The sequence below is a fragment of the Myripristis murdjan genome, chromosome 7 (assembly GCF_902150065.1).
Source record: "Myripristis murdjan chromosome 7, fMyrMur1.1, whole genome shotgun sequence".
In the NCBI taxonomy this organism is placed as follows: Eukaryota; Metazoa; Chordata; class Actinopteri; order Holocentriformes; family Holocentridae; genus Myripristis; species Myripristis murdjan.
In genome coordinates this window covers 25,978,335-26,119,039 of record NC_043986.1, presented here as the reverse complement: position 1 = coordinate 26,119,039, position 140,705 = coordinate 25,978,335, and the positions used below count along the sequence as shown (strand labels likewise).

The 140,705-nt window shown below is 43.9% G+C and overlaps 11 protein-coding genes, 1 long non-coding RNA gene and 2 other non-coding genes across 24 annotated transcripts in view; 7 read left to right on the top strand and 7 right to left on the bottom strand.

Moving 5' to 3' along the window:
• Positions 1 to 8,642, top strand: part of atp2b3b (ATPase plasma membrane Ca2+ transporting 3b) — a 43,216-nt gene extending 34,574 nt beyond the window's left edge. For 4 of the 6 annotated variants that reach the window (XM_030055119.1, XM_030055120.1, XM_030055117.1 and 1 more), the window contains one exon: positions 4,006 to 8,642. In XM_030055119.1, coding sequence (XP_029910979.1) covers positions 4,006 to 4,527 — 522 coding nt within the window. In that variant the 3' untranslated portion in view covers positions 4,528 to 8,642. The remainder of the gene's footprint in view (positions 1 to 4,005) is intronic. The other 2 variants (XM_030055122.1, XM_030055121.1) reach the window with 1 other exon arrangement.
• A 2,339-nt stretch (positions 8,643 to 10,981) lies between these two features.
• Positions 10,982 to 12,410, top strand: LOC115361896 (P2X purinoceptor 7-like). Its single transcript, XM_030055595.1, has 2 exons — positions 10,982 to 11,202; positions 11,904 to 12,410. Exon 2 carries the CDS (start codon positions 11,919 to 11,921, stop codon positions 12,408 to 12,410), a length of 492 nt encoding a protein of 163 aa, XP_029911455.1. The 5' UTR covers positions 10,982 to 11,202; positions 11,904 to 11,918.
• A 323-nt stretch (positions 12,411 to 12,733) lies between these two features.
• On the bottom strand, positions 12,734 to 13,774 carry LOC115361897 (uncharacterized). Its single transcript, XR_003928463.1, has 3 exons — positions 13,627 to 13,774; positions 13,297 to 13,401; positions 12,734 to 13,205 (listed from the first exon to the last, which is right to left on the bottom strand). It is a non-coding gene; the product is annotated as an uncharacterized LOC115361897 (long non-coding RNA).
• Positions 13,775 to 15,831: 2,057 nt separating this feature from the next.
• On the bottom strand, positions 15,832 to 20,367 carry crebzf (CREB/ATF bZIP transcription factor). 2 transcript variants are annotated; one of them, XM_030055593.1, is made up of 4 exons: positions 20,192 to 20,367; positions 18,539 to 19,367; positions 18,272 to 18,347; positions 15,832 to 17,854 (listed from the first exon to the last, which is right to left on the bottom strand). In XM_030055593.1, the coding sequence occupies exons 2-3, from the start codon at positions 19,306 to 19,308 to the stop codon at positions 18,326 to 18,328; spliced, it is 792 nt and encodes a 263-aa protein (XP_029911453.1). In that variant the 5' UTR covers positions 19,309 to 19,367; positions 20,192 to 20,367; the 3' UTR covers positions 15,832 to 17,854; positions 18,272 to 18,325. The 2 variants fall into 2 exon arrangements, with proteins under 2 accessions (XP_029911453.1, XP_029911454.1); XM_030055594.1 differs by having other exon boundaries at positions 18,272 to 19,367.
• Positions 20,368 to 21,128: 761 nt separating this feature from the next.
• Positions 21,129 to 23,628, bottom strand: las1l (LAS1 like ribosome biogenesis factor). Its single transcript, XM_030055644.1, has one exon. It carries the CDS (start codon positions 23,455 to 23,457, stop codon positions 21,739 to 21,741), a length of 1,719 nt encoding a protein of 572 aa, XP_029911504.1. The 5' UTR covers positions 23,458 to 23,628; the 3' UTR covers positions 21,129 to 21,738.
• A 161-nt stretch (positions 23,629 to 23,789) lies between these two features.
• haus7 (HAUS augmin-like complex, subunit 7) lies at positions 23,790 to 27,474 on the top strand. The gene is made up of 9 exons (XM_030055645.1): positions 23,790 to 23,935; positions 24,190 to 24,305; positions 24,480 to 24,550; positions 25,144 to 25,205; positions 25,305 to 25,492; positions 25,672 to 25,786; positions 26,039 to 26,251; positions 26,421 to 26,532; positions 26,623 to 27,474. The coding sequence occupies exons 1-9, from the start codon at positions 23,813 to 23,815 to the stop codon at positions 26,682 to 26,684; spliced, it is 1,062 nt and encodes a 353-aa protein (XP_029911505.1). The 5' UTR covers positions 23,790 to 23,812; the 3' UTR covers positions 26,685 to 27,474.
• A 475-nt stretch (positions 27,475 to 27,949) lies between these two features.
• mrpl49 (mitochondrial ribosomal protein L49) lies at positions 27,950 to 28,839 on the bottom strand. Its single transcript, XM_030055646.1, has one exon. It carries the CDS (start codon positions 28,800 to 28,802, stop codon positions 28,269 to 28,271), a length of 534 nt encoding a protein of 177 aa, XP_029911506.1. The 5' UTR covers positions 28,803 to 28,839; the 3' UTR covers positions 27,950 to 28,268.
• A 1,528-nt stretch (positions 28,840 to 30,367) lies between these two features.
• On the top strand, positions 30,368 to 34,483 carry LOC115362099 (ninjurin-2). The gene is made up of 4 exons (XM_030055888.1): positions 30,368 to 30,561; positions 32,457 to 32,691; positions 33,340 to 33,475; positions 33,620 to 34,483. Exons 1-4 carry the CDS (start codon positions 30,517 to 30,519, stop codon positions 33,702 to 33,704), a joined length of 501 nt encoding a protein of 166 aa, XP_029911748.1. The 5' UTR covers positions 30,368 to 30,516; the 3' UTR covers positions 33,705 to 34,483.
• A 252-nt stretch (positions 34,484 to 34,735) lies between these two features.
• On the bottom strand, positions 34,736 to 39,633 carry emd (emerin). The gene is made up of 7 exons (XM_030055990.1): positions 39,555 to 39,633; positions 38,783 to 38,861; positions 38,516 to 38,611; positions 37,070 to 37,104; positions 36,957 to 36,982; positions 35,759 to 35,818; positions 34,736 to 35,354 (listed from the first exon to the last, which is right to left on the bottom strand). The coding sequence occupies exons 2-7, from the start codon at positions 38,859 to 38,861 to the stop codon at positions 35,165 to 35,167; spliced, it is 486 nt and encodes a 161-aa protein (XP_029911850.1). The 5' UTR covers positions 39,555 to 39,633; the 3' UTR covers positions 34,736 to 35,164.
• Positions 39,634 to 40,889: 1,256 nt separating this feature from the next.
• On the bottom strand, positions 40,890 to 89,036 carry flna (filamin A, alpha (actin binding protein 280)). Of its 3 annotated transcripts, none has more exons than XM_030054764.1 (48): positions 88,722 to 89,036; positions 81,533 to 82,045; positions 69,481 to 69,732; positions 67,753 to 67,850; positions 65,992 to 66,139; positions 65,570 to 65,688; positions 65,383 to 65,460; positions 65,000 to 65,162; positions 64,277 to 64,477; positions 61,974 to 62,111; positions 61,061 to 61,187; positions 60,582 to 60,718; positions 60,289 to 60,485; positions 59,981 to 60,094; positions 59,712 to 59,855; positions 59,121 to 59,244; positions 58,717 to 58,877; positions 58,523 to 58,613; positions 57,920 to 58,089; positions 57,179 to 57,296; positions 56,271 to 56,383; positions 55,961 to 56,110; positions 55,293 to 55,611; positions 54,768 to 54,941; positions 54,339 to 54,501; positions 53,995 to 54,155; positions 53,522 to 53,689; positions 53,300 to 53,423; positions 53,018 to 53,174; positions 52,730 to 52,919; positions 52,072 to 52,095; positions 51,312 to 51,559; positions 49,651 to 49,750; positions 49,399 to 49,539; positions 49,086 to 49,214; positions 48,776 to 48,949; positions 48,292 to 48,453; positions 47,946 to 48,149; positions 47,659 to 47,811; positions 47,049 to 47,171; positions 46,526 to 46,792; positions 46,307 to 46,444; positions 45,904 to 46,019; positions 44,547 to 44,679; positions 44,183 to 44,359; positions 43,602 to 43,820; positions 43,182 to 43,379; positions 40,890 to 42,724 (listed from the first exon to the last, which is right to left on the bottom strand). In XM_030054764.1, exons 2-48 carry the CDS (start codon positions 81,900 to 81,902, stop codon positions 42,540 to 42,542), a joined length of 7,560 nt encoding a protein of 2,519 aa, XP_029910624.1. In that variant the 5' UTR covers positions 81,903 to 82,045; positions 88,722 to 89,036; the 3' UTR covers positions 40,890 to 42,539. The 3 variants fall into 3 exon arrangements, with proteins under 3 accessions (XP_029910624.1, XP_029910625.1, XP_029910623.1); XM_030054763.1 differs by lacking the exon at positions 88,722 to 89,036 and adding an exon at positions 50,825 to 50,899 and having other exon boundaries at positions 42,540 to 42,724; positions 81,533 to 81,902; XM_030054765.1 differs by lacking the exon at positions 52,072 to 52,095.
• A 4,117-nt stretch (positions 89,037 to 93,153) lies between these two features.
• On the top strand, positions 93,154 to 110,011 carry rpl10 (ribosomal protein L10). Of its 2 annotated transcripts, XM_030056499.1 has the most exons (8): positions 93,154 to 93,159; positions 97,046 to 97,050; positions 106,399 to 106,430; positions 107,202 to 107,260; positions 108,258 to 108,365; positions 108,654 to 108,792; positions 109,251 to 109,413; positions 109,795 to 110,011. In XM_030056499.1, exons 3-8 carry the CDS (start codon positions 106,408 to 106,410, stop codon positions 109,948 to 109,950), a joined length of 648 nt encoding a protein of 215 aa, XP_029912359.1. In that variant the 5' UTR covers positions 93,154 to 93,159; positions 97,046 to 97,050; positions 106,399 to 106,407; the 3' UTR covers positions 109,951 to 110,011. The 2 variants fall into 2 exon arrangements, with proteins under 2 accessions (XP_029912359.1, XP_029912358.1); XM_030056498.1 differs by lacking the exons at positions 93,154 to 93,159; positions 97,046 to 97,050 and adding an exon at positions 106,218 to 106,275.
• On the top strand, positions 107,486 to 107,618 carry LOC115362827 (small nucleolar RNA SNORA70). Its single transcript, XR_003928556.1, has one exon. It is a non-coding gene; the product is annotated as a small nucleolar RNA SNORA70 (small nucleolar RNA).
• Positions 109,552 to 109,684, top strand: LOC115362826 (small nucleolar RNA SNORA70). Its single transcript, XR_003928555.1, has one exon. It is a non-coding gene; the product is annotated as a small nucleolar RNA SNORA70 (small nucleolar RNA).
• Positions 110,012 to 114,221: 4,210 nt separating the features above from the next.
• Positions 114,222 to 132,838, bottom strand: LOC115361509 (ran-binding proteins 9/10 homolog). 2 transcript variants are annotated; one of them, XM_030054899.1, is made up of 7 exons: positions 132,530 to 132,561; positions 127,251 to 127,477; positions 126,705 to 126,858; positions 123,638 to 123,979; positions 116,930 to 116,994; positions 115,687 to 115,730; positions 114,222 to 114,543 (listed from the first exon to the last, which is right to left on the bottom strand). In XM_030054899.1, the coding sequence occupies exons 2-7, from the start codon at positions 127,461 to 127,463 to the stop codon at positions 114,507 to 114,509; spliced, it is 855 nt and encodes a 284-aa protein (XP_029910759.1). In that variant the 5' UTR covers positions 127,464 to 127,477; positions 132,530 to 132,561; the 3' UTR covers positions 114,222 to 114,506. The 2 variants fall into 2 exon arrangements, with proteins under 2 accessions (XP_029910759.1, XP_029910758.1); XM_030054898.1 differs by lacking the exon at positions 127,251 to 127,477 and having other exon boundaries at positions 132,530 to 132,838.
• Between the last annotated feature and the right edge of the window lie 7,867 nt (positions 132,839 to 140,705).

Sequence of the window (140,705 nt, the reverse complement as noted above, 5' to 3'; positions counted from 1 at the left end):
TTCTAACAGCCAAATCTGTCATCATTTGGTAAGGAAAGAGCCCAGCGAAAAAGTCAAAAGGAATTAAGTAGAATATTTAATAGAAATAGCACAATATAAGTAAGTAAGAAAGTGTCTCTCCGCTTCACATAACGTTGCTTTTGTCCACCTGAGCTTTGCTGGGCCTTAGTAATGCCTCTGGATCATTCAGACCAATCCATGGATCCAGTTTGTTTTCATTTCAGAAAGGACTACCTAGCTTCATTAACCCACAAACTAGTAAGGGAAGGGTTGACAGGTGCTAGACTCGGGTGGGATCCAGGATAGAGATGGATTTGGAGAGTTTGGTCAGGAGGGGTTGAGGGGAAGCTCAGCTGATATATGGTTTGAATCTCAGATCCACGATCAGTTCCTCAATTCTTCTATATGTAAAAAAAATGAGCTCATCCTTGCCTCAGCTTTCGCTTCTCATATAGCATGAGAACAGGAGGCAAGAAGACAGTATGCAGTGAATTGGTTAAAATTGGTTAAGGCACTCTTATGGATTGGGGCGCAGCCATCTTCAAAGCTTCAGCCACAGTTATCAAGGGTGCTGCTCAGTGTTGGGGCACACAGTGGGGGGACAGGAGCCATTAACCAGTCATCTACCTCACAGCTTCCCCTGTGTTTCTGTTGCTGTTTTCTTCTCATCGGCATTTATTTTGCACACAGCAGCCTCTACCTCCCAGCGCCTATTTCCTTCTTGTTCTTTAACCATCATGTTTTTCCATCAAGCACTGCTGAAAGAGCCAGCAGGGAGAGAGAGAGAGAGAGAGAGAGAGAGAGAAAGAGAAAGAAAGAAAGGAAGAGAGTGGGTGAGAGACAAACAAGTAACTCAGCAGTGCCCTGACCTACAGGCCCCTCTGGTCACACCGTGGGCGTTATATACTCGAAAGTTTACTCTTTCCACGGAGACAAAATGAAAACAAACCAAGCGCTGACGAAGTGAGCAAGTAACATTCTGAAACCTTCTCAGTCTGCATGAGGTGTTTTTCTACTGTCTGACAGGCTCTTTGGAAAAACAGATAAGCACTGAACCTACTGCTTGACCGTCTGTCTGTCTGTCTGTCTCTTTGTACGTCTGTCTGTCTGCCTGTACGTCAGTCTGTCATTTACGCCAGAGTCATATATAGAGACTCCTTCTAGTTTGGCCAACTGCAGCACTGGACCCCATCCTGCTGCCTGACCATCCATTCATTCATGACCACAATTTGGATTCCAGTCGGTGTTGCAGTCGACATGGCGCTTCTCTGTTGACCTCCTTTGGCCAAACTGTCTCTATGTACAGCTCTGCCTTACCTGTGCCTGTCGATGTGTCTGTTTGCATTGGACTGTTTCTGTTTCTTTTGAGCTCATGCTGCTTCTTCTCCTCTGTTTGGGCTTGGGTGAAGGGTGCATGGACCAACTGCCATGGCAAACGAATGTGATGCGCACGCACCATACACTGCATAATATACCTCAAAGTGCACTCATAAACCTCACTCTGGTGTGTGTGTGTGTGTGTGTGTGTGTGAGTGAGTGAGTGAGAGAGAGAGCGCTTACATGACCAAGATCTGATTCAGCATGGCCCGGCTGCCTCTCTGTGTGTGACAGCATTGTCGCCTGCGCTGCACTCCAACCTTTACACCAATCACCTTCTGTTTAGAATAATCTAACCAATCACACACTATTCTAACCTGCTGATTCTCTGTGATGTCACATTTCTTTTTTGCAAGATTTTTTTCCCCCTGCAGCAGCTTCATCAGCATCATCATCATTGCAATCACCCTGTCTTCTTCTGTCTCTCTCTCTCTTTCTCACTGCTGCATGGCTGCAGTACATTTTGCGTGTGAGTGTGCGTGTGCACATTTGTGTGTGTGTGTGTGTGTGTGAAGTGGATGACTGACTGACTCACTGGCTGTAGGTGTGTTTGTGCCTGTGAACTAGCTTTCTTGAATAATCAGCACCTGTGACTGACAGCTTGACAATGCATGTGGACCTCCGAGTCACATGATGTGGAAACAGCTCATCCATTGGTTCACTCCCAGATACAACTGCTGCTGCATGTACAGCGTGTCAGTGTGCGTGCGTGGTCACTGCTATAGGTTCTGTTTCTTTATCATTGTACATCAGACTAACACACTCACCATCCCTGCTGCTTCGTCATCCACGTCTAACAGCCATGCTCATCAGTGTGCGTGCATGTGTGTGTTCCAGTGCGCTAATGTATGTGCGACTGAGTGTTTTTCCCACTCATATCACCCCCCCCTCCTCCCCCCTCTAGCTGACACACACACACATGTCATGTGTGTATGATGCGGATGGTCTGCAGCTTCTGTGGTTTTTGTGATGGTGGCTCCTGAATGCTTTCGTCTTGTGGTCTGGTTGGCGTGTGGGAACTGACAAAGAACATACGAACATGTGCCACTAGCCAACTCATTTTGGAACAGTTTGTTCATTGATTTTCTTTTCACTCTTCGTCTTTTAGAGACACACAGGATCAGGTGGATGCTTGCTTAATGCTGGATTAGTCTAGATATTTGCTCATCTTATTATTGTTACCAACCGGTTAAGATGATTGCAGATTGAGTCTGGTCTAAAATTTCATGAAATGAGCACAATATCTTGAAATGCAAATACGTCTCATGTGCAAGAAGTGAGACAACTGTGTTTCTTCACCACGCAAGGATTACATGAAAAACACACAAGTAGAAACAGGCCACAGTTTGATATTGAGATAGAGCCAGGAAAAGTTAGAGCATGGAGGTCAGGATGGTGGGCAGTGCAGGGTCTGTAACCAGCTCATGCCAGGAAGCTTCCTACTGTGAAGTTTTTCTTATTTAACCATGATCAGCACCTTACTCTAACTAACCAAACTGTTAAGTTGCCGAGCTCCAACCGAAATTTTAGTTGCCTAAACCTAACCCTAACATTAACCAACTTCTAACTTCAACAAAAGTTGTTTGACTTGACTAATCATTAGCTAATCTTTACATGAGACGTACAGGTGAAAATGGTGTGTCCAATACTTCTGTCAAACAATCCTTTCGTGGTGGAGGAATGTAATCGTCACATTCATGTAATCGATTCAGGGTTCCTTCTTTGCTTTTCCATTTTGCCAGTAAGCCAACTTTCACTCCATGTTTTTAGCTCTACCCACTGAGGCTCAAAGTGACAGTTTGGGTTCTTACCCATATAGTGGTATTTACTGCTCCCTGTGAGGGTAATAGATCCTCCAAGACTGACCCATCAGGTCCTCCTGTGTCATGAGAATGAGCGCTTCACCAAGGCTATTGGTCTCCAAAATAAATGAAATTAATCCGGCCCAGTAAATTTACAATGCATGTTGTTTGGCATTCATTAGCAGCACTCTTTTCCAGCCTCTTGCTTGCTAACCAGTGAACTGCTTTGTTTCTGTGTCACTACACAACACCTATATCCACCAGGTGTGTTAACAAACATCTTGCATAGTGATACAGAAACAAAGTACCACCAGTTACCAAGCAAGAGGGCTGGAAACAAGCATTGATAATGAATCCGCAACAAACTGAAAAAAAAAATATTCAGCACTGCTGGTGAAGCACCCATTCTTGTGACAGGCAACAAGATAGCAGATCAAATTTGGAGGATCTATTACACACACATGGATTAGCAAATACCACTGCCTCCAAGAAATGTTTGTAGCTTGTAACTAAAAGTCCAGTTTGCAAGATGATTGTACCTACCAGTCCTTTCAGGATACCCAACCACGAATACTCTTCTAGAGAGCACACAGAAATACCAATGTGACCTTTGGGAGTCAGAAAGCTTGAGGGGAACTGTTGGGATAAATCCTGACTTCAGCCACCTGGCCCTGAGTGTCCACCTGTCTGTCTGTTAGTCTGTTTGTCTGCTGGAGGACGCATCTGTCTGTCTCTGGGTTTCCCTTGCCTCTTTCTTTCCCTGTCTCCTATCTCACTTACTCTTCTGTTTTCTACTCTCTCTCTCATTTTTCCTTCTGTCTGGCAGATGCGAGTGGTGAAAGCGTTCCGTAGTTCGCTGTACGAGGGCCGGGAGAAACCGGAATCCCGAAACTCCATCCACAACTTCATGGCCCACCCGGAGTTCCTCATCAACGACCTCATCCACAACATCCCGCTGATCGACGACACCGACGTGGACGACGAGTCGGAGCTCAGCAGATACCAGCACCTGCACCCGGCCCTCCGCAAGCCGCCACCCCCTCCCACCCAGCCCCAGCCCCAAGCCCGCACCCGCCCCACCCGACCCTACCGCCAGTACAGCCTCCCGGTGACCCCGTGCAACAGGAACAACAACAACAACAGCAGCAGCAGCAGCAGCATCAGTTCATCCGTCGCCCATGGCAACAGAAACAGCAGCAACGTAGTAACTCCTAGCAACCGGAACCCCCATCACCACCACCAACACCAACACCACCACAACCATCACGGCAGGGACAGGCTGGTGAAACCCTCCCCCTCTCCCCCCCCTCACCTGGCCCATCTCTACTGCGTGGAGACCTCCTTATGACTGAGCTGAGGGGGGGCTGGGGTGGAAAACGGAGGAAACGGGGGATCGGAGTCTTGGGAATGGGAGGGGAGGGGAGGGGAGGGGAAGAGAGGGCTGAGGACTCACAGAAGACATTTTCATCATATCAGATTTCCCTTATATCAAGCAAAGGAGGAAGGAGCGAAGGATGAGGGAGGTACAGGAGGGAGTGGACAATGGTTGAAGACTTCTTCTCGCAAACTCCCTGGGAACATTGCGACTTTCCCTCCCTTTGCCCTTGCTCCAGCCCTCTCAATTTAACCCCCTCTCCCCTCCCGAAACCTCCCTGAACCCCTCTATCACGTCCCCCCGAGACCCCGCCCACCCCACCCTGACCTCAGACACACACACACACACACACACACTTGTCATACACACATACACACACAGGTCTGCTCTGGCTGCTTTCTTGGAGCAACGGTGGGGTAGGGAGGGATGGCAATGGGCACAGTTGGATCAAAACTGCATATCCCACAAAGCATCAGCAGAACAGGGCCATGTGGCTATGGGGGCTGACTCACTCTGTTTCTATTGGTGTTCCTCATTAGTGTTCTTGTCACTACCTGCCTACCTACCATGACACCACTGTTGTCATTTGTCTGGTTATGATCTACAGCCACTTTGAAATTTGCTTGCGATATATCTGACGCTTTGTCACAGCTTTAACTGCATCTCATTTCCGTTTATTTATTCGTCCATGTCCGTTTATTTCTCTATTTATTGGTGCTCATTCATTTCTCTCTTTCACATTTGTTCAGTCATTTCGATTACTCCGTCAGCTCTCATGCAAAAATTCCGCATCAAGCTTTTTTATGTTCATTTTTCATTTTTCAAGTATCATTCCTCTGTCTTCTCTTTCTATGTGTGTATGTGTAATGTCTTGTCTATTCTGAAAAAAAAAAAACTGACAAAAAACATAAAAACAAATTGCAAACAAGGATACTGTTCATTTAAACCTAATAGTAATTGAATTATAGAACGGCTGCAAAAAAAAAAAAAAAAAAAAAAAAAATAGAACAAAAGGAGGAGAAAATATATATAATTTCAATGTCTGGGAAGTGACAACACTGAACTATTCATGGCCATCGCTGTTCTTTTTCCAGCCTGACTTGCAAGTCCTTGAATGCCACCCCATAAGTCCACATGAGCGGTTTCGCCACCTGCCCTGCTGTGAGATGATGCAGTGGGCAGTATCTGTCATCCGTTTGACTCTGTGGTGTGCACCTGTATACATACACTCACCCCGTACAGCTCGAAATTAGGTTGCAGCCCCCTTTCATGTCAATGAGTACGTATGGTCACTGTTTCTGGACGAGCCCAGGATGCCGTCCTCCTCCAGCCTCTTTATTTTTCTCTCTCTGGCTCCATCATCTTCTCTCTTGCTGTTCCTCAGTCCCCTTTTGTTGTTTCCAGCCTTTTCCCTCCGCTCTTTCTCGTCTGTCTCTCTTGTCGTTGGGTATATCAGCCTTTGTTCGTTTTTGTTTTGTTTTTGTTGAAGCTGAATGCTTGTGAAGCATTAACCCTTTAAACACCGTCAATCACACAATGCACAGGCGATGGCCCTTTAAGACTTACATGTGCTCGTGCAAACGTCCACCTGTTTTCCTGCTCATCGGGTCGTCTCTGTCACGTACCACTGTCCTCTACTCGTCTCTGTGTGTGTTGTGGATACATGGCAACAGAGATTCTGTTTCATCTGACCTGTTCAGTCCAGTCACTTTGAAGAAACCACCGCTGAGAAGCAACTGTCTCCTTAAGCAATCGGACGTGTCTGATTATGTGAACGATCCCCTTCAGTGGTCAGTTTTCACTCTTGCCATCAGGCTGAAAGCCCACACAGATTCTGACCAATGAAAGCTCATGTGTCATGTCCTTCTTTCATTACTTTAGTGAATAATGTGCATTCCTCATCATCAATTTGTGCAGTTTGTTAATCGGGCACCTTAAGATGCCATGTTATCTTGGAGCGGTCCAAAATAACAGGGCATGACACGACTGCACGAATAGATCCCTACCAAAGGAAAGAAAAAAGAAAAAAAAAAATCACAGAACATATATTGACAGCCGCCCATCCGACAGCGGGTGTAGCGTTCATGGCATTACGTTCCACTGTCATCTCGCCTATTCCACCTCGACATTCCATGGAACATAACATTCCAAACGACCTCATCACATTCCAGACCGGGTGTGAGAGTGCCCTCCTGTATCCCATGTTGCACTAGGTGTGGGTGGACCGCTGATGTCGTGTTGCCTCGGAGCGTGACTGCAATGCAATGCAGCCCTGGGCCCCCAACCGCCCCCCACCCACTTTCTCCCCCTCTTCCACCACCACCCTCCCCCTTCCCGTCCTCGCCCGTCTCCCTCAGTTGTCTCCTGATGAGCCTGGTATCCCCGAGTAATCAACTGGTCCCACCACCAGAGAAAAAAGGCAGGGGCAGACAATATGCAACAGACTGCCATGTCAGCAGCTGCACCCAGACATAGAATTAGAAAATAAATGTATGACGCAGACATTAACACATGCAAAAAGAGCGAGAGAGAGAGAGATACATGTCTGTCCTGCTAGTTCTATTTCTGGATGCATGCAGGGCTCTCTGGGAACACCCTTACCTGTCTTCTAGAACTCTTGTCTTATTGAATGCTCATCATCATCGCCGCCATCCAAAAAAAACTGGCCTGTCAGAGGGCAGGAGGGTGGTGACATTGTATTGGTCTGTCTGTTTTGAAGCATGCATTTGGTATCATTAATGTCACTCTTTATGTGTTGGTAAATCATTTAGGCTACTGTCACTACTGTATGCTATGATCTCTCCACATCTGCTCTCCTCTCTCTTTCTCTCTCTATCTCTCACACACGCATACACACCCAGATCCTGTTCAAGTCTAACCTGATCTATTCTATTTCAGCACCTCTTAGCACAGCTCTGTCAATGCTTTCTGCAGTCTATGAAACACACACACACAAACACACACACACACAGACGCACACACAAACAGACACGCCAACTGGCAGATAAACTACAGTGGTGTAAATTCGACTGTCCAGTTCCAGCTATCTCTGTCCATCTGTCCAGCCACGTTGCATCATGATCTTGTGAGACAACAGGAGGGAAAACACAATGTGAAAAAGAATATATTTACTATCAAAGTTATAAATTATTGTACAACTTGCACCACTACTGTACAGATCGCCCAAATGTGCACATGTGCATCTTTGATTTACAGGTACCAAGTTCCTGTTACACATTTATTTACTTATTTTTCGATGTTTCTTTCTTTTAATCCTATTGCTTTTTGTAAAGAGAGGAACAACAAAATGGAAGCGCTTGTATATTACTATTATTATTCTGATTATTATTACTCTTGATTTTCTCCACCGGTGCTCCCACTGATGGAAAAAAAGACAGTTGCACATTCTCCTGAGCATATTCTGAGGGCTGTGTTTTCTGTCCACTGAACAGCCCCTGAAGTGTGCAGAGGTGTGGAGATGCTTAGTCTCTCTTAAGACCAGAGATACCACTCTGTAAATAGAGACCAGGAGATACAAACGTACCTCATTATGATCTACAAGACTGGGCAAAGAGGGGACCCAGGAAGGATGGAGAACTGGAGGGTGATGCAGAGCTAGAGACTGCAGAAGTGCAATGCAGCCCCCCCGCTTGCATTGTTTAGGCTGCTCTTTTAGATCTGCTCCAAGTGTTTACTGCCATGTCACAACGGGACGAAATTTGAGATTTTACATTATTCATTATACATACTGTTGTAAATATTGTGTGGAATGGTCCCTCTTCTTGCACACTGCAGCGCTGTTCTGCAGACAGAAAATGCAGCCTTAACTGTGCTGAAATAAAAAAAGACCAAAAAACAAACAAAAAAAGAAGAAAAAAATATAAAGACTATTGAATATATTAAAGAGTTACCTGCCTGTTATTTAAGCAAATAAATATCTATATATGAGGAAGAACACACCTGTATACTGTAGACTAAAACTGTATGGAAATCTAAGAGAATTTACTGGGAATAAGTCCAACACCTTTTGTCTGTATGAAAGAAAAAAATACATCAAAGTATTCTACAATAATAACTTTGACAAAGTCTGCGTGGCTCTGTGTTGTTTGTTCACACTGCTTCACACTCCCCTCTGCAACAGCAATGGAGCAGCTTTGACAGCAGAGGGCAGTGAAATATAAATATGCAAGTATTAAAAAAAAAAAAAGAGCCTAAACTCCTACACAATTGTAGTCTCAGATGGAAACAGATAGGAATGTTTTAGTGAACGGGCCACAGGCAGCTTTTTATATTAATTTCCAGCTATACCTAATCAGCTCTGCACTGTATATGATCTGGATATATACATCCATAAGCTCCATAATAACCATTTTTTATTGGTTTTCAACCTCTGTAAGGCGTGCAGATTGCTGTTTTGGTTAAAACATGCCACTGAGACTAAAGGGTGAGGCATATTTGGTCTTGTTTATCAGTGTCCAATGCCAAAACACCATTCTATAGTTTCCCTGTCATCTGGAAATCTTTCAATCAGTATATAAAATGTATATAATTTAAAATTATCATGATTTATCATTTTTTGATGAAACGTGACAGATGCACTCACCTGTACTGTGCAAAATTTGCTGGTGGAGGGCAGGTTATTTATTTACCCAATTATAACTTGATATAGCCCATCTTTCTATTATGAGATACTCAAACAAAGTTTGTAATCACATTACAGTGTTTTCACTGGTATCATTCTCAAATGGACTATCTTGATATTTGTGTAGCTGCAGATCCCCCCCCCCCCCCCCCCCCCCCCCCCAAAAAAAAAACTTCTACAGCCCATCCTTTTCATAGTTGTTCACCTCATCATGGTGATAAGTCGATAAGTCATAACTTAGAGTAGCCTCGTGTATTTACAGGTGGGCTAATAGAGCCAAAGTGTGTAAGAGCTGGCAGACTGCTCTCCTTCAGCAGACAGCTCCACCTCACATCCAGTTTCAGTGAGCTAAAAAAAAAAGGCAAAATTTGCATTGTCTTGGTTCCCATAAACCAGCTCACAGGATAGATGGATCCCAGCTTCATCTGTGTGGCAAGCTTTTTATTCACCTCCCAGTGGTTATACCTGTATTATTTGAGCACTTCTGAATCCGAACAAAGGCTAACTTGATTGTTAAACTCTAACATCTTAAATAAAATGGTGCATGAAATCTACATCATAAACGCACATCAGTGAACACAGTGATGGCTACTGGGCCTCAGTGTGACTGCTTGTTGAAAACTACTGGCCAACGCAGTGAACAGTGTGTTTTTGTTTTTTTTACTCTTGCCCTGACTGAAATACACCAGAAATTCCTGCCCTTAAAGCATTCCATGACTTTATTACCACAGAAGACCTTAACATCCACTGCATTTGAAAATGCTGCCAAGGCGCTGTTGTGAATCACTGGGGAAGAAAATTATGAAGATTCCCTTCTAATAAAAACTCGTTTGTATAATTGCTAAAGTCAACCATGAAACGGACAATGATAAAAATTCTCCATTGCTTTTTAAAGTCTCTAACAAGTTTTATGAGCTTACAGCATTTTTAAGAAGTTACACTTACAATGCTACTTCAGCAACACTTTCAGATACACTAGATCAGGGGTGTCAAACTCGTGCCATGGAGGGCCGAGAGGCTGCAGGTTTTCATTCCAACCAACAACTCCACCAGGTGATTTCACTGATTAGTCCCGCCTCTCTGTTTGGAGGTAGGGTGATCAGTGAAATCACCTGGAGGAGTTTTTGGTTGGAATGAAAACCTGCAGCCTCTCGGCCCTCCATGGCACGAGTTTGACACCCCTGCACTAGATGCACACTGAATATATTTGACTGGTTTACACCTGAGGTAAACGCTTGTAAAGAAAGCAACATCTGAAATGCTGGTGTTGAATATGTATTTAAAAAATAATGAAAACAGGGAGCTATGATTAAAAATGAATAGGGACTGAGATTGGATTGTCTGTTTTAATAACTTAATTTATGTATTGCTTATTCAGTATTTGAGATTAAAGGAACAGTGTGTAATTTTACACACTGTGTGTAAGATTTAGCGGCATCTAGCGCTGACGTTGCAGATTGCAACCAAATGAACACCCCGCTTCGCTCCCCCTCCCTTTCCGACCGAGGAGGAGCAGCTACGGAGGCCTTCGCGTGCCATACAAGTGCCATCATGTCATCTACGGGTGCATCGAGTCTCAATGAGTCTTTGACGTCGGGTGATGAGGTTCGCTTAGATAAAACTTATTTATGACTCGTGTTGTCTGTATGTCTATATGTAATATCGCTAATATTACTGTTACTTGTTCCGCATTGTGATAGCAGTTCATTGCTAACGTTGGCTAGCTGGTTCGCATGCAAGTACAAGCTAAGTTTAGCTAAGTCGTCTGGTAGTGATGGAAGTTAGCAGGACGATTTCCCCCCCTCGGTTTGCAGCGGAGAGGACCGGATAGACCTCCCGGTAATGTGGCGGAGGAAAGAGGGAGAGGGAGAGGGAGACGGCGGAGAGGAAGACGTGGTGGAGCGGGCAGGGCGAGTCGAGGGAGAGGAGCCGGAGCGGCATCTTCTAGAGATGAAGATGAGGAGAGAGTGGAGGCCCTGCAAAGCCGACGAACAGAAGCGACCAAGGTCGGTAACGTTTCTTATGAAATGGTTTTATTGTATGTTTTTTTTCCCTATCTGGTCTGTGCGATATGAACAGTACCAATACAATACAAAGTGGTATTCATATAGCAGCTCAATGGTTACATTACTGTAATTTGTAGGTCGATGTGTTATTGCAGTGTAACGTGAGTCATTGTTTGGGAAACGTTAATAGTGGCGGTTCTGCCCATGTTGCCGCCCTAGGCGAAATTACTGGCTTGCGCCCTTTCATGTTACTACTCCTACCTCCCCGCGGCCGCGGCACCGGCCGACATCAGGCAGCTCACCTGTCAGATCCTGCAGACCTGACCGGGTGGGCGCGGTACCGGTGCCGTTGCCGCGGCCGGCCCGCCTGTTGCCGACTGTACCGCGGCATGTGCGGGTCAATGTGGTAGTCTAGAAAACTGGCGATTTTTTTTTTTTTCTTTTTTCTTGCGGGCGCCCCCAAGTAGATTGCGCCCTGGGCAGTTGCCCACACTGCCCATAGGAAAAACCGTCCCTGAAGGCAAATAAATCATTTTACACACTACAAGAACAGTATGAAGAGATATTTTGGTATTTTGTAAATGCCTGTCATTGTTTTAGACGTTGACAACATGCTAGACAGCTTACAAACTATTACAGTGTTATTACCATACTGACATCATGGAACTTATTTGCGTTTTTCCTGGGTTTTATTTCCTCAGAAATTTCTTCAGGAGATGACCCTTGAGGAACACAGGGAGCTCACCTCACAGCTTCTGGAGAGGCAGCCAGGCCTGGTTTTTGATGCCCTGGCGATGTATCAGCGCAGGCATGGTGCCCCACCTTTTGCTGGAGTGCCAGGGGTGCCATGGTGTACTTGTGGTAACTGTAGGGATATGCCTACGGACCTAGAGAGGAAGTGCTGTGGCCAGGATCCAAATAATTGTGTCAGCCTATTACCACACTTCTCCCAGTACTGCCTTACTGAAGGATTTCTGCGTATTCACAGGCAGTACCGGGAGGACATTACGGTATTAGGCCAAGCCAGTGGGCCTGGAGATGACAACCGGGAGTACCGCTATGCTGCCTATAGACACTTCATCTATTGGCAACATGGTTCCTTAGGGCAGGGAAACCGACGTGTCATCCCCAGCTGCTGTGTTTGGAGGATCAGGGACAGGTTCCCTGATCCCCAAGGACACTACACTGGTTTCGTACCTGGCATCTGAGTTTCCTTTCAGGCCCTCTGGTATGTCCATACATTACCACAAGTACTTACATACCTGCATGTCCATCATCAGGGCATCAAAACAATATCAACATCCGGTACTTTTTTGAAGGCAAAAAAATGTTACGGTTATAGTTTTAATTCATTATAATTGTTATTATTCTCTATATTTATACATTTGCTTTTATAATTATTTATTCATTTGTATTTGTTCCATTGAAGTTTTTTCAAAGTGCAATAAAAAAAGACAATCATCAAATATATGTGCTTTATTTACTGCAATTATATACATGTAAACATAAACTTAGTATATAGTGACTTTATATATAATTATATGGTAAGTATGACAGTACTGCAGTTACCTTTTAATTACTATCATTTGTCACTGTGACATATTGCCACACACAATGTATGCATGTACTGTTCATTACAAGGGACAAGTGTACCTTACAATTTTGATACCAAAAATGTGTAAAAAAAACTAAATACTGACATTTGTAAAATGAAAGACTTATTTATAAAGAAATTGTAGGCCACACATTTTTATGTAGACAATAGCAATAGATCTGCTGGCACACAATCATAAAAATGCAGCATTTAGTGTCAAACAGACAAAACATTTCAAGAGCTTATTATGTCTTATTTTGTAAACGATGTCCACCAGCGCATTGTGGCACTTCGAGTCCCTCTTGATCCACTCCTTTTCACGAGTGTCTTCCAGGTGGTCATGTTGGCAGCTTCCATATTCCCAGGTGTGATGGTTACAGACATGATGAAGGATACCAGTCCACAGTATCTGCGAAAACCAAGAGCACTATAAATCAAGCATTTATATGGCATTGAATTAACTTATTGAGAGAAAAAAAATATATAAATTGTGTGCCTACAAGAAACTCCTCGGTTGTGTCAGCTGTCTTACAGCACCACCAAAAATGGTTTATGATGTCTTTCAGCCAGTTGAGGAGAAGGGACTGTCCTTTTATCTTTGCTGCCTTGATGAGACAAAACAAACAAACAAACAAACAAACAAACCAAACATAGTATTAGACATGGGTATTAACACACCTTCAGCCAGAAATCAACTTTTGCTGTCTTTGATTAAAATGAAAGTGTGCATAATCTCTGCCATCAGTGTCACATTGCTGAATACTGATGTAAGGCAAATCAATTTTAAGACAGATATGTAGGTAATAACATGATCCACTTATTAAACTTACTGCAGCAATTTTTTTGGCCAGGTTTTTGGCACCATGCCACATGTCAAGACTGTGATGATGATCCATATATCACACATACGGAGAGGAAACATGAATTTAGAAAGAAAAACTTATAAATAAGCTACTTTACTTATAATCAAACATATTAGGACGGCACAGTTAATTCACTGAAATTACTTGCCTGTCTGTCCCACTTGAAGTACCTATCCTGGACAATGCTGGAGCTGGCCTTGAGGGGTTTTTCCCTTCATAGGGGTCGATGTTGCGGGACCTCGCTCATAGCTAGAGAAATAACAGCAACATTAAGAATATAAGTGCTACATGATACATTCGCACATTCTGTTGTGTCCCAACCTGCGGGGATCAGGCTTTCTCTACAAACATATCAAAATAAATCAAGTATAGCACTGCTGGTAGATCAACTAAAAACATGATATTGTGCGGAGCCCCCCGGTGTCTGCGGGAAAGAAGGCCCACGCGTAAATCTGTGCCCTGGGTTTGGAACTCTGTGCCTACCGCCTGATTACCAATTCGTGCCCGAGTAGTTTGAGCCCACGGACTGCAAACCCGATGGCACACCCGATGCGTGGGCATGGATTTGTAACGCCAGGACAAACATTTACACGTCTTCTCGACTAATCCCCGGGGGCAGGGGGCTTCGTAAATATTTTTCAACAGTGACAACATGGTAACTTGGGCTACTTGTGCTGGTAATTAACGTTATCCCCATGGCCAGGTTCAAGCTAAAGCAAGCATACACCACGTAACGTAGCAGTTACACAGAGAGTCTACATTACCTGTGAAGCAGAAAGCAGGCGACTCCGGCGTCACTGTTGAACTGTCTGTCCCTCATTAGTGATTTCCACCTGGGAAAGGCCACGCCGATGTTTACTCGTGTTTTCTGTCTTCATCTGTCTCGAAATCGTTTGGCTTCTTCGCGTTTTCGCTTCTTTGAAGGGGAAGGTTCGCCCTTCCTCGCTCTTTCTTGTGCTGAATAATACGTGTGATCCTCCATTTATCAAAGTTCTCACACTCAACTCTCAAAACACTCTCTTCCAGTCCTCGAAAGACGAAATGGCAAGCCTGCGTGCGGCACAAAATATATACCCGGCTTCGTTAGCCGACTTCCGATCTACCTGTGCATTTGCACAAACGCGAAAGGCGCTCTCCAGAGGTCCTGTCTGGTTTGTCCGTTCTGGGCTACTGTAGAAACATGGCAGCACAACATGGCAGCCCTAGCGGAAGTCGACCCGCACCCTAATGTAGATATAAATGGCTTATTCTAAGCGAAAGGAAACGCACAGATTCTGATTTCCACATAATTGTACACTAATAAAAAAAATATATGAATACTAAGTTCCATTTCTACCCAAATATCACTGTAAATTCTACACATTGTTCCTTTAAGAGAACTACCAGTCAATTTCAGAATTCACGTTATTCCACTGGTCTAAGACCATGACCACAGCCTGTTTACATGACTCCCACAACACAAGAGGAACACACCCTAACCAGTGATGTCACTTACGATCAACACTCATTAGGCTGAATCACAGCACATCTTTGGTTCCATGAGCCAGATTCTGATGCACAAACTACAAAAATCATCACAGTTGCCATTGTCTGCCTGTTCCTTTCAGAATAATTTGTTAGGGCTAAGTGAGGCTACTCCATCGCAACCACAGAAGACTTCATGATGGCCAACTGAATATCATATAAGTGTATGGAGTACACTTTTTGAATTAATTAAATGCTGCCTCGTTTATCTTTCTGGCAATAAATGTTTGTGAATGGTACTTTGGGTGCTAACTGTACAAGTGGATCTTGAGAATTAATCTGAAGGAAGACTGATTTAGCCAGCAGGACATTCAAGGTCTGGAGGCCCTTGAACACCCTGCTGAGAGATAGAGCATGGCCTAAAAACTTACAGCTCCGCTCTGGTTCATAAGAGGTTAACAACCAGCCACGTGTTCAACTGCCTTTAGGAAGAAGAGCCCAGTAAAGAAACCCAATCAGCTGAGCAAATCTTCCTCCAATATTAAATAATTAATTTAAATGATCATTTAAATTACCTCTGCCATAGTGAAAGCACCATTCACCTGTACACTGAGGGAAACTTTAGGGTCAATTAATCTTTCCTCATTGGTAAACTGAGCCACACAAATTAACACTAGATGACATGGCGGAATAGAACTTTCAAAAATCTTTTTTTTTTTTTTTAAATGCTAGACTGGTTCATGTACATAGATATTGGCATCGGTGTGTAGGATTGTAACAACATGCACATTGAGTTTTGTGTATTTCACTCTACAGGGATAGTTTGCAGTTTCTGACATGGGGTTGTTTGAGATACTGACCATGAATGTTAACTTTGCTCAGACATAATCTCAAGCACTGAGTCCTCTGGCTGGGAATCTCTGGGCCAGCAGAGATCGCAGCCCCAGATCAAGGGACAAGAGCTGCAGCAAACAGGACCAACTTTTTGATCAGTAGAGCAATCAAAAAAATGAAGATTCAGTGTGCACAACAGAAAATATAATCTGTATTTTCACTGCTTTTCTGTGCTGATCTTACTGCATATTGGAGCTATTTTGAACCCCAACCTTACGAGACAGAGCAGAGTCTGCAGGTCGCCTGTGCAGGGTGTGTGAAATGCTATCAGGCTCCACTTCATAATAGTACTGGTATTCTTTACCAAATGGTTCCAATATCAGGAACAGTCTGAAAGCACAGTAATGCAGCAAAAATACACAAGATATGGTGTATTCTGTTGTGTATGTTTTTGGCCTGTTGGTCACTCTAAATGACAAAAGGCATCTTACACCACAACAGTTTAGGTTCTTACCCATATAGTGGTATTTGCTGCTCCATAAGTAGCTGACCCTCCAAGTTTGACCCATCGATTGCATGCCTGTGTTAAGAACGAGCACTTCACTGGAATGGTTCTCCAAAATGAATGAAATGGATCTGGCCTCGCAAACATGATTTTGAGCAGTGACCCCAAGTTAGAAAAAACATTCTTAAGGACTGCACAGCATTTTCATTCAGGATCAATTATCGATGGTCTTCTCCAGTCCTCTAGCTTGCTAACTGGTGGAACTACTTTGTCTCTATATCACCACACAACAGTCCCCCTCTGCACTGTTTGCTTACTCTCCTTGCAAGTTTCTGCATAGTGATACAGAAACAAAGTAGTTCCGACAAGTAGCAAAAAAATCAAATCAAAAAACGTTCAAGCTTTTGGCTGTCATTCAAAATCGTGTTGTTTGCGGGGCCAAATCAAGCTCATTCATGTTTGAAAACAGTCCTGCTGAAGCGCTTGTTCTCACAACAGGCAGGGAGCTGACTGCTCAAACTTGGAGAATCTATTATAACTGTATAGAGCAGCAAATGACACTTCATGGGTTTGGAGCCTGAACTAATCACTTTCATCCTAGCTGTTGCTGTTGTTGTCCTTCCAGGCCTGGGTATCTCCAACTAGAGAACTAACTGTCAGAGATTATCAATACTGCTTTTGATCAGGGGCTCATACAAACTGTCAAAACTTCCAAACTACCCCCTTTAAGGAACTGGAATAACATGTGAATGCTGAAATTCAGTGGTGTCTCCCTTTAACCAAAAAGTGTAAAGCTTTGGCCTTCTTGGTCTTTTGTTCTGAGAACCTTTACCAGACTTGACCCAAATGTTCAGGAAAAGTAAGACCTTTATCTGCAGAGAGCTTGCTGTTCAGGAAGAGAAAGAGAGATGCATTAATAAACAGCACAGAACAAGACGCAGAGCAGATATTTTTAACTGAAAGAATAATGAAAATATGATTTATTTGTCAAACATTTCTCCATGTTCCTCAAACAATGCTTATTCAGATCAAAATTATGTATATACACATTAACATTGTTACAGACTTTCATATACAAAACTGGTGACTAACCATTTCAACCAGGTCATTTTGGAAGAGTTAAGCAATTACACTCCAAAATGTCAATATATACAAGACATAATTATGAGACCATAAAGCCTCAATTTATTGTTGCTACAAGGAATGGAGCAGTTGTAGTCACCCCTGAGTATAAGATGCAGGAGCTACACTGCTGAGAGATAAAGATGTTGTGGAGAATTTGGTATAATGTAGTCACTTACACCATTTGTTACCGATACTACCTTTAAAAAAATACCAGGCCACGTTGGCAGCAGCTTGTCCAGCCTCTTCCACTTCCAACAGCAGAATCCACTTTAGCATAAAGAAAAATAGGCGGCGCTAAATGAAAGGTATTCTTTTGTACAATGGTGCTGGTTCACAAAGAGACCAATTTTAACCAAAATTCAGCATCTTCAATAATCCTCTTCCTGGATCATTACAATTCCAGGTTGAAAGCCAATTAAGATTCAGCGACTAAATCACTCTTTGTGAACCTTCACCTTCATCTTAACAGCTTTTTCTATTATGTTTAAGATACTTTTGTCCTAAGTCCTTATTTACAGTTTCATTTTTAAAGAGCAAAGCATTTTTTTTTTCAGAACTCAACACAAAAATCCAAGACAAATTAACTAGCTGGGAACAAGAAAAATATAAGTACTAATGTCACTGCAGAACGCCTCAAGCCTGTGAGAGAAACAAAAGGAGCATCTTTTCTTGTCTGATGCTTACCATGGAGTCAAGCAGGCAAAGGTGTTCTGAAAGCCACTCATCCCGCATGGCAGATCAACCATTACCTAGAAGAAAACTGTCAACAAGGTTTAGCAGTAACGTGTAACTCAATCGGCTTCATCACACTTTACAACATGCACATTCAGAAGTTCTTAGGTAATCGTAGCTAATTCAACAGTGTTCATCAATCCCCATGAAGTTCATTACACTGAGCCTTATCAAGTTCAGTCTCAATATCTGAAAACAGAGATAAGTACTTGACCCTACATTTTGAGTGATGTGCTTGCACTCTCTGCACACTTAGTGCAGAACTCCACTGAGACGTGGTTCTTGTCCACGTGCAGACACACGCCACCAGATGTCTCTTTCTCCTCCACTTTCACACGTTTCCTGGGGAGTGCATAGTCGTGATCATTTGAGTTGGACCCCTGGAAAAGTGAGGAAGATAATTTCATCCCATTCACACCGCTCAGCCTGGACAAGAGCTGGGCTAACATGCTCTCGTTGGCCAGCACGGCCCTCAGATACCTGGTTTCATCTTCCAGCTCCTCCACTCTCTTGGTCAACTGGGAATTTTCCTGTTTGAGCACATGGTTTTCGGTCGATAGAAAGCCGACTTTCTTCTCCAGCCCACTAACATATTCTTTCTTCTTGAGACGATTCAACCTGGCAGCAATGGCATTTTTGTTGATCATGTGACCAGAGTGGTTTTGTCTGCGCTTGATCCTCAGGTCAGGAAATATTCTCTCTGGAGATGGGGTTGATGTTTCATTTGTGGAATCATTATCATTCGCACCCAATTCGGTCAGCCCAATATCAAAGAATGGGGTGACTGCATCTCTTTCAAATGTCCATTTCAGGTCTTCAATTCCAAATAAATCATCTAGCTCAAATCCGTCTGTGTTGAGCTCCTCAGATGGCAGGCACTCTGATGGACTCGGGAGATTTTCTACTGTCTCCACAGCATCTGTGACTTCAACCTCAACAGACTGCACCTCGGTATTGTTGATGGTACGGCCTCTTCTTCTGGTGATCATTGTAGCTTGTGGACGGGAGCACAAGCACACTCTCCAGAAGATATCCTGGAATTCCTCAACTGTGAAGACAGATAGGTGGTATTAATACTATGTAACACATACGCATTTTCTAGATTAACCTGATATGATTCAATCATTGCAAGTGAACAGTAAATTCACTGTGTTAACGCATGCAATAAAGTCTTAAAAATGCAGAAAAAAAAAAACTTCGGAATGGAATAAACGGTTATGTAAAAATGTTTGTGGCATATTAAATGTTTCTTGAAGTAATTCCCGAAATGGGTCTCATATTGTAATTAAGTTTGCTCAGAATAACTGACAGCCACCATTTTCTTACAGACAATCAAGGCAGCTATAAAAAGCAGCGCTTAATTTAGCAGCAACGTAACTCCAACGTTGGTTGAAGCAGGCCTGCAGAACAGGAACTTTGGCTAGCACTTGGCATTACCTAACGTTTAATTCACCTTGTCTATCCAAACTTTTTGTAAGATTTTACAAAGTCAGCAATGAAACCCAAAACGTTAAGTTTGGCCTCTATTTGACAACTAACATTAACCTGGGACTAGCTGTTATTATCCAAGAGGCGGTTAACAATGGCTCGTAAGCTAGTTAGCTAACTCACCTCGGCCCTAAGGAAAACACACCGAGCACTCCGCCCTGCAGACGATGTTAGGCCACTTGGCAAAGGTTAGCTAGCCTAGATATCAGTGTTTTACGAGTTAAGGCTAGATTTGGCTTGTTATTCAGCCAGAGGATCAAATACATAAACTGTACACAGAATTAACGTTAACGTACAAGCCACGCGGAGCTAACGTAGCCAGCGCAACCTAGAGTGACGCAGCAACCTACAGACGACAAACTCACTCCTCAAATCAGCACTTACCTTCTTGTTTGAGCAGTAAAAGTTTTGAAAAGTATTAGTGTTGAGTCTCAGGATGCAGGTTTGTTCGTTATGGATCGTTCGCCACGGCTACAACATAAAACTGTAGCTGGAACAATGGCGCTTCCACACGGTCACCGCCGAGACCCGCCAGGCTGGGAGGAAGGAGAGACACGGCACTTCCGCTCACGACATTCAAATTAAAAGCCTTGCAAATAAATAAAGAATGTGATACATTTTGATGAACTCGTGGACCTGCACACTTTGCAAATGACATTTTCACGGCATATATTCAGTATTAGCTCTGGTTTAAGGTCTGAGATTGTGGTCTTTTGTGTTTCTCCTACTGTACAGCAGCAATTAGTCAATTGTGATTAGTCCAGTATTATCACTGAGCTAAGTTCCATGTTACTTTAGCTTACTTCAGAGCTGGATCTACAGTGTGCCATGTCTCATCCCCATTTTAATTCTCACCATAACATTTTCTTTCCATGAAAACAACTATGCAGCTTATACATATCTGACAGTTAACCATGCTGCTGCTGCTTATTTTTAATCTGAATTTAAAGGGATTTGGATCAGAGTAAAAACAAATAAATAAATAAATATTTACTTTTTTTTTTTTTTTTTTTTTTAAGTTACACTTTCATAAATATGATGAAGCAATTCAGCTGGGTTCATTGGGTTTTTATACAGAAATACATTTATAATTTCTGACCTGGAATGATGTCACTTATGGATTGAAAAATTGTTATTTTAGTGTTGTGCAATATAGTACAAACAGCTTGCCTTTTCATGCTTTAACTGATGTTTTCCACATTAGACTTTCCAAACACTTGCCCCCATATAGCAGTAGCACAGATTTCTCTGGACAACAGCATGAAAAAAAAAAACAAAACAAAACACATTACAGACATGAACTATGCACAACACTTTCACCTCATTTAACTGAAAATTGCTTTATTGAACGTGTACATGTGAAGATGAAATGTAAATATTCACAATACTGCAAATACTGCAAAATCACCTTTGGCAGCACTTCCAACTGGGAGTCATCCAATCCCAAACTCTCTGCTGAGAGATTCTCAGTTGTATTTACAGTGAAAACAGAGCAGGAACAATGACAGAACAGTGTTTCTTTAAAGTGTAAGAAAAAAAAATGTGCACAATGAATGAACAAACTGCCACTTCTGCCTCATCACCTCGTCTTACTGTGTGGAGTGCATGGTATTTATTTATTTTTACAAAGGCAGTGCTAAATATTGGTGCACCACAGCTCCACTTTGGACAGTTACATACTGGAAAAATGACAGACACAGCACTTAGCTCTGTCTTTTTGAATTTTGGATTTGTTTTAAGTATAATGTTACACCTTATTCAGCGACTATGTAAACTCTGCTAAGCTGTGGTTTCCTGTAATAATAGAGTACATTTACTGTAACCAAAGTTATTTCCCCTGTGTTTTCCTGACGTGTCAAAACAACAAAAAGCAAGAATTCAACAATGAGCCAGCAGTTTGAACTTATATTTTACAGTTATTACAGTATGACTTAAAAGAGCTGCAGTCCTGATTTCAATTTGCTGACGTCACTGTGGGTCCACAGAGCACCTTCACTTGTTCTCTGCGGTGCTGAGACTCCGGGGGCAATGTGTGACGCGGTGCTCTCCAGCTCCACTGGCTGGTCAAACACAGTCATGGTTGAGTAGTTGTCCACCATGAGGCAGGAGGGGTCTTCTGATTGTCCTGGGGCTTTCCCAAGAGGATAGTTCTTCCACTGAACTCGATCTGTGCAAACCTGCCAAGGAGAACCACGGAGCAACTTTGCCTTGTCAGCCTGAGCGTCTGCTCCCTCGTGCTCCTGAAAAGCGTCGCTCCTCTCCGAGTCGGTCCTGGAGCGCTGGGTATGGGACTGGCTCTGGCGCCTGGAATGCTGCAGCTTCTCATGTAAGCTCTCCAGTGTGTAGATAGGCTGCTCTTTCTGCCCTGACATTGGCTGATCCTCTGAGTGTGCAGTCTGGGTGTAGATGGAGCAGAGCTGAAGGAGCCCTTGTCTGGTTTCCAGAGGCAAAGGATGTTCCATGTCATCCAGGATCAGCTGAAGTAGGTGAGGCGTGCTGACACACGGAGCATCTAGACATGCAGAGAGGAGCTGCTGCCACCTCAGTTGGATGCGGTTCACAAAAATCCTGTCCTTCATTCTGGCTTTCTTCTGACCTTTTGTCTCAAAATGGTATTCAAATCTCTTGCTGTTGCAAAGGATGACCTCTGAGATCCAAGCAGAGATGTAGAAACACCTGTGATTACTGGGCTCCTTGGAGAGCTGCTGAAGCTCGACAAACAGCTTCTCCAGGAGGAGGTGAATAAAGGATGGAGAGTTGAGCATCTTCAGCAGCGGCAGCCAAAAACGCAGAAACGTCTGAGGAAGCTGGGTGGCAGTGGAACTTACAGTGTCACAGCCGAGCGACTCCAGCTGTTCAACAGTGGGAACCAGAAACCCATCTTCCATCAACACATCAGTCAGTGTCTCACTGGACTCCAGAGCAAACTGCTTGATCTCAGCCAGAATCCAACTCATGTCTGCAAAGGGAGCCGGCCACAGGCTCCTCTGTTCAGGGAGGCCATCAAACGCCTGGTACTGCTCCTTTTCATAGGATATCAACAGCTCCCGTGCAGCCTTGTATGCTTCGATTTCCTTTTGCCTTGCCATGAGCGCATCCTCCTGTTGTTTCAACTCACTCTCCTCATCCTCCCCATCTGACTGTGACCCCCAGTCCTCATTCAGCCCCCCTCCCAGCTGCCTGGACCAGTACTCCTGCTGGAGCCAATCCAGGACAACCTTGCAGCCTTTTCGACACCAGTTCAAGGTAGGCAGCTTGCGGTGTGTGAAATTGTGCCTGAGGTCTACAATCCACTCAGGGATGTTCAAGGTCCCCGCCAGCAATCTCAGGGGCCGGGCAACTCGTCCCTGTCGGCGCTCCGTGATCAGATTGACGAACCTGACGAGCGCCGTGCCGTACAGCAGGATGAGGTCGTCTCCGTCCAGCTGGCCGGAGCGGTCCAGGACTTGGCACCGCACCAGGTCCGCCGTGTTCTCCACCGCCACGGGCGTGCTGTTGGCGTACCTGCTCTTCCACGCAGACACCCTCTGCAAGGCATACTTCTGCAAGCCGCAGTCCTTGGAGTACAAATACTCCAGCACCTGATCCCACTCGGCTTTGTTGATCCACGCCACCACATGGCGCCGTTTCGCCGAGCTCTTTTTCTTCATGTTTCCTGTCGTAACGACGCCCGTTAGACTGAACCGGTGCTCCTTAAGGAAACAACACACTTTAAGTCGAGAAAATCGCCTTAACAGCCACTCTCCATGATGTGTGGCAAAGAAGACAGCACGGTGAAGCCTGTTTTTGATTTCACTGTTAGCTAACGAGTGTAGCGCACACCGGAAATGACGATCCTAAAAAAAAAAAAAAAAAAAAAATTATTGATAATACATTCCAAAACACAAACATTTCAGAGACGTGCTCAACATAATGTCGTACAAAGAAACATGAGTATGAATTTAAAACAATATAATTAAAATATAACTGGGGAAAATAAGCCTCCACTGATATGAAATATCGGAAATGGCGTTTGAAGTTGTCGCCCAAACGTCAAACGTCATTTTTCAGAGACAGACATTAGGGGGGGAAATGGCGGGTGCTTTGAAAGAGAAACAGCTTGCAAAACAGATTTTCGAAAATTTGCAGGTAAGTTAAGTCATAATACTATGAAAAGTCAAGTTACGATAATAGGAAAACACACATTTATTCCTCAGTTGAGCAGTTTCGTTGTTAACATAGTCTGTCCTGTTTCATGTTGACGGCAGCTAATTGGGGCTAGCTTGTTTGGGTGTAGATGAAAGTTTGCTGTTGCTCTAAATGGAGGACACCACAATACTTTCATGTTCGCCACCGTGTTGAGCGACTTGTAGCCTAATGTCCCATGTGTTGGTGTGGTTGAGGCCGTGTCCTGTCCCCTGGTGGACGGGCTGTACCTGCAGGAGACGGACAGTATGCTGGAGCTGCTGTGTACTCCCTCCCAGCACCGCAGCGACATACTGGCGTGGATCTGCTGCAGGTACCTTCAACAGCTTCTTTGTATAGATACATGCACCTTGTGTTACACGTATTTGTATGAAGAGTCCTACATAAACAAAGTCTGATTGAGTAATTCTCATCACAGCTGAAGTCATTTATCCTTCATGAAATGTAGAATAAAATTTCCACCCTTTCTTTATCTGTCACTTTACAGCGTCAATCCAAACCTCACCAATTTGAAGGCGTCCTCCCTGAGACACAAAGACCAAGATGTTTTGAATAAAGGTAACAAGGACTCCTTGTTAAAACTACTGACATGTGAGAAATTTATGGCAAAACCAACATAAAGTGTCTTAGGATGACTCATCTTGACCGGATCATTTTTCCCCACATCTCTATAGACCAGTGCCCATGGTTTTTGCACCAATGAACTCTCAAATGTGCATTTCTCTTTGTAATGAAAGCTATATGGACATCAACCCCTATGTAATAACTCTCTGTATGTTCAATATATGTTGGAAGAATAGTTTTCCAGAGACTTGAAGAATCTATTCCAAGGTGCATTGATAGATAGATAGATAGATAGATGGATACTTTATTCATCCCGAAGGAAATTCGCAAAAATTGAGGCTGTTCTGGCGGCCCATGGTGTCTCAGCACTTTACTGAGACACTTTATGTTGCTTTATTCTTTAATTTGTGACATGTTTGATCGTGTATCATGTATTTTGAGGTAAGATATTACAGAACAGACATAATTTCAGTGACAGTGGGTATGTGTAAAATACTTGACTTTGACATTTACTTCGCTGAACTTGTGATAAGCTGTGATAAACTGTACGCCTGTTGTAGTTTGCTGTTGTTGTTATATTCACACAGAGATGGCGAGGCTCGGACAGGAGCTAATGCTGTGCAAAGCAGATGACTTGGACTTGATTGTGGTGAGTGTAAAGCCGCTGTAGATGCGGCTACAGAAGAACAGACCAGATGCTGTTGTTGTTGTTGAAAGTAAGTGTTTGCGCCCTGCCTCCCACACTCAGGGCCGCGTGGACCCGTGGCGACAGCTGCAGTTCTTGGAGGTCCTCTTAACTCTGCTCTCAGAGAAAGAGTCTGCTGAACATGAAACGAATGAAGACGTTTTGCTGGATGAGCTCTTTTCTGAAGAGAATCTGCCCCACCTCACACACATGCTCAACCCCACATGTGACCCCTGGCCTGCGCACATTAAGTAAACATAGTTTTTGTTCCTTGTCCTCCAGTTACACACATATCTCCTCCTTCTGTTTTTATGCTCTTTGCTTTCTTACAATTCCTTCCAAGTTGATCAACCCTGCTGTCTTCATATTATACTCTTTACCTGATCTGTTTACTTTTCCACTGTTCTCTCTCCTTTTCCTCACCGTATAGAGCTTTACGCAAGGGCCACAAGTCGTCTTTTCACAGGCCGAGTAGGGAAGAGGCGGCTGACATTACAGCCCTCCTTCAGTCAACGCAGTCAGCACTGGAGCAGCTGCAGTCAGAGGTACAGTGTGCATGTGGCTGCTTGTCCCAGCAACATGGAAGAGCAAAAAAAACAGATGAATGCAACAGAGATTATTTCCATCCCAGTCCTGAGTTTGTCACAAATGACTGAGCATATATTAAAATGTTTTGCTGTTTCAGGCCGAGGCATAGCTCCCACAGATTTGGTTAAACATACTGTATGTTTTAGTTGCTTATTGATAAATAGTATCCTATTGTGCTTTCCTTTCTTCTCTCTCCTCGTTTTCCTCAGTGTGAATTTCTGCACGGTGAAGCTCAGAGTCCCAGCGTCTTCTCTCCATGTGCATTGCGTGTGGCATTGTCTGACCTCCGACAGTTGATGGCAACCTTCGTGCACGTCTACGAAACAGACTTCAGAGCCTACTGCGACAGAGAGCCCCCCAGTCTCAGCGCAGAGACACAAATCTTCCAGAGAGTGCACCAGCTGCTCCTAGCCTGCAACACGGTAGGTGGACAAAATATAGACAGTTTAATAATGTCATGTAGATGTAGATACCTGCAGAGATCTCTAATATACACATGAGCTGTATCACCTGCAAAATCTGATCCCTCATAAGACCTTTCACATTGAAGTGTGTCATACTGATGTTTTTCTCTTCTGTTTTGTTTTTCAGGAGTTGGAAATGCTAAATGAGCTGTCAGAAGCATCTGAGACCATCACTGACCAAGTGAGCAAAATACAAACACAGCCTCGCTACTGGAGCCGCGGAGAGAAGTGCACATTACGTAAGTGAACATCGTCTCTAACGCACTCTCACATATGCACTTGTTCTATGTTGCGGAGTAGTTACAAGTTTTTCTTGTTTTTTCTTCCAGCGGACCAATTGGAGGAACTCACCAAGCGATATAGAGACTTCCTTTACCTGCATCATTCTTAGTAATGCATATATACATATATTAGTAGCAACGCTTTCATTTGCATAACCACAAACCGAAGATGCTTAACGAATCCCTCTAACCATGATCAGCATTTATGTTGAGTGACTGAGCAAGGCACTGACTCTACAAACTGCATCGGTGAGCACAGTAAAGAAATTTGGTTATGACAGGAAAGTCTGATTTGTGGATATGTTGAAACTTTTAAGTGTCACTACAGAGCCAGTGTCTGCTCAGACAGCTGCTGGTGTTTGACAGCCACCGCAGTAGTCGCTCTGTTGAACACAAGTGCACCCATCTCCCATGATGCTGTGGGCTACCTCAGAGAGGAAATTAACACGGGGAGTTGGAGTCCATTTTCTTGTGACTTTGGTTGGACTGAGGTGTCCGTCAGGAGTTGAGCTCGTCACCTGTGTAATTATTCACGTTTGCACATTTTACAGCTCCTATACATTGTGTGCTTGCTACTAATTGCCTTGTAAAAGAGCGTAATGAGCATAGGAAGTGAATTTTGGGTGAGCATGTGTCATTTCTCTTACTTATTGATGTCTAATACTACCAATTGTAGATTTGTTTTATAGATTGTTATGTTGTCTAAATTAATAAGACTGTAAGTTGAAGTCACTCTGTTATTTGTTACTTTCAGATAATGCTAAACCAGCGTTATTATTCATGCAGACTGGGTTGTCAGTTCACATTATCAACTTTGTTTTTTGTATTTTAGCGTGCTGAAATGATTCCACTGTACTACATTACTTTGCAAATAAACTGGTTTTGCAACAATTACAACTACACCAGTGGCTTTTGTATATCTACAAGGTAGCAGTCTTAATTATTGTTTATTTGTTCAATTCATAGTATCCCCTGATGTCATATCCATTTCTTACCAATATAGTGCTTTATCTTATACACAGCTCACTGGCTGTGACTGTCTTCAGATCATAATCACAAGTTTATTCATTAGAGAGCTGTTATTTTCCTACCAACATACAGAATACTAAGAGTAGCCTTGACTTAAAAACCCTAATTTTATGTTTACATTTAAAATATTTTGAGATTCAATTTCCTACTTAAAAAAAAAAAAAATCCATTAAATCAATGTTGAAAATGTTTGATTAAGAATAAGGTAATGGTGGATGAAGTAAACATTTATAACCCCTCCTACAGCGTTGTTAGTAAAGTCAACTTGCTGCAGAAACAAAAACCAGGATGATTCATGCAATTGGGAAAAAAAGATTTATGTCACAGTTTGAGGAAGTATAACAAATACAGGGTATGTTGCTTTATTCACCCACACAAGAGCAACAAGAGACACAGCACAGCATGAAAGTTTTGATTTCATATTTAATGACGTTCAACAAGTATGTACACTGTTTTCCAATTTATGATGCAATAAGTCCAAAGTCCCCTAGTGTCAAAAGCATTTTCCATCAGGCCTTCATGACAGGATAGTTGTCCACATTTCCAGTCTTGCTGTCATGTCAGTATGGATCTAGACAGGGCATCTGCTGGTTTGTGAGCCCGCTGGACTTGACACTAAAAGTCCTCCCCATGTCCAGGTCCTGTCCTGAGAGGAAGCTCCTCGGCTAGAAGCCCTTCTTGGCCAGCCACTCCTTCAGCTCCTGGTCATAGTGACCTTTGACTCGCAGGGTCATGGTCACCTCGTTCACCTGGGTGGGCAGGTCTTTACCCGTCACCTCCTTCAGGAACTGCTTCACGTCTCTCTCCAGAGACCAGATGTCCCCTTCCACCTTCCGTACCAGCGTGGTCTTGCGGGTGCCGTACGACACGTCGGTGTAGACGGGGATGTTGTGCATGCGGGAGCGGCGTATCATGTAGGGTAGAGCCGGCGGTGCCTCCGCCGGAGGGAGCCAGCCGGACGGGGCAGGACCGTCGTGTTTAGGAGGAGTGGGGACCCGTGTGGGCGGGATGAGCCGCTCCACAAACTTGTATTCCTCTGTCGACTCCACTATCGCAGGGCTTTTGTCTTCCAGAGCGGCGCTGCACACCGACCGATGCGTGACAGCAGCGGGACCGGCCAAGGTCCGGCTGTGTCGGCCCAAAACCCCCCGCAACGCCCCGCGTAACATTGTGGTGTGGAGGGTGAAGCACGCCGCCATGTTGTCTTACCACAGAGACAGCCGGAAGTAACCTATTTGAGACTCCTTCATGTGTTACCCGGTGGAATAGATTTGGGTGCTGCCCCCTTTTGGTCAATATTATACTGCAGTCTATGACGCCGGTTACCTAATGTTCATGCCAAAACGCTACAAAGCCAGGGATCAGTTATATGTGAATTGTCTTTAAGCTGTCAATACTGTACGCCAATAAGGGGAGATTTTTTATGATGATTGAACACAATTATTTTTGTGCAAATTCTCTCAAATACAAACAATACAACACAGCGTCATGTGTATCCTAATTGACCAGTCGTTTCTTAAAACACAAGAACACACACACACACACACACAAAAAATACATGTGACATAAAGACTTCACAATATTTTGTATTGTTGTGTTATATTTTCCTGCACTGAAATTGGAGTTGCTGCAATTTCATTCTACTATTGTAAAATGACAATAAAGGGCATTCTGATTCTCTGATTCTGATTCTGATAAGAGGCCTGAATCAAACAACAAGAAACGGGATATATCCCCAGAAATCAATTGCGGGAGAAATGGTAGAAGTCAAATTTTAGATTTGCCATTCTCTATTTAGGACATTTTTTTCAGTGAAATTACACTGGCATTAAATTATGAAACACGAACGCCTTAATGCGGCCTCGGTTTTACCTAACATTTCCCCTCAATACACACCGCACTCCTTAATGAATTCTAAAATTCAAGCCGGAACCCCTTAATTCTACATAAAATCGAGACAATGCACCTCAAAAGTTTCTTAATCGTTTTTTTTTTTTTCTTTTTTTTTTTTTTTCTTTTTTTTCATCTGCTGACCCTTAAAATCCCCTGAATTTGATAACTCAAATTAAGGTCCTCCACATGTGTTAAATGGAGTCGGGCCGGCAGTCTCAGGACGCCGCTATCAGCGGACTTTCTACACATAGAGCCAGTGGTTAGTTGGGCCAGGCACTTTTATGCAGCCTTTTATGTGGCCTTTTACATCTACTCTTTGAAAATATTTGGTCCCTTTTTCTTTTATGCATTCATAAAGTGGACTCACATGCCGCTTAATTAATTAGTTTTATAAACCGGTGAATAAAAGGAAAGTAATTTGTCTCTGTTAATTGGCACAGCAGTGCTTGGGCTATAGCCAAGCAAATGATGATGATGATGTTATGATGTTAGATGGCAGCCCGCAAGGTTTGTAGGAGTGAATGCCAAACCTATAACTAAACCATCCATTGCTTACCACGGTCTATATCTTTGGGGAACAAATAGTGCAGACACTTTGGCACCTGGAAACATTTGGCTTTTGCATTATTAAATAGATTGGAATTATAAATCTGTTTTATTATTTATAAGATTATCAGAAGGAGCCTGTTTTAAACGATATTAGACACATTTCCACCTTGACAGGTAAAATAATCTGCGTGACTCTACATTCAAAGGTAGCTGATTAAATTATGCACTGAAATGAGACATACAATTTTCAGTGCACTGGACCTTTAAGAGGGACTATATAACCTAGTCTTTAGGGAGAGGGAGGGAAAGAGGGTGGGGTGGTTTTAATGTCCCGGCAGTTCAAGTTTCTCCACAGTCCTGTATACTCTCTCAACTCACTACTGGGCCAAGCAGAGAGCTCTGTAGGCCGATAACTCATCCCACTTCATCACAGATTATTACACCAGCTTATTAAAGGACAGCGCGTTCAGGATGAACGGGGAGGACATGGCTCTGCACAAGCTGGGCGACGTGGAGGTAAATATTTGATCTCACACGGGACACCAAGCCGCGGTCCCTTTAAACCATCACATCTTTTCGCGGATTTGTATATTAGGCTGCGATTTTTCTTAAAAAACTATTAGTATTATTCTCTCCTGTTTTGTTGTAGCTATTCTATTCTGTTTCAAGGCTACTCTATTCTAGTCTGTCTGTTCTATTCATTTCACATCTGCTGTGCTCTGCTCTAGTTCTGCTTTGTTCTGCTTTGTCCTTTTTTACTTCATTTCATATGGTAAGCTCTTTAAATTTCATTTTAATTTGAAATCTATTAAATTTGCTATTCTATTCTATTCTATTCTATTCTATCCTGTGCAGACTGATATAACTCAGGATGACTCTTTGGCTTTTTGCCATAGTTGTCACCTGTGGGTTGGACTGGAGGGAGGACTGAGGAGTGAAAGAATGCTTTGTGATACTGGGTGTTGCACCGAGGTGTGACGTCTCCTCCACCTGCACAACAGGATTGCTCAAGCCCTTGAGGAAAGAGAGCAATGCCACTGATGTGTGTTGATGTTTGCGTGAGACAGACATGGTGGAGATGTGCTGTGAATGACAGGACACTGTGACCCTCAGCGGTGGTTTTCAAAGTGAGGTCCTTGAGGGGCTCCCAGGGGACCCTCAGCAAGATGAGAGATAGTTTAATTTTACTATAATTTATTTCACCAGAAGCTGTAGTAATACTAAACCTGTATGAGTGATAATTTCAACATTATGTTTTAATCTCACTGCATTGGCTCTATATGTCAGTGTTCAAGTGTGACATTGTTTAGTATAGGACTTGGCGATATGGCCAAAATCAAACATCACAGTATGACCAAAGTCCTCAGTATTGATATAGCAAGGATATTGTAGGGATGACTATTTGTGTTTTCATAAGATATTTGAACACAAGAGATTTTTGATAAACAATCATCAGCAGATAGAGGCAAATAACAGGATAGCTTTTTACTGTGCTGCAGCCTTTCAAATCAGGAGAAGTCAACACTTATCTCAGATCACAATATTCCAATATCCAAATGGTGGATCATAGATAGATAATCCAAATAGTGCGATATGACAGTGTTGATGTAATATTGATATATCACCCAGGCCTAATTTAATATTTAACACAAACCAAAATATAATTTCATATCAGCGTCCCTGTGATGAAAAATCAGTTCAAAGGGGCAGAGTGTGGCTCATTGTACAGCAGCTTGGGGTCTGGAAACATGCAGGTGTTTGAAAATCCCTGGCTTGCTGTAGACTAACATGAGGGTCTTTTCTGCACACGGTGGGCCAGCCTTTACCTGCCTTCAGTCACTGCTTTTGATAGGCTACACCACTTTAAACCCTCAAAAATCACCTTTCACTTACAGTATTAACTAACTTAACTTAATTGATTCTGGAAACTGGTGTGACAAATTGCCTGTGGTTTGCGATTTGAGCCTGTGGTGGTGTAGGTTTACTCGCTGTGGAGAGAGAGAGCTTCCTCGAACATGTTGTGTCTTGTCGCCTCTCTCTCTTTCTCTCTCGCCCCAGGTGAGTCACCGCCCATCCCTCTGCCACCTCCCCTTCTTCTCCTCTTACAGCCACACCTGAGTACATAGCAACAAGGCACACAACACCTCTCTGTGTACGGCGACAGTCTGTAGTGACACAAGAACGACCTGTTCCCACTTGTTTGCCTGGACAGCTTTGACCTGAGGCTGAGGCTTACGAGAAAGAAGAAAAGAATAACATTGTTTAATTGGAAAATTTAACAATGATAACAATTGTATCTGTTGAACCCTGACAGGGTGGGGCTGCTCCACACCCATAGTAAACCGAGATTATCCAAAAGTGACTGCGATTTAAGCCTCACAAGCTCGAACCTCTGTTCTCTAACCTGGCAGGCTTCCACGGCCCCATCTGGGAAGGTTTACCGCTCTATCAATATAAATCACTACGCCACGAAGAAAAGTGCAGCTCAGAGCATGCTGGACGTGGCGCTGCTCATGGCCAACTCGTCCCAGCTGAAGACCGTCCTGTACGTGGGGCCTCAGTACCGTTTCTACATCCCCCTCATCGTCTTGTTGTCTCTGTCCATCTCCTTACAAGTTGTAGTCGGGCTGCTGCTCGTCTTTATTGGTGAGTGAAACTGACTTTCATCCCTGACTCATGCATCTTCATTCCTCCTCCTCCTCCTCCTCCATCTCTAATGCACATTAAGCACACAGTTTGAACCCTGTGCACTCCTTGTGTGAATTCTGGAGGTCTCCAAGGTGCAGAGCTATAAAGCATAAAACATAAAGTCCATTAATGCTGATGCAAGTAGAGAAAACAACTCAACAGCTTTGTCTACCAAGTCAAGGACAGTCAGTGTGTTGTGTATCTTCTCATTACGAGAACATAAGATGCTTTGGCTTTTTTTTTTTTTTTTTTAATCTTTCATATCTGCCCTCCCTGTCCCATTCTGCATGTGTTTTGCTTTCAAAGCTATCAAACAAGGTCATAGACATGCAAGCACCACACGGCCTTTAACCTGCACCCATCTCTCATATCCTTATCATTTGTTCTTGAACTAAAATTTCAACTATTTGCTCTCAAGGGCAAAGTAGGAGTTTCCTTTGATGGACAAAGGGCTCTGCTTTGTCAGCTATTTGCAAAGTTCTTGAAGCTACTGAGTACAAACTTTCAATATTTGTGCCTTTCCAGCACTCTTTTCATCCCTTTCGGCCCCTCATGAGCTATTTATGTAACTTTCTTTTTTCCACTGGTGTGATTGTCTGTCTGCAGTGAAATATGATCTGAACGACGTGAGGAAACAAGCCAAACTGAACAGGATGAACAACGTAGCGACGGTCTTCGTCTTCTTCACGGTCCTCATCAACATCTTCATCACGGCGCTCGGCTTCGAGGGGCAGTCACTCAGGTGGGCCATATTATATGCTCTTGGATATTTGAGCTTGAGTGAGCTATATAGGCTCATAGAAAGATAGTAAGACTCTTTGATCCCCCCCACACTGTTACTGTTGTAAAAGCTGACTTGTCACATCCTTCCTGTGTTCCTTCACAGATCATCAGTGCTTCCTGAAATGTCAGTACCAGAGGCACAGTCTTTCCCGATAGTGACTGACCAAAACCTCACTGGAAGCATCTAGACCAGCCATTCCACCAAAAAAAGACATTTTCCTTTCTTCCTTGGGACGCAGATCCTTGACGTCTTAATGGTTTTGGGGCAGTAGCCTCTTGTGGATGTTTGACAGCTATCTTTATAACTTCCATATAAGCCACAGTTGAAATTATGGCTTAGAAGAACAAATGTACACTAGCTGGAAGTGCATTTCCAGCCCCGTATGGATTTAATGGATGTCACATTGTCTTGCTGAGAGACTTGGGAAACCAAGCCCAGACCTCATCCTAAAAAAAGACGACTATCAGCTGCAATCAGCCCATAACTGGCCAGGGATGAATCCTTCATTCAAGAACCACTAAGTGAAACCTCAACCTCAGAGTGAACAAAGACTACACAACCTCAACTCTGGATCACAGTCCCAACGATAAAACCTCGATTCAACCCAAGTTTCTAAAATCAGCTAAAAACCGAAATCTTGACTGCAACATTCACAAACCCAGACTCATGTTGTGTTTATCTGCCTAGAGAGCTGCTGTTCTCATCTCTCAACTCTGAACCTTTACTGCTGACCTCTGACCTCTTACAGTTTGTACTATGTAACCTCGCTCTAACCTGCAGAGTTAAAGTCACTCTGGCAGTGATGGTAGCCTTCGAGCTAATTTGTTACCAAATGCAAAGAAGTTGCACATTTTATGTATGTGTTCAAAACACTTATTTTTTTATCCTGTAAAAATATAAATACAGACGAATCCTGATGATGCTAAAATGTTTGGTTGACGGAAGTCCTTTCATATTTTTTTTTTTTTTTAAATAAACAAATAAATTTATTCACTGAATGAATTACTAGTGTGTGTCAGTGGAGAAGTTGACTTTATGTCTTCTATTAATCTCTGTCCATGTTTAACTCTTCCTTTCTCATATCTATACTCATTTCCTCTTCTTTCATGTCCTGATTCAAGATTTCTTTCCACTGTCATTTCCTACACTGTTTGAATCTATTGGCCCTTTTTGACATTATTATTAAGCTTCAGTAGTAGAAAAAGGACAATAGTTTTCATCGATCCATTTATTAACATTTGCCATAAAGAAAAAGAAAACATCTTTGGCTTTCTCGGGACATGATGTGGGAGACAGGTGTAGAATAGGATCAAGATTTATGAAAGAGACGCAAGTAATGCTACATTATATCATCCTGTGCATGCCACAGATCAAAACAAATCATCTCTACTAGACAAAAGCTGCGGTAAAGCAACAAAACACAAGCCTTCAGCACACTTACAGATCATAGTGCAACAGTTCACGCAAGCAAGCAAAGACTTTTATCAAAATATTACGGAATGTGGCATTTCTGAGTCCACAGTAGTGTGTATTGAAATGAGGAGAAAAACAGTAAAGAAAAAAAAAACATTAATCTCCATTAATAAATGAACTGAGTCATGTTAAAAAAAAAAAACCTGGCATCCTAAAAAAAATCTGATCCGTCCATCATAGGAGATGTCCGAAGGGATTTTCTGGATTGCTCTCCATGCAGCAGTACACATAGTAGAGGAAAGCTGCGACCAGGGCCAACAGCAGCAGCCGGATCAGCAGTGACTTGCAGCCTCCAGACTTTTTGATTGGCTGTCTGGACTGTACTGTGGTGTGATTGGCTGCCCTGGTGCTCTGGATGGGGGGCCTGGAGGAGAAGACGAGCGAGAAAATCAGCTCATCATTTTACTGGCACACACATGTAGTGCAAAGTATTTGGTCTTGTGCTGAAGTCTGTTTCAGTTTATGTTTGATTATTGACTGCTACTAACAGCTTGTTTAAAAAAAAAATCAAATCGATATATTCATTTTTTTTTTTTTGAACAGGTAAGTCCAAGGATATGTGTAGATTTCAGATGCTACAGATGCTTAAGTTAATAATCTGGTTTCTTTGATGCATGCAAATGTTTTGTATGAGAGTAAGTAAAACTTCAAATTGAAGACTATTTAATGACTTTTAAGACCTAATATTTACTGAATTTAATTTTCAAGACCTTTCAAGGACCTGTAGAACACACACACACACAGGCATCACTTTGTTTAACGACTCACTCTGTGTCTTGCTCCAGTTCCTCCTCTTCATCTGGCTCAGTGATTACCCTTCGTTTCAACCTGGATGGAGGAATAACTTGTGCTTAGTTTACTGCTTTCACTCACTTCATTTGCCAGTCTAGCAGTGCTGTAATTGAAGGAATGCATATATAGCAAAAACACCAACTCCTATGGTGCCTTCAAGTCCCGTTCAAAGTGTTGTAACTATGAGGCGAGTGCACATGAATGACCCAAATATGTGGTAAATATGAGTGGGAAGTCAGAAATTTCTGTGAGATGCAAGTTGTGGACGTGATGAGAACATGAGAGGTGTGCGACTAATTGATGGCAACAGTGAATAATTATATGCAGATGTGCTAGCACATTTATTCAAATACTGTACATAAGTGCACATTTGATGTACCGGTACATGAGTATTACCATTTTCTGAAAGCTTTAAAGCTTTAAATAAGCTTTTGCATGCAAATTATAAAAATGTGGCATTAGAATGGAGTAGTTAGAGCTGCAAGCAGTAAAATACTTCTTTCATAAAAAGATATTTTTAAAAAATACTTCTTTCATGTTAATGGCATCATTTTTCATAATGGCTAGTTTTACTTTGCATACTCATGTACATTTTACTGCTAATCCTTAAGTAAAACTGTGAATGCAGGACTTTTTTTTTCATAACAGTATTGTTACTTTTATGTAGATTAAGTAACAGATTTGAGTACCTTTTTCATCATTGTCTATAAGTTATTCCTTAGCAGTGACTCATTGCATGTTTGTATTGTTATGCTGTAGCATTTGATTGTTATGCATTTTTACTTACAAACTTCATAGATTAAGTAAAATGCAAATTGAATGACTTGAATTTTCTGCTCTTGATGCTGTTACTCCAGCATAAAGTAGCTTTGTGTCTCATGTTTCCTCAAGGAAAACCTCAAACCACCTCCTGTTTTGATGATGTCCCGCCAAAAGGCCTGGCATGCGCAACGTCACATCTCTTACACAGAATTTCTAAAAGTACTTGAGGGCAGCACTACTTTGGGCAGAAACACTAATCAGCCAAAATACTGTACAACAGTACACCATTGTGTACTTAGTACACTATCATCATCCTGCACTACTACTACTACTTTACTTGCATCAACACACATTAGAACTAATGTGTGTGTGTGTGTGTGTGTGTGTGTGTGTGTGTTAAAGCTGTACTCACGTGTCACTATAAGCTTCATTCCTAACCTGTGGAGATGAAAGCAGGCAGACCTGTGAGGTTATTTACACAGTTACAGATAAAGAGAAGGTAAACAGGCGTATAGAGGGACTCACCGGACTGTGGTACGTGACGTAGGTGATCTCCTCCTCTGCAATGGAAGAAAACCCCACAGATATCAACATTAACCCTAAGTAACACCGGTCCTGTTTAATTAAATAGATAAATAGATTTTATTCTGACTCTCTCTCTCTCTCTCTCTCTCTCTCTCTGTCTGTCTGACTCTCTCTCTCTCCCTTCCTCCATTCAACACTCAGAGTGAACACTAGATGGCAGGATCGACTACGAGAGTGCCTGGTCAGGAAATCCATGCCTCTCAGTCATAAAGCTGATGTTTAATTGTTTGATTTACAGTCTTGTTGTGCAGCATCAACTCCTCCATTGTTTGTCATGTTTAGTGCTGGAGAGCAGGCGGGGCAGGTTTCATAATCCTGCAGTATGCATGGCAAGACGAGCGTGTGGTGGCTTTCAGTGTCAGGGTAAATTTACTTTCTATTCAGCATCAAACCAAGGCATCATACACTTTCATGGTCACTAATGCATATTTTCTGCTTCCTCTTCTGCTGCCCTTTGCATCGCTGTGCAAAGGGCAGCAAATCACCTTATGGTCACACAGTCTATCACATTCATTTCTTAGTAGGAGGGACACAGAGTGGCAAATTCCTGAACTCAATGAACTGAAAGTGACTTGATCCAAGCCTCAGAAATCTTATTCTTTATTATTCCAGGCGGACACTTCTCCCTGACTAAAAACACACTCTAGTATTCACTCTTTACAAGTGAAACTAAATAATAAAGTCGTCCATTTACGGTGTCTTGGCAAATAAAAAGGTAGGACTTGAACAAATGCAGTCCAGCAATTAGTCTGACAGGGCATAAGCGATGCATTAAAACTCTAAAATATTTGTGGTTGATTAGTCAGTAGCTGTAATGACCAAGTAATTATTCTCCTTGTCAAATTTGATATCTCTATTATGAGCATTACTGGGCATGGGTATGGTGATCATTGTCTCAGTTGAAGCTAAACTTAGTTTTAAGGAAGTAATTTTAATCTAAATTAATGTCTTTATTATATTATGATGGAATGATATAACATAGCAGCGGCTCAGCTTACACCCATCTCATGAATGCTTTTTATTTGCTGTTTTAAGCACGTAGTGCTGGGTTGCTTTTTCCTGAAAAAAAAAAAAATCCTCACAGGAAATGAGGCATTTTATGCTTTGGTTTGTTTGGAGGAACAGAAGAATAACTGGATATCACTGACTGCTTAGCGCCAAAAAGAACTGCAGTGTTGCCGATTACCACTTTACTAGCTTTAACATTACTATGCATTCACTATTTTCAAAGACAAGACATTTTTAAGTTCAGGCTAAATTTGGAAAAAAGAAGTTTGAAAATGGCTGAGAATAATGGCAGTCATATAACATATAATTCCCTCAAACAAAAAAATGAAACTAGGGGACCCCTCTGACAGTGGACTAAGCCATCAGCTGCTGTCCTACCTTCTTCTCTGTAGTAGGTCTTGTCAGATGAGGGCTTCACCACAGCTTCATCCATGGCCTTCTTAAGCTTCTTCTCATACAGCTTCCGAGTTGAGTCTACACACACACACACACACACACACACACACACACACATCAGCGCTTGTTACTCCAACACCCTTCGAATCAGCTATGACAATCCCAGTAACTACTCCAGACACCGTGTGTGTGTGTGTGTGTGTGTGTGTGTGTGTGTGTGTGTGTGTGTGTGCATTGCATTGCACATACCAACTATAGGTCCATGTTTGATGCCATACTCAGCGAGCAACTCGATGATCTCGTTGTCACTTTTGTCACTGAGAGACATCTGAAAAAGAGGAGGACACACAGATGGGTGTACCACCACAGCAAGGAAATTTCCACCACCACTGTGGATACTGTGAAATTGAAATTTGCATTGCAGTTTAGTCTGTCATGTAAAACTAAACTAGGCCTAAGTGCAGTCAAACTGTGTAGGACAAAGCTAAAACTGTCTACTCAAGCTACACAAATGAAAAAGAAATCACTGTAGATAGATAGATAGATGGATAGATAGATAGATAGATAGATAGATAGATAGATAGATAGATAGAGACTGAGTTGCCTAGGTATGAGAGCAGCAGCGTGCAGAGGGAGGGAAGGGAGGAGACTCACACAAGTATGCTGCCCGCCTGGATATACAGGCTGCCATAACCCACAAGGAAAACTTCATAAAAGCTGCTCTCAATCAAACTTCTCCATTAACTCGGTGATACACACACTGCAGACTCAGCAGTTGCTGAGAGCAAAAACATAAGTTTATATCGACTAAAGTCAGTAGTTGAAAAAAAAAAATAAGTAAACCCTCCTACTGGAAGGGTAGCAGTTAAACTGGCATGGCGATACTGAGCGTCTTCCTCGTCAAATGAGTGTCGCTCTCGGCAGTTCAAAAAATGCGTCTTAGCGACCCATTTTTATCACGCAAAAAGTTCCTCACGGTGAGAGTAACAATGCTGAGCGGAGGTGAAAGGATTTCACTTACCTTTGACAGAGACGAGGAGAGCGTGTGGAGCTGGAAGGGAGTGCGAGGCGAGGCTGTGGTTGTGTACACAGCAGCAGCAGCAGCAGTGTGGAGTGGAGTGGGCGTGGCGGCTGGCAACATCTGGATGACGTCGCGTGACACACCTTGGCTTCCAACCCGCCAAAATAAAACTTCACACTACTACCACCACTGCCAGTGAGACTTACCCAATGAGACTTACCACGGAAACTTTCACTTGTCCTATCAAATTACTTCCTCTATAATATTCCTATAATAACCTGTAATATTCCTCTAAGGACTGACAGTGTGCCCATGACCCCCAGCTGTGAATCATGTTATGTTATATCTATAACAGTTTCTCTGTAACAATACAAATATGGCAATTCCTATAGAGACCTGTGGTGTCTGTGGTAGCCTTTGGTGACTTTACATTACTTTATGATCTTTATTGTAAAACTGCTACTGGACACAAAATCTGTTTTTTTTTGCTGTTTTTTTTTTTCTTTCTTATAGTGTCCTAAAACCCATTATAGGATTATTGTATATTATACTTTTCCGTAGTAGTATTTAGAGTGTGATCACCATAGAGCAAATTAATCTAAATGAATTTAAATCAGTAAAGTAGGTCTGTTTTTAGTTAACGCTCAGCATGTACAGGACGTAAAACATTGTTCCCGAGTTATTATGCAAGTCTTTCCATTAGGGTTTTCTCTCGTGCAGCGGCCTCTGGAGGTAGTGTGATGTGTGTGTGTGTTGGGTTTGGAGCATTGTGGTAGGCAGGGGAGGGGGGGTCATCAGGCCAAATAAGGACATTCACTTCTCTGCAGTTTTCCAGGAAGGGCGTTGGCTGCGGTCTGGATACTGTGGGCTCCACATTTTCCACTCAATGTAAAGATCTGTAGGGATAAACTACCATTTCTTCCATGCTAATTATATATGCACTGATGTGTGCTCTCTATTAAAGACACTGGTGAGAACAGCAACTTGAGAACAATCTGTTACTGATAGCTGCATTAATGCATTCTCTACAAAAACCTACCTAACAGGTTTATTAATTGCATAATTAAATTATGTACTATGTAAAGTACTACCAGGAGAAAAAAAAATACAGTCAAGTGTGACAAGGTTCCCATAAACTCAGCACTGAACACTGCAGACAAACTTAGTCCCTGTGAATTTCCCCACATTTTTTCTAGAAGGATGGCACTTTTTTCTATCTTGTGTTGCATGATTAAATGTTCTTTAAGTGTGAATAAGACAAAGCTTAATGTTTTAGACACTTTGTTCTGGTGCAAGTTTGAGACAAAAAAAAAAAAAAATACACAGCCATTAGACTGACAGAAAAATACTTAAGACAACTTTATTGTGTATCAAAATACTGTAAGTCTTACAAACACTTTTAAAGCCTTTTTATTATTATTTATTTAAGACAAGATTCATTTTTCGCTCTGAAATACTGAGTACACACAAAGCCAAAAGAGCTGGAAGGATGAAGGGAGGGGTGGGTGGATGGAGGGGCAAATTACAGACATTTAGCAGAAAAACAAAGCAACATTTGTTCTCAATTGTTTTGTTTTGTTTTTTGTTTTTTTTGGTCATTGTGTTTAAGGACATGACAGTTCACAATATCATCTTCAGCCCTTCTGTCCAGCACAACTCTACAAAGTTCCCTTTTTGAACCAGTTAATTTATATGCAACATCTCCATACTCAAAGTGGACCACCACAACAACACATATCTTAAGTTTCAGCTTAGTCGATGTTATTCTGAGTCAGAGGCTTTCTGTATCTGAAGAATGAGCTTTAGGACCTAATGAACATGCACAGTGCATGTTTGGATCACGCGTAAACCACACAGGCAGCCTAAGCATCGCTGAGAGAGCGTGTGTGAGACAAACCAGGAGTGTCCTCGGCCTGTGCTACATTTTTCTCCTGTCACTAGCCTCTCGATTCACGTTACCACACCTCTAGTCCTTTGCAATCATCACGCTAATCCATATTACGGTTTGAAGAACAGCAGTGCCTAAAACTGGATCACACTAGCAGCAGGTAAAACAACTAGGTTAGTTAAAGAGCATCATGAACAACACACACTGGGCCAGCACTGAGCTTTTACTGGGTTTCAACACTGCAAAAACTACCCCTCTATAAATAGCAGATAAGCCTGATCAAACATAGGACTAATATCAAAGTGTATCATTATGCGTGTGAGGCATGCATAAAAGTACTTTTACACATTGTACACGCACAAAGGACTAAGTAAGGGAGGTATAAGAGTCTTGGATACATCGCGTCATCTTTCTGACGGTCTTTGGTTGAAGTCCTATGATTGTAAAATTGCTTGTATCCACTATATATAAAGGGTAGCCATTGAGTGTAACCCTCCATCCCATGCTAGGCTCGGCCGGGCCGATATCAGCGCTGCTACTCTATGCTAAGCTATCCTAACTCTACAAATTCTAACTCTACAGACGAAAACTACAGGCCAACCAGCCACCAATGTCCACTAGTGTCCACGATTGAACATGTAAAAAGCCTAAGGCACAATTCACTGCTAGTTTACAGTAATAAAAAGGTGCATGTTTCCCCTCTCTAAATCTGCTTGAGGACGTGACGAGGGGAGGGATGGAAAGAGAAATGGAGTGACTGAGGAAGAGAGGAGTATTCAGTGTCTATGCATTCATCTTTGGGAGATTTTGGATTTAAAATAAGACTGGCTGCTTACAGTGAAGTGTGAAGGTGTTGGATTTAAAATTCCGATCTGCAAAACTAGGAAATCTGGCTGAAGGTAAACACTGACGTCAGAGTTTGTTTTCTATTGGGTTAAACGGCGATAAAATAAGGAGTAAAAAGCCAGAGATCTTATTGGTTTGATTTTTACCATGAAAGGGACTGGATTTGTAAACAATGAAAAGATTCTAGACAGAATTTCAGCTGTTTAACAGTGGTATAGTAAGTTTCTTGTTCTGCTTCGCGGCATTGGATTTTAGACAGTGATGTGGTAGGGGCTGCCAGGGATGTGTTCGTCCCCCCACTTGACCACCAGGATGTACTCTCCCTTCTCTTTGAGCTGGTAGCTGACGTTGTATATGCGGTTGCCCAAGTGTTTCACGAGGATCTCCTCACAGGGCACCTTGGGACCGTCCACGCCAACCAGAAGCATGTTACGTCCTGTGGAAGGAGACAGAATAAAGGTTAAAAACAAACATCCACACATTAAAAAAGGAGTATTGGTGACATTTAAAAACAAATATATCACTGTCAAATGAATCGCAATACCCTAGTGTAAATGCCATAAACAAATGAGACTATGGCTGAGGCGACTGCATGTCTTTATCTGGGAATAGTGGTCTTGTTAGGCAGTTTTTTTCCCCTGAAAATTAAAAACACCTTTCCCCAAAAACTCATTACTTCCTAAAATGTGTTCTTAAACCTGTTATTTCCATTGGCCTTTCCTCTATCTTCAAATCTGCCACTGTGAGAAAGTTTGTCTACACCTAGAACTTTTTTTTTTTATATAGAAACTGAGAAACAGACACGTCTAGACCAGTGTTTCATCAGGAAATATTTCTTGTTAGAGGTGGAGAAGGTCAAACCGCACGTTCCCTAGAACCACGACCAACCATACCTGCTTTGCTGCAGTCGACGCTGAAGCTGTTCTTCTGTCCGATGAAGCCCTTGGTCAAGCCCAGGCCCTTGGCTGTGACCTTGCTGGCGTCTGACTGGGCGGGAGCGCCCTGCTGAGAGCAGCTGATGGCGCGAGTCACAGGATCAACCATCACAGAAGAGGTTTCATGCAGACTGTGGCTGGACACCAACTTGGAACCTGGAGGAGGAGAGGGAGGCAGACAAAATATAAGAGGGCGAGGAGGAAGAACAGAAAACAGTGTAATTGTTGGAGCCATATTTAACTTTGTGCAATGGCAGCAGAGCTCAAGTCATCTCCCTTAACGTTGAGCTTGGCAATGTATGCCATTTGTATCTGTGTATTGACACATGCATGTGCAGATACACTCCATGAGTGTCCTGAAGGTCTATTTCTGCTCACCAGTGATCTTGGCCTTGAAGGGGCTTCCAACAATGTGGTAAGGTCCACCATATTTGATGGAGATGAGATAGTTTCCAGGGGCCATTGGGGTGTATGTGACCCTGTAGCCCTCAGTGCACTCCACACAGTCCATCTTCACCTTAGAGGGCCCGTCAATGGTCACAGCCAAGGCCCCGGCTCCTGCATTGCTGGTGTTCACCACAAATTCACAGGCAGTTCCTAACAAGTAAGAGAGCAGCAGAGAGGTGAGACCAAGGGGATGGAAAGTGAGGGAGAAGGATTGAGACAAAGACACGAACGAGTGTATGTCATGTGCAGTGTTTGTACGAAGACCTGAACGCAGAGCAGAGGCAGGCTGCGTGGTGAAGATGACTTAAATACACAAGAGCTGCCAAAAACAGGCTTGAGCTTCACAAGGATAAGTGTAAGACACGACAAAAGTACAAAAGTAGACATTACTGGGAGGGGGGGAAGAGAGAAGCAAAGACCGGCTAAAACAAAACGAAAAATGCTACTTTTCCATTCCATTTTTTAGCTTGATTTCAGCGAATAGGAACTGCAGAAGAAAGGAAGTGTGTTACCTGTGGTGCCTCCCTCCAGGCCTGGTCCATAGGCCGACACCATCCCAGGATCCCCAGCCTGGCCCGTCTCTCCAACGCGAATCTTAAACGGACTGCCAGGGATGTGGCTGCCATTGAACTTCACATCAATCAGATAGAGACCATTTTCTCTGGGAATAAACCGTACTGCGTACTTATCTGGAGGAACGGAGAGGAGGGGAAAGGTAAGGCGATGGAGAGGCATTCTGATGTTCTGCAAACATCATCCCAGCAATGTCCCCATCAAACTCTGCATTTTCATTTATCTCCATGCGAAAACGTTCCCAGCTTTGCGCCCCCGGATTCATCAACGCATCCCAAGCGCGGATGTCTTCTCTGTGGTTACCTTGGTCGATCTCAGTGACGCAGCATTCCTCCAAGGCTCCAGAGGGGCTGTGGACCTTGGCGTCGATAACACCCTTTGCACCGTTCAAGCTGACGGCAAACGACGCCGGCTGGTTCACCTTCAAGCCCGACTCCTGCTCAACAACACACACTCACACGCTCAACACTATAGCACTAAACACCATTATTCACTACTAACCCCTGCGTTCCCCAATACACAAGAGAATCTCCTTCATATTGCCATAGGAACCCAAATATCATACTCAGACAACTTTGGGCTCTATGCTAATGTACCCCTTACCTGGAGGTCGCTAACAGGGCTAAAGAGGAGGGCTGCACAGTGAAGCGTGGAAAAAGCAGTTTTTTGTGGAAGTTTAAGATAGGAAAGGTCGGTGAAAGGAAGAGAAACACCTTTGAGGAGGAGCTAGTGTGTGAGTTTAATGATGTATCTGAACATGTGAGTGCAGATTAGCCCATTTTTTGTATGTGTGACAGAGAGTGTGCATGCGTGTGTGATTGATTAGGTCTTCATGTGTGAGAGTCGGTATGATGTGTTCTTGTTTGAGTTGAGACAGAGACAGAGAAGGACACAGCCCATGTGAGACCTCTTTAACCCTTTAGCGCCCGCGATTAGTCTTAGAGGTGGGAGGCTGTTGGGAGCCTTTAGAATGAGGCACGAGAAACACACACAGTCCTCTCGTATCCCAGAAGCCTTTGCACCGCCCAACAATGCAGCAGCAGCTCATCCTACACCTACACCTCTGACTTCTTTATCATGACCATCCCTGAACATCCTGTATTTTGTATTTTGGTAATACACCCTGTATTTCCAAAACCCTCATTGTAGGATTTTGCTGTAGGCCTATTTTAAAATACAGGTGGTACTAATGACCTTAATTAAGTTTCTGGTCAATGTAAGTGTACCAGAGCCTTTCCTGTGAGCCTGCCAGCATGAACACCACCAGGACGCTGGCTCTGCTAGACCCAAATGGAACAGAACCTTAATTAATGTCACTAATAACATCTTTGTTTACCCTGTAACTCACATGAAAAAGGCTGCTGTGGAAAAGGTCTATTCTACCAGCACAGTAGAAATGAAGTTATCTGATTGAAATTGTATGGTAGTGGCTTCTGTCTTGGCTACCAAATATACCAAAGTATCAGTGTCATTTTATATCTGCATTCAGAATTGTTCATCTATCTCTCTCTCTATGTAGTAAAGCTGTTGTTGTTGGCCTAATTTAATCTGGTATATTCTAGTAATAACTTTCACCACTGGCTGCAGCTGCTGCATTGTGGGTAGTGTAGCATGGCCTGGCGTGTGTGCACACGGATGTGTGTGTGTCTCAGAGCCTCACCTGAAGACTGGCAACAGTGAGGCGTCGAGCGTCGTCTGATGGCGACGCAACAGGGACGACGAAGGGGCTGTCAGGGATGTGCTCGTCGTTGAAACGAATTGACACCTCGTAGTCTCCTACAGGGGGATGGGCATAATGTCAGAAAGTCACTGAAACACGCGCACACACACACGCACACAGTAGTTTTCTACAGTTAAAGACACAAAATAATATGCAGAGAGCCTTGATGGAACATTCAAGATGAAACTGACAGTAGAAATACACACCACTCACATAAGCTGCAATAAAGAAAAGGACAAGAACAGAGCTGAACAAATAGAAATTATGTCATTTTTGTGTCTGGCACAGATTGAGATACTAATTTTATTCTCATTCGTCCCCAATCCCCTTTCTCCTCTCTCACCAGGCTCCTGTACGATGTAGGACACTCCACTGGAGCCGTCCTTGCGGTCCTCGAAGGCAATTTCAGCCTTGCTCGGCCCCTCCACAGCAATACTGAGGCCTCCAGCTCCAGCCTCCCTTGTCCAGATGCTGAATTCAGCTACACAGGACACAGAGTCAGGTGTTTAAACATGCAATTCACAGCAGGTCAAATGGGCAAATCACGCAGAATAACACCAACCTGGCACTCCAGCCTCAGCTCTCTCCAGGCCGGGCCCTCCGGCACGGACCTTGTGTGCCCCTCCCTCTCCCAGGGGGCCCACAGTAAACTGGAAGGGGCTGCCAGGCACATGCATGCCGTTGTACTTCACACACACTGTGTGTACACCCGTCTCAGTGGGGACGAAACGGATGCAGTAGGTGTTGTTCTCTCCCTCCATAATGTCAGCTTTGTGGATCTGGCCAGACGGGCTGGTCACCTGGGCTGTCATGTCTGCTATGCTGATCTCTGAGGAGGGGGGGCAGACAGGGGGCAGATACACTTGAGATATGCAGCGACACACATGCAGCTCTGTCTGGAGGCCACCGCCAATCCAAACATGCAGGAAACAGTCACAGAAACCAGAGCATTTCACACAATATTCTGACAATGGGAAACTAATTTCTATGGCAATTCACAGAAACTGTATTATAAAGTGCAGTTTGACTTCTGACATGCACGAGGACGGGTTGACTCCATTGTCACTACTTCCTGTTTCAGTCACCTGGGATTTTGAGGCTGAGGTCACACTGGCTGCCGACATTGGCGACCGACGCTGCCCTCCTCTTCCTGGTTATGCTCTCCTTCATCCTGCCCTCGCCTGTTACCTTCACTGTGAACGCACTCCCTACACACGCACAAACACACACACACACATACACAAACACACACGGATTAGTATTCTTTAGAGGACTTAAAGTTATATTGTTATTGTGGCGATAAAGAGCCTGATCACTGGTCTGATATGATGACCACGATAGAGCAATTTGACAGAGCTTCATAAAACCATAGAAAAGCAGCTACTGCCACATGTTTTAGGGTTGAGTTTGAGTTTCAAGCTTACTGATGGCTTTTCTAGTTTCATCTGGACTTTAGAAAAGGGCAAAGTTTCCAAACATCCAGGCAAATCATTCAGGTGCACGACAAAAAAATGTTGAAAGGAGTGAGGTCTGCACACCGTTAACTGAGACAGGGTTTTGATCTGTAAGATATTCCTCTGATCTTTTGATCTCACAGACCAAAATGTCACCTCAAAAAACTTCACAAGAACCACTGAAAGATATGAGCGACCTTGATCTGCTCTGTAGTAACCGGTGCATTATTTTAGCAAGTACCTGGCACGTGTTGGTCAGCGAACTTGATGTTGATGATGTAGTTTCCGGGTTCAGTGGGGCAGTATGTGACCTTGCAGGTACCGTCCTCCTGGTCCTCAGTGTTGATGTCCACTTTACTGGGGCCCTCGATGGACAGACTCAGGCCGCCGTAGCCTGTAGAGACAGAAACGTGCCACACAGGTAATAAATACTCTGGAATAAAAGAACTGAGCTGAAATCTCACAAATCTCCACATGTATTTGTCTGTAACCCTCATTTGGTTGGTCGTTCATTGTCTTGACACACACCTGCATCCCGAGTGTCGATGATGAACTCAGCGGGCTCGAAGGTCCTGGCCTCGCTCAGGCCCTGGCCGCTCACACGCACGCGGCTGGCATCGCCTATCTCTGATTGGTTGATCATCACGGTGATAGGGCTGCTGGGAATGTGCCGGCCGTTCTTCTTGATGTTCACCAGGTGCTCTCCGATCTCCTTGGGAACGAAGGAGATACCTGTGATGGACACAAACACATGATAGAGAGAGGCTTAGAAAACACACAACGCCATGTTTAAAAACCCGACTATTGACGAGACTCATCTTCGACAATGTAAAGATCAGCTGATTTCTTAACTCCGGTGCAGGTGAGCACTCACCGACGTGTCCGTTACGCAGCATCTTCAGCAGGCAGGGCTCCTCGCGGCCCGACGGCGTGGTCAGGGAGGCGGTCAGCTGGCTGAGGTCCAGCTCTCCGATGTCCAGCGGGATATCAGCGGCTGATCCCACCTTCAGATGGGACATCCTCATGGAGTCATCACCTAGAAAACACAGCAGTGACATAAAGAGGGAGGTGAGGGGGTGCAAGGACAACAAAAATTCAAACAGAAGAAGATGGACAGCACTTCTATTGGGTTTTTTTGTGTGTAGATCCATTCGCTGAGAGTGCTGTTTGTTTTAGGGGTTTAAAATAAAAACACTTCTAAAATAAAAAAAACAGAATCAAATCAAAGGAACATTTACTGAAACTCAACTTTCACATGTATCTCTAAATTCAGCTTGGAGAAGTGAATGAATTAGTGTCATTTTCAAATGGATTTGACTTGTTTGCATTGTATGGTTGTGAATGTGTGTGCATCTCACCAGTAATCCTTGCAGAGAAGGGGCTGCCGGGGATGTGCTTGTCGTTGTATTTGACCAGGATGCTGTAGTCTCCGGGCAGGACAGGCAGGTAGGACACGGTGCAGGTCCCGTCCTGGTTGTCCACACAGCTGATGTCCGCCTTGGACGGGCCCTCAATGGCCAGGGACAGACCGCCTGCAGGGACACGATATGAACACACCGGTCAGAGAGGAAGGGAAGGTGCGAGGGTGGACATCCATGTTTTGCGCTTCTGTGTCACCAATTTCATCATCTGATATTTTTATGCCCTGCCTATTACTGTGCTCCTTACCCTCTCCAGCATCTTTAGTGTTAACAGTGAAGACAGCAGGCTTGTTGACAGTCCCGTGGATGAGGCCAGGGCCATAGGCACTGACATTACCACTGTTCATATAGTCCACGTAGAACTGCAGTGGACTGCCTATAAATGACAAGAGGCATAAAGAGAGAAACAGAGACGGACAATAGTGTCAGTTTTTTTTCCATTGTTTTCCTTTTCCTGTCCCAACTCCTGGCACAACTCAGACTGTTATAAATCATAGCGGTCAATGCACAGGCATACACTTCCCCTATTATTTCAATAAACCCTCAGAGTTAAATCCTACCAGGGATGTGGATGCCGTCATATTTGATGTCCATCTCGTGCAGACCAGCCTCGGTGGGGGCGTACTTGACGGTAACAGTGCCATCCTTGTTGTCTGTGATATCAGGCTTGGCCACTTTGCCTGATGGCATACGGACGTCACCTACAGGGAAGGCGTACGGTATGTCACCTCTGAAGACTGAATCACATCTGTTTTTGTTCATAAATGCACATATTTATGTGTGTGTGTGTGTGTGTGTGTGTGTGTGTGTACCTGTGATCTCTCCTTTCTGGATGGTGAAGGGGATGACCAGGTCAAACGGTCTCAGCCCTGCCACATCCAGACCATTCATTCCCATTGGTCTGTCTGTCGCCTAGGAGACAGAGGCCAGAGGTCAGACACACTATCTGGGGAAGGCTGTGCTGATGACGGGCGTGATCAAACATCATCATAGAAAACATTAGCATGTTTTATTCTCACTATAACTATTTTATTATAAGCATTTGAAGTGATGATATAGGTGGGGCAGAAACATGAAGGATGAGGGATGATGAGCAGAGAACGTGTCAACAACAACAAGCAGCGCTGACAATATGTCAACAACAGGATACAGAACAGATGCGATGAACACAACGCTGCACAACGGGAGGAGGAAAACAAAAAGGCTCCAAACACCAACAAAAGATGCAACGAGACAATCATGAGATGAGATGATTGGCAATGAAGATGGCGATGATTATGATCATGATGATGATGACACCGACACAAACTGCGAGAGAGAATGACTTGAGGAGAAAAACACACGTGGTTGAGAGGCAGGGGGGGGGGGCGGGGATGAGGAAACACAAACTCAACAAACCCAAGGCGGCCATTTTGCAAAATGTGGAGCACCCAATGTGCCGACATTGACGAGTCTCAAAATGGCTGTTTTGCCTTCCTAAGAAAGTGGTTTGAGGTTGCATGGAGCATCACTGCCCAGTAAGGCTGCACAATAAATTCGATTTTCTTCCATAAAGTGTTTGATTTTCCATATTGTTCGGGGTCGCAGAGGTAAAGATTTACACTTCGGAATGCTAAAAAAGACATTTACAGCAACAGATTTTTATGCTCGACGTTGTGCAGCCCTATTGTGCTGTGCATGTCCCATCCAGTGTTTGAGATGAAGGGAACGGGGACGAGAGAAATGGAGACGAAACCCTCTCAGAGATGAAACACCTGCAATGAGAGACAGCAGCCAGGGAGACCAGACACTGGACGCAGGGTGATGATGAGAGAATATGAGATGAGAGGAGGAAAAAAAATGAGAACCTGAGCCATGAAGGTGGTGAAATGGTGTTTTGAAATGGATGGAGAAGAAGAAGAAAAGGAGAAAATAAGACCTAGAGATGATGAGCACAGTGAGAGGGATGAGGGAGGTGAGGGAGGGAGGAGGCAGAGGTTTAGGTACCCAGGGTTGTTGAGAGTAGTACTGGGGCATTTGGCTCTGCTGCATGAGCTGGTCTGAGGGAGCTCCTTCCAGCGCCTGAGAGGAGGAGGGAGGGATGGATGGGAGGAACAAGGAGAGGTGGAGGTGTAGGGGGGGGGCAAGGTGGTGAAGTAGACAGAGAGGGTGAAAGAGATCGGGGAATAAAACGGTAGTTAGTCATTTTTAAACGTCTGGTGTAACCAGGACCCAATCAGGAAGCTGCTGTAGAGAGAAACAAAAAGGTGATCACTTGCTCACATGCACACACACACACACACACACACACACACACACACACACACACACCATATAAAAACAGGTGAGAACTCTTCCCAAATATGGCAAATATGAACTCAGTGACAAACCAAGCCAGTGTTGGCCATGAGAGATGGATATACGTACAAACAGAGTCTACAGTGTGTGTTTTCCGTCAATAAAGTGTGTGTTTGTTGCGTTGCGTGGCGCTCACCGTGACCTGGAAGGGGCTGTTGGGAATGTGCTCCCCTCCGAAGCGGACACAGATGACATACTCGCCGGGCTGCGGCGCCGTGTAGAAGATGTCAAACGTGCCGTCTTCGTTCTCCACCACGTCCACGTCGAGCTCCGCCCCCTCGGGCGTGCACACGCTGCACGTCACCTTGCCTTTCCCGGCGGCCTTGGCGTCCACGGTGATCACCGTCTGCTCGCCGATCTGAATCGTGGGGCCGACGCCGGCTCCTGAAGAGCAGCGAGTTACGTTAAGTGATGTAACCTGGTGCCGTCGGGCATGCATTAAAGACACCAACGAGCATTCAGACACTCCCAGTTCCTTTCTGTTACTCGCACGCCTCCCAACATGCACATTCCACAACCATGAGACCAGGTTTGAGTGGGATGAGATCCAGACATGACCGTGTTATTTCCAGCTGTTATTACCAACAACTCATATGTTATTATCAGACAGTTTCCATGTAACACTGAAACTAGATTAGCCATTCCACCATGCCATCCTACTTACTCTGTTAGTCCATTAGTCTGTCCAATAAATAAATGTGAGAGGGAAACCGAGACCGTTAGGAGAGAGGAATCAGGAAAAGGAGAAAGGAGAGGAAAAGATGGAAGAGAGAGAGAGAAAAAGAGAGAGAGACAGGGAGACCCGTTGAAAGGGGGTGCCACTATCCCGCATGCTGAGAGAGGCAGAGAGAGGAGAGGAGTTCTTCTACAGGACAAACTCGCACGTGAGGGCTTACCTAAACCGTGACCGCCGATTGAGACTGAGAATAGGAACGGTGAGAAGCAGGGGAGCGAAAAAACAAAAGTGACAAAAGAAAGTCAGGTGGGCGTGTGGAGGGGGAGGGGGGCGGTGAGAGGCAATCACTGTGCTCCAAAAGGTGGGACGAAAAACAAAACGGTGATGGAGGAGTGTGAAGCAGGGAGTGGGGGTGTGGTGGGGGGGGGTGTGTCGGCTATGTGTGTGTGTACAGCGGGGACCGGGCTTGGGCGGGGGGGGGGAAGGGTGGGAGGGTGTAACTGAGGAGCACAGCGTGAGGAACACAACATACCAATGCATGAAAAAATGACAAGCTGACGGATGGGATCTAAAATTTTCCGGTACTGTGTGATCTCAAGTTCTCAAGTTACTTTCCCCTGAAGGATATCAGATGTTTGTGGACACATAAATCCAACTAATTTATAATGTGAGACGACTATCCTGCTTTTTCTGTATTTCTGTGTGCGTCATATTGCTGTTGCTGAGTGGCATTCTCGAATTAAAATTCATTATAATGAGTTGCAAAAACACTGTGGCATTGTCATAACCTACATTCATAAGACAGAAATAGTGTCACAATTACATTAAATATGCAACACCAATATATGTGTGTGTGTAGACTGGTTGTGTGGACTCACCTGTGACAGTGCACTTGCTGGCGTCTCCGGTAGGCAGGGCCCTGATCCTGTAAGGAGAATACGGGATCTCGTCGCCGCCATACTTGATGAGGATGGTGTAGCGGCCGGTCATGTCAGGCACGTAGGACACCAGGTAGGTGCCGTCGTGGTTGTCTCGGATGTTGGCCTTCTTGGGCTTCCCTTCTGGGTCCTGTGGAGAGAAGGAGGGAGGAGAGACTCACTGCGTGGTTATGCGCACAAAGCCCGTCATCGTCTGCATGCCACACTGTGTATCGTGTGTGTACTCACGGTAATCTGCACAGCCAGCAGTCCCTCCCCAGCGTCTTTAGCATCGATGGTGAACTCGACGGGCAGAGAGGCGGGCACCCCGGTGGTGTTGAGGCCTGGTCCACTGGCACGCACCTTACTGGCATCGTGGGTGGGCAGCACCTTCACCTTGTAGGGACTGACAGAGGGAGGGAACGACACGTTGAGGCAAAAACAAAGAAAGTAGAGGGCGGGGAATGTTGAGTGTTAAAGTGCCCTTTTTCCGACAAACTCAAACTGAAACTGTGTGTGTGTGTGTTTTACCTGCGTGGGATCTCCTCATCAGCGTAGAGTACGTTGATAGAATAGGGGCCCTCCCTGGTGGGAACGTAGTTGACTGTGTGGGTCTGGTCTCCGTTATCCACCACCTCCACAGGCTCCACCACTCCTACACACACACACACACACACACAAAGTTAAATACCAAGCATTGCTTTGATGCATACTTGTACCATGCCCACAGATGCATTAAAAAAACCCTCTTACCTTTGGGTCCCTGTACGCGGACCTGCAGCGGGGCCACTCCAGCTTTGGAGGCGTCCACTGTGAACGCCTGAGGGATGTTGGCTCTGACGTTGTTGCCCAGGCCTGGACCCTGGCACTTCACCTTGGTGCTGTCCACTGTGTCACTGACTGGCACTGAGAACGGGCTGCCTGCACACAGAGGAAGAGAAAAGTCAGAAAACAGCACGCCGAGGCGTCCTGACAGCTCAGCGTGTCAAGTTAACAGCAGAGATCATTTGATGGGGAAGTTTAAAATGTGTCTCAACACCTTCATCATGAGTCATACTTTTTCTCTTCTGCATGTTTCCTGTCATTCTCAACTGTAAAACCCACTAAGAAAGCACACATCCAACAGTAATATAATGGAAATGTTGTCAGTATTGTTTTCCCAATAATTTGTGATATCTGCATAGATTGTTCTGTTTATGTGTGTGTGTGTGTGTACATTTCCATACCTGTGATGGGCTGGCCGCCGTAGGTGATGTTGAGGTTGTACGTGCCAGGCTCATAGGGGATGTACTCCACGCTGCAGCTGCCATCCTTATTATCAGTGCAGGACATTTTGGCCTCTGATGGACCCTCCACTGCCAGACCAAGACCACCAGTGCCTGCTCCGCTGGAGGGAAAGAGGGCAAGGGAGGAAAGTGATTACATTTGTATGGCAAATGAAAGGGATTTCTTGCATGTTGCTACCAAAGATTTCAAACGCAACTGAATTCCATCTTTCTGAGCTGGGAAGTGATTTAAGACCCATCCTCAGGATGTTTTCAAAGCCTTACTGTAAGTCTTTCTTGCTTACCGGGTCTCCACTGTGAACTTGTTGGGTTTGTTGGTGATGCCACCCTTCAGGCCGGGACCGTGCACACGCACACGTGCCGGATCGCAGCCCTCGGTCACACCAACACGGAACGGGCTTTTGGGCACAGGAGAGCCATCGTAGGAAACCTCCACACTGTGGGGGCCTGAAACAGACAGAGATCAAATTTATTTTTAGAGCTTTAGAGCTGTAGGTTAGAGGTTGAATTTTACTCCTAAAATCCTTGAAACAAATAATCACGGCAATATCTCACAAAATTTGATTTTAAATCATAGTCTCCCAGCACAGCCCCAACATTTATACAGATCAGACTCTGATTCAGTGCTCCTTGTGAAATGGAAAAATGATGACACTATTAACTGGGTCTATTAATTCTACAGACACTGACACATTTCATGGACATGAACTCACCCTCCTCGTAGGGAGTGTACTCCACGTTGTAGGTTCCATCTCCCAGGTCGGTGATCAGGGAATCCGTGCGGCTGCCGGAGGGGTTGCTGATGACGGTTTTGATGTGGTCGCCTCCGGTCTGTGTGAGAGCGCGAGCATCCACAGTGAAGTCGGTGGTCGCCTCACGGAAAACACCTAAAAACACAAGGACAGGGCAAATACAGCATGACTACCTAGCCTGGATACATTTGTTTGTTGAATGTTAGCTTATGCTTGAGGTGCTGGAGATTTAACTTGAAGATTTAAATTTGACTGCATGAAATTTTCCTTGTCTCCATGGTGATATTGGGTCAGTGTTGCAGCAAATAATAGGAAACAGCAAAGCAAAACAGGATAAAATAAGGGAGAGTAATTTACAGAATGCCTGTGTGGTGGGGCATACTTACAAAAACAATATGAAGCAAGTATTCACATTTTTTTATTTGAACTGTTTTTGTGGTTGTTTGAGGTTAAACAGAAGTAAACAATGGCTCTCCAGCCCCTTACCTTTGCCCTCCACTCCGGGTCCGAACACACGGACTCCGCTGGCGTCGACTGCAGGCTCCACGTTGAGCCGAGCGGGGAAGTTTGGCACATCCTGGCCACCGTAGCGGATGGTGAGGGTGTAGGAGCCAGGGTAGAGGGGGATGTAGGTGATGGTGTAGGTGCCGTCTCCGTTGTCTTGGATGTGGACCTCTGCCTCGGTCCCGCTGTCGGAGATGATCTCGATGGTCAGCTCGGCCGGACCGGCGTTGGTGCAGTCCACGACGAACTCTCCCGTCTCGCCCACCTTGGCGCGCTCCAGGCCTGGGCCAGAGCAACGCACCTGAGAGGGAGACAGAAGAGGGACAGAGATGAATGACTAAGGAGAGGATTTCTGAGAATGGATCTATGAACATTGCAGAGCAGTGACAGCAACTCAATTCAATGTGGATAACAGATCCTACACATCCTAATATCAGTGTAATAAACTAAAACCACCTGTAGTGTTGCAGCATACAGATGTTGACAGTTAATTTGTTATTTTGCAGTATTTTGCATGTTCCTAATGTACTGAAAAGGTTTTGTGATCCTATATATTATAAACTGTCAAAATTATGTGTCATCAGTAAAAATCAACTTTTTAGAGATGCAAGGTTTGTATTTTGTAACAATAATCAGTAAAGGCAGCTGACCTTGGAGGGGTCTGTGGCAGGGTAGGCTGTGGGTGTGTAGGGAGACCCAGGGATGGGAACTCCATCATACGTCAGCTCAACCTGGTATGGCCCAGCTTCCCGGGGGATAAACTTCACCTGGCTGGTCTCTGGGCTCAGGCCTGGCTCCACCTGGGACGGGACATAGGAAGGATTAGGTAAAGCATGCACCTTGAATTTGGCCTTCTGTGTCCTCCCTGCCTCAGTGATGCGGGAATTTTCAAACAGTTCCTGTCTGACTTTAAACAGTAAACAATACACACTGAAAATCCTACCAAATAACATGCCGTACCTTGCTGGCCACTGGCTTCCCTGACGGGCCAGTCACCTTGGCGCCGACCTTGCCCTGACCACCAGCACCCTTTGTCTTCACAGTCACTTCCTGGTCCTTGCCTACAGTCATCTCTGCAAAGACACACACACAGAGAGAGAGTGAGGGAGTGTAGGAGCAGACATAGATCTGTTTGGACAAAGAGGATGGAGGATATTCCAGATATCCTACTGAGAAGATTGCCCCTGTAGGTGCTAAATCAAAGTTTATGGGTAAATTTATAGTACAGAAGATACTGGAACACCATAGCATGGACAAGAGAAAAGGAAATCATGTAAGGGAAAGATATATACTCTTCAAAGTCCAACCAAGAAGTGTTTTTATTATGGCTTGAAATATTTTGTGTCAGTCTGCAAATTTAGACATTTTCATGCCAAGAAATTCCTGGTGTTCTGTGTTTTCTTTGGAGTTTGATGCTGAAAATGTAGAAAAGCCTCAGGATAGTAATATCAGCATTTTTGCATGAATCAAACTGCTGCATTAGAATCAATTCAAATTAAGGACATCCAATAGACAACAGACTCCAAGTAACTTCCGATAGCCTCAATGGCCCATTTTTTGAAATGAAAGGCCACTATCAACCCCATGTATTGGCAAGTGGACATGTACCATGTCAGTGGCTGATTTATCTACATTTAATTTTGTCACTAAGAAAATGAAAGTGATTTTATCACTGATGCAGGGATGCAAAGAATGTACTCTTATATGTAAGCATATGAAAGCAAATCAGATATAAATGACAGTGATGCAGGTTGAGCAAGCAAAAGAAGAGGAGTTTAAACTCTATATCCAGCTGTGAAAATGACAACACACACGAGGGTTAACAACGACTTTAACAAAACACAGTGATAACTGTGGAAAGTACGTACTGTCACCCAGGCCTGCGACGTTGATCTTGCTGAGGTCCAGCGTGGGCGCCACGGCAACGTTGAAGGGGCTCTTGGGAATGTGATCTCCTCCATAGGTCACAGCAATTCCCAAAGGACCCTGGGAAAGTAACACGAGGGTTTACACAACTGTGTACACACACATCTTTATTTAGGAATAAATGGATGACGTGGTCATCAGGGTATCTGCAGGCTGCAGGGAGACAAACTGAAGACATTTTTAATGCCTGGAACTAAATTTAAAATCCAAAATAAAGAAAAACAAAGCTGATCAATTCAAACTACTGATTGAATGCAGCTAATGAAAGTTCTGAAACATCTGAAAAGGGCAGAATAAGCAAAATCAAAAACAGGAAATAAATTGTTAAGGAACATATAGTCCAATTGTGTTTGGTAAAGCAGATATTTTTTTCAGTTTTGCAAATTTTACTACAAGCCTTGTTCTATATAACTGAGAAAAAGATGTGATTTCATAGTGAAAAGATTTTCTGATAACTAATGATTATCAGAAAACTGATTTTAAGGCCTTAAATATAGATAATTTAATTTACTTAATTTAACTTTTTCAGGATATGCGGACACTCTGACTATACGTTGTGGGCATGTTTGAATTCAGTTCCAGTATGCAGAGACACAGAGAGACGGTAAAGAAGAAATCAGTGCTCCTTTCAGAGGAATGAAAACTGGGAGCAAAGTGTGTCTGTATTCATTTAGCCATCTCACCTGCTGCACAGGTGTGTATTTGACAGTCTGCGTGTTGTCGTGGTTGTTGATGATTTCAAAGTCCTTGACTGCCTCTCCTTTGGCCGGGCCGCTGAAGTTGCAGTCCAGCTTCGCTTTGCCTGCTCCCTTGGTGGTCACAGTGAAGTGAGTGGGCTTGTTCAGCTCAACACCTGAGAGAGAGGGGGAGAGAGAGGGGGAGGGAGAGAGAGAGAGAGAGAGAGAGAGAGAGTCAGAGAGAAAATAAGGGATTCCTGTGAGTATAATTTTTTAATTCCGGGGTCTAGCATAAAAGAAGTGATGGTTTTTATTTCATAATTTCCAACATTTTCAAATGCATAAATACCCATGCTGCTACTGTGGTTTTCAAATTAATATACAACACCGTAGTGATTCAACCTAAAGCTATAGTGGATGAGAGCCTTTATATTTGCTGCTTTGAACACCTGGTGTCTGGCAGGTCTGTGTCTCACACAGGAAGTAATGCAGGTCATATTTTCAGCAACAGGAAAAAGTGGTTTATATGATGTGTGACTTGTTTCACATGGGAGAACTTCATCAGTGCAGCTGGTGTGTGTGTGTGTGTGTGTGTGTGTGTGTTCTCACCACTGCGGTTAAGTCCTGGTCCCTCTGCCTTCACTTTGCTGGCATCATGCGACGGGTCCACCTTGATCCTGATGGGAGTCATGGGAATGGCCTAGACACCACAAACATAATGAATACGGTTATCAACACATTTTAGCAGATGTGATGCACACACAAACACACACACACACACACACACACACACAGACACACACCTGGTCAGCGAACAGCACCATGATGGTGTAGCTGCCTGCACCAGGAGGGGTGTATTTGACGGTGAAGGTGTCGTTGTCATTCCTGATGATGTCGAAGTCGATGTCGGCCTCGGCGGGTCCCACCACACCGGGGGCGCACTTGATTCCTATGCTGATGTCACCTGAAGACAAAAGACGAAAACTCAAAATGATGTCCAGATGTCCCTCTGCAGCTTTTTTGCAGCTGCCTGTATTGAAGCAACAGTAATTTAATTCATCTGGGGACAAAAAAAGGCAAAGAACCCCCTACTGATATGAAAGAAAGGGCAAAGAACATTTTTTAGCACATCTGATACCTATTCTGAAGCTAAAATGCAAAGAGGAGAAGTTGTATTCAATACACATACTGGTTGTGGAGGTGTTACCTTGACCAGCCTCTGCGCAGTCGACGGTGAAGTAAGTTGGCTCGAAGGCCTTCAGGCCGGTCTTGGCCACGCCGGGTCCTGAAACCTTCACCTTGTTAGGATGGCAGCCAGCTCCGATGTTCATCTGGTGTCAGAATCATACAGAAAGAGGTTTAGTCTGGAATAATGTCCGCTGTGAACACTGCACAAAGACATTTATTTAGCAGGCAGAGCAACTGGTAGTAGATGGGATATTCAATTCAATTCAATGCAACCTTATGTGTATGACACCATCTCATACAAAAGCAGCTCAAGGTACTTTACATAAAAACAAAATGAAACGGAAAAGACGTGCTTATGAACAGGGGGCTAAGGGGGCCTTAAGTAAAGACAAGACAATAGTTTTCATTGTAGCAATAACATAAATTTGGAAAAAATGTTATCAGACTCTTCCCTTTTGCTCATAACCTAGTTAGAGAGAGATATCTCTTTTCTCCAGGTGTTTTACATTTAGCCATTTGCACAAAGGACCTCCATGATGGCGCCACATGTGCTTAATAGAGATGATTTGCAGGCTTTTGCGTCACAAATGGAAGTGGTGTGTGTCCTCACCCTGAAGGGGCTGTCAGGGATGTTGACTCCTCCCCAGGAGACCATGACAGTGTGTTTGACAGGTTTACGCGGGGTGTAAGTGCAGGTGTACGTCCCGTTGCCGTTGTCTTTCACCTGAACGTCCAAAGGAGTGCCGTCGCCATCCTGCAGACGCGCGGAGAAAGAAAAGAGTTGCCAAAACAGAATACCGAAAGGGCAGAAAAATGAAGGGCAAGATGTGTTTGTGCTGAAAGAGGAGCAAACCATTGCTTAAACACACACACACCTACCTGAGCAACAATCTTCAGAGGGGCTTTGCCTCCTTGCTTGGCATCAACTGTGAACTCGGTTGGCTTTCCAACAGCCAGACCACTGCTCTGCAGGCCTGGACCGTAGGCCTTCACCTGGAATGCACACATCCATGCAGTTTTTAATCAGAGGCACAGTTCTACATCTGAAGGGCAGGTCTTCTAGTAAATGTTTTCTGCTTTAAAAACTGAACTAAAGCCAACACAAACGTCTTTTTTCTGCACGCACTGGACACATTGGATCGTGCAGCTGTTTCCAAATGTGCGTATGTGTGTGGGTGTGTGCATACCTTGTCGGGGTGGAAGTCTTTCCCTGGTGGGTTGACGATCTCGGCCATGAAGGGGGAGTGCTGGATGTCTTCGTTGTTGCAGAGCACGTGCACAGCGTACTCGCCAGGCTCTGTCGGCCAGTAGCGCACGTCACAGGAGCCGTCGCCCTTGTCGTCGCACTCGATCTTGGCCTGAGACGGACCCTCCACAGAGAAACCTGAAGAGCGGGAGAACACACCGTATGGTTAAGTCATCACCAGTCAAGGTGCGACTCCACGTTCTGTTCACTCCGGTGTTTCCTTGATCCACTCACCCAGTGTGCCTACGTTGTCTCCGACTGCCTCCACCACGAAGTCAGCAGATTTGCCAACCACGCCTCCGTCCAGTCCGGGACCCCAAGCTCTCACCTTCTGCTGGCCGGCCTCGGCGCCGATCTTCACCTCGATGGGACTGAAGAGAGCAGCGCGAGATCAGTCACAGTGACAGACCAATGTGATTCAGAGGTCAACTCTAAGATTTGTTTCATATGTGCATACGTTCATGTCTTGCTTCTAAAAAAAAATCTAATTTCTTCTCCAGATGTTGTGTTTAGTTAAGACACTAACCCCTGGCCTCTAGATCTGATGTTGATCAATGAAGGGTTTTATCTGAGTGTCTCCTATACATAGCAGGAGGAGGAAAATGTATAGTTCATGTAGATATGAGGTTTCAGGGTCAATGGGTTTGGTCATTTTCAGTTAATGACTGCTTTCATGTTGTGTGTGTGTGTATCGTGTGTGTGTGTGTGTCTACCTGCGTGGGATGTGCTGTCCTCCCCAGGTGATGGTGATGCTGTAGGTTCCAGGAGTGGTGGGGTAATACTCAAAACCGTACACTCCGTCTCCTAGATCCTTCCTCTTGCATGGCTCCTCAAGCCCCTCTGCAAATACAAAACACACACATCAGTGCCACAAACTGTTTTTCTTTATCCTAACTCCTATTTTACAGGGTGAGAACAGAAAAGGATACAATTAATTGATGGGAGTGGCACTGATAGGAACTTTTACTCCTCGTTTTATTTCTGTGTATATTGTTGTAACATTATTGTAGGATTAATGCACATATTTTTACATAATGTACCCTTTTCCCCCACAAATTTCTAGGCACATATTTCTATATTTTAAACTTTACCTTTGTATTTCTTACAATTTCTCTTATACTTGTATTTTTCTCTCAAGAATTTGAGCAACTGCAACTGATCCTATTTCCCCTAAGGGATCAATCAAATATTTCTCATTCTAACTGATTTTTCAAACTATTTTTCTCCATTTACTTGCTCCTAATTTTAAGAGGTATTGCTCTACTTGAAATTGTACTTTTAAGTTAAGTTAAGACATCATAAGCCCATTTTAAGCGTATTTGGAGTGCATGATAATGATAAAAAAAAAAGAATTACACAATAAGCTCTATGTGGAGAAAGAAATAGGGCGGTGAATACCTTAACTTGACAAAATATTGAACTGAAAATAATCTTCTGACATTTAACAGGTGATTACACTGCAAATAAAGGTTATCTATGCTCCTAATGTACTCGAAATCTTTTTGTAATACAGCCCAACATGCTTAAAATAAAGTGTTACTATAGATGGAATTGATGAATATTAATGTGAGGCTGCTGGCATTGGTTAAAAACAAGAATCCTGTTGGTTTTGTTAACATAACTCACTGGGGCCTTTGATGGAGACTTTGAGCTCTCCAGTGCCGGCTCCTTTAGTGTAGACCTTAAAGTCTGCGGTCTCCTTCACCCTCAGGCCCTTTGGCTGCAGCCCGCGACCCTTGGCCCTGCAGAGGCTGGGGTTACATGCTGTAGAGGGAGAGACAGACAGACAGACACAGACAGATAAACACAGACAGAGACAGCTGTGAGCCTTTTCGCTCCAACATCATGACCACATGTGATAGCAGTGGTTACAGCGGAGAGAGATGGAATGAGCGGTGGGGTGAATGATATGAAAACAAAACCGTTTCCATCAAAGACACATCCATCACACTGATGGATTGCTGGAAAGCTTCTCGGTGCTTTTCAAGGGTCTTGTTCCACCTCTTCTTCCTTCTCTACCTCTTATCCTCCTATCTATCTGAACACTTAGAGTGGATTTATAGACCACAGCACAGGAAGGCAGCCTTTTTCCCCACACACAGGAAGTGGGGTGGCCTTCACATCGCCCGATTAGAAGTGCATATAAAATAAGACCTGCTAAGTCACGGTCAGTTGGCTCTGCAGCCAGCTCAGGAAACCCCACAGAAACAGATGGACACCGGGTTATGAAAGGAAACACAAGATATCATACAGGGGAGTTGGGCTATGCAGTACAAATCATTTTGATGGGCCAGAAAAAGTAAATACATGTTTTCACTAATTCAGGTTGTCAATTGTACCTCTATAAGACTATACAAAATGTTTCAAAGATGAAAAGTGGAGAGAAAAATTATAATAGAAAAATACATAGAAAAATAAAAAAGGAAAATGTGTAGACAAAAAGCTGACGACCACCTCATTAAAGCTGCAGTTTGCGAGAATTTCAGCATGAAAATTTTTCTAAAATGTGATCTTAAATTTAAAGGAAATATGCCAATATGTCCATATATACGCAATTTCTCCTCGGGGATCAATAAACTATTTCCGACTATTTCCAGTGTGCCAATATTCTATGATTATCAATTGTGCAGACCAAAATATACACTAGAATTCACAGCTCAATATTTTGCCCATCTACTGTGCTTTCTAAACTTATTTTCTTTTGAACAGACACTATAAATAAAGCTTGAAGCAATTGATTTTTGAGCTTCTTTAGCCAAGTCATAGTCAGTAACAAGGCGGAAATTCCCCCGGAGACGTGTAAACTGAAATTTATTGGGGGTATTTTTCCATCTAAAAAGGTGGGAATCTCATTGCAGCATGTAAAAACAAGTATTTCCACGTGGAAATGATGAAGACTCCTAAATAAGGATACAAAAGTGGGGATGTTTGAGTCAGTCGAAGTTTACAGGCAGATGACACACGTAAAGCAGTCCACAGAGGGAAATTAGTCACAAGTAAAGGGATGCAATTCAGCACACACACACACACACACACACACACACACACACACACAGACACACACACACACACACACAAGTAGAGGATAAAATACTTTGCATGCTCAGTCAAACAACCACATGGGCACATATTACTGAATTTGCCCACACACACACACACACACACACAGTGGGTACCCAAGAGAGATCCCAGGAAACAGGAAATGACAGCAGAAGGAAGAGGCTGTTCCAGAGAGAGGACAGATACCGCCAGGCCTCTATCAAAGAGAAGGAGGGAAGGAGGGAGGAGATAAAAAAACAACACAACATCCAGTACAGCAGCAGAAACAGACAAAAAGTCTTAATATAAAGTTCAAAACAGAACAGCAGAGAAAGCGAAAACATTTTCAAGGTGTAAAAATTGCCTTCCAAACACTGTCACAATAAAACTTGTCAATGCTCATTTAAAAAACAAACAAACTCTGTTTTCATCTTTCCACCCTGTTTCTCCTCACCTTTTCTATTCAACTTCTACTTCCTGTCTGCTTTCTTTCATTTAAATAACTCTTTTAAATAACTCAACCTCTCAAATATCCCTTAGGAACAGAGAGTATGGGGGGGTTGGAACAGGAGAGACATTTGAGCATTGCTCTGAAAAAGGAGATTACCTTTGCGAATTAATACTGAGGATGCAGCTAGAATAGCCCGTAACTGAAAATGTATAGAACAGCATCAATCAGCTGTATAATGGTGAAAGAGTCTCCATCTCAGATGCTGACATCTGGCAGTTTGAGCCGTTGTGTCCTCTCCCATTTGTTTAACACTCCCGTACAGAACAAATTTACAACAAGTCAGCAGGGATCATTTCGGTATCTTGCTCAGAGATGCTTTGGCAGGACTGGCACTATTCACGTTGCTGATCAAAGCTGTGACCTCTCACGACGGCCTTACCCTCGCCCACGTTGACAGTGAAGGGGCTCTTGCTGATCTGACCCCCGGCGAAGGTGACGTAGATGGTGTGCTGGCCCTCCTGGGTGGGTTTGTAGGTGCAGCGGTAGCTACTGTTGCCCTTGTCCTCGATGGTGCACTCCACCGTGTTCTTCTTACCAGCCGGGTCCATGATCACGACCTCGACCTCCCCGACACCGGCACCTGGGAGGGAAGGGAACCAAGGGTGGAGAGAGGGTGGAGGTTGTGAGGGACGGGAGCAAAGGAGGGAGGGGAGAGATGCAGGATGAAAGGGGAGTAGCAGATGGATGAGAAAGAGGAAAGAGGAACAGAAAACATGCATTAAGGTCATGAACCTGTATTCATGCAGACGTCTTTAGCTTCTGTCTTAAACCAAGGACACCAGCATGATTCTAGCTTGCCTGAATTTGGCAAACTATGGTGGTTCTGCTATATAACTTACAGGCAATAAATTAACTACCCAACATTCAACAATTCTCCCACCAAAAGTCATCCGTAAGTCATCCAAAAGTCATCCAACCCGCTTCACTGAAGCTACTGTAATGATGCAAACTGACCCAAATATATAGTTTTTGAAATATCGTAAGGAATTTAATAGATGCAAATCTTTTAATTAGCCGTCCAGGGACAGAGTCAGTTTTTTCATTTTCTTTCTTTCTTTTTTCTTGCTGATTTTCAAGTCACTTGTGTCCCATCCATTGTTACCTGCCGTGTAGACATCAAAGTAGGTGGATTTGTTGGCGATGTTTCCTGAGGCCTCGAGTCCCGGCCCCTGGGCTGTGGCCTTGCTGGAGTCTCCCTGGGCCATGCCAATGTCCACCTCGAAGGGACTCTTGGAGATGTGCTGTCCCGCAAACAACACTGTCACCTAGTGATGGGAAAGAGTGAGAAACCCTGACGTGAATGCTTGACAGCCACTTCTGTCAGTATCTTAAGAAAGCCGAGCCCAAACTGTCAGTCAGTCAATCTACAAATTCTGAAATCCAACAGTCTACAACCTAAAACCTTAACTTTGGAGATGCAAGACATAGTAATTTAAAAAGAAACACAGTGGTCAACATGAGGACCAGACCAAGCTATGGCCTTACCTTGTGCATGCCTGTGACTTTGGGGATGTAGAAGACTGAGTAGGTGCGGTTCTTATCGTTGTTAGCTGTCACTTTAGCCTGGAGGAAACAAGACGCATTATGTCTCAGGGACACAAAAACACAAAAACCACCGCAAATCTGTATGGAGATCATGTTATAAAATGTGTGTGTGTGTCAGTGTGTGTACCTCCTCTCTGTGCCCTGCGGGGTCCTCCACATAGACCAGCACCTCACCCATTCCGGCGCTGATGGTTTCAACGGTGAACACGGCCTTCTTCATCACAACGTTACCAACAGGCTCGATACCTGGAGACGGTAGAGGCGGCAGGAGGTTTAGAAATGACAACACACTAAAAATATGTTTCCTGTGTGGTTTGGGACACAAAATTGGCTGCAGGTACCCGCATGAGAGGCTGTATCACGTCTATATTTACCAGCATTTTTGGACTACCTTGCTTTTTTTAGGCCGATGACTGTAAACATCTAAATAAACCCTATTGTTAACCTGATCCAGCTGCTCGGCTGAATGGAACCACATTTGCCTGCTAATAAAGTTTACTCCCTGGAGTATAGCTGCAGATGTGTGTGTGTGTGTGTGTGTGTGTATACCTGGCCCATAGGCGCGGGCCTTCTTAGGGTTGAGTTTGGGTCGCAGTGGTGCGCCAGGCTTCAGTTTGGCCTTGGGGAACTGGGACAGGTAGGTCATGACTGAGTGCTCGTCCACATTGGGGTCCACAATCTCTTCTGGGGTTATCACCTAGGAAACAATAGAAGGAACCAATAAAGAACAAGCTCTGATAACCAATCCGTCTTTTTTTTTTTTTTTTATCTTGTTTACACGTAAGAAACAGAGGAAGAGAGACTGTGTGAGAGTTTGGTTGGTTGCCATGGCACATTTTACCCAGACAGATCAACCGGCTGCAGTGGTTTGATTTTGCAGCGATTTCGACCGCAGTCTAACCACCTCAGCTAAACTGAGACTTGAAAAAGTACCTGAGACAAATGCATACACAAACAAGCACACACACACACACATGCGCATGAAAGACACACTCTTTGTCTGAATTTACAAGCCACAAAGACAGCAGGGGAAAAGAGTGAGCCAGTTTCTTAGCAGAAGCAGAGCTGAAGGCGGAAAACCAGTGACCACAGAGCCAACTGTCAGCACGCTACAGTGTGCCAGCTGCCAGACTTGTGCCAATCATGCCAACACGACACAATACGAGACATGTCACTTCACCAACGCTGCCCAGCCCAGAATAATAGCACCGTAAACTTAAATTTGGTGACATCCATTCAAAATCTCCCTGTAAAGTGCTGGATTTTCGTTTTTGGACGGATATTAAACGTTTGAAATAAGCCCCTCCTGGTTCTAACTGGGATGATCAAGCCTCTTATACGGCTGTCGCACACACAACCATATTATAATTTGTTGATCAGGGTCTGTCCCGTATTGTCGATTATACCTTTATTTGTCTCCAGGCGATTGTGGCAGATTAAAACAAACTAAGAAAGATACCAAGAACCGAGATGTTAGAACGAGTCTAAAATATCAGCGAAATGACAGGCATCTTTCTGCTGGCCCTTCCAGTAAGTAGCAATGACGTGAGCGCTAATAGCGGCCGTGCTTGTCTGTGCTTGTTAAACTTGTGGAATGCATGAAGGGCGAATGTGTCACCGCATCAAAACTGACGCAACGGGCTGCAGATTGTGTCAGGGAACCTGTCAGATAAACAGCAGCCACAAGGTGAGCAAGCAAGTTAATTCATTTTCAATATGTGATTAATCGTGATTAATCCATGAATTACCTTGTGATTAACACGGTTTTTGAAATTAATTAATAGATTTGTCACTAAAAGTAGACTTGTTTAAATTTTGTTCAGCACTATATCATGATATGATGTGGATTGATTACTGAGCTTTGGCACCAAGTGAAGCAGAATTGGATCTCATTTTTGGAGATCAGCCAATCCGGGTCAACTGATGAATGACCCATGTATTTCCCAGGCAGTCCACTGTAGGTTCACTGGAGTACAATAACCCCAATGAAATAAAAAAAAATAAAAATAACAAAACTGAGCTGCTGGGACAGAGGTCACATGGCTTCATGAGACATGAATGAGCACATTTGGGGACATTTTTAACTTTTATCAATCTGGAGGGAACTAACTCCTGAGTCTCTAGCATCAGTATACGATGAGTATAGTTGAATTTTTGTTTCAGAGGCGAACCATCATTTGAAGAAAACTTTAGGATATTTAATCGGCGTAGGTCAAACCACAACGTCGCAGGTCACATTAAATCAGGGTGGCTCATGAGGACAGATTAGATTAGGATGAAGATCGTTTGTGGAGACGAGGTTTGGTTTACCTGTGGGATTCCCAGCCAGTCGTCGGCTTGCTGCATGGCCTCACGGGCGTTGTCGACTGGTTTGCTCTGATCCCACTGGTCCCAGTCAGGACACAGACCTACAAGAAAAAAAGTGAGTTTGAATACACTACACTATTTCAGTACACACACACACACACAAAAATTACCACACGCCTCATAATTACCTCACATGTTCACTCTCAGCTGACTCAGTGCATGACAAAGCATTATCAATCATAAATTGCCACACATTTTGATGATATCAAAAAAAGGGAGCTGACAGTGTTGGATAAAAGGAACATTTAAATTGACTTGACCTTCACTGCACAGAGAAGCAAGAGCCTCTGGCCAAAAATGTCTAATTAGTTGAAATCTCGTCACCGCCTGGCTCTCAGGTTGTGCCTCTCAAAATGTGCATGATCTTCATTTTAAGGGGGGACTAGAGTGGGCTAGTTAAGCACACTGTAATATCTCCCAGACTTCATAGTTCCTCAAGACGGCTGCTCTTGAATTAAACCGCAAATGCTGTGGCTGTGTTCCCCTCATCAAACCCGAATCGATTATTTATTTATTCAAAAGCTTGAGGATTGACTTTCACGTCTCCGGGTTGAGTCGGCGACATGCTCTTTAAGTGGGTTGTTGGAAATGTTTCTATTGCTGGAGAGAAATAAAAGCTTTTTCCAGTTGCTTTTATTTTCTTGCATCTCCTGTTCCAGCCTGTTGGAGATCCACAGGTATGCCAAATATCCCGAGCATGTAAACAGAAACCACCTTCACCCCCCCCTCATCCCACCCCCTGCCCTCCTTTCTCCTCACTTTCCTATTTAACAAGACCATAATGGGGGCTTTGAGCGCTCCTCCTCTCCACTTATCGGCTCCCCGTCTCTCCGGCCCCTCTCGGCCTCCTCTGAGCGGCTCGTTGTCGACCTTGCCCTCACGCTTTTCGGTCTCACACACTTATGAGCATTACGTACTTTCACACTCTGCCTGACCTTGGGTCTGCAGCTGTCTGTTATCGTTGTGCTCAGAGAGCCGCTCGTCACAGAGGTTACGGTGCTAAAAGGCACAACGATGCTTTACATGTCCACAAAACACCTCAATTCAACCCCCAGCCTCTGGTTCCCAATATATACACGATATTTTCCCAGAATAATTCATTTAAAATTTTTCCTAGAAATGTGTCAGCCTGCATGTTTTCAGTGTAATTTCATGTGCATCTGCTGAGTGAAACTTTCAATAAAGACACATGGAATGTTTTAATTGAAAACTTGGTCACTAATTCATAAAAATGGATCTAGTTTGTAGTGCAGACAGAACTCCAGCAGAATTTCATTAAATCAGATTATCAACTAAATATTAAAGAGGCATTCAAATATTATCACCTCAAAAAGTCGCCAACCATCAAAGATAAATTTACCGGCACTTGGTGGGCGTTAATTTGACATCCTGGAGACTCATGTGTAACTTTTGCAGCATAGATGGAGGAATACACACACGCGCAGACACACACACACACACACACACACACGTGCATGCACTTCAGTCCATCATCTCCACAACCCCGAGACACACAAGCCCATCATGGACATGTTCCCACCCTCCACACAGATACTCAAATTACTCACCTCCACCCACCCCTGAGACGATCAAACCCCACAAGCAAGACGTTCCCCATCCAACCTCTACACACACACACACACACACACACACACACACACACACACTAACCTGGAGCGCAGCTGTCGACCAGCGCCCCCAGGGCACGGCCACTCTGCCAGTCCTTGCTGAAGTTGGTGATGGGAAGCTCGGGCAGTTTGTTCTGGATCCATCCCAGCAGCCTCTGCTTGGGTGTCTTCTGCTTGCCATCGTCCGCCTCCTCCTCCTCGTCCCACATGGGCATGGAGATGGAGTAGTGCAGAATCAGCGTCCAGATCAGACCCAGGATCAGCTTCAGGTTCCCATCGACGATGGCTTTAGAGTCTGGAGTGCGGACAGAGAGAGGAAAGCAGATTTAGAGGCACTACGTCTAAACTCCCATTGTGCACTAGATTTAGTATCAGGACACAATATCAAGGGCAGATTTGGGAGAAAACACAGATTCAGACTCAGGTTTTAATTTGTCATTAAAAAAAAAAAAATTTTGGAGCATGGGAAAGCGAAAAGGAGAGGACACAAATCATTTGTGTTGACAAATCAGATGCAACCATCCTCCATCAAAGAAGAAGAGGAGGACAGAAACAGGATCAGGGTTAATTTTTAATCATTCTCTACTTCAACTTCAGTGATGTAATAAGTGAAGATCTGGGATGATACGTGGTTCAAATTCAAGCCTCCCCTCAGGAATGTCTCTGCTATCTACCGTACGGCTTTAATCTGGACAGGGCCGCATACCTAGAGATCACGGAGCGTAGCCAGGGGCAAGATAACGATAATTCACGCTGACGTCCAACACGGTGCCTCAGTAATATACCTACTTTTAAAAGACGGGCATGAAACCTGTTTCTCTAGCGGCTGTAATCGAAGTTGGCAGTGCCAGAGAGGGAGTCAGAGAGGAGAAGGACAGAAACCGTGAAAGAATAAGTTGCACAACGAGCAGAGAGGGAATTTTCCAGATGAATCATATCATGAGAGCAATATAGACGTTCACATGAGAACCTCGCCCACCCGACGCAGGCCCGGCAGCAGTAGGAACCTTTTGATGACAAACTGCAACACAGCCGTGAGTCACCGAACGCTCCGTGCTCCTTCAAAAGAGGCACCTGCATCTTCGAAAATTTTTAAAAAAACAGCATCTTGAGAGACAGCTATTTATTTCGACAGTGTTTCACAGCGGGCTTTTACTTTCAGGGCCGCGGTGAAATTTTGAAAGAGGCCCGTCATGTGTCTCAATTTTCTCTTCCACAAGCCACAACACGGTGGCGTGACATAACAGCACACCGGGCGCACATCTCAAGTTGTGCTGAAAGATTTGGGGCGTTGAGCTGCGTGCAGACAAGAGCAACGCTGCAAGCTGAGGAGAAAGTGATGCAAGCAGAAAACAAGCCCAGACATGAGGAGGATCCCCCATCCACTCCACACACACACACACACACACACCGCCCAACCTCAACACTGCAGCAAGTTACACAAGAAGCAGTCGATCAGGGGGGATGATTAGTCAGGTCTGGCCTTTTAGGGAAGGGTGGAGCCCTGTGTGTGTGTGTGTGTGTGTGTGTGTTGCAGCATTTTCCTCTTCTAGCTGAGGAGGATGAACAGAAGAAAGGAGGAACTAACGGGTTAAAGATGTGATAAGCTGTGGTTAGTGTGCCAGGCTGACGGGTATTATTAAATGTCTACAGATGAGACTCAGACTGCAGGTTGTATCACAGGGTGTCTGACGAGTCCATGTTTTGGGTTTCTGAATGCAGCCGTGGGTTTGAATCCCACTTCTAACAAACACCTGCGACACCCATTTTGCTGGTGGTTCCCCTGTTATTTTTTTGAGTCCCGTAAGGCCTGCGGACAGAAAATGCAAATCTGAATTAAAAAAAAAAAAAACATCTCAGGACACGAGGACCGATATCCGATGTAGCTTTTTCTCGAGTCACTTCTGCGCTGATACGACGTGTTTATCGTCGATCAACTCGTCTCAGTGGGAAAACAACATGCAGCACGTGCCCCGTTTGGTTTTGAAAAGTATTCTGGTTCCAGTGCCACTCCCTTCGCTGCCCCAGCTTCCACAAACTTGTCAAGTGCACTTGATTTGTTTTGGCGTTGTTGTCTAGACCAGAATAATCCATGGGAGCAGCGGCTCAACCATGACAATAAAGGAGGTCTCCAATTATTCTAAAGCAGGACTGTTGTGTCCTCGCCCCCTTTTTTTCTTCCATGTTTTTGCATAGGGGAGCAGGGATATTGTTTGGGGGCTGGGGGCTAATGAATGAGGCTGAATATTTAAGGCCTGCAGGAGGAGGCAGTGGGTTAGAGGCTGTTTGGCCGAGAGCTGCTTTGAGGACCGGTTGGGATGGGGGTCTAGACAAATGGGAGTGGGAGGATTAGATGCTTGTACGGGGGAGGGGGGCTCGTGGGCTTGGACTGGAGGGCCCTCGAGACGTGCAGAAAGCACGTCCAATACCTCGCGAGACACATGCAACAGCTCGGAAAACATCAAATGACCGCAAATTTCCAGGGCATGAAACAACAACAGCGAGGAGCAATTTGCCTCGATGCAGAACAACTGTAGCTGGGACATCTGTTGTCTATCCCCCCCCCCCCCGTCTGACTCAGCCGATGTGCAGAGCAAGCTGCCAACCTGGAGAGACATGACAGGTCAGATGCTCTCTCGTCAGGAGGAAAAATACGCTCCACATGACGATAAAGTGAAGCAGGGTCAGAGAAAAGGTCTGTTTGGATGACCCATCACCCGGGGAAGTCTGACTGGGGCCCGATCGCCACGGCAACCCAACGGCAACTCGGCCGGCTTTGGAATGACAGGGAAGAAGAAGAGGAGCGGTGGAGCGATAGAGGGCACAAAGAGAGAGAAACATCGCCCAAAGACAGAGATAAAACCCACGGCTGTGATTTGTAATTTGCGCTGATAGGAGGGCGTGTGCTAGGCGTGTTAAGTGCTGCAGGTTGGCGCTTGCTGTAGGAATGCAGCTCTGTATATAACGGAGGGGCGTGTCACCTCGCGGCCTGCGAGCCGCCGCAGCGCCAACATAATGGAACAGGACCGCAACATTACCCGAACAAGACCAGAGACAGGCCACAGCCACACCAAAAAGTTAGGCTGATCATCTCTTCAATGGAAAATGACAGAGGATCCATGGTGTTACGTTCAGGTAGGTGTGTGGATGCAACACAAGGCCATGGACAGATGCTTCTAAAGTGGCAGAGGGTTAGTGCGCCTCGCCCTCCCACTGACCTACAAAACCCTCCAGATTTTCACTAATAATCGAGCGAGTCCAGTGTTAGGCATTATCTCACCGGGGGGGGCCGAGGGAGGAATCGCTCGGTTTTAAAGAGCAAGAACTCATGGCAGCAATTAGGACATACCTGCCCGCAGACTTTCTGATTTTGTGTATGTGCGTGTGTATGTGTGTGTTTTGTGTTTGCTATTTGATTCATGTCGCTCGCACACAAAGAAAGCCACTAAACATGCGAGGAATCTGCCAGCATTCCCAGCAGACCACAGTGCACTGAGTCTGATGGAGCCCATATACGGACACAGTCTGCTGCATTCCCCCTCTGCTGACTCATACCCCCCTTTCTGTGAGCGTGTGCGTGAGTGTGTGTGTGTGTGTGTGAGTGAGAGAGAGAGAGGAAGAGAACGAAAGAACAAATGTGAGAGAATGAGGTGAAAAGAAAGAGAACCAGACAGAGTTAACAGAGTGTGGAGGCTACTGTATTGTCTGTATCTGTGTGTGTGTGTGTGTGTGTCTGTGTCTGTGTGCAAGCTCGTGTGTGTGTCTGTGTGTGCGTGCGTGCGTGGGTTGCTGATCTCCTTCTACCCCAAAAACTCCCATGACTCATCTGTTTGGCTCGCTGCTGCGACCCCTAATGACATCGCAATGACATCATCTCAACCCCTAACCCCCCAGGTCTGACCCGAGGAGAACATCGCGGGGTGGGAGGGGGGAGGTGGGAAGGGGGGAGGGGAGCAGAGGATCAAGTGCAGAGAGGAACGAGAGAAGGAGGAAAGATTCGGCACAACATTCAGCTTGTACTGGAACATCTGGAGTGAATTAATCCTGGGATCTTGTAAGGCAAAGGACAGAAATGGAGGTCTGCTTGGGACGTCCCGATAGCCCTGAGGTCTCATGCACCATGTACTTACAACAAAGAGCCGGAATCCATTTCATGCCTCTGTTGCACATCATCCCTTTCCTTTAAATCACTCTGTGTATTTAATTGTATACAACAAATGAATCTCAGTGTTATGGGGTCTAAATTTAAAAAAAAAAAAAGTGACAAAATTCGGTCATGTTACTTTGAAAGTAATGCATTCTGATCACAGATATTTGGAAAATTCAGAGGAGTGAGTTTTTAAAGTGAAAGTTAGAAACTGAGAAGGCCATGAATTCTACATCTTTATTGAAAAGTATCACACACAAAAAAATGTCTTTATTTTTTCCTACATGCACCTTTATACCTGAAATGTGGCAAAAACTGTTTTCAACTGATTTTATGACCGAGTTTTTTTTTGATGAGGTAACTCACAACTGTGACAGACTTTATTTTCTGTGATCCACCCATCCCCCGTCATAAAACCACTATGTTTTTCCAAACTCCTCACCTCAGGTCTGACATGTTTAATGTATAGGACACTGAGTCAGTGGGACTACATCATGTTAGGAGCCTGAGCATACTGAACACATTTCATTTTGGCTCGCACATTAAGATAGCCTATGTGTGCTGGGTCAAGCAGGACAAAGGTGCACACACACACACACACACATGCACACACACAGAGAGAACAGAGCCATGCCTGGAAGAGGGGGGAGGGGGAGTGACCACCCAAAAACACAGTCAGACAGAACACTCTGAGGAAATGTCATACATTCCACACTGCCCTTATCACTGGCACACACACACACACACACACACACACACACACACCCACACACACACACACACACACAAAATATACACCGGTGTGATTTATAAGGCTCTACAGCACAGTATACATGCCTGCCAATTCTGTTCCAACAATAATAAAAACCAAATTCCCTTTGTATCATTCAATCAAGGAATTCCTGAAAACGACATTGGAGCAAAACCCAGACAAATTCCTCATCGTGAGGCTCTGGTTACAGCTGCACTTGAGCCTTTCACTTGCAACGGGAGTTCGACTTGAAGCCTCAAAGGCCTTAAAGCGAAGGTCTCGCGCCTTCCCTCCTCTCCTGCCTCCCTCTGCCCCTCTCCAGCTCCAACAAGCCACACTACAGCTACTACACTTCCTCCTCTTCCTTTCAGCTCCTTCCAGTCAATCCTCCCTCCCTCCCTCCGCTCTCGCCTCTCTTCACTCCCTCCGCTGGAAAAGTTCCTCCTGGTTTTTTAGCCTTAAAAGGGCAGAAGCAAACTGGATCTTGGCAGCCCACCCATTCCCCGAGCTCTGGTTACAGACAGAGGGAGGAGGGATGAGGGAGGAGGGAGGGAGGACAGGACAGGGGAAGAGAGGGAGAGAGAGGGGCGGAGGGGCAAGGAAGAAAGGAGAAGAAGCAGGGGAAAAGTGCTGTGTGGGACATTTTTAAAGCCCACACTGACAACAGCGCCCGTCGAAGATAGGCTGAGATACGCTCATTCAAGGGAGGAGGTGGGATAGGCTGAAACAAGAATGAGGACGGGCCAGGGCAGAAATGAAGGACAAGATGAGGAGCAGAGGGAGCACAGAGAGAGGACAGGCTCTGAGAGTTACGCAGGAGAGGGGGAGAAAGGCGAGGAGGATATCGGTAAAGCACAAAGTGACGAACGAGGACGTTCAATACCACGTGTCTTTAATCAAGGGTTTGTTTCCTGGAAGCGTCTAAGAACTACAATCAACCATGAGAGCAAAGTTTCCCGGTGATTGATCCTCTCTGGCCCGCTAGAACCGATTCGAGTCGGGATGACGAAAAGCCCTGCAGACGTATTTCTGGCAGAGAAAAAAAAAAAAAAAGAATTGTTTGTAGGCAAAATCTTCTAACATAAACCCAAACAACTGTCACCGGGCTTTCCAGGACAGCCCCAGGAAAATTCAGCTGAAGTCAAACCCCAGGCCCCATTCCACTTTTTGATTTGGCAATGCAAAACCATTCGTTATATAAGAAAGGATATTATCATTGCGGTACATCAGCAAGGGCTAATTTCAGCGGGGATAAGACCTGAGGTGCACCTCTGGTAGTATTAACTATGTAGATAAGTCCAGACTCTCGGGCCACAGCTACAGTAAAAGAGTTTTATGTCTCCTCCAGCCCCTTGCTGAGTTTTGAACATGAGGCATGGGGTTACAAGGGCACATATCCAACACTGTGATGTAATGTAATAGCCTGAATACCATTGCGCTGAATGGGAATGCCCACACTGCTAATCCTCAGTATCCACTTGACCAGTCTCCTTTCCCCAGCACAGGCAGGAAGTTATGCTAATGATAATGAGCGGGCAGGAAGTGATCCATTTTGACCCAATGGAGTGGCTTAACCCTCCGGCTTCATAACTCCCCGTTATCTCACTTTTTGGTCGGCATTCCTCTCTGCCCCGCTCCCCCCTTTTGCTCTGTTATCTCGCTTCTGAAAACGTATGATTAGGTTTGATGCGATGTGACATCCCCGACACGGGCTGGCTTTCAGTAAACAATTTACTCGATCCCCAAAATGGAAATATGCGGCTCCGTGCCATTTGTCATTGTAACTGCATATGAACGTTTCAAGGAAACATTTAAACACATTTTTTGGTTGCCGTTAACTGGGAATATTACTCATCCACGGTTCCCAAGCCTTGCCTCGTATATTATCACACTTAGGCTTTACTTTATAGGTGTAAAGTCTATTCTGTGCTATGGGTGGGAAGCACTGGGCAACTCGCAATATGTTATTATCACAATATCTTACCCACCATGGCACCATGCAGGAATCCATCATGTTTTTCAGCAAATTAAGTTTAAAACTTAAATATCAATGCTTGGCACTTAGTGCATAGATAATGTATCACAAGGCGAAGTATTGTGATATATTGCATTATTTATTTATTGTTCCACCACTATAGTAGTAGTAGTGGGGTATAAGGGAGCAATATAGGTATAGAGAGATGGCCATTCCTGTGCTTTCATATGAGCATTTTTATTGGTATAGAATTGCAGATAGTTGTTGGGTGTTACTGTTTTTTTTTTTTTTTCTTCACTTTAATGCTCTGTTGTGCCATATAAATAAAGTTTGGCTTCATTTGGTTTTGTACAGTGGTTTTGTACTCACTTTGCCATAGCTTATCCCCCATAATTTAAACCCTGATGGTGCTGAGCCATTAAAAGGTATGTCAGACCGCGTCTCACTGGTCAAGCAGATGCGGTAAATTTGACATATTTAAGGTTTTGTTTTCCCCAACTTCCCAAAAACATCTTATAATTTGGATCAGCTTTGTTTTAAATGAGTCGGTGAAGACTGACGGCACAGAGGCCAAAAGCTGACAGTGTGTGTTGGTCGGAATCTGCAGCCGACGCGAGTGCGCCACATGTGTCTTTCGCCTGGTGATCCGCAAAGCGGTGAGCGCTGAGCAGCCCGGGCGGTGAGGTGTGGCCGGACTCCAGAGGCTGATTCCTGGAACAATTTCCCACTTTGTTTGTGTAGCCCCTTCTGAAGGGAAATCAATTTGGGTTGTTACTGACAACACTGAAACTGAAAACCTTCATCTCGGTTGTGTCCAGCTGGGCCGCGCAGAGCGGGGGCAATCAGGCACACACTCGTCCTGGCGGGTGTCCCATCATCCTGGATCTCGCTGGTCAACACTAATACAGCCATGCGAGTCACCACACAGTCATGGTGAATCAGTGTCACCTTACCGCTCCCTGACAAAAACACATTCTTTGTCCCATTAGAGATTCAGTTAGTCTGCATTACTTTCCTAAAAACAACAAAAATGACATGCAGGGAGACAGTAACATCTCACTATGTTACTGTGAAGCAATTCCTTCAGTTATCTCATCGTAAGCTTCAATTTACCTCCATTCCTTTATCGGTGGCACATAACACACATCAGCATTATGTAACAGATGGAGGCGGCCTGCTCGTTTCCCAACAGGCCTCTGTTTAAACCTGTGTGCTCCGCTGGCAGGTCGGTGCAGAGGAGAGCAGCCAGGTACGCAGTTACACCACCGCTCACTTTATTTCCCATCCTGCCTGCGCAAATGACTCGACAGGAAGAGTCTGGCACCGCTACTGTCATCTTATTGTTTCTGCCAGGGCATGCAGGCTCAGTCAAGCACAGTTTAAGTGTGATGAGCTGTCTTTAAATCCCACTGGGCCGGGCTGCTGATGGAATGGAGGGCGGATGCTGCCAACCAGAAGCTCACAGCGCAATAACTTCGCCACAAACAGCACATTTAATTGATTAATGCGATGGTCAACAAGTGTTATTCCGCTTAACAACCAGTGTGGCTTAAAGCTGCATCGTCCCCACATCCACCCACACACACACACACACACACACACACACACACACACACACACACACACACACAAAATGCTGATAGGAACATGAGTCCAGGTGATGCCAAGTGAAATGATTGAACTTGTCCAAACACAGGCATGATGAGCACAGTGGAATATGTGCACAAACAGTCCTGACACACTCTGTTGAAGCCCATCTCTTGCACACACACACACACACTCCCCCCTCACTGAGTGTGCAGAGCGAAGCAAAGCAGAAATGTCCTGACACAGCCTCTGCTTTATAAGCGAGATAAATCAACTAGCTAGAACAACCCTTGCATACTTAACAAAACAATTAATCACCCACGAGTCAGCCAACACACACATGCGCTCGAGACGCACGCACATCTTATTTTTGAGTCACTGTCTGTTTCTCTCTTTGACTTTGTCCCTGTTGGGAAATTTGCAGTGAGGCGTACAACAGAAAACGCACTCACAACACACAAAAAAACAAACAAAAAAAAAATACCGAGACATGCAAAACACATAGAAATGAAGAATGGCTGACTGAATGACCGGGGAAGTGCAGCATTTATCAGCTGCAGCACGAGCGGTGAATGAATGTCAGCCTGTCTGATGGGATCGGTGCTGCAGAGATCGTCTCTCATTCACACAGCTGCCAGCTAGGTGGCAGCCTTGTCACTCATGCATCATGTTCTTGACTCATTACATGTAGGTTCTCCCATCTGGACTTATTAGTAATCATGTGCCTGCTGTCTGCTGCCAGATCATGTGAGCTCTGGTTTTGGGTCAGATCTGCACAGAGAGAGATTACCTGTTGGGGTCAGACCTCATTACATTGAAATGTCCTCAACACGAGTGCCGGTGATGACTCCGGCTCTACTGCAGGACTATCAGAGATGTGTTCTGCTACAAAAAGCCCTGATTACAGGGGAAGATGGGTAACAGTCTGACTGATCTTAGTGTGCAAAGCCAGACCAATTAAACTCACACTAGAAGATGGAGATAATCAAATAATAATTCAACCATCATGTGCAAAAAAACAAACAAAAAAACTGGGAGGACAGATGACAGCCACTGATAAACTAGAATTTGGCCATTGTGGTTTTGAGTAACAATCATGTTAGCTGTCATTGCTAGGAACATTGCCTGCTTGAGGGAGCCTTGCTTTCTTTTAGGGTGGAGCATATTATAAATGGGCATTGTTACGAATGGGCAGTGGACCATGACCATGCTGTGGCATGCACTGCTGCATATCAGCGCTTGCCATCATACTTGTAGATTAAAATGGGAGACTATGGTAAAACCAGTGAAAAAATGTATGCAGGGCTCAGACATGATCAAATGATGAGTTCAATGAGAGACAGAGGGCGGACATAGAAGGACGAAGGCTCCCAGCTAAAGAAAAACATCAAAAGTCATTCGGGAAAATTCGGGAATTTGCAGAATGTTGAGGAAAGAAAGTTTGAGATTTGGAAGTAAACTTCCGAAAGAGAAAACAGACAAAGAAAAGACAAAGAAAGACGGTGAAAGGCTTCAAACCAGGGAGAGACGGAGAAGCCTCATGCATCATACGGATCACTGATGGCAGTTTGGTAATTTGTGGTGAGGGTTGCTGGCTGGGTGTGTCCTTTTCCGCAGAGAAAGGAGGAAGTAGAAGAGAGGAGAGCAGGCTCCTCTCTCATGTCCAGATTAAATGAGTCAGGAGGAGCAGCTAGATGAGGGTGAGTCACAGACAGACAGACAGACAGACAGTGCTGACCAGGATGGGTCATCGGTGCCTGGCACCGCAGCCTGCAAGCCAGGAGTGCACAGTTTGATTAAACACACAGTCAGCAGGGAGGTGATGGTCAGGAACACAAAAAGCAGGAAAAGCCTTTAGAAATGAGTGGGAGTTATGTTTTCTAAAAAGTGAAATCCTGAAAGAGAGAAGAGATAAAACATTTCTGAGGCAGATGAAAAAACAGTGGTGAGGCTTTTGTTCTCATTTATAGTGTCCATGAGTTCATTCAAGGATCAGAAGTATAATCAGACGTGCACCACTTCATATCACTTACAAACTCAGACACTCACACACACACACACACACACACACAGCATTGCTGTGGCATGCCAGCCAGGCATGACCATGATACCAACATGATCTCTACAGATCTAATCTGACCACAGCAGTCCCACCTCTTCCTCTGTGTACATTAAGGTATTTTGTTCCCATAAGTTGCCTGTGTGCCGTCCCCTCCACAGTAAGTGGCCTATGCCGGTAACATCTATGTAGAAATCATGAAGCAAGCGCTGAGCTAGACATGGCCTCGGGGGTAACAGGGACGCTGTCTGATTCATAGATACCTGACGAGTCATTCACTAAGAGCGACTGTTACCAAACTTCTTCCTTTCCTTCACACACATCTAATGAAAGTTTTGTCACAGGGACATGTAAGAAGAGTTTTATCTGTCTTGTTATAGGTGGGGTCAAAAAAAGGGGAGTGTGAAACCTCTGATCAGTATCATTCTTACACAATTTGCCTGAGAGAGTGAAGTAATCGAGAAATGAAACCGAGGACACCCAGGAACACCCTGAACAGCACTTCAGTGCATGTATAGCCCAGTTTGGGAGCTATTGTGAGCTGCTCCTCACTGCTAAACTCAGCAGACTTCAGCTAGTCTGCTGTAACCCGTTATTATATTCTATTCTTTCAGCTCTAAATCAGCCAGAGACATTATGATGAACTCAGCAGTAAATGATTTGTCACTGGCAGTCAGATAAACAACCGCAAAATCACTCAAGTGTTACGCGCAGACAAGCAGCTGCATGTAGGCAAAAGCCCATTAAAGCCTACCAGTTTTATGTCACCAAGTGTGAGCCAAGGGCTGAATAATGCTGTGGAGACCCAGCCCGGCCCACTGCACCGCATGAGCACAGACAATAGGCCTGTGTGTTTGTGTGTGTGTGAGTGTGTGTGTATGTGTGTCCACAGGATCAGCTCTCCTCGCCTACTAGGCCTGAACTACATTCTGGCCCAACAAGTTTGGCTGGGCCCGGCCCGGCCCAGGCGGTAGGGGAACAGAAAGCCAAGTCGGGGCCCCCTCTACACCACCAAGGCCCCCCCACAAAAACAACCCGCCTCAAATCTGGACAGCCGGAGACAAAGCGCTGCACCCCTGGACACCAGCAAGCCAGAAAACGCCTAGTTTCTCATAGAAAACACAATCGGTAACACTTTCCCCGTTGGCATTTTTACAGCTCATTCACAGAGGAGAAGGGTGGACTCGAGCGTCATTTCGCGACTCTTAAACTGTCGCTACACTTCTTCTTCTTCATTTTTTTTTTTAATCTCTCAACAGTGTCAAACTTTTAATCCGCTGTTCTGCAAGTTGCTGTCAGCGGCTCTGCGCGTAAAAGCGGCTCCATCCACGTTTACATGCGCTGTTCTGTAAAAACGGCGTCCCTCTGTGACAGGGTAACCCAATTCATTTCGTTTCTACTCCTTTTTTTTCCCCAGAAAAGCGGACAGAGTGACTGCAAAGCGACCCACCTGTAGTCAAGGTGGAGATGGGACAATGCCCACCAGCGCACACCCTTTCATCCGAGCCAACAAGTCGCACACACTCCTGGCACTCATTCATTGCACACACAGGCTACAGAGGCTGAGCTGACCCACCTATGGACACCAGCTTGATGTTCTCCTTGTCCAGGAACTCCAGGGCGACCGACACGTTCTCCAGCTGCATCTGGCGGAAGGTGGGCCTCTGGTTGTACTTTCTGAACATCTTCTTCTGGGACAGGACCTCCAGGAGCCCGATGAGCCGCAGCCCGTCGCTGAGGTCCGTCTGCAGGTTGGCGATCCGCTTGTTGACGCATTTCAGATGCTCGTTGCACCAGCGGGTGAAGGTGTTCTGTTGGATCTTCTTCCACGGCGCGTCCTCGGCCAGGTCCTTCTCCGTGGCGGGCATTTCTGCGTCCTTGTCCGGGGAGAAAGCGTTGGGAGCAGGCGCGGCGCTCTGGTGGAGCCGGGGGTGGGAACCACTCATTTTTATGGTCTCGGCTGCGTCTCCGTTCGCTGGCTGGATTTTTTTTTTTTTTTTTTTTTTTTTTTTTTTAGGGTGGAGTCTGCTCAACTTTGCGGGGCTGCTCCCTCTCTCTCTTTCTCTCTCTGTGAAGTTTTCCCCGTTGTCTGTATGAGAGAGAAACGAGAAAAGAAAGAAAGTGGTGAGCATGAGAGGGTGAGAGTAATAGCCTGGAGATAGTGATTTCGCAAAAAAGTAGGCGTTTATGGCAAGACGGGAGAAATGGGAGTTATTTTGATCAGAAACAGCCCATGACAAGCTGAGCGGAGGAAGTGTTTCCCTCGCTCATGAGCAATGAAGCAGCCGTGACATTCCCACACTTTTTCTTATCAGACCCCCAAATAAACCCTCGTCTAGGAAGAGGAACGCAGATATTTATGATTTATAATGTCTGTCTTCAGTGTAAGAAATGAGGTAACAAGAAAAATCGACATGCTCATCTCTTATTCTATAACTGGCCTCAGTAAATCAAATAGCAGTCTATTTGAACAATTCATTCTGCAATGGAATCCTAAAAACCCTCTGTGGTCGCCAAACCGCACTTTGAGAACCACTGATCTTGTGTAAATTCATGTAAATTCATGTCACGAACCCATGCCAACCTACACCAAGCCCCAGCCACTGGAAAAGCAGCCCAGATCACAGAAATAAACGGAGTGAATGCATTTTAATTGCAGATGGCTGACCCTGAATAAAGTGTTTGCCCCAAAAGATAGCAGTCGCTGTGTCTGGAGATTGCTGACAAGGTCAAACTTTTAACAGCAAAACAGCAGGAGGATCAACTTGGTCAGTAATTTTTCTCACTGTTTTGGAGCTTTTTTTTTTTTTTTTTTTTTTCCACACACATCAATACCACAGCCCAGCACTCTGATCTATCTGGATGTACCTGGGGGTAGAGGGTCAGATGGGAAGACACTCCCACATTTTGGCTGACTTTCATGCCACCCTCCCTCTCTGTGTCTCAACCCAAACAAAGAGACAAAAAGGAAATTATTGTCCAAAAATTGCAATGCAGCACTGTGCCCATTTATATTTTGCCAACTCTGAAATTATTGAGCAACTTAGCACACAAACAATCGCCCTTAACCCCCCTCATTAGTTCCCCTCCATCATCTGTCACAGTAATGGCGAGAGGTTTCAACACACACATAAGGGCGCCACTATTGGGGTGAGGATGGGATCATTTTCAAAGCTGGGGAGGAGCATCAGATAGGCAAGGTGATACTGTAATGGAGGCATTGTGGTGAGAGTCAGAAGACCCAGAGTTCCAAGCTGCACCCACGAATCAATATGAGGTGGCTCTTGTGGAAGGCGGAGGTTGTGAGTCCCAAGCCGCAATTAAACAAATATTTGGGACTGAGGCACAGACAAACACGCTCCCCAAGGGCATGACGTCAACTGGGACTTATGCAGAGCGGGGGGAACATCAGTGTGTCCTCATAAAGTCATGGGTGCATGATTGTTTGTATTCTTGTATGTGGCTGGGCCTCTGCAGGCTTTTGTTTACATATGCAGGCATCAGCTTGCCATAGCTGTGCAGAATCTATCTGCTTATAATGTGCAGCCTCCATTGCTGTCTGCATTTGTTTGTCTGTGCGTGCATATGCATGTGTGTTTGTGTCATACTATGTGTGTAGTGTTATCTGTAAAAACGTCATAGTGCAGACAGGCCAGATAGTGTGTGTGTGTGTGTGTGTGTGTGTGTAGACAGCAGCCTTGCCCACTTCCACTCTCTCTCTCAGATCATACAGTAGGCAGTGCAGACTCTATCAAGTCTATCTAATCTAACATATTCATGACTGGCTGAATGTTTTATGGTGGGCAATACAGACATATTAACAGCGCATTTCTCAAAATAATGGTGAGCAGCTGAACCAGTGTTTTCCTCCATCCATCAGAGATGAATTTTTGAGATTTTTCTGAAGATGTTTCTGCTTTATTAAGTGAAACCCCACAGGACAGATGGTAGAAAAACAGGAGATGACATGCAACAAAATGTCATGCTCCAGATTCAAACATGTGGCATTGAGTACACATTCACTGATCCAGCAGAAAACCTCAGACAAAACTATTTATATATCAGTTATTTTAATTGAATTGTCTAATTATCTGAGGGACCACTAGGATTATCAAATATTTTAATCTAAATTGATAATCTCAGCACATAACAAGATTGGATCACTGCAGATTTTTCTGTCTGAGTTCAGCTAACAGTACAGCAGTGGCTGTAAAGACGGGGAGAGATGCGACTGTGCAGCTTTGACTAAATAAGGAGCTCCGTGCCAGGAGCCACAGTGTGGCCTGCAGCCATCTAGAATGCTTTCTCTTTGTGTGTGTGTGTGTGTGTGTGTGTGTGTGTGTGTGTGTGTGTGTGTCTGGTCAAAGGAGAATCTGAAGAATGCCCCTACCCCCATAACAACCCTACAATCCCCAGCCTAAATAACCCCCAATAAAGAACCCCATTAATGTAACACACACACACACACACACACACACACACACACACACTGATATACACACACATGCACACAATCCAGCACGAGAACGCTTTTGCATGCACTGGGCCATTTAAAAACAATGGAACAATAGACTTAGGCAGTTTTAAGCAATTCAGCTCAGGTCCCTAGATGCACAATCTGCTCTATTATACAACTTTTATTAAGTACAAATTTGCCTTAATACACTTCAGGTATTGTCCATAAATAAGACTAACAGCTATGAGTTCAGTGGATAGTCACTGTGGTAGAGCAGCAATGCAAGCTAGATGAGGCATGAAAACTGTAAAACAGGGAGGATATTCAAAAGGAGAAAAGTAAGACACATAGAGGGACACCAGTACTAAGTGAGTGAATGGATGCAGCAACAGAGAGATGATGGAATGGGTGATACTGAGGCTGTGCTGGCCATTTAGCAGAAATCACCCATGTTCCTCACACCTTACACACTCATATATTTATGAATAACTTGGCCTGGGAACAGGTTCTGGCACCTGAAAATCTGCTAGTTGTTTGAATAATCTTGAACTTTACAGAGCCTAAAAAAAATGCTGCCTAGTAAGAAGTGAAACTGAAAAATGAAAATGTCTGATATTGACCGTGTTGTTGGTCCTGATTGTCTGATAGGAATTTTCCTTAAAAAAAAAGTAGGGCTTAAATGATGGAGAAGGTACAGAGAGAGAGAGAGAGAGAGAGAGAGAGAGAGAGAGAGAGAGAGAGAGAGAGAGAGAGAGAGAGAGAGAGAGAGAGAGAGAGAGAGAGAGAGAGAGAGCAAATCAAGACACTTAAAGAAAGAAAAAAATCCCACTGAGCATTGAACTCTTACCTCTGCTTTGTCTTTTGGCTCACTCTAGTGACTATTCATGGTACTGCACCTTTAGTGTCTAAGTTCTTGGGTACTTGTGTTTCTTCCCTTCATCTTCTGCTAATTTCCTGCTTTATCCCCTTGCATTTCTCCCTAATTTTGACACCCTCTTCCACTTTTTTTGTGCCCTCACCTTAGTTCTTCTTGCCTTTTCCTGTCCCTAGCTCTTTTCCCTTCTCATCATCACCTCCTCTCCTTAGTTTCCTCGTCTGTCATTGACACTGCTCTGTCTATATAACTGGCAAGTCATTTCATGCAGAGTGTTACATCTACATCAATGGATAATCACAACACCTCTTACTTTATTGATGCAGGAGGATGTCTGTGGCTCAGCACTGACATGTTTTAACAATCTGCTGACAAAGCAGGATCTATATACCCCCACATTGGTTTCAAAATGCAAGGACGAGCTTCATACTGTCTACTGAGATCACTTTCTTTCATTTGAGCCTACGCCAAATGACCTTATACTGCATAAAGTGTTGGGAAACCAAACATAAATCAATGCTGTTGCGCAATCACCATGAGTTATTATCATTTTGCTGTTATACTTTATGAAGTTTTATAACTAAGTTCAGGAACAAAGACCACACCTCGAACTCATCCCTTTTCCACAGAAACAGCATTTAGGCAAACTTTAATCGGTTCCTCTTCCCCTTTGTCTCAGTTTCATTCTTGATCCTGATCTTTGCCCCATTCCTTCATCCCTCGACTCTCATCCTTTCATCCCTCACCTTCATCCCTCCATCCATCAACTCTCATCCCTTCATCTCTCATTCCTTGACCCCATCCCTCCATCCCTTAACCCATGACTCTTCGTCCCCTTCATTCTTTGACCCCCATCCCCTCATCCCTCAACCCTTAGCCCCATCTCTCCATCCCTTCATCACTCATCCTTCCCTCCAGACCCTCACTACATCATCTTAGTCCTTCACCATACAGTAAACTACTTTGAAACTGTATCCTACTGATGGGATCTTATATTAATGAAAGGGTTTTATCTGTTGCTTACAATGAGTGCAACAGTAGAATAAGCGTCAGTTTCTGGGTTTACAAAATTACAAGCAGCTAATAGTAATGAGTGCAAATAGTGTCTCACTAATCATTTACAAGTGTAGAGATTCTATTTTGATACCGCGCAATGATCAACTTTTCACCATGGAAACAGTGAAAACTACTTCAGTAGAATCCCAGTGATGCTGAGGACTTCTGGGGAATATTAGACATTCCACTGGACAATGTTAGATTAGATTAGATTAGATTAGATTACATTAGATTAGATTAGATTACATTAGATTAGATTAGATTAGATTAGCTAATTTATAGCTGATATTACATATGAACTGCCCCCTGTTCTTCTCTCCTTCTGATGTAGTGTTGCTGCTGCTGTACCTGCCAGGGATGCAGATGCCAGCAGCTTCTCATCAGTGCTCACCACACCCAGACAGCCACATGCCGAACAGAGCAGAACTGCACAGGGGAAGTCTGAGCGGCGCTGAACACAAGGCTGTTAACCACAGGGCGCGCACACACACACACACACACACACGCTCACAAGCACGCTCTTTCACACATCCACCATATGCGGTGAGCAAGAAAGTGAAACACACAGATTAGAGCTACATTTTTTTGTTTTTTTGCCCTGCAGTGAAAAAGTGTGCATGCGTGCGTGTGTGTGCGTGTGTGTGTGTGTGTGTGTCTGTGTCTGTGTTTTGGTGGCACTAGGTAACTGTTTGGTGAAACTAGGCCAGGAAGTGTGTCAAATAAGGACAACCCTAACCCTAACCCATATCAAAGGTCTTTGCCAGCACCCTCCTCCTTGTCTTTGTCTTCCTCATGATCTTGATCTTTATCAGACATAATAGTATCAGAAGGCTATTGAAGACTAGTGTAAGACTAGTAACACTGTAATACTAGTGAAGTGTTACACTGGTGTGAGAAGAATAAACTGTGATATGTCATGCCAGTCTACCCCAAAGTTGTGCTTAGGCCTGCAGACTCAGGTACAGGAAATCACACACACAATCTTGTAAGTAAACACACGCAAAAAAACTATTTTCACAATTTTGCCTGAGACACCGGGTGTACAGGAATGCTATGGCCTCAGTATGAGGTCACCTGCCAGGAAAGGTTGGAAACCTCTGCTCTTACAGGCTGTTTTCACTTTAGGAACTCACTCTCATCAAAGAAACGAACATGAGGATGAAAAAACAGCATGAGGATGATGAAGAGGATGGTGGCAAAGACAGCCTTGCTGTCAGTCCAGACAGTCTCTCTGTATTAGCTGCCATGTGTGACAGCTGGAGGCACCCATACCCCAGAACAGAACAGAGCGACTTTGTGCACACGCCTTCAGCACTTATGATGTTTCTTTTAAGTTTGTCCTCGCTGGAACTGGTTTAAGCTGACGTCATTTTTACGAGAGGACAGCTGAGCGTGTACCAAGCGTGTTAGCAGCTCATGTGTGAACGCGTGCCGTGCGTGTGCGTGGTTTGCACGGCTGCCGGTGTGAGACCCGCTCCCGGCGGCGGAGGGCGCACGCGGCCACCAATTGGCCCCCCGGTAAAGCTCGAGCGCAGGACCGTGTCCGTGTTTTACCATATTTGGTGTGGAGCCCTTAATTATAATACCGAGGAGATGCTTCAGTCTGCTGCTCCGGTTGCTGCGTGCGCGTGTAGATATGAGTGTGTGCGCATATCTGTAGCCTATGTGTGTGTGTGTGTGTGTTTTGTTAGGAATGAAGTGAGATGGATGGATGAACCCCAACATAATAGTTCCAGGCTGACATCATGTGCCATGGTGTTTTCACCACGCAGCGTCTTCATGCCACACTAAACACCAGCATATGCACGGCGGTCTGGCTCAGCAACACACAACACTTCAGAGGCAGCACGCGTTAATATAGAGTCAGTGGTGCGGAAGGTGTGGCGCACCGCTGGCCACCCGGTGTCCCATCCCGCACCACTGACCCCTGAAACTCCTGTCCCACCTCTCCAAACACGCACTCAATCCCCCACAACAGAACTATCTTCACAGCAAGGATGTACTGTTGGTTACAATCACCCGATCTCAGCTGACATGCATTACACAAAACTTTATGACACTCAGCATGACATTCAACATGCAGCAAACAGCATCAACATCACCAAAGATTGTCGACATGAGAATAAGGTCATTTTTTAAATAAGAAAAAACATTTAAATGAATGCTTTACTTGCAGAAAAAAATCTTTAATGGGTGGTTCTCTCGTTTGCCTCGCGACGATCACCGAGTGAAGGTTACGGTTTTCCCACTTTTTAATTTCCCACCACACATCACTGAGCAGATCACTGGCAATCCACAGAGGATTTGTCAGCATCAGTCTGCCGTTACCTCATGTAGTCACTTTGGAAAAGACATGACAAAACAAGCGGTTGCACTTACATGTTCAACTGGTGTGTGTGTGGTCGGTGAGTGTCCCGCGTCTCTCCGCTCCGCTCAATCAGTGCGTCAGCTTGATCACAGAGTGTATGTGTGTGTGTGTGCGCCGTGATCCCGGACCTCCCTCCCCATGCGCGGTCCCGGTGAGGGGAAATGGGTGTAATGGTTGTTACTGGTGGTGAGAAGGAAGAAAGAGATAGTCCCTCCGCTCTTTTGCTCTTTTCTACCTCTGCTTCTCTCCTCTCTCTCTCTCCCTCTCTTTCTCTCTCACGGTCCTCTACAGTGAGAGCCTTAATTGGTAAAGTGGTAAAGTATCAGCAGAGGAGGTGGGGGGTGTTGCTCTCTCTCTCTCTCTCTCTCTCTCTCTCTCTCTCTCTCTCTCTCTCTCTCTCTCTCTCTCTCTTCTGTACGCTTCTTTTTTATGGGGTTGACGTCATGACCGCGCCTTCGGGATTTTAAAGGTATGATGTCAGCGACCCATGGCTGCCCCTATCGCTCCCTCTCATCTTTCTTTGCCTTGCAGGGGTGCCTTGTGTGTGTGTGTGTGTGTGTGTGTGTGTGTGTGTGTGTGTGTGTGTGTGTCACAACCTAGTCAATGAAGTCAATGACCTGGACAGCAGTGTGTTTCAGAAAACTCTCTCTCTCTCTCTCTCTCTCTCTCTCTCTCTCTATCTCTCTCTCTCCCCACATCCTCTCTTTCCTGTTATCTGTTATTGTTCAGGCAGACCAGTGAACATGGACAGCCATGTTTCTCTCTGTCAAACTCTCAAACCCTACTCTGACTCAACGCTGGGGGGGTCTCTTTCTGTGTGTGTGTGTGTGTGTCTGTAGTTATGCGTGTGAGTGCATATGTGTGTGCTCCAGCTGAGTATTGGCTCAAGGAACAAGAATGTTCGGCCTCTATTGTGCCCTCTGCTTACAGTTCATCAGTCTGGTGGGAGAAAAGAGGGAGGAGGACAGGAGAGGGAGGTGGAGGTGGAGGGGGAGGAGGTGTGTGAAGAGGAGAGGGAGGGCAGGAAAAAGTGGGAAGAGAGAGAGAACAGACTGAAGAGAGACTAAGTGGGGGAGGAAGGCGGGTAATAGTAAAAGCACTATCAAATTATAATATTGTGTTGCTTTATGTTATTGTTATACTATTCTGTAGGGACATAAAGGAATGTCCCTATAGAACAATACAGAATAGATGTGGTGTGATGACTTAGGGCTCCCGTGCTATCATTATAATATATGTAGGCTATGATATTACCATAGGGAATTAAATGGGTCTGTGGTACTCGGTAGTGAATTCATAGTGACATTTTTGTGCTTTATGGTATTGAACTGTGCTTCTCCTGTGGTATTACAGCATGTTATCATGGCTTGTACAGTGTTTGGGTTTCCTGTTGTATTTGTAGAGTATCCAACTCAAATGTATTGTAGGATTACTATAAATCTTGCTTTGTTGTGAGCGATGAGGACTGTAGTATAGAGGAAGGGTGCAAGGCTAGGACAAAAGAGGGGGAAGAGAAGGAGGAGAGAAAGAGAGAGAGGAGAAAGAACAGAGAAAAGAAAGAGGGGGAGGACAAAGTGAAAGGAGGGAGGGGGGCCGAGAGAAGGAGATGATGGGTCTCTGTTAGAGCACCATAAAACCCTGTAGTTATCAACCAGCCACTTCAACTCCCCGTCATTTAAGCTACAAAGAGGCAAACTGTAGTTTTTATCTCTCCCTCCCTTTGTGTGTCAGTGTGTGTGTGTGTGTGTCTCTGTGTGTGTGTGTGTGTGTGTGTGTGTAACCAGCTTGTATTAATTAGATCCAGCTGTTTGCTGTTTTGGTTCTGAGCTCGTCCAGTCGGTCAGTGACATCATCTCTATGCAGCTTGTATAAGTTACATCACCAGAGGCTTATTGGTTACGATAAACACACACACACACACACACACACACACACACACATCCCCTCTGAAAAACAAGAGAATACAATACAATACAATACATTTTGGTACAATACTATACATTTATTTGATCATAAATGCAAAGACATAGAGACAATAAAGTTTCCCAGTTTCACTGTTGGCACTACAGCAGAACAGAGTTCATTCTGAATTTGAATCTTTTCATGCAGGGCTTCCTAAAACTTTTCTTTTTGTGTCTCTATGTTCTCTATGGCTCTCTATGCTTCCCTCCTATGTTCTTAAAACATAAAACATTTCATCTGGGCACGCTACTTGACATGTAGGCCTGTGGGCCATTTTGCCTCCATGCCCAAACTTTCAGAAAATGATCCATAATTTCACTCAGTGGACGATGCACAAAGAAAGACAAATAAATATTATGATGTTGCATAAGATTCCAAGACAACCACTGTGCTCCGCAGTGGCGTCGTGGTCAGCCATGTCACTTTCATTCTTCAGCCTCATTGCCTTCTTCTTTTTGCCGTCCTATTTTTAGCTGCATTTCATGTCTTTGTTTTATTATATGATCAATAAATAACCATGAAATGAAATAAAGGGGTCAGTCGTGGTGCTTATGGCAGAGGATGCCAAGGAGTTTGGTGATATGCTGCATTCTTCCATTAGAAAGAAAGGAGGCCAAACCAGACAGGCCTAACCAGAGATGGAGCGATGGGAAGTTGCAAGGGGGGGTTACAGGCCCAGAGTTCAAGGAGAACAGAATTTTAAGTTGTTGTTTTGTTTTTCCCCCATTCAGTGGGTAGCAAAGTGCCCAGGGAATCAGACATTTTCAAGGGTTCCCCAATGCACTGGAAGTTCAGCTCCCTGGAAAAAGTATTAAGCATCTGTGCTCACTATGCTTACTGACTGCAAGTAAAGTCCACCAAACCTCCAGTTCACAATATTTGCTGATCGCTGGCTGTCAACAATGTCAGGCTTTCTCAGCTTGTTCATAACTCCAGGTATGTCACTGTTAATCATCATCCTCAGGTGTGCATGTTGGTTTGTTAATCAGCATCATTATGTGTGACTGTTGGCTCAGGATCACGTCACACGTCACTGACTCATCCAGGTCCCAGCGTTCGTCAGTTCCTATGCCTAAAGCTAAGGACACACTGGGTAACTGTCTCCAACTCATAGCTGGAGCGTACGTCACACTGAACATCTACAGGTTGCTGAATCTCACTGTGCTTTCTGTCCTACAGGGAGTTACATATTTCACAATTAGTTTTCAAGGGATTGGGAATCAACACAACTCTTCTCACAAAAACTGCCTCTGCTTCTTATTCTTGTATTCGAAGCCCCATCCCACCCCTAAGAAATCAAACATGTTTGATTTTGTCCTAGCAAGTCCACGGAGCATTAAAACTGCATCCCTGGAGGGTCACACTAGCGCCTTCAGACCCTGCGTCCATTGGAACGGACATGACATTTTTCTGTCTCTAAACCAATAAATACTGGGTAATTGAATGATGTCAGTAATGCTGGTTACTGGTTGGATCCTGATTATCCAATCATAATCATGTTATGACTTTGAACACGCTCTGAGAGAGTGACAGACATCGGACAAGACAAGCACGGCTGAGCGACTGCAGAGAGGGAGGAGTAAGTGCCCATTTTCAATCAAAAATATAAATTTATGTTCATGATGGCCAAACAAATTTTCTGTCAGCGTAATTGCAACTGTTACAAGTGATAATATTTTAAGTAATTTTGAACATACATCATATGGTTAATTTACAGGATTTTTTCAAAGTCTGATGTCCATTGCAATGGACATGAAAAAATACTATTAAAAACATGAGTTAGCAAAAATGTGTTTTTTTCCACTTTGTTTTTATGTTGGAAAGGAGTCAGAATCAGTTTTTTTTTTTTTTTTTTTTTTTTTTTTGCCCAGCAGAAAAAATGCGGGTCTGAAGGGGCTAGAGGAAGGTTTCTCCTGGGACCTCCTTAAGACTCTCAAGAAACTGTCAGAACAATGAAAATGAAGCCCCAAACTCAAAGTCCTATGGACGGTCCCCCAGTGTGTCCCAAGTTTAATCAGAGCCCAAATTCCAGTTCACCACATAGGCCTACTGATAAAGGATCTACTGGAACTGGGATGTGAGATCCAACTAGAGTCACCTCTCATAAGACATAACTTTACAATAACAACAATCAATCTAAAATTAAATGAAAGATGAAAATTCACTCAGGTGATGTCATTCATGTATTTTATTTAATGAGACAAAATAGACTATAATATGGCTATTAATGTTCTGTTTATGTGGTATAGACTATATATTTTTGACATTTCTTGCAATTCTCAGCAATATTTTATATAAGGATTTTGGATTTTCCTTTTAAATATTGGAAATGCTAGTTTATAGCCTGAAAAATTATCCCAGACTTCCCATCTTCATTGAGAGGAGCGTGAACATCTTCCCACAGTGGCCACTTTAAACTTGTTTCTCAAACTCTGACCAAAGAGTACAACCAGCTTTACTGTTAATTCAGAATCTACATGTGCTCTTGTCTATTAAAAGTAGGCTACCTACAATGGAAATTTCTGGAGATTTACTTAACTCAATTTTGTTCAAGTCAGTTTAGTCAAAGCTATTTTTAACATGGCTCTTGGTTGTATAAATAAATAAAGGATAACTTTGTCATCATCTTCTCATATATATTTCTCAGACTCAGACAAGGTTAATAGGGATAAATCAGCAGCCTCATCCCATTCTGATTCTCACAATTTGTCATTTTCAGATATTTCAAAGTGAAGAACAGCAGAAAATTATAAGGTGCACTTAGGTTATAGGCTATTCAACCAAACCCGGTGAACAGAGTCTGTGTGAGAGGGTGAGGTACGGACTCATGAGGCTTTGCTTGGTGTCACCCTCAGATGAGTCTACGCCCCACCTGGGCCATCTCAGTCAAAACAGTGTGGACATGCCTCTGCTCTGTGGTGGAGCGTTGATAGTCAAAAGATAAATGAGTGATAAAAATAAGGCAGTGATGTTGGAGAAAAGAGTTGCAGAGAGTGAAAGCCTGTGATAAAATGCTGCAGAAGGTAGGAAGTGGTATTCGGGACAGTGGGTATCAAGGCAGATAATGAAAGAGTGATGGTGACAGATACAGAGGATGGATTGAGCCCGTTTTAGGGACAGAAAAAGAGAGACGCAGAAGGGGAAAGAGAATAATGGAGAGAGTAATGAAAGTAATTTCAGAATCAGTGACTCGGTGCAGGCTGACAGTCTCATAACAAAGCCTCTCTGTTAGCCAGTTAAGGAGTTAAAGTGGTAAATTGTTTAAGTGGAAACCGTGGAGGAGACCGTCTGAGAGGGTCTTCAGGCACTCAGTGGCTCTCCTGCTCTCTCTCACACACACATACACACAACTGCGCTCAATATAAACACACAGGACGATGCTAACAAAATGGACACATGCGCAAAATGCGTCTGCACACACACACACACACACACACACACACACAGAGCAGCCCTCTGCAGACCTGCCTGCACTCAGACACAAGGTCTGGGCAGTCAGATTAGGCCTATAAACAGGACATTAAGCCCCTCATGCAGGTAGTTAAACAAATACGTCCCTCTGTTCACATCCCTCTCCCTCTCATCCCCCCATCAGGCTCAAACTCAAAGGCTCTCGCACACATAAAAGTGGCTCCCATATGACAAAGTGGAGCAAATTTGGAAAAATGTTACTCATTAAATGGAATGGACTCCATATTTAGACATGTGAAATATGATGCGGTTTTTATGACCAGCTGAGCCTGTCGAACCAGCAGAGAGACGAGGACTGAGAGACTGAGGAACGGGCAGAGTGCAGGCAGAGTGTATACATGGGCAAAGTGACGGCGAGCGAGCACTGATGGGCAGGGATACAGAGGAGGATAAACCCACGTTATCCACCTTTTTACGGGCAGAACAGAGTTTGCCTTTTATCCTGATGCAATGACTTAATCTTCACTTTGAATCACATCATCACATCATCACAATGCCAAACTGCAGAGGGTCAGTTGAAGTGAAGACCCTTTAGGAAATGTTACAATGGTGCTCAGGGGGAAAAAACATATACAAAACAAGACACAAAAACAAAAAAGCAAGGGTTGCCAGAATATATGCAAACAAAAATAGGACTTATTTGGGTACTAAATACACCTAAGGGCACCCCCAATTTTTTTTTTTTTTTAATGTACAAGAAAAAAGGCTTATTCCATGTTTTTCGCCATTTGAGTCTAAAAGCTCCTCACTTCTGTTGACCCTCTGCAATTTTGCACAGTGCCCTCTTTAATCCTACTAAGTTGGACATAACAATGCACTGAAACACAACAAAGTGACTGTCTCTCAGCAGAACTGAACTGAGCTGGACAGAATTACACACATACACAACATCACTTATGAAGTTAAATGAGCCAAAACACCGCCAGCTAAATTGGAAGGAGCCGTAAAACTCTGTCCCTTATATTTGTCCTCACGCGCAGCGAGACAGCAAACACAGCTCGCCTGCCGCGGAACAAGAGCCCATTGTCATTGTTTGCACATAACGTGCACTTTAAGGCTACCGCACCTGCACACAAACTCCTTCAACACACTTAACCCTTTGAAGCCTGAGCAAATTCATTTGATTTCTTTAAAAAAAAAAAAAAAAAAAAAAACTTAGGGGAAATAAGGCAATGAGCTTTAGCCATAAATGACTCAAAAATTTATAAAAGGTTACAAGACAATGTCCTGGAAATTAGCTACAAAATAGAGGAAAAAAAGACCTGAAAATTTGCTTAAAAATAAATAAATAAATAAGTAAATAAGAATGCAAGAGACAAATTATTATTGTTAGTATTAGTAGTAATAGTAGTAGTAGTCGTAGTAGTAGTAGTAGTTGTAGTAGTAGCAGTACCATTATGGCTTATTTCTGGGTCTTTTTTTTTTTTTTTCAAGACATGTTTGGTCGCTTAACTTCGGGAAATTTCTCTTTTTGTGTTCTTGCCAAGCTGCTCTTTGCCTTTCTCCCCATGTTTCCATGTTTTTGAAAGAAATCAAGGCAGTTTCCTCAGGTTTTAAAGGATTAAATGGCATCTGAACACAGTCTGTCCAGGCACCTTTACAAGCTTTTGAACACAAGAAACCTAATGTCCACCCAGGTTTCAACGGGTTACTATGTGCTATCAGCTCTTAGCACAAGCACTGGAGCTGCACTGTAAGGATTTGATCTCAAAAGCACAGTGGAGCCTAATCACCCTGACTCACTGTACAGTAGACTCTGATGTCTGTGGCTGTCTGTGAGTCACACACACTGAAGACGTCACGAGGGCTCCAGGAATAATGGCATATTTAAGTACATTGTGTGTGTGTGTGTGTGTGTGTGTGTGTGTGTGTGTGTGTGTGTGTGCGTGTGCATGTGCGTGTGTCTGCATACATGTGTATTTGTGTGTATGTGTGCTCTGCATCACAGTGGAAAATGTGTTACATCTGCTGCAGGAGTTTCCTGCTGGAAAAGCCCGGCTTTGTGTGTGCGCGTGTGTGTGTGTGTGTGTGTGTGTGTGTATGCTCTGCTAGAAAGTCTGTTTCCTCTCTGACTATTCCCACACTATATAGCATGTGAGGTAATCAGGCTATACATTATGTGGTTGTCTGTTACTTAAACCAGACCAGGCGAGACCTTTGATGAGCTCTTTGGTTTTTTATCTCACTTGGAAGACCCGTGTGTGTGTGTGTGTGTGTGTGTGTGTGTGTGTGAGAGAGAGAGAGATAGTGAGTGTTTGTTTCTCTTCTCTGTCAGGTCACTGTCATGCTTGTATGTGATTGGTCCATTTTTCGGTAACAATAACATTGTTTGTCAGCTCGTTTCAAATCATTGCAAATCACTGATATGCCGATCACTTGCAGGTTCACTATGCAAACCTCAACCTGCTGAGGTGAGGACCTCCCCTGTGAGAGTAAAGGGAATCAGGCTGATGATCAGAACTGTGTAGACTCAGCCAACAAAATTACAAGCCCATTCTTTGTGTTTTGTCAGTTGAGTTTCATGTGACATTTTTACGTAGTGCACCTTTAACCCATCAGGATGTCTTGTTCAGGCCTATAAATTATTTTATTTGTGAAAACATAAAAGCGAAAATGTAAACCAGAGTTTCATCATCTGGTTTCCTCTTAATTTCTTGTCCTCCCTCATTTTGTGGCTCCTGCATCCACTAGTTTCTGTTTTACTGCATGACACAAGAAACTCTCATGAAGTCAGAGAGGAGGAGAGCTCAGATTAGACACATAGAGACAGGTAGTTTAATGTCCTCAGTACTGTCAATTATTGTCCTCAACACAGCAGCAGCGCACAAACAGCAACACATGATCATTACATCACATGGCACACTGTGCACTGCAGGCCAAGACTGAGGCGTCACTGAGGGAGCGGATGTTCGTTTGCTCACATCATCTGAATGGCAACAGGGACAGAGCAGGACCAGGACCTTCTGCATGTGAGTGTTTCCACCCACGTGCAGAGCTGTGGTGAACACCAGTTTGGTTGCGTCTTGAACAAATGCCCTTTTTCCACTGCATGGCTACTGGCGCAACTCAACTCGACTCAACTTGCTTTTTTTGGTTTGCCATCAGGCAAAAGTTGGGAAGAGTAGCATACTATTTTTGCTATCACCTCCACGTGAGCTGAGTACTAAAGTGAGATCCAATCCAATCCAATCCACTTTATTTATATAGCACAATTTTAACAAACACAAGGTTTTCCAAAGTGCTGCACAGCAAGATAAAACACCACAAGATAACACAATAGAAGCAGAATAAAAAGGTAAAAAACACAGTAGGATAACACGATAAAATAAGATAAGATCAGTTAAAATAAAATCAGATAAAGTAAAATAATAATAGTAATAATAATAATAATAATAATAATAAAACAAAATAGGATAGAATAAATAAAATATATTAAAATATTAAAATAAAATAATAAAATAAAATAATAATACAATTACAATTTTAATAGAATAAAATAATGTAAAATGCACTGCCCGCACAGCATAAAAGAAAAAACAGCAGAGATGCTAAAAGGTGATGTGAAAACCGACCACTGATTGGTCAGAGAGAAATTGCGTTGCATTGGTTCAAAGCATTGGATTTCCCAATGCATCGAACTTATCCGTGCATGAAGTGCACAGAATATTGGTACGATAATCTGTGAAACAGCCTGGATGGAGATAAATAACTGCAGGTGTGAATCAAAGACAAACGTTTGTTCGAATCATCCAGAGGAAAAGCTTTAGAGTTTGAATGGTTTCAGGTCAGCTGTCAGCCACACGGAAGTAAACTAAACTGACCTCTCATGTGCTTTTCCTGTGATTGTCTGAACTGTCTGGCACTCATTGCGCTGTCCTGTATTCAAACCCCACCTATCTGGTACTCCAAGAAGGATAAAACAAAACACTAGGAATCATTTGCTGATGCCTTTTTTTTTTTTTTGTAGCAGGTCTTCTCTGGACAAATGAGAGAGGAGTGAATGATGCATGGACTCCAGAAAGTACAAAGACATTTTAGCTCCTTCAGTGTCTCTGCTCCAAGCTCCAGCTCGCTCTCTCTTTCGTTTTCACTCCCTCTCTGGCCATATTAAGAAAATCACACACGGAGATAGATTACTGTGGGAGAGCAGGCTTGACAAATCAAATGAGAGCGGGGGGAGAGTGAGAAAGAGAGAGAGAAAGAAATTTGGACTTCTTCCCAGATGTTCAGTTCCTGTTGAATAATGAGCACACAGGGTCGAGCCAGGATGAGGCGGATAGGAGTGTGTGTGTGTGTGTGTGTGTGTGTGTGTGTGTGTGTGTGTGTGTGTGTGTGTGTGTGTGTGTGTGTGTGTGCATGTGCATGTGTGTGTGTCATCAAGAGTATGAACTAATTTCTCTATATGAGTGGGGTACAGTCGAGATGGAATTAATGTTCAGAAATTTAGCATGAGCCAGCATACTATATCTGCAATGTGTGTGTGTGTGTGTGTGTGTGTGTGTATGTGTGTGTGTGCTCACATGCTCCAAATGGATATTGGAATGAGACAGAGTTGTTATGTGTCAATATAACACATTCACAGTCTTTAAAAGGAGACCTGACCGTCCTGAATGAATCAGACTACAGGAATCTAACGCTAGTAGCTACTGGTTACTTTGGCACACACACACCGACACACGTCCATCAATATTAGGATTATTTGTAGAGTGATGTAAGTCCACCTCTTTGGGGGGGGGGCGTAACTTAAGTAAATCCCCTCTGAAGTCTTAAGTCTGGATTCTGCTTTATAAGCTTGTTAATCTCGACTGAGCACGTTCAGCCCCCCCCCTGAACGCCCCACACCCCGAACCCCCCAACATACACACGTTCATATAGACTGAGGGACATCTAACAACCTGGGAATGCACATACACAAGTTCATTTAAACACTTGGACGCCCTTCTCCATCCACAAACACAGCCTTTTAAGGTAAGCTCTCTCTGCTGCCCCTCTCTCTTTCTCTCTCTCTCTCTCTCTCTCTGTCTGCCTCTCTCTCTTAGTCTCTGTCTCTGTTTCTCCAACTCTGTCTGTCTCTCTTTCGGGCCTTCTGGTCTGGTCTGTCTCCCTGACCCCCCTCAAGCCCTCCTCCCCGTGTGTTTCTCCCCTTTTTCTGCAACTTGCTCTTTCGCTCGCCCCATGGGGCTGCTATGAAAAACAAGCACCGCTCGATTCCCTCGTGACCCGTGTGTCCCTCTCCTCTCCCACTCCGCTTCCACCGCTCTGATATCATGAACAGAGACAAGGCTCGGGAAAAAATGGGCAAACGGGCCGAGATAGATGGAGCATGACTATATGATATGACTGTATTCTGTGTTTTGAGTGTGTTGAACGCCAAACGGGTTGCGGGCCTGTTGCTTCCGGGCGGCCACATGACGAGAGCGGCAATATGTTTTCATTAGACTGGATTCTAGGGCAAGATTACGTTGCTTAAATTTGGGTCAAGGGCTGAAAAAGATTAAGATCCCCTGCTGTATGTAGTCTGGTGGATTGTGCGTGTGTGTAATGTATGTATATATGTGTGTGTGTGTGTGTCTGTGTGGTATAGAGATGGAGAGATGGGCTCCAGTAGTTTTGTCCATATAAGGGGGGGAGGAATGTGGAGGGAGAGCAGCTATGAATGACTGATCTCCCTCTCGCTCTCTCAGCCTCCTTCCCTCTCCGTCGCTTTTTCCCTCTCTAAATCTCCTCCACTCTCTCTAAATCTTTCCCTCCCTCTCCAAAATATCTTCTCCCCCTCTCCAAATCTCACTCTTTTCTCTCTAAATCTCTGTGGTCTCGCTCTAAATCAAACTACACCTCAAAGACGCGTGTTACCCATACTGATGCAGCTGTACGGGCAGTGTGTGTACACGCGAGCATGCAAATACACATACCTGCATCGTGGATACACAGGATGCACGCACGCACGCATGCACACACACACACACCCACTCACACCTCGGGGTCAGGCAGAGTTGTGTTGCTGTGTGACATCATCGCGTCCTGACTCATCAGTTATGTCTGAACAAAAGTGTGTGTGCCTGTATATGTCTAAGCATATCTGTGTGTGTGAGTGTGTGTGTTTGTGTGTGTTTGTGTGTGTGTGTGTGTGCGTGTCTGCATCTGTTACTTCTTACTCATCCAGGTGACATGGAGTGAATTATATGCATTACATCACCCGGTGCAGAAAAACACAGGTATTATGTACACACTCATGGACAAGTCATACTTACACAACACACGGACTCTCTGCACCATGCATGTGAGTGTGTGTGTGTGTGTGTGTGTGTGTGTGTGTGTTTGCGTGTGTGTGTGGGTATAAATGTGTTATCTGGTGACACCCGTCCCCTTCACCTGCATGCAGACTGGATTCACTGGAAACAGATGTTAAAGGGAGCAAATAATGATGTCAGCCCAGACTAACTATATTCCCCGCCTCAGTGTGTGTGTGTGTGTGTGTGTGTGTGTGTGTGAGAGAGAGAGAGAGAGAGAGAGATGCATACAATATGACAGAGTGGGAGTCTCTAAAATCAGAAACTATTTTCAGTGAGAAAGAAAGAGGGAGGGAGGCTGAGAAGGAGGGTTGTGGGGGAGGACGTCCAAAAAAAAAAAATCTTTCTCTCTCTCTCTCTCTCTGGCTGACCCTCGTGATCTCTCTTTTTCTGCACAGTTGCTTTGGCTCAACACCTCGCTCCTCTCTCCTAAACCCCCCTAAATACCCTTTTTTCCCTTCTTTTTCTTCTTTATCTGCCTCTTTTTCTTCTTCCTCTGCCTCTCTTCCCTCTTCATTTTCCTATTTTCCTGCAATCCACAAATGTCATGGACGGGGGAGAGAGGTAATGAGCAGGAAGTTGTCTATATTGTATGACATTATGATTATAAATGTCTGCCTTATTAGATTATCTAATGTACTGCTGTAGCTGATGTTTTTTTTCCTCTAGGGCCCCATCCTATATACCCAAATACTCTCTCTCTCTCTCTCTCTCTCTCTCTCTCTCTCTCTCTCTCTCTCTCTCTCTCTCTCTCTCTCTCTCTCTCTCACACATACAGACACACACTCACACACACACTGAGTTCAGGGTTCAGTGAGCCTGATAGGAAGGCTGTTTCTGCATGAACTGGGATGACATCATATGATCTCATGACTGAGGCAGTTGAGCCTCACATACAGACCTGCACAGACAAGACCTGGAGGGAGAGAGAGAGAGGGCGAGAGGGGCAGGGGGAGGTGTGTGAAGGATGAAGAGAGAGAGAGAGATAACCAGTGAAAAATAGGGATTATCAGGTGAGAAATTTAGACACTTCCAACAAAGACAGAGAAAAAGATGGGCAAGAAAGGGTGGAAGGGGTCTATAGCACTTTGAAGGCATTCGGGTGACGTAATGCGCCCTGTGGCAGCCATAATGGAAGTTCCCAGCACTTGGCAATGATGATAAACAATAAACCTCTCTTTAATGATTGCAAGCATGCACTATATACATTTGCTGACACAGGCAGATTTTCCTGTGTCGGCAGCCACTTAGACTTGGAAATGAATCGGCCTTTTCAGACTGCTCACTTTTCTTATAACATTATTATGCTTTACCAACTTTCACTTGACTTCTTTGAAAAAGATGACAAGAAAATCACCCACCCACCCCCCCAAAAAATATCGTAAAATCCAACATTAAGGGGAAGAATTTTGAACAAAATTGCAAAACTGCAAAAAAGAAAAAAAGAAAAAAAAGGAAACAGAAAAAAACAGAAAATGTAATAACAAAATTAACATAAAATAACCACAAAATACCTGGAAAAGTTATTTTAAAAATTATAAGAAAATAAAAGCATGAAAGCCACAAAATTGCTAAATGCAAATCAAACATAAATGCACACCTCTCCCCCAAAAAAGGAAAAAACAAAAAACATTCAGAATAAAAGCCATGGCTTTCAAAGGGTTAAGCTGACCTACATCCACAGTACACTAACCTTGGCTAATTTTATATATACAGTTACAAATCTAATCCCAGATAGATCCCTGTGATACTCAGATTTGTGATGCTCCTATACAGACTCTTGATGTTTATTATGAGTAATATTAAGGATCTCAGTGGACAAGGAGAAAAGGAACTGGAGGACTAAAGGGAAAGCCAGTGATGAGCAAAAAGAACGAGGAAGAGGAGGAAAGACTGAGTCAGAATGTTTTGTTTATTTGTTGATGTTTAAGGGGGTATCGGTCTCCATGGCAACGCTACACTTTCGCTTCCTGATAAACTTCATGGGTGTCAAATGCCCATTCAGTGAGAATTCCCCTTTATGCTGTTGCTCAATCCCTGTGACACACAAAGAGAGCGTTGTGCCATCCACAACATCCATATATTATCTTGTGACTCGCTGATCACCACATTCTGTGCCTCTCCTGGTTTGTGTACCACAACAAAGCATCTAATTCTGCATAGTGTATCCTCCCTCTTCACCCAGATCACTCTCATTCACACAAACTCACACACATACAGCTGCGATCCTATCTCTCAGAGGTGTGTTTGTGTGGTCACTAGAAGGCCGGACCGTTTGGAGTGAAGGTGATAGTCAGAGCAGAGGGAAGAATGACTGAAATGTCAACAGGGACTAGCCCACATGAAACGAGCGGCGCGTCAGCACCCTGGTCAGAGCCGTGCACACTCTCACACACATACACAGCACCTGGCTGCAAGTGATCAAATATGGATGCCTTTCTCAAATCCTGAAGACTTTTCTTTTAGGATTTATAAACTTTTCATCTGATAGCATTCATATTCAGGCCTGGGCCACATATCAGCTGCAGCTACTTTGTGGTGTTTGTTTTAGCCTGCATGGAGTAGCAGATGGGTGGGGTTTACCACACCGGACATTACAGTGAATGCAAAAACGATTCAACTAAAACAAAATGATTTAGCAAACTGCTCTGTGATTGACAGCTTGTTTGACCCTACTTGAAACCCCACCCATCTGCTACTTAAAGCAGGATAAAACAAACACTAAGAATGATTTGTGTTAACTCTTTAGCCCATATCTGATCTTGGGCCATGTCCTTTTGCCCTGCTGTTTCCCTCTTGGACAAAATGCTGCTAAAATCTCTGGGATCCTTCACAGTGACCTCCTCCCTCCCTTTCTTTCTCCCTCCCTCCCTCACACACACACACACACACACACACACACACACCTCTTGCCTTTTGTAGGCATTGAATTCTCACAGAGCACCTCGATCTTCACATAGTCTTCATTACAATTTTGACTGCACCTACTCTGCACTATTCTGAATAGTACACACACATTCTCATGCTCAGAGCCCTCTGAACCACACACACACACACACACACACACCCACACACAGCTATCCACTGACCAGTGTGACTGATGTGCTAAGTGAGGGTGTGGTGTGTAACACCCTGTGTGTTGCACTGAAAAACGGAAGTGTCTGTAGGAGGTGTGTGTGCATTTGTGTGCATGTGTGCAATCTGCAGGGTGGGGTTGACAGCATAAATAATTTAAGGTTAATGTGTAATATTTCTATTTCTGTATTTAGTTTGTCAAGAGCGAACAGTGTGAGGCGAGTGTGACCTTTGCACCGTGTGTAAGGCTGATGATGATTGAGCTTCAGAATCAGGATCGCAGACGCTCGGATCTGATCATCAGGCAAATACAGCTCTGTGCACTGGAGTTGACTTAACTTAGGACCCTTTAGACTCAGAGGTGGAAGGTTTTTATCAGTTGAGTCTATATAGCTGACCCTCTGCAGTTTGAACTCCAATGCTTTAATGAAGCTACATCTCCATTATATTGAGCGAAACATTCAAACCAAAGATGCTATTATTTATTACATCAAATAGATTTCCTCAATTCCTCTCAGCTTGCTGATGCAGCAGAAAGTCGTGAACTTAAAGTGCTGAACTATGGAAAACATCCAGATGTGTTGCACCTCATTTAATACACATTTCCATGTAATTCTGCAGGACGTGTTTGGTATCTTTGGAAACCTTGGGATCTCCACGAGAATTTAAAATCAAGTTCTGTGGGTTTGAAGAAAGCTCAGTTGTGCAACAAAGACATCCCTCCCATAGGAGCTGCAGAATCAAAGAGGCTGAACATCTGGTCATCTCCATTTTTCTGGACATTCATATCCAGAGCAACATCCTCAGTGTAAAACAAACCCAACACAACAGCAGCCTGTGTTATTTCACTGGCTGGACCTATATATGAAATTTAGCCTCGCCTTAAGATCCTGTCTGTAAAACAAAGCAGTGTGGCTATTCCTATTTGTATTGTGTGTGTGTGTTCATGTCGCTTTGGTCCCTGTGTGTGTCATCTCTCAGCAGAAACAGGCACACAGGACCTTTTTTGGTCCTTGCTCCCCGTCCACAGTCACACCGCCCAGACACAGACAGGAAGGGCTGCAGGAGGCTCAGACAAAACAGAAGGACCAGACAAGATTACGGAGGCTTCGCTGAGCTGATAGTGGACCTTCACTGAGGCGGGCCGTGGCTCGGAAAGCTTCAGTCGGCTCTCCTGACTGACACATCCGCTTTGTGTTTGAGTCGCTCACCAAGGAGTGGCTGCGACACCTGCAAACCCACACACACACATGCACACACATACACAAAGCAGGGTTGTGTCGGCTTTGTGTTTGCTGTAGGCTATCATTTATTCATGAGTAACTTTTTTAAAAATGTATTATTATTGATACAGACATGCAAAGGCTTTTCTGTCCTCTGTCCACTCTCAATTCAAAGGTGATGGTTTGAATTCAGTGAGTGTGAAACCAAATGCATCCGCTTCTGTTACACAAACTATTCATGGAGAGGTGTAAGAACACCAAACGTGACGGCTAAACTAATGAGACAGGGCTAACTAACCCTGACACCCTCACCCAGGCCCCCGGGATGTTTGAACAAACTTGTAATGTGGAGTGATGTCGGAGAGAGTCTCAGCTCCAGCAGAGTCAGAGCGAGGTTGGGATTCCTCACATTCCTCAGTCAGAGAGCAACATTTGTTCTGCATTAACCAGAGTTTAGATATGAGCTCATTGTTCCTTTTTAAGAATTAGTGAAGAAGGGCGCACAGGACGGAGGCCAGGCAGCGGCACGGGGCTTTTGTGATACAATGTTGCCCCCTAGTGGTCACGTTGTAGACTACACAGCAACAAACACTAAAAAGCAGGGGATTTCAAACTTTTCCAAGTGGACTTTTCAGCGGCAGACTCCCGTTTGAAGTGTTTTCGCCCTATTCTCTGACATGAAAAGACTTTTCGATTCATGTCAAGTAATAAATCGTTTTGAACACTGTCAGATAAATTCTATAAAATAAGTTTCCTATTTTTGCTGAGGACCTCATGGAAAGCCCTAAAGGAACCCAGGAGTCCCAGGACCCCATCAAATCACATTACACAATACATTACAAAAAGCGCGATGAAAAATATAATAATAATAATAATAATAATAATAATAATAATAATAATAATAATAATAATAATATAAAGGTGAATAAAATAACATCCTTTTTGGCTGAAGGTTATCTTGCTTCTATAATCTGTTTTAGCCAGTGTCAGCCACATACATATATTTCTTTTATAACATATATGTAGCAAAGACCTCATCTCCTCACCTTCATCTATTCACAGGCGACTTTGTCATCACATTTTTCTGTTTTCAGTTCATCTTCCCTCCCCGTTACAACGCTGAAAACTACAAGGTGTCATTTGGACCAGGCTCAGATTAAGCATTAACAACAGCTCTCCACAAGCCCGTCCCATCCGCATGCCCAGAGATTCTTTTTTGATGTGATATTATAATTTGAGACATTTATTCTGAAAAGACAGAGAGGGGTTTCTCTGACAGAGCTGGGATCGTCGACGCGGTCGACGCCATGTCCTCTCTGCATTGCACTACATTTCCCAGCATTCACTTGAAAACTGTTCAAAAACTGTAGAATGAATTTTGTTCACAATATTTTGTAATTATATTTGTATATTTTGTATTTCATATCACAGCGGAAATGTTCAGAAGTAAAAAGAACACGTTACAGAATATAAGATATATTTTCCCGACAGTCCTTGCCCATATGACGCGGCGGAAGTCTGTCCGTCTTCCTTTCCTCCATTAGGTGAGTGCGTGGTGGCAGCCCGTTTTGCGCTGCTCTGTCCTCAAAGTCTAAATTAAAGTCTTTTTCCAAAACTCTAGCCTTAGTTTAATTCACTAACACACTTCAATTTTATTACTTTTACAGCTCGCAACCATGGGCCGCCGACCAGCCCGCTGGTAAGTCTCCGTCATTGGGTTTCAGAGCAGGGCCGGGCTCCCGCAGCTCGGAGGAAAATGGCAGCTGCGGCGCCGCGGCACCATGTGCGGGGCGGCCGCTGTCTGAGGCCCGCCGGCTCCTCCTCACTCAGGCCACCGGGCATCCTGACAGTCTCTGTCATCCTGCTGCAGCCTGTCGTTTCTCCTGATATCAGCTGGCTGTATCTTACATGACAGGCTGTCATTTTAGTTGAAGCGGCGAGTTAGCTCGTTGAGAGAGGCTCTAGCTAACGCAGCTAGCAGGAAGCTAACCCCACTAGCTGAGGGGTTTGTCAAGTTTTGTCAAACCACAAACCCCTTTTGTATGTTTTATAAGTTGTATTCATTATTATCGTCTTAAAACTTACAAGAGGAGGTAGTAGTCTATTAGGGGCTTGTTCTAACTATGACAGCCACATAAGGTGAAGGGACGAACACTTGAAGCCAGCATAAATTGGCCCTTCAGACTTTTAATGGTCTCTCCACCTTACCACTAGAGTAACTGATAATTATTTTTGCAGCTTTTTCTGTTCAATGCTATGTAATGACTCAAGGTGAATGTCTATCACTACTTTTCAAGCGGTCCATTGGACTGTCTCCTGCACTGTATTTCTGGTCAGGTGGCACCTGTCTCATAGGCAGCCTGATAATTGATCGCCTCCATAGTTTAGCAACTTGTGTAACATCTCAGCAGCTGCAAAAGCATTCTGAGGACTTTGAGCACTACATTAATGCATTTGTTTCATCCCACAGCTACAGATACTGCAAGAACAAGCCCTACCCCAAGTCCCGTTTCTGTAGGGGTGTCCCTGGTAAGCAGACTGTCCTGACTCTGATCCTAAAAATACTTTATTGTACAGTCAACACTAATGTTTGGTGTTATTTCAAATATGAAGCGTGTTTACATTAGAATTCCATCAATACAGGCTGCTGCAGTTTATTTTGGTTTGAGTGATTTGTTATCACTGTAGTTTAGAGGTGTTGCCTTTCCCTTTTTTTTTTTTTTTGGCTCTGATTCCTCCAGTCCTAAGCCTATCCTGCAGCTTATTAAGCCGACCAGACTTGCTGCGGTGCGGCTCTGGTGTGCAAAGGCTGCAGACAGTGACTCTCTGGTTGTGTATGTCCTCAGCTGGGAGGTGCTGAGTGCTTTAAGGGACCATTGAGACAGATTTGTGCTCCGGTGGTTGAATAAAGTCAGTTGTAGCGTGCAACACAGCCTCTTTTCAGCTTCTGGTTCCATGAATAGTTTTTTTTTTTTTTTTTTTTAATCTTACCTCCTATTTGCATTTAACAACAAGAAAGACTTAATAAATCTGGTCGTCATTCTGGACCACTTGTAGGTCATTGAGGAGGTAATGACACTAGATGCCATTCTTGATGTTTTCAGCTGTGAATTAGGAACACACTCACCACTTTTTCCAATATGTAATAGTGTGAAACTTGTTGCTATCAACTGATGTGTATCAGTCTGTGTTTACTTGACTCAAGTCAGTTGGTTGTTAGTTCTGATAACTTACTCAGGGCTTTGTCATGGAATATTAGTCTTGGGTAAAATCTCCAGTATGGTGCTTACTGTAACCCTGCTGCATGTGTTATGTGAACTTTGCAGGGTTGGCTTTTTACAATACAATGAATTTGGTTCAGGAGCCTTTACACAGTGTTGATTTTCTTTTTGTTGTACGTAACCATTATGTATTTTTATTCTTTGCAGGTGAAAATACTTAATACGCCATTTTTCAAATTGTAATTTCAGCCTTTCTCCATTTCCTCGTCTCCTTTCTTCCCCGTTCTCTTTTCTCTTGTGTATAGATCCTAAGATCAGGATCTTCGACTTGGGCAGGAAGAAGGCCAAGGTAGATGAGTTCCCTCTGTGCGGTCACATGGTCTCTGATGAGTACGAGCAGCTGTCTTCAGAAGGTGAGGCGTCAGGCAGCTGTGGCCAGTGACAGGCTCAAATTTTAACAGTAAACATGAGATTTAGGGTACAAGAGCTTTTTTTTTTTTTTTTTTTTTTTTTTTAGTCCGCACTCCTGGAAGCAAGGTCACTAAAACACATTGGTGCTGCTGTCATGTTGGGTGCCACCAGTTTACTTTGTGTATCTCAGTTAAATGTCCTGACTGTGTAAATCTGTGAAGTTCAAGAGATGAAGGCGATAACTGAAGATGCAGTCGAGGTTTTTACATCTCCTCTTCCTCTCCACGTAGCTCTGGAGGCTGCCCGTATCTGTGCTAACAAGTACATGGTGAAGACCTGCGGTAAGGATGGCTTCCACATCCGTGTGCGTCTGCATCCCTTCCATGTCATCCGCATCAACAAAATGTTATCCTGTGCTGGGGCTGATAGGTGAGAATTCTTTTGTACATTGCTGCCTTTTAAGTCTGACAAGCACCATCAAGCTGGAATGTCAGAAGTTGAGTGAAAAGATTGCATACTGTGATCGACTGTGTGTCAGCTGTGAAGTGCCTGGTTATAGGGATCACTGAGACAAGACTGTAGAACTACTGTGGCGAAGGACAACTAATTGGTGGTGTTTAGAATTGGGAATGAGTCAGTATGCCTTGTGATCAAAGTTGTCTGTATTTGTGCCACCAACACTTATTTATTTATATGCATTGTACTTTGCCATTGAAATGATGGGTAGAGTGGTCTAGACAGGGCTCTTGGACAGTGAAATGAAGTGCACCTGTATCAGCTTAGTGTTGATACAGATCTACGGTTTCACTGAGCCTGGTCCAGATGGGTTGAGATGGTTTGTTTTGGAGAGTCTTGTGACCTTTGGTTCTACTGTTTTTGGTTCCTAGGCTCCAGACTGGAATGCGCGGTGCTTTTGGTAAGCCTCAGGGCACCGTGGCCCGCGTGCACATTGGTCAGGTGATCATGTCTGTGCGTACCAAGGCCCAGAACAAGGAGCATGTGGTCGAGGCTCTGCGCAGAGCCAAGTTCAAGTTCCCTGGACGCCAGAAGGTAAACATCACACACACTACATCACGTACCCACTCAGATTTCTTTACCCTTACATGCATGTGAGGGCTAAATGACTGCACTTAACACATGGAAGCAGAGTTTCACTGCATTCATAGCACTGTCCTCATCACTACACCACTGCAGCTTATTAAGCCGACCAGTCTTGCTGCGGTGCGGTTCTGGTGTGCAAAGGCTGCAGACAGTGACTCTTTGGTTGTGTATGTCCTCAGCTGGGAGGTGCTGAGTGCTTTAAGGGACCACTGAGACAAATGCAAAAACAGGAAGGTTGTCTGAGAAATACCGAAAAGGCAGGCCATGCTCTAATGTTTACATTTCTTGCAGATCTGACTTGACTTCTGTCATTCTTTCTTCCACCCTCAGATCCACATCTCCAAGAAATACGGCTTCACCAAATTCAACGCTGTCGATTTTGATGACATGATGGCTGAGAAGCGTCTGATTCCTGATGGCTGTGGGGTGAAGTACATCCCCAGCAGAGGCCCTCTGACACGCTGGAAGGCCCTGCACGCCATCTAGACTGCTACTAGCTGTTGGTGACCACATGAATAAACCAATAAAAGTGGGTTTGATTACAAAAGTTACTGTGGTGATTGTCATCTTTCTGGTTTTGATTTAGCTTCAGATCATTCCTGCTCTTTGTATGACGTTGCAGTGCTGGTAAGCTGTAGAGGTGTAGTTAGATTTTTAATAAAGTTGATTAAGTGCAGTAAAATCAAAAGGTTTCATTAGAATACTCAACAATAACTACAGATAATTTTCATACTTTAATCTCTTGATGGGTAATAGGCCGGGAGCCAGGTCCACCCCTCAGGATGTTTTTTGCTAAGTTTTTTTCACTATGATTTCCTGTTATCTTATACCTTGGGCCATCATGAGTTGATACTGACCACCCCCAACTCGGTGACGTTTGGTCTCGGGCCAAAAAAAAAAAAAAAACCTTTTGGGAAAAGCTCCTGGTGAAATTATGTAATTGTACATATTAAGGTACTGCAACTGCACAAATGGTCAGAAAACCCTCAAATTTTGCAGCATGTATCCTGACACATAGGGGAAACTACCAGAAAAAGATCCAGGGGTGTCCTGCCTTTCAGTTCCCAAGTATCACCTTCAACATACACCAAAAGACAAAAAAAGTCTGTCCGCCTGAAAACTTCCAATCAAAAGTCATCCATTTCAAACATTTCATTATTGTTTCACTACCTAAAATGTTTATTAAAAACTTCCCGCTTTTCTAAGCATATCTAAGTCCAAGGTGACCTTTCCATCTATCCGATTACTGCTGCTATGACCGAAGTTCTCCACTGTACCCCAAATTGGGAAAAAACTGAAAATTCCAGTATTACCATTTCAAATGGGCTTAAGCATATTTTCTGGCATCTAAACCGAATCTTAAACAAGAGGTGAGACTTCAGTTACATCTTGATATACTATCTGAAGTGTAAATTACATGAAAAGAGAATAATGTTATGCCCCCAGATGCACCAGGGTATCAAGGTGCAACATTAAACATCATACAAAACCAGGTAATCATATGAGATTTATTAAAGAACTCAGTCCTGATGAGGAATAAAAGACTCTAGTGAACATTTCTTAACTATAGATAAACATTCTACATAGTCAAATAACAAAAATAAGTTACAGCTCAACCAAAAAATAGAACACATTTCTATGGTTCTTAGATATTTTTGCTACTGTACTTTGACCACTGGTCATATCAGTGTATTGTATTAGTGTGTAGACTATGTCCCAGAAGATGCATTTTTAAACTTTATTCATGCTATCTCTTGATGCTTTTAGTGTGGCAGCAGTTGTCTTGGATATGTGATCTGGCTACACTGATAACATTTCTCTGCACCAGGATGTGTCCTCAATGTGTTCATGAAAAACCTAGACTATTTGACGATTCTAGTATGGTTTTGCTACTCTGAGCAGTGATGTAGAAAGTTGTTGAGATACATTAGCTGATAAAACTATGTTTCTGGCTTTTAATCATCATCTTCCTCCTCTTCCTCATCATCATCCAAGTTTGTATGGATTTCATCAGCTAAGTCATCCTCAGAAAATAGTTTTCAAATCAGTATGTTAGAATGACTGCATATTGAGAAGGCATCATCAAACAGCAAATGCTGCTGGGCCTCATCTATGTTTCAGTAAATGACATCAAAAAGCAAATGTGCTCCACACTCCATTAACATAAACGAGTGACTGACAGCAGGATACACCAACCAAGCTTCACAACGGTAACAATAAGTGTTCTGGGTTTCCTTGATGAATTGGGATCTAAGTCTGACAGCGTGTGTGTCATTCAGCTGGACTGGTATGTTCACATCAATGCAGGGTGTTGGCCCTGTTGCAGCCGGACAGACCTCAATTATCAGGGCCAAATGTGTTTGTATACTCTCTTTACAACTGATATTGGTTTAGCTGGGAACTTGCCACTTTAGTAAAAAGAAGGAATAGAAGACTAAGACAGAAAAGGAGGGCGATAAAGGCCTTGGAGGCTCACCTCAGTTCTAAAATTTAAAACTGCACCAGATGCTAACTTAACTTAATGCTAAAGCATTTGATTAGAGAATCCTATTGCATGTCCCTCAGGCAGAGGGACGTCTTATATCCTGTGAGTTTTGACATGATATGAACACTAGTGCTTAATATTCACAAGATTTCATTCAAAAGAACAAACATTACAGGCTTACTGACCATGAAAGAGTGGAAATGTTAAAAGGATACTGCTGGTACAACCTTCAAAAAAACTGGTAATTCTATTTTGTCTTGTGCCTTAAACATATTTCTTAGCATTTGCTTATGTTGCAGGAAAAGAGCAATTTTAACAGATTGCAAACAAATGAAAATCAACAAGACCCTCCCGAAACTGTTTAAATATTTGAAACCAGGTCTGAAACCTTTTTATTTTTTTCAGGACCTATAACTCATGAAATTATTCTTCTGTAAATTGTGGTGAGGCCCAAGTAAAAGAGCTGGAGGGAGCCTTTGTCTTCTGCTCTCTGTCTCTTCATGGGACGTCCCCCAGCAGACTTCTGCCTCACCAGGGTCCTCCTAGGAGACACGGCAGGTGCATAACAAGGTTATTATCATTAACAGAAACTAACAAAATAACAAAAACTAGGTGTCCAAAAACATTTTTGTCATCTGAAATACAAAGAGAACTAATGAAAAATGCAAATGTATCTTACCTTTGGTCCAGAAAGAGGCTGATGCTGAGGTTGCACCTGGTGTTTCACATGAACTTGAGGAAGCTCCTCAGGTAGTGACGAAGGCTCTGCATGTGTGACTCCACTCCTCTCCCTCCTGAATTCAATCAACCAATCAAACATTATTTATAAAGCACCTTTCTAACAAATCAAATTCCAATTCATAGTGCTTTACAAGGGATTGATAAAACCATGGACCTCATTTTCTTGTATGTCACTGGTGAGGTCCTGCGGCCCATCATTCACAGCACCATTGACGTGGTGGACGGAGTCAAGGACGGGATGCCCTTCCTCTTCCTGGCTCCTCCCCGTCAGCTGCAAATTCTCCAGAGAAAAAAATATATATGTATATATAAGCATAAGTGAAATGATGAGAAATAAAAAAGGAAAAATAAGAAATATAAAAATATGTGCATTCGAAATTTGTTAAAAATGTGTGTAAATTATGTACAAATATGTGCAATAATCCTACAATAATATCACAACAGTATATACAGAAATAAGAAACTGAGAATCTGTGTAAAGTACAGCTATACACACCATATATACAGCGGGGTGTGGCATTATGGAGCTGCTGATGTGAACTCTGTGTTTTTGGCCATAGTTCAGTCAACAAACAAACAAACAAATGCCTGAACTGACTGAAGTTTAATTTTGGGTTGAACTGTTCCTTTAAGTTTACTTTGAGCTGAGCAGACCGGACAGCAGCTGTACCACTTGTTTTTTGTCTTTTGTTTTTCTCTCTGTGCTCTGTACGTCTCACTTCTGCCCACAGACACCGACAGATTTATAGGTAAGGCAACTTTCACCTTTGGCCGCCTCGCTCAGCTTCCTCCCCTTCATCCTCTTGGGCAAAAAGTAGCAGGGCAAACTTTTGATTTGTTGCCGGTTTTTCTTCCCGAGCCAGTTGTCCACGTTTGGGCCGTTGCGGGCGGCGCACAGCCAGCCCTGTGACGGGTGAATCTGCAGACAGGACGAAAGATGGGCTATGTAATTAGGTCATTCAACGAATATTCCAGAAAAATACCCAGCCTGAGACAAGATGTTTGATTTACGGTTCGAAACCACTGGTTTACTCTTTAACAAAGTGTTGTATTTTAAAAGCTTGTTATATATTCCAGACTATTTCCACAGTACACAACCATGTAGGCTACACAACACAGATGTCACAGATAGTCATTAAATCTTTGATATTGATATAGGCCTGATAATTCTGGTTTTCAAAATACCATACAGCTTGACTATCTATCCAATACTACACTGTTATACTGACATACTGTTTCCCTTAGAGAGGAGGATTGTAATTAGGGTTATGTAAATGTATCTTTAATAAATATAATCGACTACAGCCTAAACATAATTTATACTGTATATAGATTATCTGGGTGAAATTATTCACGAGGATGTCAGGTCATTTAGTAATCCACTCTAAAAAATAAAATAAATTATGTTAAATTTAAAAAAAAAAAAAAAAATGCAGTGAGATGTCAAGTATAATATATTCATAGTCTACATATCATCACTACACTTGCAGATCTTTTGGGTTGTCACTCAGTGAACCAGCTAGGCACATGATTTCATCGTTTTTTTTTTATTGAAATAACATCACAAGTAATACAAATTACATAACAGCTCTAACCACACAACGCAATAAAAAAAAGTAAAATGTAGCAGAGTCGATACAATAATTCCCTCATAAACGAGTTGCATCAAATGAAAATAGGTACGTCAGGTAAAGTGCAAGTACTCCCTGTACATGTACTTAGTAACGTTTTACCACTAACAAAATAAACATCATATACATGAACTGAACACAAATCAATGTGTGGTGCATTGCTGCATATTTGCAGGCTGGCTGTATCAGGCTGGCTCCCAGGATGGAAGCCAGGTCTTCCCACTGAGAAAATAAATAAATAGAGGAAAGGATGGAGGAAGGGTGAAGAAGAATTAGTGAGTGGGAGTACACATTGAATTGACAGTCATTACTGCAACATTTGCATACTATTTTAGAATGGTTTGAGGAGTAGTGCAGTGAGGCTGTTGCATTTAGTATTTGATGTTCTATGATACTATAATGCAGCAACTCATCGATGACACTGTTAACCGTGATTTGAAACTTTTTTTGTAACTTTAAAGGTTCAGCTGCATCAAGTATTTCTGCTCTCAATCTCAAATCTCAATGTCAAATTCTGGTACGTTAATGTTCCTCAGTAAAATTTTCCTCGAAAAATGACTACAACTACATATTAGGCCTGTTACAATTACTATGCCATTGACTTATGTTAAATGGGGATGACCTTGAACAATGTTTTGGCAAAGTTTGGCATTGACTCAATTAACAGGCAGTGAGTTATAGCCAATTGAAGTCTGAAAACTGCAGTGCCCCTTATGGGTGCAACAGCATATCCGAGTGGCTCCAATATTTAATGGGTTCATCCTTGGCCTATTCTACACCATCCCGCAAGTTTGATGGAAATCAGACCAGAAGTTTTTGCACAATCCTGCTGACAAATAGACAGACAGAAAAACAAATGGCACTGAAAAAAATCTTTCCATTTTCAGATGCTGTTTCCTGTGTGTGCATTAATATCCCTATGTCCACTGGATTAAAATGGAGGCTCTGTCTTTTATTTACCTGTTGCCATAGTGAATAGTGGAATCGGAGTTCCACTGATGATGGCTTTTTACTGTCATCTTAACTTAGAGTGAACCTACTCTGAGTCGACTGAGCTAACTCAAATCAGCTGTTCTGAAACAGGTAACTCAAGAGTCTCATCTGAGGGTATTCAACTCAGAGAGATAGGGTTAGGCTCAGAGTTTGTTGAACATCCTTCCTGAAACGGACCCCTGTATCCCGACAATTGTAAACAGCACTGAAATTTTTGTATTTCCGTATTTCCTTAACAATCTACTCCACCAAAGAAAATGACCTGCCAACAATTTCCAAAAATGTACACACTACACAAAATAGGAACATTAAGATGCAGCACAATAATATCAATAGATGTAACTGTACATAACCTAAAGCTTATTAACGTACCATAAGGTGCAGGGCTCCCAGTCATAAAGGTGTTCCTTCCTCCCCTGTGTCAAGCAGACAAAAACATTGCACATCTGTATGTTATTTGATTTTTGTACATTCACAAGGAGTAAAATAAACGTATTGCTGATATAGTTTATATACAATATATTTTCAATAATAGTCACCAAACAAGATCTTTTATTGACACTGCAAGCTAAAATACTTTTACAGGATGCTTACATCAACAGCTCAATATTGTGATTTACACAATAGCATTCACCAGAGGTAACAAAAGGCTCTAGTTTCGCAGACTGGGTGAGGTGGGGGCGCAGCACAGCTGCGCTTTGCCAACTGTGGCCAGGTGGATTTTGCAAGTTTGGCACGCCGTGCCCCGTGGCGCAAGTACTCCGCCGTTCCTCTGACCGGCGCAAGGGAGGAGAGAAGGCGTGGAGTGGGTTTGACACAGCCAATTCACTTTAAACCAATCAAATGAGCCCCTGTCCTCGCCTTTAAAACGCACTGCGTGAAGGCGTAATGAAAGTTTGCACATTTGACATGGAGGTCTACTGGCGCAGGCGGAGCGGAGCCGGTGTAGTGGAAGTTTGGCTGACAGGCGCGCAGTGCGCACACATCACCAAAATCTCACAGGCAGCTTTCCGGAATGTCAGGCACATGAACAATGCAATAAATACCCACAAAAACCACTATTCAATGCTACTATCTCAATCAGAACATACGTTTATCTCCATATCGACTGTCCCATCACAACTGATGTCAGATCAAAGGAGATTGGCACCATTTGTGCTGATTGTGAGGTTTGGTGACGTGTGTGCACTGCGTGGCGGTCAGCCAAACTTCCACTACACCGGCTCCGCTCTGCCTGCGCTGAAGGTAGACCTGGTTTCAGATTGTGAGCTTTGAGCGCACCTCGGCGAAGCCTTTTGGCACGAAACTGTCACTGCGCCAAGCTGAATCTGTCAACACCTCCCCTTGCTGCACCGCCACTCCCATCTCAGCGCACGTTGGTCTGCCAAACTACCAAACGAGTGCGCCTCAGGTTGCACTGCTCAAAACTAGCTCTGCAGGGGGTTCGCCTCCCTGCGCCACCCTGCGCTGCGCCGGGAAACTAGAGCCCAAAGTAATTAGTATACAAAATCAGAAATGTTATCCAGTTTTAGAATGTCATCCAGTGTATTTTGGGGTCTTAAGGGGTTAACTGATGGGAACACTGTCATCCCGTTAATTATTAGCATTGTCCTACCTCTCTGTTCCTTGTCTGTAGTATTCCACGGACTGGGAAGGTTTCAAGCTGGTTGTGAGGGCAGTCTATAATTGAAAGGAATATATTATTTGCACAAATGTGCAGAACATGTGTATTAGGTTTTGTATAGCGCTCAATTTACAATGCACAAACTTGCATGCATCTTTGTCACTGTGTGTCACTGTGTGACATCATTTAGCTTTTCCTTGTGAGACTTGAGAATCAGGAGTTCTATTTCGTCCCTTCTGACCGCCAGAGGCGGTGCTTTAAGCACTGAATAGTCCCTTCGCGCATGCACAGTTCGAGTATGTATACCAAAAAAGTCACCTGTGACACCTGGATGACCCGGAAAGGGTATAAGTTCCGGGGTCAACCGGCACATCATTTCCTGTTTTCTTCTCGCGTGCGAGTCGCAGGCAGTAGCAGCTCAGGCTAAGCGTTTTTTTCTGAAACTATAATTTACCGTTGCTGGTAGCCCTGTGATCTTTATAGGTCGGAGCTGCGGAGCATTCGCCCTCCAAGGGCTGCAACGGAACCACATTCCTATTGGGATTGTTTGACGGTTTGTTGTGTTTCTTCACTCACAACCGGACTCGAGGTATGTTTGTTTGATTTATATTTATATCGCTACATTGTGGTGAGGCTGGCGTGTGCGCTTTGCCCCCCAGTATTGCATGCTTGCAAAAATATAAGTTTACTACCGAGTTTGCTTCGGTCGTTGTTTTGATTGTAATATCATTTGTTGGTGACGGCAGCGTTCGCGCTTTCCGCTCCCATTGTAAGTTCATTTCGTTCCATAATATAGTTTTATTATTACCTAAGAGGGAATTCGCCGAAGTCTTTTGCTTCGGGTGTCTTTTGTTTAGCATTGAACAGTTTTTGTTGGTGAAGGCAGCGTTTGCGCAGCCCGCTCCCGCTTGCTGATAATTGTTTGTTGCGCACTGTTGCGCTGTGATTAGTTTGTAACTACAACGAACGTCTTGCAGCAGTGAGGTTAGCGTCTGCGCTCACCTCCGCTGTTGCAGATTAGCTTCCCGCTGGACGCCTTGTAGCGGTGAAGGCTGTGTTCACGCCCCCGCTCCTGCTACAGGCTCACCACCAACGTAGGCGCTTGCGGCAGTGAAGGCAGCGTTTGCGCTCCCCTCTCCTGCTACGAGCCAGCTTCCTGCCGGTTACATTACAGCGGTAAGTGCGGTGTTTTCACCCTCGCTCCAGCTGCAAGCCTGCACCTCCTAGAACCCCTCTGCTGTGCAGGTTGTGTGTTCGCATCCTTCCCTCAGCTTAGGTGGTTGGACCAGAGCTCTGATGATGGAGAATGCACATTATTGTGTTGACTGTGGGACTGCTTTGTCGGAAGATGACGGCCACGACCTATGTCCGGTGTGCCTCGGCTCAGACCACCTTCGAGAAGGACTCTCTGACAACGCCTGCATGAACTGCAGCTGTATGTCGTTTGCGTCAAGGGCTGCTAGGTTGGCTCAGGTAGACCATTCAATAGGTGGAGACGACCTCCCACCATCTGGTAAGTTGCCTCCAGCCCAGTCTACTCGTTCAAAGCGCAGGAGAGAGGTATCAACTGCAGCTGCTCCAACTGGAAAGAAAAGGAAGTCGGATAGCAGGCTTGCTGAGCAGGTACAGAAGCTTTCTGCTGAACTTGCGGAGATGAGGTCCCTTTTCCAGACTCGTCAGCCTGATGCCCCCCCAGTAGACACAGAGATGTCATTACAGACCCCACCTATGCCCTTGCTGCTTCCGGAGGAGGATGTACTTTCTCTTGCGGCCTCAGCCACTGACTTTGGTATGCAAGAGGATGAACACTCCCATGCTTCAGAACTGGGTTCCCATTCTTCAGTTCAAAGCCCGCAGAGTATGCTTGGGGAGTCGGACACCTCCATGTCCGACATACTACGCATGGCCGTGGATCGCCTACAGGTACAGATCCCACAGCCAGCCCAATCAACACCAGGGACTGCCTTCTTTAGGCGGGGCGGCACTTCCACTTCCTTCACTGTCCCTCCTTCGAGGGATTATCTCCAGGAACTGCACTCATGTTGGCGAGACACTGGAGCCTGTTCTCGTCTCACTTCTGACGGCCGGGCACTGGCAGCTATGCATGATGCGGCAGCAGTTGGCCTCGACCGGATGCCTGCTATCGAACCGACTATTGCGTCCCTCATTGTGTCTCCCGATGAGGCAATGCGGGCAGCTGCCAGATGTCCCCGACCTCAGTGCCGGGTCACAGATGACCTGATATCAAGGGCATATAATGCCGGAGCACGGGCTGGTCGCATTGGTAACTCGCTTTCCCATCTCTTGCTGGCCCTGTCTGCATCACTACAGGACGGCAGTGCTGATGTCTCCACAGCTAATTTCAGTGATGCGTCACTACAGGCGTTTGCCTTAATGTCGAGGGAACTGGGGAGGATGATGTCATTCTTGGTGCAAGCTCGCAGGCAAGTGTGGCTTGCGCAGGCACCCTTGACGGAGGCATGCAGGAGGGCCCTCCGTGATGTTCCAGTGGAGCCCGGGGAGATGTTTGGCTCAGCCGCTCAGGAGGTGCTGGAGCGCACACTGAAGGCTCGGCAGACCAGGGAAGAGTTCTCAACCCTGGTTAGAAGCATGCCTCCTCCCAACAGACCCAGCAGGTCCAGGGCCCCCATGTCCCGACCCTCGACCTCTTCCCGGGTTCGCTTACCGCCACCGACTGACTCAAGTCTGCGCCGTAGTCCTCGTCGTCCCACTCAGAGGCCAGCCAGGGACTCTCGCACCACGGCCCGTTGGCCCTCTGCACGACGTGGAGCTCAGGACCCTGGTCGGCGCCCCCCCACGGCCCCTAGAGGTCAGGGGGGCAGTAAATGAGGCATCGGGGCCGGCTGTCGGATATTTCTCCCATCAGCAGCTCGGTTACTGGGCTGCTCACGCTTCGGACCCCTGGGTGATTGCCACCTTAACCCACGGGTACAAGCTTCAATTCCGACGCCGGCCCCCTCCCTCCAGCCGGGTGACAATGACCACCATCAGCGACCCGGCAAAAGCTCAAGCGCTGGACCAGGAGTTGTCCGCCCTCCTGGCCAAGGGCGCAATCGAGGCCGTAGACCCTCTGCAACAGCCCGGAGGATTCTACTCAACGTACTTCCTCGTTACAAAGAAGACTGGCGGATTCCGTCCGATTCTGGACTTAAGAGGGCTCAACAAATATATGAAGGTAATAAAATTTCATATGCTGACCACAGCACATGTGTTACAAACTGTCACCCAAGGAGAATGGTTTACATCTGTGGACCTGAAAGATGCTTACTTTCACATCCCCATCGCTCCTCACCACAGGAAATTCCTACGGTTTGCCTATCGAGGCCGTCACTGGCAGTTCAGGGTCCTCCCTTTCGGACTCTCCCTCTCCCCGAGGGTGTTCACCAGGTGCATGGCAGCGGCCCTGGCACCCCTGCAGTCTCAAGGGGTAAAGGTTCTGCCATACTTGGACGACTGGCTGGTTTGTGCTCCATCCAGAACTCAAGTGGTTCAGGACACGGATCACCTTCTCTTTCATATTTCCCAACTAGGCCTGAAAGTGAACACAGAAAAGAGTTGCCTGGAGCCCTCTCAGTCTACGGTCTTCATCGGTGTGGCATTAAACACACTGACCATGAAGGCTTGCCCGTCCCCTCAACGTGTGGACGACATTCTTCACCTGCTCTCTCTGTTTCGCAGAGGCAGATCATTGCCCCTTGTCATGTTCCAGCGCCTCTTGGGCAAACTAACGTCAGTATCAGCCGTTGTTCCGTTGGGCTTACTGTCGCTACGCCCTCTGCAGAAATGGCTGAACAGCTTCCACCTGGACATAAGGCGACACAGACACAGAAAAATCAGGGTGTCTCGGCAGTGCATCCTTGCCTTAGCTCCATGGAGGGACAGGGCCTATATGTCCAAGGGTGTTCCCATGGGCTCTATTCCCTCTCGGCGAGAGGTTGTTGCCACAGATGCCTGCCCCTTAGGATGGGGTGCGGTGTGGAAAGGCCGAATAGCTCGAGGTCAGTGGCCCGTACGAGATCAAGCCAGACATATCAACGTGCTAGAGCTGCGAGCAGTACATCTGGGCTTGAAGCACTTTCTGCCGTATCTGAGAGGACGACATGTACTCATACGGTCGGACAACACCACCGCAGTTTATCATATAAATCACCAGGGCGGCACCAAGTCTGCACAGCTACTGCAGGTGTCACAGGAGCTCCTGACATGGGCAGCCCCCCGACTGACCAGTCTGCGGGCAGTATATGTCCCAGGGGAGCAAAACCAGTTGGCGGATTTCCTGTCACGTCACAAGCCTCCACCTGGAGAGTGGCGCCTTCATCCAGAGGTGGTACGCACTATCTGGGGTCTCTTCGGCAGAGCAGAAGTGGATGTCTTCGCCTCAGAAGCGACGACCCACTGTCCCCTCTGGTTTTCTCTGATGGAGACAACCAGCCCTCTTGGCCAGGACGCACTGGCTCACCCCTGGCCAAAGACCCTGTTATATGCATTCCCCCCGCTTCCTCTGATTTGGCCGACACTTCAGAGGGTCCTTCAGGATGGTCACAGACTCTTACTGGTGGCCCCTTTCTGGCCAGCAAGGACATGGTTCCCTCTCATTCACAGACTGTGCTGCGGTACACCCTGGCGCCTCCCCTACAGGAAAGACCTGCTGTCTCAATTGGGGGGGCAGATTTGGCATCCCAATCCTCAGAACCTCCAGCTGTGGGTATGGCCACTGGAGGGCCCGAGTCGTTGCTGAGCGGCTGTCCCGATGCTGTTCGGGAAACCATCTTGAATGCCAGGGCATCATCCACCCGTCTGCAGTATGACAATAGGTGGAAGCTATTCAGTAACTGGTGCGCAGGTCGGAAGGCGGACCCAGTTCATTGCTCAATACCGACGGTCCTGGAGTTCCTGCAGTCTCTCTTGGACAAGGGCAGGTCTCCTTCAACTCTTAAGGTGTATGTAGCTGCTATTTCGTGTCATCATGCCAGAGTGGACAATAATACTGTGGGGGGTCACAGTCTGGTGTCCCTTTTTCTGAAGGGGGCCTGGAGACTGCATCCCCCAATATCCCCGAGAGTTCCGGCATGGGACCTCTCCCTGGTGCTCCATGCCTTATGCCAGCCCCCGTTTGAGCCTCTGGCTCAAGCGGAGTTGAAATGGGTGGCTTACAAGACTGCTTTCTTGCTGGCCATCACGTCAGCAAAGCGCGTTGGTGAGCTGCACGCTCTATCGGTAAGTGCTTCGTGTTTACGATGGAACCATGATGATTCGAGTGTCACTCTTTGGCCAAATATGGCATTTCTCCCAAAGGTGCTGTCTCGGTCATATTTGAATCAGCCTATAAGGCTCACGCGGTTCAACCCCCCAGTAGTGGATGGAGGGGACGAACCGGAACTGTTGTGCCCGGTACGGGCACTCAAAACCTACATTGCTGCTACTGCAAGTGTTCGTCAGTCCGAACAACTCTTTATTTGTCATGGTGGGCCTCAGAAGGGTTCTGCTCTCTCTAAGCAGCGTCTCTCCCATTGGGTCGTGGATGTCATCACTCACGCTTACATGTTGGCTAATCGCTCTCTGCCACCTGCTGTGAAGTGTCATTCAACGAGGAGCATATCCACATCATGGGCGGCCCTGAGAGGGGTACCTCTAGGGACCATCTGTGCAGCTGCCTCATGGTCATCACCAAGCACATTCTGCAGGTTCTACAGGGTGAACGTGGCCACTCCTCCTCCATTAGGAGTTGTTCTCCAGCCAGAACCCTCAGGTTCTGCGCAGTGAGGTATTCTTTTTCGATTATGGTCCCGGTCCTCGACCTTGTTTCTGTACAGGGTATTGCGGCTATTACCCCATTCACTGGGTGTAGCCTTCCTACTGGAGTCCTTGATTCTGCTCAATGAGTTTGTAGTCAGGATTCCTCGTGACACTTTTGGTATAAGTCATTCAGTGCTTAAAGCACCGCCTCTGGCGGTCAGAAGGGACGAAATAGAACGATGAGTTACGAATGTAACTACGGTTCTATGAGTCCCGAATGACCGCCAGAGCGCTCAGTCACTCAGAATCCTCGTGATCACGCGAGAAGTTTCTGTAGGAAATGATGTGCCGGTTGACCCCGGAACTTATACCCTTTCCGGGTCATCCAGGTGTCACAGGTGACTTTTTTGGTATACATACTCGAACTGTGCATGCGCGAAGGGACTATTCAGTGCTTAAAGCACCGCCTCTGGCGGTCATTCGGGACTCATAGAACCGTAGTTACATTCGTAACTCATCGTTTGATGGTCTGCACATGGTTTTATTCAAAATCCTGACTTCTCTGTCATCCCTTCAGTAATGGACTGATTACACCTTACATTACTTGCTCCTGAGTACATATGTTTCTCTCATATTTCTTACACTGGTACTTTGGCTTTGCAGTTCTATATTACACAATGCAATAATGTGCAGAGAGCCATCAATCCAAATATCAGTAATCATTTAAATAAAGATTAACAGACAACATACAGACAGGTTCCTCTATTGTGTCTAGTAATTCTACAATTTGAATAAGAGAGGGGCATGTGGGGAAACATGGATACCATCTATTCAAGTCATTGAAGTGCATCTGAATCAGACTAAATCAAAGTCTAAAAAAAAAAAAAATCACATTGACTTTGTGATAATTATGTGACGTACAAGCCATTAAACTAAACATACCTTCCATTCTTTTGGTTCTTTTATGGGGCTGTGTAACTTGCTGTGGTAGCTGCATAGCTGGGACCTGGTGTGCTGGTTCCTGGATGGATGCAGCCTGTTGTGGTGGTGGTTGTTCGGATGCAGCCTGTTGTGGTGGTGGTTGTTCGGATGCAGCCTGTTGTGGTGGTGGTGGGTCTGCTGTCTCCTGAAGGGTTGGTTGGTTATGGGTGATGGGTGATGTGTCACAAGGCACAAACTCAAAGACAAATATTTCCTCTTCTTTAAGTGGTTGGTTGGGTGGGTCTTGAGGCAGTGACAGTCTGGAGGGGTCTTCAGGTTGGTCTGGGTTGAGTCGAGTCCAACCTATATATATATATATATATGGACATGATGGAATACATACAAATACAATTTTAATACGCACTTTGGCCAAAGTTTTAAAGAAGGCAACCTAGATCAGATGTACTTAACCCATAGCTCTTTTATGGTCACTTTCCCTTCTTTTAAGTCCTACTTAAAAAAAAAAAAAATCAAAGAAATGAAATACAATTAAACATTATCAGCAGAATTCATCAACATTTCATTGTCAAGTCACATCAATCTGCCGCACCCCTCCAATCACAATTTATCTAAGGTCTCCTGCTCTGTCTCAGATGTGCCATGAGACCAAAGATCTATGATAATAAAACTATGATGAAATGTGTTTTGTTTTCACTGATGAGACGTTTCTGGACTAAAATGTTAGTGGTGGGATACTGGACATTCAGTTTCCCCCAATTATGTGTCGAGTCTGTCTGTCATGGAGTGAAACATATGGTGCAATTAATAAATTCTGAATGAACAGAGATCCGCTCCTCTCAGCTGCCCCGTCTTAAGCAGGGGGGCAAGACAGTGAAAACATGTTAGGACCAGTGGCATCTATAATAGTAAACTTTGATTAAAAAACAGCTGCTCCAAGCTTTGAGTATGATTTGGATTTTTTTTCTGTGTGTGTAGTATTTCTGCCTGTATTAGACAGTGATAGTAGTGGACAGGAAAGGCACATAAGAGAGAGGGGATGACACGCAGCAAAGGCCCCAGGCCTGATTCAGTCATGCCATGGACTTTGTGATCAGCATTGGAAATCATTTATCATTATTTGGTTGTTTACTGATACATTTGAAACACTTGTGGTCGCAATGATAATAAAAGGCAACCTTAACCTTATTCTCAAACGTGTAATGGTTTCAGGGAGGAAAGTCACGTTTTGGGATTGTGGCTCTTGCACAAAAAAGTCAGGTGGCTCCTGAGTCGCGCAATATTCAGTACCACTGACATAAGACTGTAAAAAAATAGATGTGGTGTTATATCACCCACAGGTTTCTGCAGGAAACTGGGGCCGAAAAGCCAGAGCAAAAGATCGTCCACAGAGCGACTGCTATTGGCCTGTAATCAATACACATTATTTAGAGATCAATGTGCATCTGAAGAAAAATCTAAAGAAAAATTATGCCTTAAGTTTCATTTGGCCTCCTCAGTGCCAACAGAGGGAAGTTGATAGGGAAAAAAAAAGAAAACAGTCAGATTGCATGTGATAGTTACCTGGATTTCAAAATCATGTTAAAAAAAAAAAAAAAAAAAAGATACAGTGGTTACCTCACTTAAATGATTGTCAATGCATAAATATGTTTTTGCTAGCCATATTTATCTTAAGAAAGACAAGGTCCAGAGTGCTCAGAAATTCAAACAAGTGCAATGAAGGTGCTCTTTGGTAGAGCAACCATGCGAGCCTCCACCAACAGTGATTATCTTGTCCCAAAGCATAAGACCTCATTTGGTCAGTTTGGTTTTTTTTTTCAGTGAAGGGGGCAAAACTCTGAAACCCTTTGCCTATTAATTTAAAATCAGAGACACGTGGCAATATTTTTAACAGAGGATTCAAACTGTGGCTCAAATCTAAACAACAGTGCCCACATGAATAAGTCAGGTCTGGTTCCGTTCTTGGATTTTGTTGTCTTTGCTATTTTCCCTTGTAATTTTAATGTATATTTTATTTGCTTTTTAAAAGTGTTGAGAATTTGCATGTATGCTAAAACACTTAAGCAGTGCATATGGTTTGTCGTATGTAACTTGTGATGTCCATACCAAATAAAATATAATAATAATAATAATGATAATAATAATAATAATAAAGAATGTAAAGACAGAATAAAAATCAGATAATGTGTGATATGCATGTGTAAACCAGAATTTCCCTGGTTGGGATCAATAAAGTATATCTATCTATCTATCTATCTATCTATCTATCTATCTATCTATCTAAACAGAATAATTCAAAGCACTTGTAATTGACTTTTTTTCTAGTCTTTGTGTGTATATATATTGAGGATACAAAATCAGTTGAGTTTGCTTCTCTTGCAATTTGTTCTAGGTTTTTTCATAAAATGACTGGACTATCACCCAGTTTTCCATTCATGACACCATAAAACAGGTTGCTCAAAGTCACAAATAACATTGAGAAGAGATAGCAATGGAAACAATAAAATGAGAGAATGGTTACTTAGCTCCATATTAACATGCACTGCTACTGTCTATATTTTTAAGAATTTCACCATGAAATAGCCATCTGAATAAAGACTTTTTAATTTACTGACAAGAGAGTGGCTTTGAAACCTCTTTTTTTGGGATCAACTTTTAATGTATTTTTTGTAACAATGGGAATCTATGACTTCGGAGTGGTCGGGGGGAATCTGTAGTAGAACAGAACAGTAGTATCTTCTGACTGTGGGAAATACATTGGTGGATTTACAGTCTTGACAGACTGTGAAAAAAAAAATACCATTCTGGCTATGATTTTTTATCTTATCTGGCAAAGGCACTAATTTATGCATTATAAATATCAAATAAAATATTTAACCTTATCACCATAAATTGTACAGTGCACATAAAGTCAATATATGAATGTGTGTGCATTTCAAGTCAAGTCAAGATTTTTATTTGTCACATGCATGAATGTACGGGTATAGCAGCAAGTGAAATGCGATTGCAACAACTCCAGCACTGTGCAAGTAAAAACAGACAGTCATGGTTATTAAATATACAATCTCACCTTCAACCATCAGTTTGAAAACTGCCTCCATGTTGTCAAGGCAGGTCTTTGCTGCTGTAGTGAGATGGGCATGTTGTGGCATCATGACTTTTGAGGTCTTTGGGTAGCCAATCAGCAGCATTGGCTTCAAGCCCAGGGCATGCAACTTCTCAAGCTGGAAAACGATTTGTTGAGAAGAAAAGAGATCAATTACTCAATCCATACACAAAACTGTAGTTTCCAGATACATTTATTCTCAAGCTTGCCATGAGGTCACATCAAAGCAAGAAAAATAATCATCTACGCTAATATCACAGCACAACAATAAATAGTGTTGACATCATTTTTGGATAGATAAATGTGAGATTTTCAACTTGAGTTTCAACTTCTAGACATAATAGTTCTGTTTGGAAAAATAACATTAACAAAGGATTTTCATTATGGTAACATTAATACTGTGGTTGTGAAGCAATAAATAAATCTGAGAGTCCATTCATTAGCCTATGTCAAAGTAATAAAAACATTTTTACACTTTTGGTGAATGAGAATATTCTGTAAACTACATACCAAAATGGCTGCATCATCAATGACATGAGACTTGAGCTTATTTTTTGTCATTGATGCACACCACTCATTCACTTGGCGATGGAACTTTTGAATTTTTTTGTTTCTTCGCACTTGCTGAGGTTGTGGGCCTTCACAAAAATTGCACACTTTCAGACCATTATAGATCTTCTCCCCGCAGTTTGGGCAGGTCTTTTTTATTGATCCCCCAGGCATCGCACAAACACAAACTATACGAAAACGAAAAAAACAAACAATACAATACAAACACAATGGACACTACACAAAATGAAGAAAGAGAGAGTGACTGACTGAAAAAGAGAGAAAGACTGAGAATGAATGAAAGAGAGTGATTGAAAGACAGGGGTGAGAAAGAAGAGAGAGAGTGGCTCTTAAAAGTGCCTTTTGGTTTGGTGTGTGTGTGTGTGTGTGTACATGTATGTGTGTGTGTGTGTGGATGTCTCTTTGTAAATGTTGCAATAAACCTGCAAAATGAAAAAGAAAAACATTATTAGAATAGCTTTCAAATAAATGAGCATTTATTATTTTCTGACCAAATATATTATAATTAATCAAATATTTTAACCTAATCACAACCACTACGTACAATACAAACCAATCCATAATGTACAAATATCAGACACCACATTCACTCTGACACAAGCAAGTACCCACACAAGTATGATTCATATATAAGCCTACAGACAGTTTTGTACTTCTCTACTGTAGTGCTTTTTATTGTTTCCATTGCTATCTCTTCTCAATGTTATTTGTGACTTTGAGCAACCTGTTTTATGGTGTCATGAATGGAAAATTGGGTGATAGTCCAGTCGTTTTATGAAAAAAACCTAGAACAAATTGCAAGAGAAGCAAACTCAACTGATTTTGTATTCTCAATATATACACACACAAAGACAAGAAAAAAGTCAATTACAAGTTCTTTGAATTATTGTTTACACATGCATATCACACATTATCTGATCTGATATGCGCTAATTTGAATAAATGCCAGTACAGATATTTAAACAGTGAAAGGGTTACTTTAAATATAGTAACCATGAATTAATATATTACTATATAACAGTGAATTAAAAGGTATATGTATACTATGTCTTTGTGTGTGTAATCAACTTGTGAATTTTTGTAGTGATATCTGACAGTAAAATGTTGAACCCCTTTCACCTGTGTGTCAAAAAGGGTGTTTTTTGGTATTATATGGTCATAAATAGGTGATTTTCAAAACTTTCCACCAATGGGATTCCTTGGGACTTTTTTCCCCTCACTCAGGACATACTGAGGATACAAAATCAGTTAAGTTTGCTTCTCTCTCTTTGTCCTAGGTTGACCCCAACTTTGGCCAAAAATTACTGGACTATGAGCCCCGCTAGCTAATCAAATCCTCTGGAAAAATTTGGGGCCACTTTTTTTAATCCAACACATCCCTGGTGGCGTAATTTCTGTAAACTTCTGAGATTTGCCTTGCACTTTGAATCACACTTTAACCACTGCCACAACTCTGAAAAAATGAGATGAAAACATGATTGACTGATTAACTGATAAACTGATTTTGGTGGTTGACAGAGCCACAATCTAAACTTGCCAGCTGTTGTTCAATATATATCTGACGTTAGCTCAGTCAAGGTAGAGTTAAAAACAATGACAATGAATCACATTAACATGGTTGCCAACTCTCACGCATTGGCCATGACAGTCATGCATTCAGCCTCAATCTCACGCTCTCACGCTCAAGAGAGAAATCTAACGCCAAATCTAACTTGTTTTCTATTGTTAATTTTTCCACTCATCATGTGTACTCATTTGTGACTATAAAACAAGCTCAAGTCTTACATACAGTGGTATGCAAAAGTTTGGGCACCCCTCTGAGATTTCATGATAATTTGCTCTACGTTTATAAGAGAAGATCACAGCAACAAGTTTTGTTTTCCTACAGAGATGTAGACATTTGAGTGTTTTCCAGACTGAAATTCTTAGAGTAGCATTACATAGTTTTATTACAATAAAATAAAATGTAAAAAATGTGATGTACAAAAGTTTGGGCACTCTTTTAATCGCATTCATTTCAAGACCTGTAGGGATTTATAGCTGACAGGTTGCAGCACAAAATTGCTTTGATTAGTTCGTTAGACCTTCTATTACAAAGACAGGTGGAACCAATCATGAAAAAAATCTGTTAATTGGTAATAGGTAATAGCTGGCTGTGCTTGTCCTAGGTTCTTTCTTAGAGAATGGCAACATGGGGGCCTCTAAACAACTCTCCACTGACCTAAAAACTAAAATAATTCATTATTATGAATTAGGAGAAGGGTACAAGAAATTATCTGGAAGGTTTGGACTGTCTGTCTCCACAGTCAGAAATGTAGTGCAGAAATGGAAGGCCACAGGAACAGTCCTTGTGAAGGAAAGATGTGGTAGGCCGAAAAAAAAAAAATACAGGAAAGGCACAGGCGAAGGATGGTTAGAATGGTCACAGACAAGCCACAGACCACCTCCAGAGAACTACAAGAACATCTGGCTGCTGATGGTGTAGTTGTTCATCGTTCCACAAGTAACCGTACTTTGCACCAGGAAAAGCTCATTGGAAGGGTGAAGCGCAAAAACACCTTTCCTGAGTGTTCGTCACAAGAAGAGTCGCATGAGGTATGCAAAAGCACATCTGGACAAGCCAGAAGCATTTTGGAAAAAATACAGTGGTCAGATGAGACTAAGACAGTTATTTGGTCAGAACAATAGGAGGTATGCATTGCGAAAAAAAAAACAAAAAAAAAACACTCCCATGAGAAGAACTTATTGCCTACTGTGAAATTTGGTGGAGGGTCCATGATGTTATGGGGCTGCATGGCTAGCACAGGTACTGAAAACCTTGTTAAAGCTGAGGGCCACATGAATTCCTCTCAGTATCAGCAGATTCTTGACAAGAATGTTCAAGAGCCGGTCACAAAGTTGAAGCTATACCAGGATTGGATTTTTCAGCAGGACAATGATCCTAAGCACTGTTCAAAATCCACCAAGGAATTCATGCAGAAGCACAAGTACAATGTTCTGGAATGGCCATCCCAGTCCCCAGACCTTAACATCATTGAAAACGTATGGATTGATTTGAAGCAGGCTGTCTATGCACAGAAGCCAAGAAACCTGACTGAACTGGAGGCGTTTTGTATGGGGGAATGGCCCAAAATACCACCTGCCAGACTTCAGGGACTTGTCTGTGGCTATAGGAGGCGTCTACAGGCTGTTATTGCAGCAAAAGGAGGCTCTACTAAATATTAATGGAATTATGTCTTTGGGGTGCCCAAATTTATGTACGACTATTTTTGTTTGAATGCACATAAAAATGTTTCTGTTGGACCAATAAAAATGATTTCACTACTGGCATGTTTCTGTTTCCATAAGGTATAACATATGTTAAAAGGAAGTTGCTGCTTCAAAAGCTCAGCAAGTGACAAACTGATGCAGTTATTTTCCTAAGGGGTGCCCAAACTTTTGCATACCACTATAGGCTCTAAACCACTCCAGTGTCTGATGCGTTATATTTTCTCTGATTGTTGATTCGCTGAAAACATTACCGTCATTACATCAGTGGCGTCCGTCTGCTGCTCGGGTGCTGCTACTTCAGCTGGTCAGAGCGGCAGAGCAGAGAGGCATGCACGGTGGCGAGATATGACATTCGAGCGGTTATCGTGGTATCGTGGTTATCGTGGCCCTGCTAGAAATATGAGCCCCCTGCTCAGATTGTAAAAGATGCTAGGTCTGCCACAACCAGTGGTGTAGTCTACGTGATACGCAGGTAAACGCCGTATACCCACTAGAAAAGGTCCTGAATATCCGTATAACCACTTAAAAATGCGCAAAGATACGTATTAGTATGTTTTTTGACAAAAGGTTCACTCTCCCGTTCATAAAGTCGCCTTCCCTGTTACGAAGCGGGCTCTTTTTGACCATAGGGGCTTCCGTCAGGCGTCACGTTTCGGGGGACACTACAGCTGGAGCTGTTTCAGAAAGGGAGCCTGTGTGTGTGTGTGTGTGTGTGTGTGTGTGTGTGTGTGTGTGTGTGTGTGTGTGTGTGTGTGTGTGTGTGTGTGTGTGTACCCACTAGAATAATCTAGACTACACCACTGGCCACAACCTCTTACAAATTGCCAGTGTTTAAGAGAAACGACTGGAAATTCTGACACATTTTGCAACTGCAGGTTTTCTAAAAACAAGGTCCCATTCTCTGTCCTTCCCTCTGATTAACCTTTTCTATTCATGTATCCTTTTATATGATGTTTTGCTTCGCATGAAATGTTGATTGTCTATTTTTTCCAGTTTACAGACAAGGCACTTGTAAAGACAGGACTTTTTGTGAGCAGCTGTATTGTTCCTTCAGTTCACAAATGCTGGCACTTGTTTTTTAGTTGAATCAATAAATGAACTGGAGGTTTTCAAGAAACTTTCCCACTATTTGTTTTTCCCCAGTAAAATTAGCCAAAGCAAAATTGTTATGAGATAGCCAAGAGGATACTGAACCATTTTACGGGCCCAATATAGAGTAATTTCCTGAATATGGTTCACCGTATATCAACCTCAGGTCAGTGTCTTATGCAAACTAAAAAACAAAACAAAACCAGGTATTAACCTCACCTGTGTATTTACCCCAGTTTACTAACATTACTTATTGAATTGGAATCAGATCAGATGATTTCATGATAAAGTAGAATGATGAAAAGATGCATTCTAGAGGTCGATTAACCTCATAAAACCCCGGTTTAAATCGGTAAGTTATGGCAGTTGGTATAGGTTTAGGCAGTAAAGGTCCATTTATGGTCCCTTTACGCGCGAAAATGTATACGTTCGTTTCACACGATGTTACCGTCACTGCCCACATACTTCCATGCGTCCTTTACATTGGCATGAATGTTAACCAATATATCCACCAGGGGGCAGCCCAGAGTTAAAAGTTTATGACAACAACAAACTCAAAAACAAACATGGTGACTGTGGAGGAGATATTGATAATGTAGTGAGTAGTGACATAGATGGGCCTTAAGAGGTTTGCGGTGGCAGCCCAAAATTTCTAGCTGGCCGCTGCATGCACATGTTTGGAGAGAAATCTCACACCAGCCAAATGACCAAAGTTGGCAACCCTGTATTAACACACTCAAACTAAGCTCCACGGTCAAAACGCCAGAAACACTGTGCTACAATGGAAGAAATAACTAATATCATTTTGTGTTTTGAACAAATAAAGAGCCCTTTGGCTGAAACGGGATATAGCTACTTACTGTAGTCTGGTGGGAAGTGAAGTGGCGGAAAACGCGGTGAATAAGGATGAAGCGCGTTGCCTTGGTAACGCTGGTGTTTTTCAGATTAAAATAAAATTTCATTAAAAAACAAACAAACAAACAAACAAAAAAACAAATCAGCTGAGCGCTCAAGTGGGTAAAAATCTGGAGTAAAACCAAGAAGGTGCAGCAGATGGACTAAGGCAGCTTTTCTGTTATTAACATTAAAAAGCCTTTATTAATTGGCTTGTTCGTTACAGAACAAGTAAAATGCCTACATGTTTCAGCGTGCAGCCTTCATCAGGGCAAAATGGCACATGGCAGACAAACATCTAATGAGATGTATTATAGACAAAGAACAGGAAAGGGGCGGAGCTTCACCTGAAGTCAGCACCAATCCCTGATAGCCACAGGCAGGGGAACTAAGTAGATCCCAGAAAACAATGCACGTCACAGTTTCAACAATCCATAATCACAACAATGATACATCAAACTCTTTACAAAATGTACTTCATATTATTACATCGCATATAAAGTGGCATAATAGAGAGTTTACTGAAAAGGGGTTAAGTTCAGCTCCTCATTAATTCCTGGAAAGGAAGTAGCTTTGCATCTAAAAAACCCATTCAGCTTCACCCCTTCTGTCTGCAACTGGAATATGGTCAATCCCTATAGCCAATAAAGAGAAGGGTCATTCCCATGGTGTTGTTTATTATGCCTAGCCATAGGATAGTCCATATTACCCACGTGAATAGCATATTTGCGTTCAGCGAGTCTATCCTGTAGCCTGCGCTTTGTCATGCCTAAGTAGAACACGTGGTAATCCGGGCACTCCAACTTACCGTGGAAGCCTATCCTTCATTGGACAAGGCCAGACTTCAAACAGAACTGTCCCTGATCTACGAGAACGAGGAGTTCCGGAGTTGCAGTGGTGCACTGGCTCTCTATCAGGTTTTGATGGAAAATAACCTTCAAGACACATTCACTGAAACTGTAAGTCTTCTAAACATCCTCATCACCACACCAAAGACAACATCAGAATCGGAGAGGTGCTTCTCTTCTTTACAGAGGATGAAAACTTTCCTCAGAAACACTATGGCACAAGATCAGCTCAACTCGGTGGCTATGCTCTCCATCGAGAAAAAACTGTCCAATCCTACTGTATGGTAGCAAAGTGTGGGGTCCTCTTGCAAACCAAGACTCTGAAAAATGGGACAAACACCCAATCGAAATCCTGCACACGGAGATTTGCAAGAGCATCCTCAGAGTCCACAGGAACACTCCCAACAACACATGCTGAGCTGAACTCGGCCAATTTCCCCTTCTAATTTGGATACAAAAAAGAGCAATCAAATTTTACCAACACCTTAAAGCAAGCGACCCCGACTCCTACCACTACAAAGCCCTGCGCTGCCAAGAGGAGAGGGAGGAAGGGAGTCCCCTCAGCCGGCTGGTCCAGAGGCTTGCCTCCTCCAACAGCACAGGACATCAGGACCGCCCGCACACAACCCAAATTATAGCCAAAGAGAAAGAAAAATACAACAACTATTGGACATCTATCACAAAAACTCAAAGCAAACTTCAATTCTATTCAACTCGAAACAGACAGTACTCCATGGCAGATTATCTGAGCACCGTAACAGAGCAGAGACTGAGAAAAACGTTAACCATATGCAGACTCAGCAGCATACCTGACAAGTATCCCGTTTTGGCCAGGATTTTCCCGTATTTTACCCTCCTTTCCCGGCCCCCTCCCGTATTAGTATTTTCCCATAAATTTCCCGTATTTAACCTGCATTTATTAAAAATAATAATAATACCCCGGGGCGAGCCGCCCATTCCCAGTCTGACCTCTGCCACCCACTACAGTAACCTACTGCATGTACTGTAGGTGGCAGTTGTCACGAGGTTAATGTGACATTGTCAGAGAAGAGTGACAATTGACCTCCGAAACTGTAAAGGTAAATAAACATCCCATGTCTGATTAAAAAGACCAAAAACGTTTTTTAGTTAAATGGAAGACATGATGAATGTATTTGAACTATTGATTTATAATGATGTCGGGCCATGCCTGTGTATTTCAACGTGATGACGTGCATACCGGGGGCAATCGTGCTTGGATAAATTGTTATTTTATCTTTGAAACTGTTGATTTTGAGAAGGAAATTAAATATTATTGTGGAACTGTTAGTAATTTTCTGACTGTTCATTTGAATGCTTATACTAGACTAGGCAGGGAAATGTGTTGGCACACCAGCCCCACGAAGAATTTTTTTCACCAGCCGCCACTGCTGCCAGGGTACTTTGTCTGGGCTGGGGGTGTCTGTGTCTCTCCGGATGATTTTCCCTCCTCCTTCCTTCGTTTCTTTTCTGCATTTTCTTTCTCATGGTTTTTCATGTGTTTGTGTAAGTTGGTGGCGTTGCCACAGTAGCAAACAGCTTTTTTGCATACACTGCAGTTCGCAAGGTTTTCATTAACGTTTGTGAAATAGCTCCACACGGCGCTCCTCTTTCTGCCATCCCTGCACGTGTTGTCCGCTTGGCGCTGACTGTCAGGGTGTGTGCAGTTCACGTGACACGAGTCACAACACTGACAGCAGCAGTGGAGGGAGGGAAAGTATGCATATACGTATTTACGACAGCAGCACCTTGTTTGCACACACAGTTCTACTCTTTGTAATAATGGGTAACTCTCAACAGAGAAACTGAAACTAGCATCGATCCTATTGCGCTAGAATCGATCGTAAATAAGCATCGATCCTATTGCGCTAGAATCGATCTGTTATCGATACCCACTTGGTATCGATAGTATCGATATTTGGATCGATCGCCCACCCCTACACAGCAGCACTCTGGCGGATTGCAGTAATACGCCTCGAGGCATCTACACTGCCCATAAACCCCTAAAGAAGAGGAAGAAAGCTAATGTTAGTTTAGCTTAATGACTTACAGATAGGGTGGCCATTTCCACAACACCAAAAAGGAGGACACTTTGGGGGGTGGCGATGCAGGCCCGGGCGGGCGGGGGGGGTCGAGTCAGGTCCACCAGTGTTAATTTCATCAGCTATTTTCAATTTAGTTTTAGTCTTAGTCTAGTGTCAAATGCCCTTTTTACTTTTAGTCATATTGAATTGAATTCGTTTTTGTTTAGTCACTTTTTAAAAAGTCTTTTAAAAAGTCGAAAAGTCTTGGCATTTTAGTCTAGTTTTAGTCAATAGTTTTAGTCAATATTCTTTTTTAGTCTTTGACCTGCATCATGTTGGCTTTTTTTTTTTTTTTTTTAAATTTAACAATATTTTAAATTATTATTTTAAAAATGTAAATTACTTATCAAACAGACCTAACAATTCAGCTACCGATGAATGAGCAGTAGTATGCATGTGATAACACAGATTGAAAAATAAGCCAAAGTGCCAGACAGCGCCACACACGCACTCCGGCATGAGCACACAGCAGCGCAGGAGGAGAAAAACTAACGCGCATCCAATTAATGCACTTTCTGGATTGTAATTTAAAAGTCTATGATGAAAAATATGACTGATATCGATGTACAGTCCGGGCCAGCATTGCGTTCAAGTGCAACTCCAAAAAGGAGGACAAATAAGTTTTCATCCTCCTGCTACAGTGTCCAGTTCGAGAGTGAGGTTTACTGCTATCCTGAGTAAGGAACCAACATTAAGAGATCTCCGACAAAGCAGCTAGGGTAACGTTAGCTAGCTAGCTACTGTAGTAACATTAGTCATAGACAGATGAGCTCAGTTTGAGTGATGCACCCTATGCATGGAGAAATGATGCAACAAAAAAACAACAGCATTACTGTTGGGAATCTCATTTTTACTACCTAGCCACGTTAGTAGCCTACATGTTCACGGTGCTGAATCCCTTTGTGCATAAGAGCACAGGACGAGACTGAGAGTTGAGGTTACACGGGGACAACCAGGACTGGCAGCGTTTATGCTGGCTAACGTTAACTCCCTCGCTAACATGTTCTAACGTAACTAGTTAGCACTTCAAGCATCTCCAACCCTTTTCTTGTTTGCTTTTGGGGGCAGGGGAAGTGGCAGCAACGTTTCGGTGGACATAGTTTATCGTTAGTCTGGGCAAATCCGTGAGGCACCGGGAGAATATGTAAGCGTTAGGCTTAGCCATTACACAGACCGGAAACTGAAGTGCCGCTATCTGGCGAAACCGGATGTGGGTCACTCGTCTTGTGCACAGAGTCAATTCAATCTGACGATGCTGTTGTCCATTTCATGATGTTCTGCTAACATTAGGTTAGCTAACGTTAACGTTGTAAACACTGGCTTTGCCCATACACTCCAGAGCGGGGCCGTTCATGCTAGGGTTAGCTACCATTAACGGCTAGCTTTGCCCAGACATCTATGTTGTTGTCAGATATTTGAATAATGTTAGCAAACGTGACTATAGCTGTGTCCCAATTCAGGGTCTGCATCATTTGAAGGACGCGCCGTCCGAAGTCCGCGTCCTTCGAATGATGCAGACTTCAGACTACGCGTCCTCCCCACCAACCAAATGGGACGGTCTAGCCTTCGGAGTATTTCCTGGTCGCGTTACCGCAGTTCCCCTCACGTCCCCTGCTGGCTAAGCCCACAAAAGACAACAAACTCCGGAGACAGAAACATAGACAGACAAGACAAACAGAAAGAAAGAAAGAGAAAGAAAGAATCAACAGAGGAGAGAGAAAGAAAGAAAGAAAGGAAGAGAATGGATATGGAGGTAATTTTGTTTATTTATTTGATGTTCCTCGCTCTGGAGGAAGAGGAGAGGAGTGTCCACTCACTCCGTCAGCACCGGCGGCTCGTATATCTCCAGCTGAGAGAGGACCGTGCAGAGGTAAACTTGTTATTTGAGCCCACAGTAATGTTATTTTTATTAGCTAATTAACAGTTAGGGGTAGTTGGTATACAAATAGCCTACATTACGTTAATGCTAGACAGGTTAACTGTAGATCGGGTTGTGGTTAATGCCACATAACCTTGATTAATAGTTAAAAACCCTTACCTTGATTTAATATTAAAGATTACATATTTTGGTCATGAATCATCCAAACTAGATTGAGAAGCCTAGATAGAATGATAAGTGGATAAACAGATTTTTTCATTATGTATTTAAGCTCTAAAATGAACTAGATTCATGTTATAAACTAAAAGTATGTAGTTATAGTTTAATTAATCATTTTTCTTCTCCTCTTCTTCCACTCCTTCAGAACAGACCCATGTACTGCAGAGTCAACCTGGCCGTACTTGTCCTGGACAGGTTCTTTAATGGACAGGACACCCGGCAGGACTTCAGGCTGAGCAGAGGGTCCCATTCTATTATTAAACTATGTAATAATTCTTGCCTCTTTCTTAAAAAATTCTTAGTGACATGGCAGCCATCGATCGAGTCACCCCTGCAAACCCAGGACGATGTGGTGGACAGTGGAGACCGGACCCCAAACACCCTGAATACCACCCCAGATGATGTCCCACTGACCAACAGAAGGCACCAGGGTCTTTATTGTGGCATCGCATCCATCCCAGCAGCACTGCCAGGGACTCCTGTTCAGCCTGTTATTGTAAATAATTAGGAATTTTATTAATAATTTATTTAATTGTATTTGTTTTTGTTCGTAATTATAAATTGTACATATTTTTTAATAATAATATTTAAATTGTACATAGTTCGTTCTGTTGTGATTGTGTAAATACTTGTAAATGTTAAGATTTTTTTCTATTAAATCCCTTGTTGTCCCGGAAAAGTAACACTTGATGCTGTTTGCTAACACTTTTATAAGCTGTACTTAAGTTGTAAGTACTAAATGCAAGATGACGTGACAATATGACAATAATTTAATTTTTAAAACATAAAAACTTATTTACAGTAGCAATTCAGAACAACATAACTATAAAATGAAATAACTACATACAATATAAAACTGAAATTAAATAAATAGATAACTAAAATGAATAATTACAACTGATTAACTATATACAATATAAACAAAATTAACGCCGCTCCACCAGTCTCTCGAGGAGAGAGAAGAGAAGGGAGGGGTAGACGGCCTCTGATACTAAACACAGAGAACCAAGAGAAAAAGTAAACACAAGATCACATTAACGCGGGGATGCAAAGATTTAAAAAGTGACTTCAGGACACTGACAAATGGCCTATTTATTATTGCCGTACCTCCACCCTACTGCCGCCGAATATTTGGCCCCTGTAAATAAATTTTCGTTCTCTCCCCTGAGCCTGATGAATTTTTCTGTCTGCTCCTTGCTCCCTAAAACACAATAAAACACGTTTTGTGTTACAACAAAAGAAAAAAAACCTAATTTATTAATGGAGCTACATTATAAAAAGTCAACTTTTAATGTACCGTATTTCACAAATTAATTGCCGGGCTGCAAGTAGCCGCCTGGTTCTTTTAAACACCTGGGGTCTGCACCCATTTTGTGTATTAAATGCCCACCCAAATAACCGCCGGGGCGATTATTTGCATTATATTAAGGTAACCCAAAATAAGGCTATTCACCTTATTTTTGCAGAAGTAAACAGTTAGCCGCACAATAACTGTGCGGCACTTCCGTTTTCTGTCAAAATAAGAGAGCTAGCTAATGTTAGAAAAATGGGTGTATCGTAATCTTAAATTGACCGACTAATTCTTATTTTGACAGAAAACGGAAGTGTCAGAGGGAGCGACTCGCAGCGTGAGCAGTTTGCACTATGTTTGTATGTACAGATATGTTTACCTTATGCCTTACAGTACCTTTGTACTTAAAAATATGTTTGACAGTAACTGCCATCACAAAAATGGCCTGGTGCAGGTCTGTGTAAAAATAAATAAAGGCCTGCAGTGAATAGCCGCCTGGTTCTTTTAAACGCCTGGGGTCCAAGTTGATTTTGCGTATTAAATGCCCAGGCTATTAATTGGTGAAATACGGTAATAACCTTATGAGTTTACATAGATACCTTGTGTTGGGGTGCACCTTCCAGAAAAATCAAAGCCAGTTGTCACATGTGTTTCCGTGACCGTGGCGCGTGCTCAGCTCGTTTTAGTAATGTTCGGCCAATACAATCAGTCGAACATCGGTCGATCGGTATTGGCCCTCAAATTGGTCCTCATCGTCCTCATCATCACTGTCACCACCATTCTCAAAGGCAGGAAGTTCTTCAGTGTCTGCAAGCAGGTCATCAAAGACCTAGAGAAGAGAAGAGAAAATAAAACACTCACACAAACATGCAGCTCACACACACACACACACACACACGCATGCACACATACAAACCTGCTGCATGTCCTGCAAAAGAGGATGGTGGTCTTGCTGATGAAGGTCTAGGTCCTCCTCACTGAAATCATCAAAAGCCTCCTCAGCCTCACTAGAGGAGTCTGAGTCATCGGCTTGGATGATTTCAGCATCATCATCAGCTACAGTTTCACCACATCAAAAGAAAAAGAACAATGTTCAGAATCTGCACTTGAATTGAATTTTATCAGATGAAATATCAAAGATATTTGAGTATCCAGAACTTATTTTGTTTGTCAAAATAAACACAATCAAGTCCCAGACTTGTTTCTGTCGTGGTCCTCGACAGAGCTGACAGTAAATAGAAACTCTTGGCTGTGACCAGTTCAAAATGGAAATTAAACAGACAAAAAAATATCACATCAACATAAAATCGCCAAAACTTTCGGACACACAACAAAAAGTATTGTGGCGCTCCATAAAACGTGCACACAGCAGACTCCCACATCAAACACATAGATGGAACTGTCTGAAAAATCAAAGCCATGATACTCACCAGGATGAGAACTTGATGCTGACATGGTGTTTTTTTTAAGTGTTGCACAGAAAAGTTTTCTCAAAAGTAGCACGGTCAAAGTGTGTGTCCTCGGACAGACAGTTTGGTGCAAATGAGTGCAACAGGTCTTGATCCACACTTGGCCACTACTGTGTCTGCCAAATAAGATACATTTTCTCCTCTCCACTCCAGCTCACCCACAAGCACCTCGATTTCAGACTCATTCAGACTCACTCACCGCCTAAAGTATTACTTTAATTTTTTTAATTATTTTATTATTTAATTTTATGATACATTTATGTATTGCAATTTATATGTTCATATTATGTAATTGTTTTATTCTTGTAAAGTGTCTGAGTTTTTTTGAAAGCGC

Coding starts and splice junctions, on each gene's coding strand:
- LOC115361896 (XM_030055595.1), top strand. CDS start 11,919: ATGACCCTTGAGGAACACAGGGAGCTCACCTCACAGCTTCTGGAGAGG.
- crebzf (XM_030055593.1), bottom strand. CDS start 19,308: ATGATCACCAGAAGAAGAGGCCGTACCATCAACAATACCGAGGTGCAG. Junction 18,348..18,538: donor GCAAGCACATCACTCAAAAT/GTAGGGTCAAGT, acceptor CCTTGTTGACAG/TTTTCTTCTAGGTAATGGTT.
- las1l (XM_030055644.1), bottom strand. CDS start 23,457: ATGAAGAAAAAGAGCTCGGCGAAACGGCGCCATGTGGTGGCGTGGATC.
- haus7 (XM_030055645.1), top strand. CDS start 23,813: ATGGCGTTTGAAGTTGTCGCCCAAACGTCAAACGTCATTTTTCAGAGA. Junction 25,787..26,038: donor TGGAGCAGCTGCAGTCAGAG/GTACAGTGTGCA, acceptor CGTTTTCCTCAG/TGTGAATTTCTGCACGGTGA. Junction 26,252..26,420: donor TGCTCCTAGCCTGCAACACG/GTAGGTGGACAA, acceptor TTTGTTTTTCAG/GAGTTGGAAATGCTAAATGA.
- mrpl49 (XM_030055646.1), bottom strand. CDS start 28,802: ATGGCGGCGTGCTTCACCCTCCACACCACAATGTTACGCGGGGCGTTG.
- LOC115362099 (XM_030055888.1), top strand. CDS start 30,517: ATGAACGGGGAGGACATGGCTCTGCACAAGCTGGGCGACGTGGAG. Junction 30,562..32,456: donor ACAAGCTGGGCGACGTGGAG/GTAAATATTTGA, acceptor CTAACCTGGCAG/GCTTCCACGGCCCCATCTGG. Junction 32,692..33,339: donor GCTGCTGCTCGTCTTTATTG/GTGAGTGAAACT, acceptor GTCTGTCTGCAG/TGAAATATGATCTGAACGAC.
- emd (XM_030055990.1), bottom strand. CDS start 38,861: ATGTCTCTCAGTGACAAAAGTGACAACGAGATCATCGAGTTGCTCGCT. Junction 36,983..37,069: donor ACGTCACGTACCACAGTCCG/GTGAGTCCCTCT, acceptor TCATCTCCACAG/GTTAGGAATGAAGCTTATAG. Junction 35,355..35,758: donor GAACTGGAGCAAGACACAGA/GTGAGTCGTTAA, acceptor CTTCTCCTCCAG/GCCCCCCATCCAGAGCACCA.
- flna (XM_030054763.1), bottom strand. CDS start 81,902: ATGAGTGGTTCCCACCCCCGGCTCCACCAGAGCGCCGCGCCTGCTCCC. Junction 67,851..69,480: donor GGTCGACAGCTGCGCTCCAG/GTTAGTGTGTGT, acceptor TTTTTCTTGTAG/GTCTGTGTCCTGACTGGGAC. Junction 43,821..44,182: donor CCTGGAGGGAGGCACCACAG/GTAACACACTTC, acceptor CTTACTTGTTAG/GAACTGCCTGTGAATTTGTG.
- rpl10 (XM_030056499.1), top strand. CDS start 106,408: ATGGGCCGCCGACCAGCCCGCTG. Junction 107,261..108,257: donor TTTCTGTAGGGGTGTCCCTG/GTAAGCAGACTG, acceptor TCTTGTGTATAG/ATCCTAAGATCAGGATCTTC. Junction 108,793..109,250: donor TCCTGTGCTGGGGCTGATAG/GTGAGAATTCTT, acceptor TTTGGTTCCTAG/GCTCCAGACTGGAATGCGCG.
- LOC115361509 (XM_030054899.1), bottom strand. CDS start 127,463: ATGCCTGGGGGATCAATAAAAAAGACCTGCCCAAACTGCGGGGAGAAG. Junction 126,859..127,250: donor TTGATGATGCAGCCATTTTG/GTATGTAGTTTA, acceptor ATCGTTTTCCAG/CTTGAGAAGTTGCATGCCCT. Junction 114,544..115,686: donor TGGGAGCCCTGCACCTTATG/GTACGTTAATAA, acceptor TTATTTTCTCAG/TGGGAAGACCTGGCTTCCAT.